Below are 140,343 nucleotides of genomic sequence, written 5' to 3' on the forward strand. Positions count from 1 at the left end.
AGCTAAGTGTATTTGGTCTTCTGGTTCTGTGGCAGAATGAGGAGATGATAGCCTGAGACAAAACTGAGCAGTCCTCGGGAGGATCTGAAAAGAAACAGAGGCAAACTTTTTTGTGCTCCTGGGAGTCTGTGAGCGAGTGAAGGAGGTGGAATGAGTGTGTGTAGCCAACATTATGGTTGTGGTTGTTAAAATAAGGGGAAAAGATTGTTATGAAGTGGTAGCTAGAGAACGGAACCAGCGAACAGTTAAACATCTGGAATGTTCATTGAAGGGAAAACATTCTGTCATCGGCAAGAAAACTAGATGCGATAACAGCTAGCCGTGGCTATTTTACTCTGGTCATCGACACCAAAGTGTTATGTTAACCTTTTATCTGCTGGTTCCTTAACTTTTTTCTCATACTTTCCAGTTTAAAGATGGCTGACTCTCTTTTTATCTATTCAGACAACCAAACATTTTAAGACCATTTCGAAATAAGGTCAGGAATCAGTTCATTGTATTAATTTGTTTTCGTAGTATTTTCAAAGCTATTTATCATATTTAAACTTCCGGCAGTTTCTAAGCAGGTGCTGCTACTCCTGATGTTGAAATCAGTTACCAGCACGTGGGTGGAAAAATACCTTCCACTCTCCTACAGCAATCCCGGTATTAGCCTTAAGTGCTAGAGCCACTCGTGAACCAGAGTTCAAATTATGGAAATCAGATACAAGACACCCACTATTTTCTTGCCTCTAAAAAAAAAAAATCAGACAGACATTTTCAGACCTTTTTAAAGGACATTTTTACAGAAAAATTTCAAGAAAAACTTGGGCAATGCATATCTTTATAAGAAACTGTGTTTAAGTACACAGGGAAGTCTTTTTGCATTTTTTAAACAACGGAAGTGACGCAGGCTAAATTTTCCAAAGCCTTTTGGAAGCTTGAAAACTTTCCTGAAGACCTACTCGTACTCCCACTCTAAAAAGCTCAGTTCTGCCTGTGTCGGGTGCTGACCACACAAAGGGGTGGGCGTTGGCGGCTTGAGACCCACACCGACCCTCACTCCTTGTCGCAGCGCCATCCCGCCGATAAAACGCGCGCGCGCCCAGCCACGCGGTACCTGGGTGACAGCACGTGCGGCGCGAGACAGCATCACCATCAGCAGACGTCAACGACAACAGCGACGGAGGAAGATCAGAAGTGGACTACGATTTCATTCGGAGACAAGAGAGTGTCAGTCTTATAAGAAAACTGCCCACAGCTGCCAACTAACCCCTTGCAAACCTCGACTAACCCTGTGCTGTAGTTTGTGACTAATTGTAAGGGGACAATAAACTGGAGAAAGACTTTGTACAGGAAAAAAAATCCTGAGCCAAAATATTTATGATTATAGACACAGCAAACATTTCCAGGACTTGTTAGGAAAGTTTAATCATTCAATCCAGCTGTTTAGTGCTTATGACTTTTTGTTACACAACCGAAAGAAGTCTCTTTGAAAGGACGACTGGCTGTTAGAAGCGATAGCATCTCCTGTCAACAGACGATTCCACACGAGAAAAGTTCTGTCTCCGCCTGCAACCGCCAACTGCTCCGTCTGTCGAAACATTGTAAAAATTGAAGGTGACTATTTGCACACGCCACCCGGGAGAACGCTAGTGGTGATCCACCCGTATCAAGCCGCTGGTCGCTACCCGCCATTCGAGTACCCCATCCAAAGTCCGTGAAAATGACGACGAGGTCACAGGTCATTCTAGTGCTGGCTGCCTGTGTTCTTACGCTCCACGTGCCTTGTCGTCGGGCCATGTCTGTGGCAGAAATGAATGTCGACCTCCTGCCAGGTAAGTGTTTGTCCTTTCTCTTTCTCTCTCGCTCACCTCTTCCTTCATATTCGTTAGTAACCACGACGATCAGACAAACATGGTTTATTTTCCTTTAGTAAACGCGAGGATCAGACAAACACTGGGACTATTTTGCTGCTTGAAATCGTGAGAATTTATTATCTTTTTCACTTTATGTGTTTCGCCTGTATCTCATTTCTGTCCAACATGTTCACAAGGGCATCTCCTTTTGTGTTCACTTCCAGTTCGTTTATAAGTAAGAACACGTTTTAATTGTAAACCGTTGTTGTGTACTAAAGTGAGAGATAACACAATTTAGGTAGACGGTAATGCAGTTTATGAAGATAAAGAAAGTTAATAAATAGCTTAATTTAATACGCCGACGAAGCCTTACAATGAATAAAGTTGTATTTTGTTAGTTGTTTATAAAATATATTTTAGCTATTAAACTGTTCTGTAATTCTAAGAAAATACAATGAATAGTTAAAATAGCAGGAGAAAGTTTGTCTGTTCTTTCCCATTCCCTCCTTAATAAACCGCATTCCCTCCATTATCAGCATCTTTAGCCGCCTAAACTTGGGGCTCTTTGTCACTACCTGTCCCTGGTTGCTGAGGTTCAAGCTCTCGCTCGATCACCTTCTCCCACGTGTCCCCTCATTATGCGTGTAGCTCTTTCCGTGTAAATGATTCGATGCCTGGTGACCTTATGGACACTGAGTTTATAGGTGGTTCACCGTGTCAAAAGATTTGGAGAGCGGTGCCTAGTCTTTCTGTCACATTTTCACCTCGTTATCAGGTACCCGTATGCTGGGGAGGTTTTAGTCACAGCACCAAGTAGGTCTCAAAACAGCAATTATCTGCTCCGAGGAAAAATTCCATCGCAAAATTCAAAGTACCTGTACACCAGCGTTCTGTAAAAGATTCCTAGTAGGCACCAAGGCTAGCATACCCAACCTGCACCTCAGCAATCTCAAGATGGCATTGAATAAAATGAACTGCCACCCGACCGTTGGGCGCAATATTCTAGTAAAGGGAAAGCATATGAGGGAAGATCCAGGGTTAGTTTACCTCTGTTTCTGCTCTGTGTGTGGGTGTAAAAGAGAGTCGAGCAGTAGTGATATTGTAATGTTCATTATAATGTTACTTAAAGTGATTTTCATGCTCCGACATCTAAATATGCAACTTATTTTTCTTGGGAGATAGTAAATGTGTATCGTATTTTATTTCTTTCTCTCTCTTCTCTTTCTCCGTCCGTCTCTCTCTCTTTTCTCTCGTTTCAACCCGGGGTCCGAGCCTACATTAAAGAAAGATGATTTTTTTTTAAGATGACTTTATCCTTTACTTTACCATTGTATTCAGAAACTTTTTAAGTTCTGCAGTTGCCTAGTAACGAGAATAGCCCTTGGCGCGCCTTTTGCAATTTCTCTGAAAACTGCAGAGAGCTCCAGGCTACACAGGCTCACGACATGTACCCGCAAAAAACACGGGAAGTGTAAGCTCATCATTAGGATAGAAATCACCTAACTTCATCTACCGGATATCTATCCCCCCTACTGCACATCCCCAGACTAAACCTTGGTCTTTTTTTCTCTCAAACCATCTCATCTAATTCTTGTTCGTTATTTCTGTTTACTAGTGCTGCACTAGTGATGACGTGTTACAGTCTATTCCTTTCCTTCGGTTTTCCTTCTCTCTCTCTCTTTGTTGTCTGTCTGATTTCCTTCTTGCTATCTGGCTTTCTGGGAATTGTCAAAAGACTGAGCCTATCCTACAGTCAGTTTTATTTTTTCGTCTAGTCTTGTGTGTTTCTCTCTGTCCCATCTGCCGCCTAATTAGTGATCGAGAGTTCCAGAATTAGTCAGGGAGGCTCGCCGAGTGTAGCTGTTGTGTGAGGGCGCCGGCCACCGTCTGGCGTTTTCTCCATCACAATGACCACCTCGCCAAAACTGGTTTGCAAGCAGACAGGTCACGTGGACGTAAAGAGGAACAGATCTCGTGAAATGACGAGGCAGGTGGCACCTGCACGCTCAATCAGCGGATTGCGCGTGCGCGGGAGGATTCACTTATAAAAAAAAAAGTTGCTTTCTGATGAGCAACAAGAAGAGGCTATGACTTTCCAGACGTGAGCTTTACATTCATGAAATATTCTTTCTTCTTCTCAATCTCTTTTTTGTTTAAAAAAAAGAAAGAAAAAGATGTAGAATGTTTATAACATCGTCATCATAATTACCAGTTTAAAAAAAATCAATGACAAAAAGGGTTTATACGGGTGAGATACTGACAGAGCTCCTGTTAACATCCAACCTTCCATAAAACAAGCGCAACTTATCGGATTCAGCGCACCTCTTATCATTGCTATAATGTGGTGTGAATATTCTTTTTGTATTTGTTATAAGTAGCGCAAATCTGTCGGAAATATATTTAGAAACAGCAATATCCTCGTTTTGGTATCCAAATGATGATTACAGCATTGTTGACCCAATGAAGCGTGAAGCTACCAAGTGTCCAGTCTAGGTAGATGGAAGGATCCCACGATTTCGACCATTCCTCTCTCCTACTCACTTCGACTGAGGTCACGAATGGTCGGCGCAGCCTCCGCCTCCGACGCGCCAGCCGTTTGCCGAAGTTCGTGCGACCAAGGTCCCCCCAACTCCCCCCCCCCGTCCTGTCACACTCTCCGAAGCAGAGACCTGTGGGGGGATGAGGGTGGGGAAAGGGGATCAAAGTCAATCCCACGCGGTAGGCGTCGGGTGAAGCTGGCTACTGCGTCGACGGGGCGACGAACCCCATCAGCGTCGCTGCAGCTCCGAGACGCACTGATGCTGTTAGAGGGAATCGTCGCAATATGGCATAACTAGCGTACTTCGGAGAAAACCCCAATCTGACGTTAAGGCGGTCTGTAACTGTGGGGCACGCTAGACCTCCAGGGCAAATTTCAATCGAACTGTCTCCGTCCCTTCCTGTTATGACAAAGAAGGATTTAATTTAAGGGGAAAAAAACAGTTTACGTCACGGAAGTTGAGGTTGTCTTGGGAACTTTGACTGTCGAGGCTCTGCCAGATAATTTAGCATTTAGATATTAGATATTTGATAGTGCATGCTAGATAATGAGGGGAAAAGGAGGCACGTGCTAAACCGCGCGAATGCGAGCGACAACGCAGTGGCCAAGCCCACTAAGGGGGAGGAGAAAAGCAGCCGCCGGCCATGGATTGCATCAACGCACGTGATAAGTTGGTTTTGGAATGTTTAGTGGCTGAGAGAAGAAAAGCGAAAGCAAAAATAAATAAATAAACCCAAAAAATTGAATCACCAGCAGAGGGCGCAAATATCGTGTTTGTTGGGAGAGACATTTGTTAACGTCATCTGCGTTCATGAAGTAGGTGTTGAAGTGTGGTGCGGCAGTGCGGGGGTAGAGGGGTGAGAAGAGACGATTTAATAAGAAGAAGAATTGAGAATTTAGAAAGCGCAATATCTCAGCCAAAGGCAGACTCATTGCGATGAACAAGGTCACAAAAGAGTAATAAAGATGTAGAACAAGTTAACTAAAAGTAAAGACGTAAAACAAGATCACAAAATAGTAACAAAGATGTAGAACAAGATCACAAAACAGTAACGAAGACGTAGAACAAGATCACAAAATAGTAACAAAGACGTAGAACAAGATCACAAAACAGTAACGAAGACGTAGAACAAGATCACAAAATAGTAACAAAGACGTAGAACAAGATCACAAAATAGTAACACAGATGTAGAACAAGATCACAAAATAGTAGCAAAGATGTCGAAGGAAGAACAACGCGATGAATCGCTGCGTTCCGACAGTAAAGGGCGATAATGTAGATTTAACGGAAGCGACTCCAGAGAATTGGGTTAGTGACATCAGGATAATACTGAGAAGATATTGAGTAATCTTGCGAATATTAAGAAATGTTATCATATGAAACCGCAAGAGGGTGATCATCACTTCAGTTTCTTCAATGCAGCTCAAAGTTTCTGCCGAAGCGAGTGAAGATGGCGGAGTGGAATCCGGCCAACAGATCCAAACAGTTCGCACTTCAAATAACATTATATATACATTACATACAGTCCTGCTGCAAGAGGAAGAAAACGTAGCAGAAGCCCATGTAAAGATGACGGTCCAACACTTCTATCCAAATCGAAGAACAACCACAAAACAAAAACAAAACCAAGGAGAGCCGATCCTCTCAGTCTGTTTCGCCAAGGGACAGAACTCTCACATCCACTATCATAGATCATAGACTTCACATATTGTTCTCTCCCCCTGCCACTCGTGCAATGTCGATGAGTTGTGTTTGGTCCCTCCAGCAACTTTCTTCAAGAGTATGCTGCTCCTACCTGTGTGTTCGTCTCGCATTGACTTATGCAGTTCTCTTTTTCTCTCCCGTCTTCCTGGCTGTATCATCCATCTTCATTTTCAACGTGTTCAAAAACAACGCTGCCTGTCTTTTTTTCCGGAAGTATAAATTCGATCACATCCCTGCTGGACTTCACTGGCTCCCAGTGAACATATTCAGTACAAAGTCAACGTATTCTGTTATAAATTGTCTCAAGCATTCTGCTCCTACCTACTAATCCATCTCACTTCATATCTCAACACTGACTCAATTTCTTCACTAGTATTTGATTTCTGCGATGACCAGCTTTAAGAGTTTTACATCTGTTTTTAAATGGAATTATAAAATCAAATTGAATAGGACACACACAGACAGATAGATATATATATACACACAGACTGAAAGAAAGAAAAAAAAAAGACGTTTAAAAAAGAACAGTTTACGATTTTTTTTTCCTATCTTACCCTTTTCCGTTGAGTCGTTCCGTAATCTGTTTTACATTTTGTTTGAATACCGCGTGTTCTGTATCTGTTTGCCTTGCGATTCTTGTCATTTACTTATGACATTGCCAGACTCGACAGAAAGGTCGGGTTTTCGATCCTCTGTAACTTCAATGTTTTCACTGCCGCCTTCTCAACCCAGGAGGAAAAAAACCAAGTAAAACAAGCTTTATTAACTTTTTCTAAGGGCATTTGCCGACCCCTTTACACAATAACACACTTGTTCCCAGTATATCGAGAGCTGTATCTGTAACTTTTACTTAGGGTTCTATAGATATCTATACACGGTTGGGGTTTTTTTCCCCTTATAAATGTCAGCCGGGCAACATACCCTAGCGTTTAAAGGTCGTTCTTAACCAGACAATAGTCAAGTAAGGTCTCTAACACTTCACTCACCAGCGACTTGATAAGGTCATGGTTTGACCTTTACCGTTGAGTGGCGTAGGAACTGGGGAGGGTTAGAGTTAGGGTTATCTAAAGCGATGTTTCAATGTGCGCCAAGTGATGCTTTATAGATAAACGATGAGTTAGTTTATGCTAAGCGATACGTTAGTGTCCACGAAAAATCACACGGCGAGGTTGCCAGTCAGCTGAATGTTGTTAGCAACATTTGTAACAACAGAAGAAGAATGTCTTGACTCCATCCAAGTCAACCATTTCCTTGCATTTCGATCCGCGCGCATAGCTGCGCTCTGTTGTCGCGACTTTTTTGCCGCTGCCGCTGCCGCTGCCGCTGCCGTCAACGCTTACCGCGTCGCTGTCACCCGAGACCCAGTGAAGACGCATGCGCAGTATTGACACCACACCTGGGCAGAAGGTGTTCACCTGCACGGGCTGTTGGTTTATTGATCTCTACAGCTGTGTCGTCGCTGTCGTCGCTGTCGTCGCTGTCGTCGCGAGGCTGTTAACACCAGTCACCCCCTCTCCCCTCTCCCAGTGAACCTCTGAACACAGCTTTTCCCTGGATCTTGTTATCGGTTGTATGCTGACTCCTTAAATAAATACACTTCGCAGTATTTCTATCGTCTGCGTAGGCGATTCCCTCCACACACGCATCCCTCCCCTCAGCCAAAAAATGAAATGTAGAGCAGCCAAATATTTAACCAACTATGTAGGAAGAGGGTCAAACTTAGGGTCGGAATCAGGGACTTTTAATAAAACATCTCGACAGTATGCATATACAAAAGAGGACTCTTGGGAGTAGGGAACTTGCCCAGTCAAAGGCAAATACTTCATCTGTCATCTCTTGAACACTGTGGAATACTCCAGAACCAAGCACGTGACAATAAAATTGTGATGATGCAACGAGAAGAATATATGAATGTCGCCATGAAATAAAACAAATCACCATACATCTGTAGCTGTGAGCGTGAATAACCGAGACCCTTGACATTTCCACGGTTTAACGAAACTTAGTCTGGCATCGAAGTCTTTGCCCTTCACGCTGAGCACTTTCTTCCTTGCAGACCTACATCATCGTGTGACTTCACCTTAAGATGGCGGGGACAGGTAGTCACCCGATACACCCCGATACTTTTTTGCACTAAACGACCATTTAAATGTCAGGCAGAAAGATCGGCATGCTCGGCAAAGTGTGGTGGGAGAAAGACTAGCTGCCTGGGTACACAGGGTACCGGCGATGTGCAATCGTCTGCTGACGGTAAGCACCTCACAAAGTCAAACATGGCGTCAGCTCACGTCTGCCCACACACCACAGCGCATCACAGATGTGTCCACATGCATCTGGAATGGATTCCACTTTTTTTTTCTAGATGAACCGAATACCTAGAACATACATGCTCTTTCCACATCGCATCGTCTCTTTATATCTTCGTTACCTATTTGTGGACAATTTCTAATTTCTTCATGACATTTGATTGGAAAAAATATATATCAACTTAATTTAATCACGTATAATCCTATTTCTATCAAAATATTCAAAGTTTAATTACAACATTCAATCTGTTTGCTCCATATTAGTTATTAGGCACTTTTTTCCTTCCAAATAAATCAAGCACTGACACGAGACCAATTACCTGACAGTGAATATATTCTGCTAATTAATCAACTGGGATGAACATTTTTATCTTACAGGTGTGTCTCCAGCGGAAGGAGGTGATTGTGACTTGGCTCCTCGTGAGCCCGTTTATTTGAATGAAAAAGACTCGGCCCTCTGACACACTGAATCATCCCTCGTGGGATATTTCTTTTCTTGATCTTTTCTCACCCGAAATGGTTGCCCTGAAAGCCTTTTCATTTTTTTTTACAATACTTTTTTTTGGTTTAACTAGGGAAAGTTGCCATTGTAGTCTCTAGACTCTCCACAATGTCCTTTGAAACATCTTTTTATTTTCTTGTCTGCAAAAAGAATTTTGCTGGGCATCTGAGAATGGTTCTGTCTGTGCTTGAAGGCCCTCGTTATAAAGTTGTAAAGTTCTCTCTATGAAATCTTGTGTTTGCCAAAGCAGCAGATAATATGTAAAGGGAGATTGACTATTTCAAGGCGAAATATTGTTTAGTGAGTGTTAACGAGAGGAAACATTCAACTTCCAGAAAATGACACACGTACTTTACTTTAACATTCCTGTAATTGACTTTTCTCAAGCACAATTAACTCTGCCACAAACGGCAGAGAAGTCTTCTTCCCTTGGCGCTGGGTATTTTTTTTCTCTCTCTCTCTCTCTCTCACACCTCTCGCGCGACTCAGTAATTTTGACTTAGCGAGAAACTCCTAATTTTTTTTTATAATTACCCTCGGTCTAGATTGTGTTTCTTATTCCTTCGGGAATTTCTCTCATATTATCTTTCTCTTTTTATTAATTTTTAAACTTATGTACTCTACTTTAAAACCTAGCTGTCACCAAGCTTGTTTGTATTGGAATAACGCTCCCAAGAATCTTACAAGGCTTGCCAGCTTGTGGACTAGGAACTATGCAGTACAATCAGTCACTACTTCACTTTTTTGGTCAAAACATTCTTGCTTGTCTAGTTCTATCTCGCCTTGACTACAGGAACTAATATCTCGCTGGCATTCTAGATCATCTTCTAGAAATTCGGAGAGTGCTGAACTATGTTGCTATGATCATCTTCAGTGCAACCAAGAAGGTCCTCTTTACTTGCAAAGTGTGATTGGTTCCCCTTCCTTCAATGAATAGATTATAAAATGTCTGCCATTTGTTTCTATATTATCAATCCTACCACCCTCTCGTATGTTAGACATATTCTTTGTACGTTCCTTTACGTCTCTGCCCTCTTCATCTGATTCTCAAGCCTCGATGATTCTGCCGAAAAAAAAAAAAAATTAGAGAAAAACTGAGGAAATGCGTTCTTTCTCATATCTTGGTCCTATAACATTTTTTCTTTATCCGACATTCAGACAGAAGTAAACCACTATAGTTTGTTACAAAATTTCTTTCTTTATTTATTTTTTTTTTTTTTTAGAAATGTTTTCGTTTGATTAACATAAGCTCATGTTACTGATGACTCGTGCGAGAGTTTCGGGTATAAACGGATGAGCCATTGTCCGATCAGCAAATAAACTGTCCACGGGAAATAAATTCTTGACTTTTCCCCGAACGCTTGTACCTTGCCATTGGAACAGTTTTTAGTTCAGATTTAGGGAGTTAGCATCCTTTTTTAAAATTATCTGCACATAAGTTTGCTCTCTGGCTAGTCCTTAAAGACGAAATTTAAATAGAAGTCACCCTTCAAGTCAATCCACCATGTCCGTTCTGCCTTTGACACCTGATTTCTGGCCCGCAGGTTGGCTCATTGATGTGCTGGGTAACCGTTTAAAGGGATGATCGATCATTTTTGTTTGTTTGTCTACATTGAAGATCTTTTGATGATATCGGATGCTTGGTGTCGTTGTCACCCTTTCTGTCGCTCGGTGCACTATTTCCGGGCAACAGTTTGCAGGCTTTTGTGTCACAGACAGCAAATTACCGTCTCCGATGTGCTCGCGGACTATCGCCAGGGAATGTAATTCCCATTTAATAAGCATCCGGCTGGTGCATGTACACCGTTGCACACCAGGGCGAAAGATGGCAAGATTTTTACCTCCGCTCGCAATGAAAACACCCTGGGTAAATTTGCGTGTGAAAAAAAAAAAAACTTCCGAAACATTTAACTCGAAATCTGAAATATTCTCGAGTTCGAAAGTGCAAATTTTATGGCAGACTGACGTGGAAATAGGAATTATTTGCCGAACTATTTGGTCTACTGACCAATCAGAATGCAGCAATGCAGAGGATCACTCCGCGGTCACATGTCCTCTTCCCATTGTTGTAATTGGTTTCATATCTGATCCCGCCAGCATTTACTTGCACTGTGACTGTTTCCTACCAAGCACTCTTCTATTTATTTGTTGTGTTGTTTTATAAACTGGACAACAGCGTTGCCTTTCCTCATTCGCAAGTTCCCTTCGCATCACTAGCTTACTTCTGCTTCTCGATCACTAGTTTCTAGAAGCTTCGTCCTTTCTTCACAGGTGCGCTATAATATAGGAAATTAAAGAATAAAATAGAAGACCGATGTCGCGTGTGTCCTGAGCTCATGACTACCCGTTAATACAGACATCATCATCATCATTATTATTGCTGTTGTTCCAAAGCCGATCATATCTGTATTCAGTTGACTCTTCCCTCTCTCTTGCACTTTCTCACTCGCTATTTCTTCTCTTTTCTTTCTTTCTACTCCCAATCTCTCTCTGACGTCCTTCCACATTCCCTCTGATCTCCTCTCATGCTTTCACTCTCTCCGTTCTCTCTCTTATCATTCACTCACACTCTTCCACCTTCGTCCTCTCTCTCTCTCTCTGTCGTGGTGTGCGCTTTCTTAATGCACGCCATACATGTCCACGCATATAAAAGACATTACTTATTATATCTTCAAATAAAATCTGGAATTATTCGGCATTATAACAGTTTGCAATTGATGCAACCCATTCGCAAGTGCATTTCGCTATAAGAAAACAAAAGTATTTTTTCCGTTTATTTTGGGAGGCTGAGTGCAGTTGTAATCGCCGATACTGATCATGAATTCCATGAAAGCGCTGCCTAAAGCACTTTTATTTATTTGACTTGTTTGTAGCAAGGAATTGTTTTGTCTCTACGCATTCTAGAGATATCACATTATTCCTCGTGCTTTTTGTCACAAGCATAGGGACTGAAAATGAAGAAACCCGCGCATTGTAGTCTCTTCACGCTGTTTCCTGAATGTCCCTTCTAATCTACACTAGCTACCTGAGAAATTGTCTGACATATAAAGTTACAAAGGGATAAAAATGTCAAGGTGATGTTTAATCAGGCATCAATTTTAGCTTCGTCCACATAATAACTTACAGCTACAACCAACTGCTGCCCTATACACAGGCAGGCAAATAAATCTTCTTTATTATGAATGACAATATTATGCCGGTGAGGTGACAATTTAAATTCTTTCTCTCTCTTTGATAACATTTTGGACTCTGAATTTCCCTCAGAAAGATGTGTGTGCGTGTGAACCGGCATACGAAATCGAAAAATAAAATTACTGAAAATGCAATTCTCGTTCTATTGTCAAAATATCGAGAACTTGCGATCAGAGGAATGACATAACGCTTTCCCCTGAAAACACGAAAAAACAGCTTTTTGTCTTTTGTAAAATAGGATTCTCTTGTTCGTTCCGATCTTTAAACAATTATATCTAATCTAATCTTCCATACTGTGCCTCAGGCAGCATATTAAATATGTTGAGCAGCATGTTACACGGCGTCTTAAGCGCGGACAGCAAAGGTTACAACATCTTCACTGAACAGTTTTCAGTCAACAAAGTGATTTTGATCGTTTATCAGTCATTCATTGAAAGTCTTTTATTGTTCCCTTTGTGTGCTGGTTCTGCAGTCCATGATAAGAACAGTTTGAACAGCATTGTCAATATATGTTCAAAGGTAACTGGTGTCAGGTGGGGGAGTGAGCATTGATCAGCAAACTTTCACAAATGCGTCCTGCATCTTGTCCCGACCAGAACCTGTACTGGCAGAGAACTTCTTTAATTGAGCTCTGTTTTTAAGTTTTATAGGATGCAGAACCTTATACTGATCTCGTCCTCGTTTTTATCTTGTAACTAGTACTATCTGAGCACATTTACGAGTATGATTGCCCCCTGGGTTTAATAAAAGTGGTCATTGTCATTGTCATTGCCATTGTCATATTTTTTTGGTGTCCCCTTTTCAGTCCAGTTCCTTGGGGGGACAGAAAAAAACTTCAGATAGCCAACTCTATTCTGATTAACGTATTCAGCTATAATTCATATTGTGCAAGTTTCTTGATGCTGTGAAGTCTGACATTGCTTCCAGAAAAGTCATCTCACTGTGTGAAACCAAAAGGGAGAAAGGGGGACCGGGCGCATGACTACAATTCTCGCCAAGCGAGAAAGATGTAAAAATCGAACTATGAAAGACAAGGCATTGATGTGGTGCACCAATAGATAACGAGAGTGATTCAAAAATATGAAAGAAACTAAAGATGGGAAGTAGTACAAAGTAAGAATGAACGAAAGAAAGAGGAAATCTGAAACACCTAATTATCTTTATAAGAGCACTGAAACGTTTAAACTCTGTCAAATGGGTATTCATGAATAATTCTCTTCATTTATATATATATATATATCTTCCCATCCCCCACTCCATCGTTCCATTTTTTTCTGTGTGAGAGACTTATAATTAGAAGAATTAGACACAACAGTCTTCTAACTGGCTGATTGCTTGAGACTAGGTTTTCTCCCGCTGCTATGACAATATCCCGAGATGAAAGTAGTGACCCTTTTAAATAAAATATCCTACAATGTCGACAAATATTCTCTCCAACCTTGTGTTCCAACGGTCTGTTAATGCAATCCGCCATGCCATACGCACCTCCCTATCGTGTTTCGTCTTTGTCCTTCGCAGTCTCATAAAAGCAATGCCCTCACCCACCACGGTCCTTTTGATGATCCTCCACCGTAACCGTCCGACAAAAGCTTTTAGTTATTTCTTTTAAATTATGAGGCAGTTGAGGACAAGGACAGATCACCTATACTCCAGGCATGGCAGGGGAATAAAGTAATTAAACTGTCCATGGTCTGTCTCTTTGACTGCTTACAAATGGCGGCAGAGCTCTGGTATTATCCTTTACTCGGGGCTGACCGGGCGATAGTTCAGGCGACGCCAACATCTATTAAAAGCTAAAAGCTTCTGCTTTGTTCAGATTATTTTGCATTAAATTTCTTTCGGATGTTTCTAAGAATCGAATCCTCGGGAAATTCCAACTTCCACCTAAACGACGAAATACAATAGTAAAATTTCAGTCAGTTGTCCCTTGACAGATACAGATCATCGGGGATGGTGCGGGGATAGGGGGAATCACACAGGTAGACGCGGCAGCCATTCGTACAGGAAAGATAAGAGGAAAACTAATAAAAAGATTTATGAGGTGGGTGGGAGAGAAGAAATGTAGAGAGACATATAGACACAAGGTCTGAGTCATTTTTTCGTACTTGATGACTTACTAAGAAATCCTAAGTACCCTGAAGCTTGTAAATGAGCTTCAAACTTTCCATCTTTCTCAGGGGACAGACAAGACTGCACTTGATCCACTGACATCACAGACTTGCCTAACGGCCTGTCTACAGCCTTGTAAACCAAATGACGGAAATGAGTTCCTTAAAGTCGCAACCGAGACTCCTCCCCACTCATCCCTCTCTCACTCTTTCCACCCACGTGAACACGCATTACTAACAATGAAAAATATTAACATTCACCATATGTTATTTATTCGTTAGTCACAAATCCTTGTCAACCCCCATCTTTATACTAATATACTAATTATCCCTAATTTCTAAAAACTTTTGTTTAGCAGTAGTATTTTAGCTTCCTTTCCTTAGATCGAGGGGAAGATGAAAAAAGCGTAACTTTTGTTTATTCTGTTATCCTCGTAAATAAAGGTGTCATTTCTCTCTCACTCTCTCTCTCTCTCTCACTCTCTCCAACAAGCAAACACACTCTCAAACAAGTAAAACTCTCTCTCTCCTATCTCACATATATATATATAAGTTTTACAGTACTTCTACCGTTCTCAGATTTCTAACTTAAACACACCCCATTGTTATTTCTGAAAAAAAGATTGTGGTAGATAAGAAACGCTTCGGAACCCTGACCTTTCGGATGTGGAGATTTCAAACAATGTTTCATTGGATGACAGCTGAAGTGTGATGCCTCCGATTCTGTGAAAGTTGAGCTAAGGCCAGAAAGTTCAGGACCGTCTTCAAATTCAAAGTTAGCCCTACCAGCCTCTTTCCCCGCTCTCATCTCTCCACCCTCCAAAATCCACATCCTCTAATGTCTGAATTATTAACGCGGATGATGTTTTGTCCATGAATTGTCCAGTTCCTTTGTGGACGTGCACATTCTTTCTCCCAGTCATCTGCACTCTGTCCCTGGACACAACAGTCACCGTGATGCCCACAAATGACAGGAGGTAGGCACATTTTTTCCCCAGTTCCAGACATTGAGGAGTGTCTTACTGGAATCTGTATCCTCAGGCTCTACCTCGTCAAGTGTTCTGCTTCAGCAACTAGTCGATGGTGGGTGGAGGATAGGAGAGACGTGGGTGACGAAGGTGCTTTCTCCCAGAAACATAAAACCTATTCTAGACACAAAGACATTTTTATTTGAGTAATAAAGAAATGTCTTGGAGCAGGATAACTCCCACAGGAGGAAGTGTTGTGACATATTGTTCTTTAACATTTGGACGGTTCACACAGGACGCCTACTGAAGTCCTTACTTCTCCAACATCTTGCAGCTGGCTTAATATAATACATTAATAATATAATACATTTCACTGACAGTGAAGACAGTTAAAAACAAAGGATGGGATTTAGGGCTGCATGACAGGGATCACATTAGTCCTCATCGACACTTGAAAGAAATAATAAAAGTTTCTACAGCTCAGCATCATACTTAGTAAGCATTTTTTTTAAAAAAAAAACAACAACAAAAAAACAAAAACCAACCTGATATGAAAGAAAAAATCTTTAAAATCGAAGATTGTGGGTAAAGTGAATGTTAACATCAAAACTGATCGACACCCCAGACAAAGTGTTGACATATGGAAACTACTCATTATTTGTCTTGGACCGGATGTTGTGGCACACTTTATAGATGTGTCAACTCTCAGTCGGGCACAGCAGCGAGTTCAACAGAAGTAAGAGAATCCTTGAGCTTATTTAAAAAATCCGCGATAAAGCCCATGTCTGCGAGGTGTCACCTGCCGATCTGTCAAGAAAGCGGAAAATGCCGACAATGTTATCCCTGTTATTGATGATGAATGGCGAAGGTCTAAAATAAATAAAGACCCTAAACAGGCAAAAAGCTCACTTACTCCGAATTGTCATTTTTCCTCAGGGCTAACAGATTATGAAGTTGACGTTTCCCAGAAAAAAAAACCCGCCATCTTTTTCATCTGTCGAAAAACACCTACAATGCGCCTTTGGTTAGGAAAAATGCTTCGAAGGACCCTACAGTGAGGTCAAATTGTGACATATTAGGTATCTCTACTTCCCTTCATTATGGCCTTCAAAAAGGACACTGGAATTAGGGAACTTAAACGAGACCCGTCGAATGTAAGGATAAAGAGACACAAAGGGCAACTGTAGCGATTTCACAAGAAAAATAGATAAATGATCAGCAAAGGAGACAAAGACAATATCCTTTAGACGTCTGACATTTTTAAATAGTCATCCCCTAAAAAGGCAGACGAAGTGGATTGTTGTTTTTTTTTCTTCTTTATGTCAGACGAATTTTTGTAACCTGTAATAATAATGCAGCTTTCTGACATTTTAAAAAAATTCTGAAATAATAATAGGCGAAAGGCCTCTCTCTAGTCCACTGAATGCTACGCACGCGAATGTAACCTTCTTTTAGAGAATTTTATTATCTTGTTTTTCTTGAAATATATTTAGGATAAAGGTATGAACCACAATTTCCAACCAGTATTTCACAAATCAGTACAGCCGGTTAACGGATTCAGAAAAGAAAATCTTAACATCCAGAAGAGAATTGTTACTTTTGTTTCTTTGATTGTTTACGAGTTTTATTTGTTTGTACCTTGTAAGGTTACTACACATGAATATTTGTAATAACAAACAACTGTTGTTCTAGATAACTATTCGGACCTAGTCACTTTGTCACTTCCGTGTGGTTTTTGGGGAAGTGGGAAGGGGGTCAGTCCTAAACCACTTGCAGACACAAACATTCGTGGCAGGATTCTCGCTTAACCCATCCTCTATTCTCTCCCTCCCTCACACTTCACCCCCGCCACTCACCGCGCAATCCTCTAAAGCCTACAGAATATTTACAAGCAAGGCTATTTACAGAACTTTCCCAGGATACATTGTCCGCATGTCAAAGACAAATGAATTTAGAATGATTTATTACCATAATAAAATTAACATTACAAAAAGTGTTGTTAATGGAGTAATGGAATTTCAAATTAGCTATCCCAAACCTAATGTCTTTTTAATAAACGAATATGCATTCTATTTGAGACTTACACATTTTAAGCAATTACTAAATAAAATTTAAACGTTGGATACATTCAATCTTGGTGTGCCAATCCTGTCAGTAAACAATCTGTAAGATTTAACTTTAATTCTTTCAGAAAAAAGAGCAGCGGGTGAGCAAAGAGGAAAAAAAACCCTCAAAACTCATAAAATTAAATGAGAGGTCACCTGCCTTTCCACATAAGACCGTCGGAAAACGTATACAAAGTGATATAAAAAATACTGAAACTGCTAAAAACAAAATTTTGTATATAGGTTGCATAGAATGCAACGAGAGAGAGAGAGAGAGAGAAATAGAGAAATAGAGAGAGAGATAGAATAAATATAAATTCATAATTTGTGCGCTTTGCTTGTTTCAGATTTCGATGTGTCGTTTCCAAGTTTCCCTAAAAGAGCTTCGACGGAAGTGGACGTGTGGTCGATTTGCCCGCCTAATATGTCTGATGTCGCCTGCTTCTACAGATACCTACGAGTCTACGCCCTCCTCCGGAAGGCCGCCGAAGAATCAGACCGCGTGTCCATGAGGAACATCGGCAAGCGAGGAGCATCCTCCACAGACACCGCCTCCTTTGCTTCCAGGACACCCACCACGGCGCATGCTTTGTGTCCGGAACACATCTCGGTCTTGGAATGTTACGACCTGATGAAAAGCATCTACGATGCCATCATGGAGAACCTGCGCGACGAGGGCCTCCACTAACGGCCATTTCGCTCTCGGCGTTACTGCAAGCGGCAACCGGGACTCGATCCAGAACCTCCCTCACCCTCGGCAAGGACTACAAAACGTCAGCGGGACTGGGCAGAAGTGACCTTAAACTGGATCGAATAGAAAAAATAACACTGAGTGACCTCTACTTGCACGACTGCCACCGGTCACGTGACACTGCATACAAAGCTTGTTGACAGACATCCGTTATTTTGTGCACCTCCGTTGCAATGTGTATGAACCGTTTTAACTCTGATTTCTTTCTTACACGAGGCGTTTATGTCTTTCCTATTCACGTTTCATTATTCTGTTTACTATGAGCGAAAGTGGAAAAGAAAACTAATATAATCATGTCTGTCCCTCCAATGGAAGGTCCACGCACAGTTCAGGCCAAGGAAACAAGGACACAACAATGCAAAAATAAATAAAAATAAATGAAGCTTTGAAGCAGCCAGAGAATACACAGAGTGAACGACTGAGAGAGAGAGAGGTGCTTGTCTGTTAAGAAAATTACAGAGAAAGTAAATCTTCCGACTTACCTAAAGTATAGCTTAATTATACAGTAATTAATGTTTGAAAAATTACAATAGGAACAAGAAAATAAACCTACATACTGCAACCGTTGAAAGGAAGAATTGTCAATCTTGTATGTCCGATGGCTGGCACAGAGAAGAGACAGTCATAAACAGAACAGATTGACCTCCATATCAGACTGGTAGGCATGAGAAGGCAATATAGACAGCTGTAATGCATCCCATATCAACAGACAATAAAAATTGTGAAGAAAAGGATTTATGCTTGCTGAGCTCAATAAAATGATCGGTCTGAGCGTCTGAAAGTTTATTGTGTAGGCAGCTGGAAGCACCAGCAAAGAATACTTAAAAAATTATCTTACCTGTACCAGGGCTTCTGCTTACGCAAAAAATTGCATACAGTAAAAAATTGCGTACAGTACGTAAAAGTTCGGAGGACCCCTTCAATTTTCGTCAATGGGGTCCCATTCTAATTTGGGCGAAGAACAGGGACCCCTTAAAAATCTGAAGAAGGGGTCCTTGGGACCCCAAAGAATTTAGTCTTAGCAGAAGCCCTGCCTGTACAATATAAAGGTAGATATAATAAACTGTCAGCAAAAGTAAAAGTGCGATTTGATGATCCTGAAAAATTTAAAAAAAGATACTAGCAAAACGCATTGATATTATTTTTCTGTAAATGGTGTGTCGGTGTTTACACCAAGATTAAGTGACTAATAAAATAAGACTTTTCCCTCCAGAACTGGAGGCAAACACAGCTGGTTTTTACGAAGGCATTGGAATAATCAACTGATTGATGCTCTTATCAATCATCTTGATACTAATTTTACGTATATCTATAAATTGATACTGTTTGAAAATTGATGATGGCTGTGATACAGACAGTTGAAAAGTAAGATCTCTGCAACTGTGTCGTCCATACACACTTACAATCATCCACCCTTCTGACCAACGGCAGGATTTGGAAACATTCATCACAAACTTCGGTTTGAACCTCAACCAGACTGAGTGAGTATGTAGACCGTAAAAGTATACAACCATTGCAGGATAGTAGCAGAGAGACCAAACATCCACAAAAGTTGCGAAAGGACGTTGCATCATGATTATAAACACAGTCGACATTCAACATTGAAGGATTAAAATATGACCAGTCACAACTAACAACAAAACAAAGTTTGTGTTCACGTTGTTCAGATATCAATTCAGTCCGTTATTAGAGAAAATTACTTTTCTTTGTATGGACTTTTTTTTCTTCGGAAGGAATATCCTGCAACGTGTTATGTAGCCATGAAAACAAACTTTAACAATTTTAACACAATTATGATATTTGTTTACACTGGTAAGCCCAAATTTAAACATTTTCAAAAAATACCATTGAGAGAAAGAACTAAAGTGATACGAGAGCAAATGAAAACAATAACTGGAGTTCAAACCATACAGAAATAAACTCATTCCTTCCTAACAAGGCATCTTCTCTCAAATCTTAAAGAAGTTGTACATGTCCAAGGTTATCTTTCTGATATGATAACAGGTTTCTGGTTCAGTGTGGATGTAGGCAGTATCAAAGGTTTCAATCTCTCAGTCTATCTAATCTCTGGTTTGCTACACATAAAAGTTTGTTTGTCTCTTCATAACCTTTATAATTTCTTGACCTACAAAGAGTCGGTAAAAAGTCGACGGGCAAGTGGGGCAGGCTTTGTAATCCCGGTGAAGTGATGACATTTAGTGGTGGTGTTGAAGCCAATATTTGCACAGTGTAAAATATATTCTGATAGTTTTGCCTCGGAACTGATTGTCTCCTTAGTGACTAAAATCTTTTAAAGACCTTTAGTCTTTCTTTCACACTGAGCGACCTGTACTGTCTGGACTCCATTATTCGGAAAGAAATAGAGAGGTTTGAAAAATCTATAAACTTACTTTAACTGTCGTCCTCTTTACCATTTAAGGTAGGGAACTCAATTCAGAAATGGTAAGATACAGTGATGATGCTATTAATGCCCATTTGAACACATCGCGCTAATATATAAAATAAATAAGCAAAAAAAAAAAAAAAAAAAAAATATTGTGATCTGCACAAGTCTATGAGTAAACAGAGAAAGTTTTGCGGGATATCGATAAAAAAAAAAAGAAAAAAAATCAGCGATAATTCTTCGGTTCACTGGGATATTGGTTAGATATTTTAAACAACCGATAAACAACAGCCCCCACAAAACACTTGGAGAAGAAGATAGGTTGATGATGCTAGTACTGACTGGAATCCACAGGACACTGAGGCAAGAGATATGTTACAACGGAACAAGGAGTCGTATGGATGGGAGAGGCTTTGAGACTAGGTAATATAATGTCTTTAGCTTTGTCAGAGGCACAGAATCCATGAACATCGAGCTGCCAACACTCTTTGTTGATTGCGATCAGATTCTCAAACAATTTCGTCCGTAAAATATTTGATACCAAGCAGGAATCGAAGAGGCCTTCTCCTTTCCTATCGTCTGAGCAGATAAAAATAACATGAAATAAATATCTGAAAGTCTGACTTATTTACCCTACACTTTGTCCTTTCTTCGCAATACTGGGCAAAATAACCTCTCGAGAAAAGTCTGAATAAAGATGCATAGACATATATCGTATCCAGAGGCAATCCTGAATTCATCAAAGATTCCTAAGGCATGGTCATCTATATGCATATTGCTAGAATTAATCATATATAAATCCTGGAAACTTGTGTTTCCAAGACCAACCTGACATTAATCCGTAAATAAAAATACCATGACATTAAACTCATGTCGTTATCACTGAGAAACAGAGGACACAGCTCGGTTGAACTGCCTGCGATATGATTTCGTCATCTGCATTATCATCCTCGACTATGATCAGCCATTGCCATTATCCTCTCCTAGTCCATTTTATCGGTTGTCTTTCTGATAATTGTGCAACACAGTTTTATGGACTTTTTCTGCTCAAGAAGTATTTTACGTCCACCTCTTTGTGGCGCAAATTCAGATATTTTCGATTGCAAACTTCAGTTACTATATCCACCCCTTTACTGGCTCGAAACAGCCAGAGACATGGGTGGGCAGAAATGTGAAAATGGGATTTTATATTTTTTTTTACTGATAAAGGGTAATGACTAATAACAACACAAGAATGCGCGATTCTGTCGTCCCTCTTCAGATACCGATCGCGTCGGGGTTGATTTCTGCCACCAACTCTTCCAGCTGTGATTATATTAAAACTTTTGGTCTTATTCATCACTGAGTCAAGATTATTTATGGGTGGAGTCAAACAGTACAAGACTTGTGGTCCCTGGATTGGGAGGCTGGCATCTCAAGTTCCACAACTTGGGCATGTGCAGTGGGAGATAATTGATGTGCTGTCATCCGCCACGGAACTCTCTTCCTTTCCCATCCATTCCTCTCTCTCATCATCTATGCCATCTCAGAAGACTTTCTTTGTCCTGGGCAACTAACAGCGACCTAGTGTATACATATACCACATATTTCGGACTATAAGCCGCGACCTTTGTTTATGCCAAATGTTGCTGGGATAGGAAAAACTGTATTTTTGCATAATCATCAACCATCACCCAGCACAAACACTGCTGTATGAACATTTTATGATGGAGCGCATGTTGCACTCACTGACTCATCTGAACTTTAGATTCTTATCAGATGGTTGAAATCTTCCAAGTCACATACTTGTTTTTATTGTATTGTCCCCCAAAACATAGATACTGAAAATTCACTCTTCTTAGTTTTGCGGTGGTCTCCCACACACACATGCCCCACTACACACAATGAGTTCGTTTCCCCTTGTGGAGATGTGCTCAATGGGATGTTCACAAAGGACTACAAACGAACACAACCATAAAACAAAGAAACACAAGCAAAAGCATACAGATGACACACAAAGATATCTTCTGTGTGTGTCCCCTAATTGACCATTCGTATGGGAGACATGAGTTGCAGCGCCAGTCGGACCTAGTTTGTGGCCCGTTCAGGTCTCCCAACTGGCGACCCGTTCACTCCTTTAAATTGTTCAACCTCTTGTTTGCTCTTGTCCGTACTGAGATCCATCCCTTATGTGTTTCAGTGAGAGTCTGAAATTCATCCTCACAGGCAAACACATTAACTTCTGTAAATGGATTTACAGGTGTTTATTTGTGTGACTTGCTTTCTAAAATTCAGTATCATCTTACAAAGCCCACATCCAAAGGTAAATACTCTATTATGATCCGATGCATTACTTTTTAATGTTTATTTTTTTCCAGTTATTTTGCCAGTAAAATGATTACTTTGTCCCAAATAACTTTTACTTTTCAAGCTTACAAACACATGGAATTTTCATCTGTTCAGTTTCACTTGTCATTTATGTAGGGAGGAAAACAGCCATTAAAAAAAAAAAAAATCCTAATTCTAAATTTCCTAACCTTGTCTGAGTAGCCATGTACAAAAAGCAACTAATTTCCAGTGCCAATTAAACATATTCGGTTTACTTTTTGTGAAAAATCACTTTACCCTCCTGTCTCTGAAGCCTCATTTTAATGTTGTTGATAACTAACGAATTCATTTCAAGGCCAAAGGATGTGCAGTGAATTGTAATACAAAAAGGATTGTGGACTGCTAAGTTGGATTTCATCAACCATGTTTTAGGCAGTTTAGAGACAGCTGATCTACTTCCATTACATAACCCATCAATTCAGGTCACCCTTGTTTGGACACCTGAGTTTCAGAAAATGATAAAAAGCAAGTAAGCATGAGTGTAAAATTGCTGTTTCACATCACCAGCTTTATCATGGTGAGAACAAGTGCTGGAGTGAGACATGTAGGGGAGACACAAATTTATCATTAAGAAGATATAGCAATTAGAAACAAAAACATAGCGCGATGAAAGGCTTGCTAAACACCAAGTCTAGATTTTTCAAAGGGACCATATTCAGCATACAGAAAGCTCCCCCTCCACCCTTGAAAGAAAGAAAATTCATTCACAATTTTTTTTAACAGATAAGTACTGGTAGCACAAGAGGCTCTCTCAGATTGATGGACAAATGTTTTTTAAAGTTACCAAAATGGTAAAAAACAAATTAAACCAAGGCTTACCAACTTGCTGTGTATTCATACAGGCACACATTCAGATTATTCAGAATAGAGAATGAATATAGAACACCATTAGTATTTTTGGATAGAAATTTTATAAATCTCATAGAAGAAATTCTACATTATGTGCTCTATCCTGGCATCATAAAGATTACAAAATATTTAGGATAAACAAGCACCATTTCCTGAACAAAGCAGATACAAACTCCTGCAACTATTTCTTTTGCAGAGAAAAAACTTTATGTTTAAACAATATAAAAAAAGTTGATTTAAAAAAAAATGAAAAGTTTTTTCCCCTCACGTCAACCCACCTTACAAATTTAGAAGTGCAAACTAAAAATCCTCAGATTTACTATATGTTAGTTTGCTATAGTTTTATATGTGCATACACAAAGTCAGCCAATAATTGCATCATCCAACGGCCATGTCTTCATTTGTCTGATGTTTGGAGAGTCTTGCCACATGTTTGCAATTTTTATAGAAAAATGTAAGTTGCTAGACAATGTTCATAACCAAATGATTATTCTAAAGTATGCATACTGGGAAAAAATGCATACAAAGAAAAATAACTGAAAATATCACATAAAATGCAAGCTATAAACAGGAAGACAAATGTAACGAAAAAAAAAAAAAAATTATTCAGCAAAAACTGGCAGACAACCAGAATGTAAAACTTTTGAAAACTTTTTAAATATTTAAACTGAACAATTTTCAACCACATCCACCAATTTCAAGATACTGTGATGTAAATATGTAAATACCATTAATATTTTGTGATAGAGCCATACACATAAAACAAGATATGTGCTTCTTGCATTAAAGCTAAGTCAGCTTAGTGCTTAGTAAATGTACAGTAGGCAGGTATATACAGTTTCAGTTATCAATGAACTTGACCTAAAAAAAATATTTTCAATAGACAGTGTGTGTGTGGGAGGGAGGGGATTGGTGTTTTATACAGAGCCAGCAACTAAGGTTTCATTATGGCAATGCAGCCAGCCATGTAATTTCAACGAAGTAGTGATCTAATAATTTTCAATAAACCTTTGAAAAAGTACTTCAAAACAAAACAAAAAAAATGTATTTTCACAAGGTGAATCATTGCTTCAAAATCATGCCTGTTATTGCAAAAACTTAATTTAGTCACAAGACTGACTTCCCTTTTCAGTTAACTAAGATTTCAGTAAGCAAAGCGGCACTGCGGTGGATAACCCAGCTTGTCTAGATTTGGAAGGCAAGCAAAGTTGATCATGGGGGGTGGCCCACACATGAGAATTAGAGTCTCATCAGATGGTGGTGGGAGATGTTCTTTGATCACCTCATCATTGACAAAACCAGAGCTATATGTCCAACCTGTGAAAACATTAAATACACTCGTCTGAAAAACTGTTAAACTAGATACACGACAATTAAATGTTAAAATGTTCAAAGGCCACATGTATAGCCTCCCTCCATACCATGAGGGCATAGGTTACCTTTTTTTTTTTAAAACACAACTAAAAGTACTGTGAAAAGATAAGAATGCAGACAACTTTCCCAGGAAAGATAAACATTACTCTAACAGCCTTTCCCATAATGCTAGTCCTTTTTCACTGCCTTCCTTTTGCAATATCATGTTACTCTCAACTCTTGTTTTTTTTTATTTGGTTCCTCCTTGTGTTTTCTGTATTTGATTTTATTCTCCGTTTAGTACAGTTGTTAATTCTTTTATAGTTCATATGTTATTTGTTTTCATGTCCCTCGTATGCTGTCCATGTTTTGTTCTTGCTTGTTCGCATTTCGTTCTTGTTCACGCTAAGAGCATATTCTTTAGGAGTGTATGTGCTTTACAAATTCTGTATTTATTGTGATTATTATTATAAAAATAGTCATATTTTTTTGCTACCGCAGGATGTTGACATGCCAAAAGTCACGGGGAACATTTTGTTTTACTTAAGCTGTATGTCATAAGTTTACGTTCACATGCATGATCTACAAACAGGACTTAAGCTACTGTTATGTTAAAAGCCCAGTTTATTGTGTTTTCCCAAACTTGTTGGTTCTGAAGGCAAAGAAGTAGGTGCAATTACTGAATAACCATATGATAAGTACTAAAAATGATCCATCATCTAGGATGATATTGCACTTGTTTTATGTTCCAAGCAATAAAAATCAAAACGAAAATTATTTTGCATAGGTCTAAACACATTTTTGGTACAGAGTATATACAGCTATTCTAATCAGCATCAGTAATCAGACAAAGTTCTACGGTACCTGCACCCATTTCACCCTATATCAAGATGGATGTAAAGATGAAATTTTAACTATGAATTTAACCACACAATTATCCCACAGAATCTGCCAATTATTCAAAAAATAAACATCTACACATCTCCCTCCTTATCAGACATCACTGAAATATATTTAAAATATTAAATTTTACATATTAAATTTTAAATATATTTCAGTTTTCTCTAACAAACCAAGCTAACATAACTTAGAACATCTTATATAACATGCAGCATAGCATCTTGCTTTCTTACCTGATGGGGGCCGGTCCAACGTGTACCACAGATGAAAACGACTAGGGTACTGGGCCTTTATCTCTTCCAGCTCTACCCTCAATAGGATGTCATTCTCTGTCTGTCAATCATTCGGACATTTGTTAGACACAGCACTTCAACTGCAGGTGTTTTATAGCTATCATGTGTAACAACTTTGCAATTGCAATCTACCTTTTTTTTCTCATCTATCAAAGACAATCATAGAAGTATATCAAAAACTCTTTCAAGATCCCCCATCTAAATCATAATACGAATGTCTTCAGGATTATTTCTTGCATTGAAAGGAATTTTTCTTTCAAAACTAAATGCGCTGCCAGTCCACAAACCTAGGTCAACATCATAGAAAAAACCCCACCTGATTAGCAAACAGAAGCCATAACTCAGTGCGGTCTTCTGGATCTTTGAAAACCTGGCGAACCAACTGCAACATTGGTGTGATCCCAGTTCCCCCTGCAATCATGCCTACTTTGCGGGCCACTCGCGTCTGTGCCTCCAGTTTCTTGTCAGGTCGGATCTTGAACATGCCTGCATAACCACAAAGTTTACCCCAACTATTTAACAGCTCATTAATTCATAATGTGATGTTCATCAAACAAGGACATGATTTGTATAGCTCTGCCAATGAAGCAAATCTGTGAGGTAACAACTAAGGCATATAAGCAGTTGCAAAACTTGAAAAATTCTGATAAGAATTAGACAGCTAACAACTAGTGCCAGTCTTCTTGTAACTATGCTCTTCTTGCATTAAAATTAGTACTCCCTGTTTTGGCCTTATACTGTAGACCAGATGCTTAAAAAAGAATTTAACTTAATGGTAGTTATAATCAACAATACAGAATAAAACAATAAACAGAGCCCGTCAAATAGTCTTCAATAATTCTGTTCCAAGAGAATGAAATGGTAAGCTTGCACTACAGACTTGATTCTCTAGAACAGTTCAATAAATTACAATTACACTATGTAGAACAAGAACGTTATATTACGGAACCTTAACATATTCCATTTTATGGATTTTAAATAAAAATCGCTAAGTCTTGATGCTTAAAACTTTCTACCATGAGTTCAACATCATACTTGCTAGTCTACAGTTTAGCCTTGTCGTCATACGATTTAAACCATGAACAAACCTGTTTACCCTCGTACGTTTCTTTAAGGAAAATTATCAGAATTACAAGAATTATGGCCAGAACATCAAATTGGCTAGATCTATGACGGATTAAATACACTGTATCAAGATTACAGCTCATCCCCTGGTACTGCAGGCTTCTTCTGTAAGTATCACAAATTATTCTCAGGGCCAACAGGTTTGCATGACCCATGTTGTAAGGGAAGGAACTGAAGTAAGCTCAAGTAATCTCCTCTGTACCAGAATCCTGCTATCGTTTGTGTAAGCTGCTCTGTGGCACGGCCGCCTTCTTTCGCCAAAATGATATCCAATACCAACGGTTGCAAAAAAATGTGCTGTTGCTCTGCCTTAACACATCTTCCAGTGAAGCTTTGCCCAATCAGCAAGGCAACATTTATCATGCCACAAGAAATGAGGCCTTACCTCTTTTTCAAAACCCATGTGTGATGAGCAGTGCTCAAATGTTTGTCTCATGAACAGAACTTTCCATCATGATTTGGGGAATAAAGGTTGTCCCATGACTTTTTCTCAGGTCATTAGGGAGAGAGGTGTTGATGCCTCACTTTTCTCAGGGTCAGCTATATGTGAGGATAGAAGCCTATCTCTATCTCACTGCCTTATCTTTCCCAACCCTCTTTGGAGTCAGTTACCCATTCCTGCCAGCTAGGTTGTCTGGGGGAAGTGAGCTGCTCTATGTGGGTACCAAAATGGGGGTTCTTCTCTGGTTTGTCATTAATAATCATTATAGTCGGATTCTTCTTGTCACAGACAAGAATATCAAGAATGACAAAGAAAGATTTCACAAACTTATCCTCATCAAACACCATTAAATGCTGTGTTCACTAACCTCGTCCCTCATACACCAACAGGCCATTGGGTCCTCGGAAATCTATGTAGTCACCAATTTCCATGTTTTCTAAATACTGAGACATCTTGCCACCTTCTGGAAATTTGGGATGTACATTCTTGAAGTATATCTGCACCACAAGAAAAAAATAAAAAAAAAGAAATTAATAGAAAAAGCTGGTGCAAAACATGTTGTGTACCAAAAGTGAGTAAAACTGCAATCCACATTTTGTTAAAAAAATTGGTTTTCATTTCTCTAACTTCAGGAAGTACTGTTTTCCAACCATTAAGAGTTACATTAAAAAGCAATGAGAACAGAGAAAGCAGTACAATTTGTTTTCACTGCCCACAATTTTTGTAGAATTTCAAGTAGAATTTAATGGTGGTTACTATTTTATCAAGGCAAGAACACACACACAAAAAAAAAAAGACAGATGTAGAGCAAATCCCTAACCACCGATTACCTTAACAACAAGATCAACAAAACCCTTGTCATCATCACTAGAAACAGGAGTGTAGGGGCGAATAACCAGGCTTCCATCAATACGTGCTGTGAGATAGATGTGTTGACCTGAAATTAATAAAACTTAGTGTGGCATTAAATTCTATATTCATATTTACATTATATTTCACCTTCATCTAAAACACAATTTTAAAGAGTCTTCGGATAAAAATGAAAACCTTTACTACATCATTCTTAAGTGAAAAAATTTCTTGTTAATCTGCCTTGGACACCAGTCATTTGACGATTTTCACAAATTATTTAAATAATTTTTTTATACAATATAAATTACTACTAGGATACTTAGCATCATCTGAATAATTTGTTCTGTAAACTCTTCCAACTATGATTTTATGGTCAGTTTTTAATCTGCTATTACATAAAGTTAGACTTTAAGCCTGAACTTTCCTGTCCAGAATGACAGAACGGGATTGGCCCAGGTGAGGGGAGGCAGAAGGCATTGCCTTCATCCACCCGACGGTTATGCAGGATGATCACATGCGATGCCCAAGGCAGTAGTGTATATTTCAAACATGCTTATATTTATTTGTTTTACTTTATGCTAATAAAACTACTAACTGCTTTGAAATATATCCTGTGAAACATTTTAAGAATGTAACTTGGTGAGACAAGTTATTATATGTTGCTTTATTAAAGACACAAAGTTTTATCATAATGAAAATATAGTGCATATAAAATGATAATGAAATGTATGAAACCCATTCAGCATCTGAAAGTCAGTCAAATCCACGTAAAACCCAGCCAAAAAAAACCCACACTTACCCACAGGCAGACCAAGAACATGATGTGGAGACGGCAAGGCAAAACGAAATCTTCTAGTATCTGGGCTAATTTCCTTTGAGACAAAAGAAGAATGATGCCAAATAAATATAACAATACCAAAGAATTCTAGCTTAATGTATTTGAAACTATCACTTATTATGATAAATATTGAAATGCAGTGTACATCTTTATGAATAAAATAACATTATCAGAGGATTTTCAGTGTGTTTTGAAAAGGTTGTGACATAATCAGATAGCTTCTTAGTAGTCTATCACTCCAAAATACACGATAAACATCTTGAGTATTTCACGTGTTTTTCAAACTAGCAATTATGATCAATATCGATGTCCAATGCACATTTTCATATTTGATAAAAATCAAGGTTGCATCTCCTTTCTGCACAAGTAAAACAAATTTAATAGTGTGGTTTCAGTATGATGTGTTTTGAAAAGGCTATAGCACCATAGTTGCCAAGCTCTCCAAAATACACAAAAAACTGTTTAATGTCAATGGAAATGAAGGTAATGACTATCAGGATGGTAAATTCATTATACACTAGCCATCTGCTAAGCTCTGCATAGTTACCAAGATATCAATTTATGCTATCATGGCTATAGCCTTCTCGTTAGTCTTGATAACTGAACACTATATAATCAAAACTGCTCTGCAGAAATACAGCGCTGCAACACAAAAAGTGAAGGTCAATTTGAGACAGATATGAGCCAAACCTCTTTGTCAATCAGCTTCAAGGGTACTTTGACATCAGGGTTACTCAATGTAACAGGGGAAGACTTTTTCTTTTTCCCAAACAGAAATATTTTAGCCAGAACTGCAGTGACGCCCACCACTACTACTCCAATGATAATTGGAACACTCTGCAAAAGAAAAAATTTAGAAAAGGCATCAAAAATCAAAAGAATTTCACAACAAATCTTTTGCTAGTTGTTAAATTGTTTAGAGGAGGCCTGGTGATCGGTTTCAGAGAAGTCACAGGCTTTAAATGTTACTCAAAGCCCTTAGGCGAATATGGACCGACTTTATGCCAAGTTTTTACATGGCAGTCATACAAAATCTTTGGTCAAAAGTTTGTCAATATTTGTCCAATTAAGAAGGATCTTTAGACTGATGACACTGATTTGTTTTGAACAGTGTGAACAAAGAAAATGTGGCTGAAGGCGTTGATCTTATAAGGCTCTTAATTTGACAAACAACTTCAACATCTCTGTCAAGAGTCTATTAAAGCACCCTCTCTTGGCTGTCAACACAGCGACAATTCTTTTTACCACAGGTTTTGGGCACTGCGTGACAAAACGCACCTGCGACAAGATTAGTTAACCCGGAAAGGAAACTAAAAAAACTTTTCAACTCTTTTTCACAGGGCAGGGAGTGAACTTATGGATGAAAATATGCATTCTACACAGAAAACTGTAAACGGTGATGCTATTGAATTGCTTCGTTATCGATTTAACGGTCGAGATGTTACCTAGCTGTTCAGATATTGTTTACTTAGGAACCCACAGTGCCGGCTTTCCTGCGAAACGTTCGTTTGAGCTGTTCCAAGCACTAACATTCACATTCCACACAAAGTCTATGCGTACGAAACGATTCATCTTTCAACCTCTTTTATTCTAAGAACAGCAACTGAATATAACTCAAGACGAATTTCTTTGAGCAAACTCGTCCCGAAAAGTCGGATATGAAGTAGAGGAGCGATGATGCGCGTCGTAGTCTCGATCGCACTACTCGCGGACTCCATGCCATTCAAGACGAATAATAACTTCATTTCCTTTCAAACCTCTCGAACTAGTGCATAATATATGCGATGTAGCCACTTACAACTGTTACAGCTCTGCTGACGCCGGACATTTCGCCGATGCTGTGCTTATGTCGCAGTCCGAGCTCGTGTCCCGAGCAGAGGAGAAATTCCCGTGCCTACAGTCACGTGACCGGCGGGTCACTGTTACTATTTTGGGACAGGACAATTTTCTAGGTCATTGCAGGTGAGGTTGACATTGTGCGTATATATATATGCCTGAGATGTTGATGTTGTATCTGTAGACAACAAATCCGTGAAAACGTGTGTGCAATTTGTTAGGTTCAGTTTGCATGATGACAATGACTGTTGTTAGTTTGCATAATGAAAATGATTGTTGTAGGAATATATATATAAGTGGATGGAGATAGTTTTTAAGTATGACTATAACCTAAATAAAAACATGGACTTCTGTATTTTTTATTATTATTACACAGGCTTCAGTTAAATGTCATGAATTTCATGATATTTTTATAGATGACACCCAGCTTTAAGTCTTGGGATAAGAACAACCCAGACTGGATACTTACCAGATGGGACAGACTGGGGCAAAAAAGTAGATTTAAGGAGGGTATTATTTTATTATTATTCTTACCATACACTAAAATTCATTTACAAGAATGAAAGAGTAAGCAGATGTGCAAAAAAACTGAATTCTCCCAGTAATGGATCTACTTCTGAATCTGTACCATCTTTTTCAGATCATGCTCAGGGCACTGAGATTCAACAGTCATATAAATAGCACCAAATCTTTCCTGCCATTTCATCTACAGTTGGAATCTTGGCATCAACTGACCAGATACATGATTCCAAAGTCCAGATGGATGAAGAGCATCATGTCATCATCATCTACAACTGCAGTCGTGATATCATTCAAGGAAGAAGTCCCTGATGATAATGTTCAAACTATAGGCAGTTATAAACAATGGAATAATAAATTCAGGCAATATGGTGAAAAGTTAAACAGGCTAATGACCATAATAATTTATTGAAACATTCTGTGGAGGGACTGAACAAAACGAAAAAAGAGAATCAAGATGTTAAACAAATGTTGCAACAGTATTTGCAAGAACTGGCGAGATTAGAGTGAAAATAATGAGCTCAGATGAGGTTTGCTCAATGGTACTTTTACAGAAGCAATGATTGTTGATTCAGAAAGTAACATATTATCTTATACCAGTCGACATGGCTCTGTTCAGACTGATTGAGACACACTTAAAAGGAACTTGTTCCTCGCTGACAAAATTCCAGCAACTGGTGCTTTGTCACCACTCCCTCTTTTGGCAGTCAAGTCTACAAACTACAAGCAGCACAAACATTTAGCTTCTACAAAAACCGTAATACCATAAAATATCTTATTGCATCTCAGGGAGTTTGTAACATTTGTGTTGCAGGGATATGGTGGTCCGGTCAGTGATAAACATGTCAGCGAAAACAGTTCAATTTTAGACAAGTTGATGTCATGTGATATTAATCTTGTAGACAGAGGATTTAATATTCAGGACAGTGTCACTCTGCAATGTCCAGATATATTAATTCCTGCTTTTACCAAAAAAAAAGTCTCAGCTATCTCCACTTGACATTGAAAGCACAAGAAAAATTGCATGGGAGAATTCATGTCGAAGGGGTCATAGGGTTACTATCTGAAATACAGCAGAACAAATCATAATAAAAGAATTTATAAAATCCCGGAAAAGTTATCGTACAGCACAGAACAATGTATAACCATCAGACAATTAAAACTGTACATATTATAATGTGTTAAAAATTTGCAGCAAGAAAATGATTCCTAAAAAGGATGCAGGGAGCAACAAAAACAAAAAATGTCTTAATATGCTTCGTTGTGACTTTTTAGTTTTAAACTGTGGCTACTGCCTGCATATATCACAAAGCCATTTTCCTTTTGGGACTATTTAACACCAACACACTGTGATACCAGCCAATGTCACAGTATATGTTACCATGCTCTGGCTGCCTGTATATGCAGTATACAGTTACATTTTCACCATCCACTCTGATATGCACATTCAGGTTTTTTTTCTTCTTTTTTTGCTTTGTCACTCACACTCTGACTTAAACTGTCTACATTTTTTCTTGTGATGATTACCATCCTGTTGACAGGAAATTCATTTTCTTTAATACTGTTATTTGCCTCTATATTCCCTATGTTTTCTTTTTCTTCTTCACTTTCTTTTGACAACACTGGCATAATACAATACTGAAAAAAATCTATGTGTTTTGCATAAAGTATATATCTCTCGACTTTTCGTCATCTCTGTAAATATTGCCATCCACAAGTCACTTCTTCCTCTGGTATAATGTCTGCATTCTCTCAACTCTGCTCTTTGACCAGATTATTTAGACTTTTAGTTCACACCTCTCTTTGTAATGTCTTGGAGTTTTCCATACAGTGAATAATCCTTGTCTTTTGATTGTTTTAAGCATGTAGTGACTGTCTTCTGGTCTCAAGTAGCTCTGTGTTGGTACCTGCCTCCATTGCTGCAATGGGAGTGGTTTTCATGGCACGCACGATCTGGACTTGGTCTACTTTTCTGGTATTCATCTTACATGCTGTTACCCAAGCACTGGCTCTATATTCCAAAACTAGACAGATTGTTCGTGATATTCAAGATCATTCTTCATTGCTCCCTGGTGTGTTCTAAAGAGCCTTTTTATGATGGTTGGCCTTTTAACTTCTCTTTTCTCCATGGCTTCAATCTGTGGCTTCCATGAGTCTAGTTTCCAGCTTGATAACTCAGGCAGAGTTCTGCTGTCACAATACAGGCAGATGGGCTGCAGGCAGTTGATGAGAAGCATGCATGTCTGTCCTGCCATGTACTCATTTGTATCCTGTTTACCCCTTAATAGATGTTCCTTGTTTATTCCTCAAAATTTATTACTATGATTCACTTAATATAAATCTTTGTTGCCATGAAAACAGACTCATAGATTTATTGAATGTTGAGGGCAGACTAAATGATTTCACAGTAAGCACTAGTGGAAGATGTAGTCTACAGGTAGAAGTAATTTGATGCTGTTATTTGGTAGTAACAAAACAGAGGAATACAGTGCAACAAAAAACACAAGACACCAGGAATCAGGAGACACCAAAGTTAATGTAGACTCAGGGAGGAGACCAAAAAAATATATATATACAAGCACCCCCCTCAAGCCAGTTGTGCAAATGCAAGCTGCTTGACAGCATTACAATTTTCAGCTAAGTATAGTGCAACCACTAGTGCATATGATGACGCCTATATGCGCAATATGTTGCAGTGGTGTCATGTGCAGGCTGCTTGGGTGATACATTGATTGCTCTGTGTGCAAGCACCAAACCAAATGCTAATAATGGAAATACTATGTTAATGTGGAAGTAAAATGTTCTGCTTGCTTACAGTGCTCCACTCTTCTTTCTTTTCAACATTAGTTGCATACTATCAAAGTAAATTTTAGTGCTTTTTAATGTTTTTTCTTGTACTTGTTTAGCATTTAAATAAAATAATTTTGCATTAAAAGGCTTACAAATACATTTGTTCTGTAAAACTATACAGAAACACACTGACAGCACAAGTCAATGTCTCAATGTCATAATTTAAGCTTTTACAGTTAAAGTTATCTTTTATCTATAGCAGCTATGAACTGATGACATACATTCCCACTAGTATCCTGACGAGTTGACAGTTGACTACCTGTCAAGTTTTTTTGGGGGGAAAATATGCTCTTCCTCCTGTGCTTTGCCCACCATTCAGCCTAATGCCTCATCATATTACATTTTTAGCAAAGTGTTAAGGCCTCTGCACTTTCGTGTCTGGTCAGCAATGATTTAGCCAGGATTGATAATTGAAACTATTTAATGACATTTACACAAACACACACAAAAATGTAAACGAAATAATGGGCAGGCTCTCTACCTATTTCGTGTGTTTCAGCTGTTTGTGGCATCAGTGCATTACCTGGTACCCTAAGTCTCGTCCATATGCCCCACCCTTCAAATCTGCGCCATAGTCACGCTATAAACAGTAATTTCTGTGGTAATTAAAACTATAACTGCATCTTCCTTTAACTGTCTCGCTTTAGCAGAAGTATTCATTCTCCTGTTATCTACTTATCCCAACCAGTCTACCTTCTAGCTTATTTTTGTTCCATTTTAAATCTTTTGACCAAAAAGAAAAAGCTAGGAAATACTAGTTTTTAAATATCGATGAATTTTAATAATCTTGTTAAAGTGCATTTAAATTAATATAAAAATTAACCTTCTAAAATCGCAGAAGAAAGCTTACAGCTTACCAGAAACTCAGACGAAGTCGCCATGGTCGTGTCTATCAAAACCACGCGACGACTGACCTTGGCCTTTAGCCGCTGTGGTGTGCATAATTTTTAAAAGCTCAACATAATCACGAAACCCATGGGAAATTTTATGAGGAACTTTGAACCTACGAACATCTGTCACGAATAAAACAAAGTCTTTGTTTTGTCGGATGCTTTCTGGTTTTCTAAAACATAACAAGAGACTTGAATGTATCAGTTATTATTTCAGACCTATATATATCTAGTTCGTGGTTTTTATCTCACTTTTAATTATCTGAGGTTTTTTTTTTTTTTTTGCAAACACAAATATTAATTTCCCTCTTTGAAACACCACAGAGGCGGCTGTGGTTTGGGGATTTGACTGTTTTCTATGTGGGGGCAGAGTATTTCTGATGATGTACTCAGAACGCCGTCGCTCAGGCAACATAACGCACTCCCATCATTTAGGGAAATACATCTGGTCGAATGTGGCCTATTCAACAAAAAATACTGAAAACAAGAGACAAACGATGAGCTGCATATCGACATTATTATGGTCTCTCGGTTCATAAAGACATCCGTCAATTTACAAAGGTTAACTAACGGTCGCAGTCCAACCTTGCGAACAGCAGCCCTGCGTACCGCAACGCGGGCGCCCGCGCGCGCTATGACGGGCGGGCCGTACCGCAGCGAAATTTGAGTGAGCGCCCGCGGGCGCACGCGTACTTGCTCTAGAGGTAGTACGCCACGGGCGCAAAGATGGCCGCCATGGTTGTCGAGTTTAGGCGTGTCGATGATATTCACGGTGGATCTTCTAATAAATAAGTATTTTGCAACAGATAGATATATACGACGACAAAGAAGTGTATTAAAAGTTCAGATTTCATCGTCATGTCTTTCTAGAGATGGTAGATGAATTTGCCTTCGATCTTGAAACTTCGAATCGTGACCACAACAACAGAAAGTCTACTCCTCGTTTGTTTTTACGTGATATGCTTGACTACCGCATTGTTCTTTCTTTTTAATTCTCATGGACTTTTTCCTCTTTAGTGCCCAAATGAAGGCCACTAGAAGTATATTGTTTGGCGCTGCAATAGATTGCTTATATTAATTCGTCGTCGTTGTCAAATATGTCCATCAACAAAATTATATTCTCTACTTCGCTGTCAGCCGCCATTTTAACAGGCGCCCACGGTGGGCGAACGGTATCACAGGCTCTCACAGGCGTGAGTGAGCGCCCGCGGGCATCCGCGGTGAGCGCCCGCGTTACGGTACGCAGGGCTGGTGCCTAATGCAAGGGATATCAATCCGATCTTAGGTTTGATGTTTTTATTTTGTTTTATATTTGTCGGTCGTACGTACAGTACGTACAACATTTCACAGTAATTATATAGGTTAAAGTCTTTATGTAAGAGGTACTTATTCCAGATATCTACTTTTAATGTCATTAATATCGCATAACAACTACAGAAAAATGCAAAATTCTCACAAAATATAAACTCATAAAATTACTGCAATCATGAAATTTGAAAAGCAGATTTATATAAAGCTTTATATAGCTACAAAATAAATATATCTTTAGGGTACACTTGGAGGAAACTTTGGAGCGCTGAATCTAGTGGAATGTGATCATGACTTATAGACACCCTCGATCTCTGGAAACATCAAAAGTAACCTAGCTACGTCTACAGCCCAGAATCGACGGTTTCGCGGCTACATAGGAAAAAGAAACTGCCACGTACGGGTCACGAATGACATCCTAGATCTATATGACTAAAGGAAGGCATTGATGAGAGAAAAGGAAAGAAAACCCGAATCAAGCAACTTCCAAATATACAAAGAATAAGTGTGCTGTGCCATCAAGAGAGGGATGGAGGCAGCTATAAGGATCGAAGAATTCTTGATCGAGATCGAGCCAACGCCGGGACATATAGAGGATGGAGTGGCACGAGGTGACAGCAAAAAAGGCCTACCAATTACTAAAGACCCTCACTAAGACAGATCAGCACAAGACCCCGATCAGTCATCGAAGACGGCAATGGCCACCAGCAATGGCACTATATATATTATAATGTCGTGTGATGCGAAAATTCAACATCGAAGAAGGCCTCGTGCTATACAATAGCAACAGCGGCAATGGCTAGAGGTTGGGGTAGATCGAGGTGCGTGGTTGGTTGTGTGGATGTGTATTTTGATCTTTTACTTTAAAAAAATCATCGAGAGGAACTTTCAATTAGTGTTGTTGAATATTTAATATGTTTAATTGGAATTTTTGTCGTTTGAGAATGTTCAGTGTTCTTTACACTCTACAATTGCTGGCCATTTATGTGTAGTAACTCTTAAAAAGCACAAGAACACATTTTAAGCAAAACTTTAAATACCGGAACAGCAACACCAACCCCTACCCCAGCACACCCGCCGTTTTTGTACTTGAGACCGAGAGACGTATACACATCCTTTACCTACCACGCAAACTATATAGTCCACCACCTTCCCTAGTGTTAATTTTAAATGTTAGTTTAAAAAAACAGAGCAGCCCTTAATTGTTGCTGTGCATTTTTTTTAAATCGGTGAACGAAATAATTGATGTGCTTTGGTGTACATGCAGAGCAGCCGACATTTATATCTTGAATTTGTGTGGGTGTTTGTGGCAGATTTGAACCTAATTTGTGTAATAGTCCTTAACGGGTGACTAAGACAATGAAGATATTAGCTTACATAGCTATATGCACCAGGTTTAAAAAACTTTATTTCGTTTATGTCCCGTATATATATATATGTTTTTTGCTTTCGTTTGTTTTTACCGAGCGAGGAATTTCTTCAATTCGTGTGGTGATCGAGCTTTTATATTTTGCGCGCACGTACTCCTTAAATGTAGAAAATGGCAATCGAATTGTACGCATAATAATACTCTTTGGCTAAAACTAATTTAGTGACAATCATTTAATGCACGAGGCCCGTGAAGGTCATCTCATTGCTCGACCGTGGCCCTGCATGAATGTTTGCCCTCGGTTACCCTCGTTAACCCTTACGTCTATCCTCAGTTCACTCAAGTCGGAGTTATCCTCTGACTTTCCGGTTACAGTCGAATTTGATCGAATAATGAACAATTATTATATTGTGCGGTTTTTCCGGCCTGCTATGGGTTAGAAATATAAGCTAGGCTTATCTTATGTTAAAAGAATAAATAAATGGTGTAATTCTAATTTCAGTTGTTGTTGGGTGTAGGAGTTAGCCGCCCTCTCACAAAGCAATAATCCATTCAGGAGGAGGATGAATTTTCTCCCTTTGCTGTCACGGGTGTGCTGCGTCGGCGCGTTGACGTCAAATGATGTTTAGCATAAAACCTCAAGCAGCCCGATCGCACAGACATTGCTGGGTAAGTCGTTGTTTATTCCTTACTATAGCTGTATTGGTTTGTTTCTACTGCGTGTTTGTCATTTATTGAGTTCTACATCGCATTTCTGTGTTTATCTGCAGTGAGTGTAGCTTTAGCTTACATTTTTCGCATGCCGATTAGTGTGACGCGTTTACGGTCGTCTGCTCGACTACTGAATGGTAGTGCAATTTCCACATAACCGTAGCGTATGTTGAGGTGCTTATCATGAGTTATGGAAGAAAATTTTACCAGTTGTTTTTTATTCATGTGTTTTATCGGCGCTTATTTGAATCGTAAACTTATCGTCTGATTATTAATAAATATTAAGCTTTCATTCTATGAATGTACGCCGTACAGTTTCATACATGTACTTTCATTGGTTTTGGTTCAGCGACCGCACAACTTTACCTCTCGGCGTGGTTAGATCAAATTACCATCTTTTTATAACTGATATCACAACACCCCATCAGAACGAGTAATCGTTGTAGTATATGTGCATATATACCTGTTGTGTGTTCTCAGACTGAAGGCATTTCGTAATCCTAATTTATAGTTTGCATCAACTGATCATGTCGATCCTTATATTTCGCGTTCGTGTACTCTAAAATATAGACACCCATTTCCTCTCAAATATTTCGCAATCAAACAAGCGTTTTCCCCTCACTTCACTTTTTTTTTCTTTTTTTAAACATCCGCATTCTTGCTTGTTGGTATTGCTATTACTGCTGTTGTGTAAAAAGGATAACTGGTTAAAAACGAAGTGTATAGTAAATGACCTTTTCGAGATAATTATTTAGTAAAAGCTAAAATGCTCCAGCACACTGATTCACGCTAACAAGGGTTTAAGTAGAAGCATATGTAAGCCATCATGCACTAGTAATTCACTATCAGTAGGCAATGTTTATCAAGCCCCAGTCTATATACATAAAAATATCAGTTTAAATTTAAAATATGATCCACAGATATGTATTATTAGCTCTTGAAAAACCCTTTGGCACAGCACTAGATCAGCATAATTGGATACATCCACATAAGAAAAATAGTATAGTTTTTTTAAATACCAGTTTATATAACAAATGTGAGTACCAGTACCCATTCACAGGCTGATTATTTACAAACTGTACCTGTTCTGGCATGTGTGTGTGTGTGCATATGTTCTTTATAACACGTTTTATTTGAAAAGTATTTTTAGTACATGTATAAGGTTATTGGAGGTTAGTATTTGGCATGTGGATGCATATCTGTAGTCTACTTAAAAGAATAACTGAAATTAAAGGAAAGTGACAGCAGGTTAAAAATCTTTTTGTAAGCATTTACACATCTAAAATTTCTTTTAAAAATAACAGTCATCTCCAGTTCCACGAAAAGAAAAATACAACATCTAGAGGAAAAAGGAAGGTTCTCGATCTGTAACAGCATAATGATATAAATATTAAGCTGGTGGTACATCAGATAAATTTTGACAGCCATCTAGCTAGTGATGAAATATTGGTTTTGTAGCATTTGCATAAGTTGTGAAATCTGCAGCAATAATTATCAAATTTCATTCTGGCTAAGCATGATTTCTTGTAGGTAGTGTACAAATTTATCATTTATGCTCCAAGTCGAATCTTACTGTTGTTGTTTTCAGTTCACGCTTGATATTCTGACATTCTCATTTCTCGTTTTCACCCTCTTACTGTTGTGTATTGGCCAAGGAAGAAATGAAGCATGTAGTTTGTTTAAAAATATGGTGTTTCTATTGCAAGCTTTAGCATGACATGTTAATTGTAACTGTGTCTTTTGTCTCTGAAAATAATCCCATTATATGCTGCTGGACTATTGAGTGGTTGCCTACTGCTCTTGCTCTTGGCATGGAGCCTTGTTAGCTGGGCACCAGCATGTATTGATTTTCTGCAGGGTGTATTTCTATTTCCAGCATACTGTAACAGTATCAGAAATCTTGTGACTTTTGATAGTTTTTTGTCATCCAAAATTTGGCATATGCAAACTGGACAGTGTTGTCAGATTCATTCTTTCAAATTCTGGAAGGTCTACTGTCATGTGTTGCTTAGTAAAGGAGTCACATTCTGAAAAATGTGTAATCATCGGATTTTGTCACTGTGCAAACATTGCAAACATCATAGAGTGTACTTGCACACCATTGTTTATGATAGTTATTGTACTTTTGTATTTATTATACTTTTAAATGACTGGCAGCATGATAGGTTTGTTCATACCAGCATCACTACAAACGCATAAACAATTCACTGTGCTAAGACATTATGGTCACTACAGTGTCACAGGGCAATAGGAATTTTTCATCCCCACTAAAATCTGATAGTACCACTGTCATAACTGTGGGCAGTTGTTGACCAATGTCATTATCTGGCACTTCATATATTTAATAAAGTATGTGCTATACTATTCGCACCATAAACACAGTTTTTAAAAAATCTCAGTGTTGGACTGTGGCTACCATTATGATTACTTAATATTGGAATTATCTGGTTTCTTGACTGTTTTGTGCATTACTTGACCTTGGTTAAAGTAAAGATGTTTTCATGTCAAATGCATTGTAAATTTCATACTTTTTTGACAATATGCTGTGATTAATTCATTCAAACCTTTCACCTTTCATACCAGTATGATCTTGTATTTTGATTTTTCAGCCTCCAGAAACCAGATATTGTTAGAGGCAGCATACAATGGCGCAGATATGATTAAGACATTAAGATTCTGCATTAGGAGGAATCCCTCTGAAACCAAGATCAGGAGAAATGTCTTGCCAAGCACCATGAAGGACAGCACACAGACTTTCCCTCCTTTTTTTTCAAGAGCTGACCATGGCTAGGCTAGGACCTCAAAGTTGCAGCCATGAAGGATGTTTGATGGATTTGTTTAGCATTTTCTTGAAACACTTGAAGCCTACAAAGTGCCTTCTCATCAGAAGAGGATTTAATAATTGTGTTCAATAGTTGGATAAATGCTGTGCTGGTACCTCTTCAGCCAGACAGCTTTCATGTGAAGACAACAATATGGACACAGGCAAGTATTTCTCTCCGCGACTTCTGGATTACCTTGTCATAGCTGGCAGCCGGCATCCAAATAGCAACAACCATGTCTCACAGACTCCAGAGCTGTTACGACGCTATCCCTTGGAAGACCACAAAGACTTTGCCCTGCCTAATGATGTCATCTTTTTCTGCCAACCAGAGGGGTGCATCAGTGTTGGACCAAAGCGCATGAGCCTCAGAGAAACCACTTCTTTTGTCTTCACGTTAACAGAAAAGGATTCTGGCATTGTTCGCTATGGAGTATGTGTCAACTTTTATAGGCCTTTTGAAAAGCGCATGCATTCATCAGAATGTTGGCAGAAGGTGGATCGTTCGTCCACAGGTAGCACTCACTCTGTAGAAACATTAAGTTCATCAGAATGTGACCGTCCACGCTCACCAAGGGCTCGGCGAAAGTCAAGAGTCCGCAACAACACCTTGACCTCACTATGCATCATCAGCCACCATCCCTTTTTCTCCACATTTCGAGAGTGTCTGTTTATTCTTCGTCGCCTAATTGAGGCCTGCCATGATCGTAGCTGTGTACGGAGGGTTGGAGGATCCAAAGCTACTGCCAGGTCTGTAGAGGTTCCTTTTCGGGCTTATTTCTGATATAAAATAATTTTGATTGGAACCATCATTGTAACATTTGCTTTGAAAGTTATAATAATAACAGGTTTCTTGAAAGAAAAGTAATTTTAACTTCACAGAACAACACTGGCTTATGAAGAGTATAGTCTGTCTCTGGTTGTTACTATTTAGTAGTAGTAAAGCTAAAGGTAGTTCTGCGACCTTACAGTGTAGGGGAATGATATGTTAGACCCTCAGTTATCCAAACTATTGCTATTGTGAGGGTGGTGTCCATTTCCTCTTTTTTTGCTGCTTTACCTTCAGAACCCTCTATAGCAGTGGTTCTCAAAGTTTTTGGGACCGCGGTTACGGCGGACCACCAAGGCCTAAGTAAAAAAATATGGCGGACCACCAAGGCCTAAAAATCACTCTGTACTAAGATAAGATAAGATAAGATTACTTTATTGTCCAGAAAAGGAGATTTGTCTTCCAGCATGCAAGCAGTCAGAGTAAAAATCAAAGACATCAACAATAACATCAGCAATGACAGAAGTGAGCACACACACACCCACACACACACACGCCCGCATCAAGGACAATACATCAGTGGACAATACATCAGTTCCATGACTACATAATGACGGCGTGTAACAGAGATGGGATTACGTCATCCCCATTGTGTGTAACACTACTAGTCGCTTATAGTCTTTTGTTTGTTGACAGCAGAGATGGCCGATGGGATGAATGACCTCCTGTAAACGTTCTTTTTCACAAGAGGGACTCTCAATCTCCGTCCTGAGGGCATAGGCTCGAAGCGGGGGTTGAGTGGATGGGTGGGGTCAAGCTATGAATTTCAAATTTAAATTGCCGCATTTGTTTCATTACAATTCAAAACTAAATGTCCTTTTGTAAAAGTAATATAGTAATAAGTTGACATAAAACTACGTACCTCGTTATTTGTAATTAAAATGTTAATGTGAGGAATGCATCACTTTAAACATCACTTTGATGTCAGCCGCGGACCACCTGACTTATGTCCGCGGACCACACTTTGAGAACCACTGCTCTATAGAGTCAAATACCCTCTCTACAGGAGGAGGTATGCTGCATATTTGTTTTGGGTTCAGATTTTGCTCGCTAACTACTAGGTTGTTTGCTTCCCTAGTAGTAATATTAGTAGTATTAGATCCAGCAACATGACTATCCAAAAATTCTCTCTGTCAACTGACATTTCAGTGCCAAAGAGTGATTCATCCTGCACAAGGTATTTAAGACTTTGATGAGTTTTGTTTTTTATTATGCATGGCACAAATAACATTTTGTATTGTGAAAGCACTTAAATTCATCTATATTATTTTCTTTTCGTGTAAAGGGACACAGTATGGGGGGTGCTGACAGGTCAAACCAGTGAAAATATTTCTACACTGGTTATGCATGAAGTTCGTGAGATTGAAACATGGATTCTTCGACTGCTCAGTGCACCAGTTCCAGTACCAGGCAAGACACGTGTAGAGGTATTAAAATTTTATTTAATCATATATGGTTTGCATTTAATTTTTACTTTAACCTGTTAAAATTGTTTGCTTCTCCTTTGTGAAATAAAATTTGCTGTAAAGTTTTATCATATTGCTTATCCACAATGTTCCTTTAAATTTATCCTTTTATCTTTTCTCTTTTTATGCTAATGCTACTTAAATATAAAGTAACATCCATAACTTCATAATGATCTTGTTTATATTCATATTGCAAAGATAGCACTTTATGTTTACAATGATTGCTTATATAACTACACATATTGGATGCATCCATCTGACTAAAATTTATCTGGGATATAGTTTTCTTAGTTTCTCCTTTTCATTTTTTTCTCGGCTGGTTTTCTCAGATTTATATCACTAATTATAGCATATAATATTTGTGGACTAATACAACATTTATTTCTCATGTTGAAATACTAAGATACAATCATGAGTATACATGTGTAACATTTTACTTTTTTAAATAACCATCTCATCAATTTTATGCTAAAAATAAAATTTATCATGGTCACAGTTTAAGGTAACATCTGGCAGAACATAAATTAGCTTTTTTAAATTACATTTTCACATTTTAGTGCAAATTATTTTTGAGTGTGTGTGTGTGTGGTAAAAGATATATGGGTGAGAAAGGAAATGGGTAAATGTGTGTATGCATGTACATATACAAATCATATATATCTTTCAGATCTTCAGATTTTTTTCCCTAAAAGATAGGTTTCATTACTTTTTTAAGTGGACCATATCAGAGTCTGTTCATAGGATAGTAATCACAGTATATTACAAGACAATATTTCTATCCATTGAGTCAATGTTTTTGGCATGAAGAGTATATAGAGAAGCACTAGTCAAAATAATTGATGTAGTCCATTGGATTGAGAAGAAATGTATGTCATGTTCTTTAAAACTTTTATTGAGTGGAAAGGGAAGAGTCTGTGTTGTTTAAAGCTAGTGTTTATTTAAAAAAAATTGAAATCAGCTCTAAAGAAATTGTACCAATATCTGATATGTACTCCTCCATATTTGTAAAAGGTTGAAGATTTGGCATATGTCATTCATGATATGGATTATTATAATGTGCTATATGTCAAGACAAGCAGCCTAGTTTGATTTTCTGACACTAGCAGAAGTATAAAGTGTGTAGACATAATGAAACTCCTTTTAAAACCAGGAACTGTAAAGATGGCCAGATATTTGAGATGTCATTTTCAGGAAGAGCTTAGCTTTATCTGCTGCTTAGATTTAAAAGATATGTAAAGACAATACTCCTTAGGCATAGTTCATCTACTGCAGAATACTGCTGATAATGTCATCAGTTGGAGTACAGAGTATAGCCCAGAAAATAACTCTTATTCAAAAAAAAATATATATATAAATAAGAAAAGATATAAACAAATGTATCTTTATTTTAGGAGTGGTTTCAGACAGATAATATTCAGCTCTGTTATCTATTGGGTTATAAATACATGCCTATATTGAGAGAGAGAGATCAGAAATGTTGACGCATAATAGGTACTTAAATATTGCGTGATGGTTAATGCATTGACTATTGTAAGTAACCAGAAGGACTTGCAGTTAATGAATACAAAAGAAAGAGAAAATTTAGATGTTACCCAGATATTTTGCCGATTTCCTGTGACTCAGTTTTCTTTGTTATATCCTTAGTTTTTACACAAGATTTTTTAAAAGAAGATTGAGCATGAAATTTGTTACTGTACAATTCTACATAAAGTAGAAGGGTAGGAGATTATATGTAGTTCTAGGTACACTGGCTTGCTACATTTCTTTCCCGAGGCATTCAGAAGCTTGCATTTTGAACTGATGATATTGATCGTGCTTCACCAACTAGACACCATTTGGTCCTGGGCAAATGCCAACTTGAGATTGATCCCAGTAAATGTTTAAGATAGGGGCTTGGAAATAACATCAATGTTGAGGTATATGTTATTCATGTAGCAATAGATGAAATGGAGAATACTTATTCACACAAACATTATAACATTGATAGACCAATAGCTCTGTGTAGGTGGGAGACAGATGCTTCTATTTTGGATGCAGATCATCATATCAAATGCAGTCCAGGTTTCATGATGAAAAAGTTCTTGAAAGTAGTTCCTCTAGGCCAGTGGTTCTCAAAGTTTTTCGGACCGCGGACCATTTTACCTAAGTAAAAGCTATGGCGGACCACCAAGGCCTAAAAATTAGTCTGTACTATGAATTTCTAATTTAAATTGCCGCATTTGTTTCATTTTAATTCAAACTTAATGTCCTTTTGTAAAAGTAGTATAGTAATAAGTTGACATAAAACTACATACCTCGTTCTTTGCAATTAAAATGTTAATGCAAGGAATACATCACTTTAAACATCACTTTGCTGACATGACGACTGTAGCCGCGGACCACCTGACTTATGCCGGCGGACCACTAGTGGTCCGCGGACCACACTTTGAGAACAACTGCTCTAGGCTGATGCTTATACATTCCACTTGTCTGGCCACTACCTCCAACTAGTTATTTTTAAAATAAAAGAGGAGTTTTTCTTTCTATTTTTAAGAAAAAGAATCTTTTTGGTAAATAAAATGTGTGCACTTCTTTTGCAACCCAGTTGTCAAAAGTGAAGGGCTAAATTTCCTTCTTGAGGAGCAAAGAATTAAGGCTGTTGCAAGTGAAGGGTGAAAAGAGTTATCAGCAGGAAGCAGTCAAAATCCGGTTTTTCAGTTGATGCTGTTGTGTTTTGAAGTACTTTCATTCGCCTGTTTGTCAGCACACCTATTTTGTAAATCAAACTAAAAGAACTTTTACAGTTCTATGCATGCATTTTCTGGAAAATTTAAAGTAGCTTCAGAGTGACATTCTTTATGTGCACATTATATTAAAATGCATTGTAAAACTCTTTGTCATTCATTTAAAATAATAATCAAGGATATTTGTAAAACATGGAATCCATGCTTCACATTATAAAGTGTTTACATAAAGGATGTAAAATAATAATACTCTTTACCTTATCAAGAATATACTCATGCATTTTCACATGCGTGCATGCACACACAGAGGACACATATTTTAACCATAGATAAAACAGGTCTACAGTGAGAGTAGAGCTACTGCAAGAGGTATTTCTATGACAAGAAAGTCTTGGAACAGATTGAATGGCTTGAGCTGAAAATGGCAGGCAGTTCCATAGTTAGGGTTCAGTTTTAAAATGTGACTTTGAGCTGTGTACAGCATTTGTGCAAAAACAGGAAATGATTCAAGTTTGTTAAGATTGCAAGACTGAGAAGATATACCCATTTATACATTGTTCTTACTTACTCCACCACCTCTTTGTTGTCAAAATATCTGACTGCTGAAAGTATAGCACATTGTGCACTTCGAATTTGCAGAATGTCTGTCTGCCCAAGAAAATTGACAGACCATTTTTTTTTCTTTTGTTTTATCTTGTTTGTCAGCCTCTGGGCATTGATTTTTTTCCTAGCAAGGTTAAAGATGATTATCTGTCTATGCCAGTCCTTACAAAAGTTTCTGCAATATCTCTTTTTCTTTTATGATCTTTAAAAGACAAATTAAGTCAGTTGATATGAATAAATTTGGCAGGAAAGTTCACTAGATTTAGATTTAAAGTGTAGGATGGTTTACTCATGTTTGTCAGATTAAACCTGATTGATACATTTTTATTTATAACTTGTATTTTGTACTTTTATTGCATAAGTCAGTCATATTTTGTATTGAAAGAGGTATTCTATCTTCCAAACTCTAATTACTTTCATCTTTTAAGAGTTATAAACAGAAAAGACATTTTGGTTTCAAAATGTTACAACTTTCATTATCTACCTTCAGTGTGTTTTCTAGAGTAATAGTAAACATTAGCCATCTTCAGCTTGATACTGTCTACTTATTTTAATAAAGTTTTCAGTAGGTTTCCCCTCAACTCCCCACTAACTGTAGTGGTGCATCTTTGATAAATCAGGATCAGAAATTGTCATGCCTTTTGGCATATTGACATCCTGGATTTAGATTGGAGCAATTGCCTCACAGAACTATTGATTTTCCTCAGACTGCTGTGCATCACAAAATTCAAGGAAACATGCCAGACAGGGAGATAAAGAGCCATTATTAATTTAGACAAACATGCACACACACTTCCTCAATTGTCCCAACTACCTCACCCTCACTGTTAAGGAATGTTGACTTGTTCCATGTATTTAGTCTGTGCTTCCCATTCTTCCCTCCACCACTTTTATTATACATCATCTAAAATAATATCATAAATAGCATAAATGATAATAATTTAAATCGTATGTATAACAACTAAAAATAAAAATAATGCCAATATTGTCATTTTTGCATCCTAAAACTTTTGTATAGACTTGGAGTTTGTCATTTCTGTCTCTTCTCTGGTATAGGTGAATGTGCTTCCCAAGGAGCTGCAGGCACCTTTGCTGTTTGCACTGCCAGACCACACTCGATTTAGCCTTGTGGATTTCCCTTTGCATTTGCCACTTGAGCTGCTAGGCGTGGACACTTGCCTGAAGGTTCTCACTGCAATTATGTTGGAGCACAAGGTCTGTATTTTTACTATCTTTTTCTTTCTGTGGGTTTTCTAAACACGTAATTTTGTGTGATGTTACACTCTCCTTTTATTGAAAGATGAAGGATAGTTTGACACAAAAAAGATGAAGAACTGCTGTCTTGAAGCATTCTTTCATTACATTTTAAGCTTACGAAAAGCCTTGGTGATGGGGAACAAATATAGTTTTGAGATTGTGAACAGTACTAGTTCTCAGTCTTGCTAAAGATCTTCTATTAGCCATAAAATTATATGTCATCAGGTGATTCTACAGTCTCGAGACTACAATGCACTGACAATGAGTGTCATGGCGTTTGTGTCTATGCTTTATCCACTGGAGTATATGTTTCCAGTCATACCCCTTCTGCCAACTTGCATGGCCTCTGCAGAACAGGTATTGTTTTTCTATAAATAGTAAATGAAGAAAGGTAATCATCAAGTTGTAAGAAATATGAGAAAAAGGTTTAAGAGGGCAGAGAAGTTTGTTATAATCTACTAATTATAAAAGGAATTCTTCCTTCAACTTTTTTACAAATCTATATTTGGCCATAGAAATTAAATATAAATATATTCTTCTGTGAAATAATAGAATTTTTGGTTTTGCTTGGCAGCTACTACTGGCTCCCACCCCATTTTTGATTGGTGTGCCTGCCAGCTTTTTTCGCTATAAGCGGGATTTTCCACTGCCTGATGATATTTGGATTGTTGATTTGGATGCAAACAAAGTAAGAATACTTGAATGTATACATAAATTCACAGTAAACATTAGTCCAAAGACATAACATAACAAGAATCATCATAGTAATAAGTAACATAAATACCAAGTACTAACATTCTAAAGCTGTAAAGATTTGCTTAAAAAAAAATTAAAAAAAAAAAATAGAGAAACAAGTGAAAGCACTTGCTACTTTTGCACATGCTGAACATTACTCATCCTTTCGTGGGTAGGTGTTCTCGTGTAGACAAGTGCCCAGGCACAGAATCATTTGACCACAGCAAGAAAGAATGCATAAAGAAATATTAAATTATATATTTTTTTTAATTCAGATTACTTCACCACCTAACGCAGACCCACTGCCTCCACTTCCTGAACCAGAATGCACTGGTCTCAAAACACACCTTAAACAGGTAAGACAGTCTTTGAATCTTCAGAATCTGACCCGTCTTTTTTGTGGTGTGAATATGTGTGTTAAAATAAACTCAAGAAAGAATTACCATATTTCATCAAAGTCCATCAAAAATAGAAGATAGTTCACATTTCACTTCTCTCTCCTCCCCTGTCTTCCACTCTCACTTTTTTCTTGTTTGTTCTCTGTCCTCAATCCCAAGATATGTAACAGTGGTGTGTGTAAGAAAGAGAGAGAGAGAATGAGTGAGTGAGAAATAGAATGAGTAAAAAAGCTTTCATATTATTCGAGGTGCGGACTATGTATGCTTCTGTTCAATGGGTTAAATCCAAGTTTAGAGTGTCTGAGCAAAGTTTTATCCTAGAGGAGAATGATGCATGCATGCATGCATGTTTTATCTTTGAGGGGAATGAATTTGTAAATGAGTGTAATGCTACTGTAAAAGATTTGCTTTAGTGCAGTCTAAGAATATTAAAGTTTGCATAGACTTTATAAATATATTGAGTTCCTTAAGTCCTCTTTGAAATAGTCTGGACATAACATTTAACTATTGTGCTTGGTTCTTTGGTGCAAATTTTGTCTGAAAGAATGAAGCATCTCTTGATGTACCTTCTTTCTTTGTCATGCCACCATGTAGCTACTTTCTTTTGCTTTTGAAACATTTGAAGAAGTCTGGGCATCAATCACTGAATAACATCAGGTGCTCGTCTCATTTTGTGGACTTGCATATCTGAACATGTCACACCACTTTTTCACCTTCTTAATTGACTACCAATTAAAGCTAAAATAGACTACAAACTCTCAACTTTATGCTATAGATTCTATGATGGCTCCTCCCCTCTCTACTAAAATGTGGTCTGTCCACCCTCCTGCTCAAAACCTTTGATTCTTATCAGACTTGTTCATTCGATCCATGTCTCCCACAAAGACTCACATATGGACAACCGACGTTCTCCCTCTGTGCTACTATAGGTATTGAAACTATCTTCCATATCGCATTCGCCACTTGAAGGCTGTATTAAACGTTATCTTAAAACAAATCAGTTCACTAAATGCTATCCCTGAATTACGATCTTTAACTCCATTTGCAATATTGTCTGTTATGCAAACCATTATGTAACTAGTCTATCTCTACACTATTTATAGTATATATATATATCCCTTCATACATTTGTTCATTGCATTATGTTCTTGTACTTCATCTTTATGTTGTTCAGTGTGCCTGCACGTATCTCACTGTCCATTGTCCATCGTGTTCATTTCTCATTACTGGTCAGCAGAGAAAGTGTGACTTATCTTTGTCATGATGCTGCATGATACAAGTAAACATATTATTATTATATCTTAATATTACCTTTTTTTAATTCGATTTATTTGAATCAAAGAAACCCAGTGCTATTGCAGCTTTAACAAATACACTTTTTTGTTGACTGATTTTAAAGGAGCTTGAATGATTTGTATAGATAAGGCACTATGATGATTTTTATAACTATATGCAAAAATCTTATTTTTAGCCATTTTTTTTTTCTTCTCATAACACTTCAAATAAAGTCAGAAGTGTTGGGTGAATGGAACTTTTCTTTAGATCAGTGCTTTATGCTAAAATAATCATTTGCTTTTTTTTTTTTTTTTTGACATAAAGTTTTCTTTGTCCAGGCACGTACTGTGTTTGATTGGTCTCAAAATGCATTTCAAGCAATTGATGGAGCCAGGCATGCAATATGGGGGTCATATATCATCATAATCACAACTTGATCAAAGATAAACATGCATGTTCCAGAGGCAGAAGTGCTTAAATTTTTTTAAAATTTAGGTTTGCAGACTATTTTCTTTAAAGCCAGACTTAACAAGAACTGCAATAGGTTGGTGATAGCTTTTAACTGGATGTCAAGTATTGTGCCTGTTTACCAGTTAATACTAATTATATCTTTGTTCATTCAGCAAAGAACCTGGTTTACATAAATGTTTACTTGCAAGAGTACCTGTAATTGCCCAAGTGATGTCGTTTCACCTTCAGTGGGTGGGTAGGGGAGACCCTGGATTATTTCAAGTTAAAGTTGGGATAAACATTGCTATGCTGGATAACAACTCATAACAGGTAAAACAAAAAAAAAAAAGATAAAAAACAATAGACATACTGTGGAACAAAATACATAAGCCTAAGATATATGTTCTTCTAAGAGGAAATGTTTCATAATATAAAGCAGGGAGCAACACTAATACTCAGCATGACTTGCTGCCCATTATGCACTTGCGTTTGTTTTGCACTTGTGCATGACTGTTGCAAGAATAAAGTCTGCTTCTCAAGCTTTGTGCTTGGCTTTTGGGGCTGCTGATTCTACACTAACACATTTTCTGTTAACCCCATTCCTCTTCTGCCAGGCTCTGGCCAGCATGAGTATGACTCCACAGCCTATCAAAAATCTTGATGCTATTGCTCAGAATCCAGAGATGTGGCAGCGTCGTGAAAGTTTTTCATCTCAGACTGGATTTAACCCTCTCATTTATGGCAATGATGTGGATTCTGTAGATGTGGCAACACGTGTAGCTATGGTAAGTGATAATTCTCTTTATTTAAACAAATATTTTTGAGTATTTTCTGATGGTGATTCTGGATGCCATGGTGTTTCCCTGCTTTTGCTTTTCATGAAGTCCTCCCTTATTTGATAGCTTTGATCTTCAGTAGCAATAGCTGTTATAATGACTACTGTGCTTTGATTCCTTGGCATTAAAGTAAACACTAAGACAGCTTGAGGGAGTAACTTCTTGCAATCATGGTGCACACATTTGTGTGTGTATGCATGCAGAAGGTGATGGTGCTCATGTGCCTTACAGGCAGTTGTGTCCCTCTGTGTTTTTGTCAAATATTGCAGGCATCTCTATGTATATACAGCGCAGTTGGGAACACTATATAAATATCCTTCATTGTTATTAGTCTTCGTTAAAAAAATGAATAAGATATCTCAGCAAAAATAATTTTTAGTGAACAGTATCTCTGCATGTATATGAGGATGTTTGTCAGTTTATGAGTGTTTTTATGTAAAATCTATTTGTGCTGTGGTTATGCAAACTTTTATCCATTATGCTTATCTATGTCCTGGTTTGTTCACACATTCATTTCAGTATTCCTTATAAGGACCCACATGTATTTTTATATATCCTAGCAAATTATCACAGATGATTATGTGTGGCTTATATGTTTTTTAATTATTAAATGTAAGCCTCTTTGGCTGTCCATGCCATGATATATTTGTTGCCTAGATGAAAGACTTCAGATGAGCAGCATCAAATGCACCTTTCTGTCAAATGTATATTTAATTCCTGTCTACAGCCAAAATACATTTGAAACATCAGGGCTTCTGCTAAGGCTAAATTCTTTGGGGTCCCAGGGACCCCTTCTTCAGATTTTTAAGGACTCCCTGTTCTTCGCCCAAATTTGAATGGGACCCCATTGACGAAAATTGAAGGGGTCCTCCGAACTTTTAATGCGTACTGTACGCAATTTTTTGCGTAAGCAGAAGCCCTGAACATGCTAAATAATAAACTTTTACAAGGCTTAAATAGGCAGGTATGCACTTAAAGCTAGCACAAATCACATAATGCACGGTCAAGACTATTACCTAATAATCTGTCTAAATTATCTAAAATAATAATTAAAAAACACATGAACCACGCATAATCATCATTCTCATTCATATAATAAGATAAAAACACTTTACCTGAGTTAGATAAGGTTAAAGATTTTACTTTTAAAACCCACCTATGCTAGTACAATGTTTCCCTTTTTATTGAAAACAACATAAAACATGAGGTTTGGGTCTGACACAGAAAAATTTGGCTTATTGCAATGGCTTTATTAGAATTTTTAAAGGTAAACAACATACATTACTACCATAATATAAAATCATTCCTGTAAGAAATTTGTTATCATCTTTTTAGGTTTTATAGATCCTGTTTTGTCTATGATTGTGATTAAAAATACAAAGAAGGTCAGTTTGCCTATTTGTATTTGGGAATTAACTTTTGTAGCTATAACAGCAATAGTGTCAAAATCAAGTGTGTTTAAAAATGTGCAGTTGAAAAATAAAATGTTTAATGATTTATGCACTTAGAATACTCATTATTGATGTATCCTTAGAGATGGAGTAGAATGATTATATACATGTCAAATTCCTGTACTAGGTACGCTTTTTCAACTCACCTAATATCTTGGGCAACTTCACTGAGCATACTCGCACATTACGGCTCTACCCACGGCCAGTAGTGGCCTTCCAACTGTACAGTTTTATGAAGTCACGGCCACAGCGCACACATTTCACTGCACGACTTGCTCGCACCCAGGTAACAGCTACTTTTTTTCTTGAAGGTTGTCTTTTAAGTTTCATTATATAGCAAATGTAGAGTTGAAAAAAATATGTGACTTATTTTCTTTTGTTCACTCTCTTTTGAACATGCTTCTGTAGGTGGGACATAAATGTATTATTTGTGTATTATATCCGTGGCAGTTACAAAACAAAAAAAAGAATTGCAGTTGTATGTATGAATTTAATGTAAAGTTAGATTTTAGTGTACTTCATTTGATGTCATTGGAGTACCATTTAAAGATAGTGAATCCTCATCTTTACATTTTTACAGGCAGTGGAGTATTTCGCAGAATGGTCACTTTGTCCTAACAATCTGGTGTATCAGCGAGTTCAGACAGCAGTTTATGACCCTTCTTTGATTGGTGATAAGCCCAAATGGTATGCCCAGCATCTGCAACCTGTTGAGTTTCATGTGTATGACAACTCTTCATCGCTGGCTGCAGCTATCACATCTGTCAGTGAAACATTGAGTGACGATATACCAACAGGTATCTTCATGAGGCTGCTCTGTTATGACTGCTGAATTTAAATGGATTTTGTTTTTTTGTTTTTTTACAGTTTTTAAGTTTTTGAGTTCCTACTTTAACAGAGAAAAAGTGAAATTTCATAGTCCATGTTTAACTATTAAAGTCAGCATTGAAAGTATTTAACTTTCATATTTATTGAGATGCATATATTATAAGGTGACCAGACGTCCCGATTTAGGCGGGACTACTGCCTTAAACTGTGTGCTCATAAAATGTCCCGGTAGGATGCCCAATATCCCGCTTTCATCTAAAAAGTCAATCAATGTCCTGCTTGTATTTAAAAATATGATTACCGTACATTGATTCGCATCTGTGACTTTGGTTTTGGCTTTTGCCTATTGCCATTTGTTTAATAATTTCAAATTTGTCTCCTAGTTTACTGTCTTTCGCCGTTTCCTTGTCAGAAGAAATCTCCTCCCCCCTCCTTTTCAGTTTTTTCAGCGCTCCACTCTTTTTTTGGTGATGACACCATGATCGGCACTTGTTAATATTTATAAGCCTTGTACAAGGCTTGAAAACTGCTGTGAATGGATGTTTAATTACCTGCACTTACCCAGTAGCAGCTGCTCATTTTTTAAGTTTAGGATACCATCCTGTTTTGAGTGTGCGTTTGTGTTTGAGTTCAGTAAATTATAGAAGATAAAACAGATCATCAGCATATTATTTTAAATTTGTCATGATCTGATTACTTTCATGAATTATGTTTTCTGACATTTTTTCTGTCTTATTTTAATCCCAGATATCTTGTCATTCTGCTGCCTATTTTACCTTTCATTTAAAGAACAATCATGATGGAATGTATTGAGAAAATGAGATGCAGAATAATTTGATGCAAAGCAACTTTCTTTGCTTCCTAGAGTTTGGCTGTCCCAAGAATGTGAACATATCAACAATTAATACAAATACATTATAGGCTATGCTGTTTTTTTCTTCTTTGGCATAATTTGGCAGGTACCTGACATTTTCAGTTAAAGATGGATGAGAAAAAGGAGTCAAATGATTTACCATTTCTTTCTATCTAGATGAAAGTGGAAGTGACAGTGAGGGAGCAGAGAGCACCAGTTCAAGCTATTCTTCTTTGTCTGATCTTATTGCGGAAATGACCAACAGTGAGATTGATGGGGAAACACCTTGTGAGTAGCAGTTATTCATCTTTCTGACACGCGTAGAAGAGGATTGAATCAAAAATAATTTTATTGATAATTGATAGTTTTATCATAATAGCAGTGTAAAAGTAAACTTTATCAGCAACTTTCTCTATGATGAAGTAGACAGAAGTACAATTTGTTAGCGTGGTATTCCCGATATATATATATATGAGCTAATACTGTGAATATGTTTGGCTATACAGTAAAACCTCATTAAGACCTTCCATATTTCAGCTCTCAGATATCTTCATTAAAGATCTTTTGCAGGTCACATCTTTATAAAAATAAGATTTTTGTGTTTGTGCTATTGCGATATTTTGCAAGAATCACTTTCAACAAATATATACATAGTAGACTTTAAGAGAGCATCTTTGTCTACCAAAGTACGTGTGTATTGATCAATTGCTCTTACCTGGAGAACTAACTTCCCTATAAATCTTCGATCAAGCCCAACAATGGCAGAATAAGTAAACACGACAAATGAAAGCAAATACAGCAAAGAAAAGCACAATGATAGGTTTTTAAGAGCTTTATTTTCAGCATCTAAATAAATAAGCGTATTTGAAATCATGGTTTGTGGAATGAAAGCAGACTGGTTAATTTCCCTACTAAGAATCTTCTCAGTTATGACCTGATTTTGCTGGATCTTAGCAAATGGTAATAAGGAGGTTTTACTGTCTTAAGTCAGAAACTGGAGAAAGGAGACAAAGATAAAAAGGTGATGTTGCTGACTGTACCCACTTGAAATGTGGGTTGTCCTTTAGAACAGTGGTGGGAAAAATTTTATTTTTGTGGGTCAGTCTCAAAATTCTAAGCTATGTGGTGGGCCAGAAAAATATGAAAAACCCAAGCCAGGGGACTACACAACAAACCTAATGATAATGGAATATACAATACAACTTTATTAATCCGCAAGGGCATTTACGGTATGATGACACGCCAGCATGAATGCACAACAAATGAGTGAACAATGGCGTTCACTTACTAAATTTATTGTGTAAAGGGAAGCTGTTTGAATTCACTCACAAATAAACTTTAAAACCACCCTTTCCTTTGAAGGCAGCCTCCCCAATGCTCTTTAGTGACTCCATCAGACATGTCAGCCATGTTATTTATTATATTCGTACTCTGTCTCCGTTAAAATGTTACGGACTGCCAGTTTCTAATGCTGTGGTACTTAATAAATTAAATTTCAATCAAATTAGCCTAGGCTGAATAATGAAAACATGTGGACTTTATATTTTGGCCGACGGGCTGATCCAAAAATGTCTGCGACCGTACTTTGCCCACCCCTGCTTTAGAAGATACCTATTGACAACCAAAGAGACTGACTTAACATCTTTTCTGTTTATGCCTACTAAAACTAATGTGGTTTTGTCAGATAACAAAGAAACTAACTGAAATGTTTTTTCAGTCAGTCTGAAGCGATAATCATTGTGTTATGATTAATATCATTTTATAGAGTAGTTTAACCTTTGTGCTGTAAATAACAGCAGATTAGTGGCATGAGCATGGTTGTCTGTATATATGTGTGTCCTTAAACAGCCTTTGTGCCTGAGAATCAGATTCTGGCTGTGGATGAAGCCAAGGTGTTCTGTCCCCCTGACAAACTGCATGTTCCTGAAGCCCCATCCACCAACAGCGACTCGGCCTTCTCTCTGCAGGAGGACAGCGACATGAGTTCCTCCGAGTCATCAAGTGCAGCATCCAGCCCTGAACCCCATGATGTGCAGACCAAAGACTCAGAAGTAATCAGGCTTGGTGTTAACAACTGAAATGAAGCTTACAGTTCAGTTGTTATAGGGGTCATTAAAGAAAAATAAGAAGAAAGAACAGTTAAAAATAACCTATTAGGTGTGAAATGCATGTTTCATAATAAATGCTACCCAGTGATATTTTTGTTTTGCATTATGCGTTTGCATGTTTGTGTGCACATGTGCATGCTTGCATATGTTTGTGTGTATTTAAGTATGTATTAGAGCTAAAACTTTTGCATCTTATTTTCAGGAACATAAGATTTTCAGATATGATTCAGGAAACATCACGGAAACAACATATTCTCTAAGCAGGTTTGTGGTTTGAAACCATTCTTAGCAGCAAGTAACCTTATCAAGAACATAAAACTCATGCTGCTTTTAAGCAGAAGTATTGCTTTTTGTGCTGTACAAAACAAATGGTAGCTTGCTATAACATTAAAAAAGGTGGTACATTTCAAAAACACTGAGATAACTCACAAGACTATGCATAATATGCTAAAGAAATATTTTGTGCAATTATAAAAGAGAAAATAGTAGTGGAGGTAATTCAGAGCTTGGTAAGGCTTGAAAAACCATTGAGTGCTTGTGAGAATGTTTGGCATTAGAATCATATAAAGAGAAATTTCTCAGCTTTGTCATTACTATATTTTTTTTTTCTTTGAGCTAGAGCTGTTGAGTCATTTTCAGTAATATGATGTGGCAGCAGTAAGTTTGGATTGATCTAGCAGAGCAGAGACAACCATTTCATTGGTATACTTTGCACCATTTGTTCTTAATGTAGAAGCTTTTTTAGTTTATTCCTTGTTGTTCCTTTGAGGATCATAGGGCTGCAACAATGTTCTTAATGTAGTCACTGTAATTTTATCATCATTCTTTTTATTTCTGACACCTTAAAAGTGCTTCCTAACACAAACAGAGAAAGATGCTGGCTGCCTACAAATTTCAAGGTTAAATTATTGCTGAAAATTTTTTAAATAGAGAACATACGCTTAACAGTATTCACAGGGGTAGCAAATGAGACTTTATATTTATTATCAGAACACTGATTTAAAATGTTAAAATGTTTCTCAGCATGAGTCGTACAGATCTGCCAGGAAGTCCACACAGTCCTAGAAGTCCTGCAGCTGCCCATCAGGTATCTCCTGCACATCTTGGTTCTCAAGGGAGTGTAAGAGGTAATGTGCCCATTTCTCATGGGGAACAATTAGAAAAGACTCAGCTCTTACCTCCACCACAAGGACACAGAACTCCCTCCCCGCGTCCACATCTTGGGAGTTTCTCTAGTGGTGGATCCAGCTCATCCACCAAAAAAGGCTTTAGGGTTAGTTTTGATTAACTTTTTAATGTGACTAATAGAAATTTTTCTCCCTCAGCTTGTCAGAAATTTCTCCCTCTTCTTTGCTAGTCAGAAACCTTTCTTCCTCCCTCTTGTCTGTTGCCATGTTTCTCACTTTTGTTGACATTCACTTTCCTTACCCCATTTATTTTTATTTGTGTGGTTAGTTTTGCACATGTGTATATGCATGTGCATTCATGTACATGCGCATAAATGCATGCAAATATATGTATGCATGCAAATATTTTAAATGCATACCTTAGCAACAGTATGATAAGTTTAATAATAATGATGACCAACATTTATAAGGCAACTTTACAACAGGTGCTAGTAGCATACATTTAGCCATGTACACCACACAATAGACATTCTGCCTTCCAGATATGAAAAACATCTCATACTCAGTCAAACGATAACAAACAATGCCACATTTACATCTAGTACTTTCTAAACAAGGACATTTTTAAGTTATATTTGAAGGTTGAGAGAAAAGAAGAGAATGAAACAGGTAGGGTAAAGGGTAAAGATTCCAAAACTGAGGTATATCATAGGAAAAGAAACAGAAGAGGCCTAGACAAAGACAACTGCCAGTTAAAGTAAGGAGGGAGAAGGGTGAAGTATAGTGAGATATATTAGGAAGGTAGCTAGGAGCTAAATCAATCATGGAACCTTGCATTTGATGCGCTTAGATATAGGAAGCCAGTGCAGCAGCAGCATTAAAGGAGTGTGAGATTAATGGTGGTGTGTTTGAAAATAAGTCAGACATCAGAATATTGAACTGAAAACGTTTAAAGAAAAACATTTTCTGCTTTTTTATATTTTTTGTAGATTTGAATAATTTTGTTTTGTACCTTATGTGGTGCAGGGAGGGTCAGACACTGGGTCAGAAAGAGGATCTGGTCAGTCTATTATCTCCACCATCAGCAATGAGCTTACAGACATTGCCCATTCTGCAACCAATACTGTTACAGAACTTTTCAGTGAGTGTGAAACAGCTGATACTTTGTCTGTCTTTGTGATTGAAAGAATAAACACCAAAATAATCAGCAGGAGCCTTTATGTATTGGACGTTAATGTGATGGTCAGCATTCTATGGGTATCAGAAGAAAATCATTTTAAAATTCTATTTATTTTTAAGAGATTGCTTGCACACATGACTGTATTGCATTCTCTATTGCCTTCTACCGAAACATTTTCAACATTTCAACATTTGCATTCTTCACATGACAGGCTCCAATAAAAACCCACCTTCCAATTCCCAGCCAGTGCCAAAACAAGTCAACAAACCTTTTACACCACTGGGTAAGACGTCCGTTTTGCTTGTTTGAATATGTTAAACAAGTTACCATTATGTTAATGGTCTTTATAGCACCTCATATAGCAAGTCTGTCCACAGCCCTGCCCAAAGCCTTCGCAGTTCACCAGACTCCTGCATTCTATCCCTCCCTCCCACAAAGTCACATACGAACAACGGACTTCTCCCTCTGTGCTGCTAATCAGTGGAACTCTTTTCCACATCACATTCACTACTCGGACTCCAAGGCTACATTCAAATGCTCTCTGAAAACATATCTTTTTATAAAGTACTATCCCAGAATTACTATTCTTAACTCCCTGGCAATACCGTCTGTCATGCTAAGGGTCATGTAACAACTCTATCTTACACTGTTTATAGTATCTACATCCCTTCATAGTTTCATCCATTGCTTTACGTTCTACTCTTGTACCTCATCTTTATGTTGTTCAGTGTGCCTATATGTACCTCACGTGGCCCTACGCTCCTCGAGAAGTAACAAGGAATAAAACAGACCTCACTGTCCACTGGCTGTTCTCTTTCATTTGTCATTACTGGTTTGCGCAGAGAGTTCGATCTATCTTGTTTGTGATGCTGTGCATCATAAATTTGCAATTTTTTTTTTCCTTTAACATTTTCCTGTAGACTTTTTTTTGGTAAAGAGTAAGAAATAAAATTGTATAATTCTCTTTAGTCAAAGCCAAACAGTCCTATAACATTACATAGTAAAGACAACACCCTATTTTAAAATACTTTTTTTGAACTTTGTATAGTTCAGTTCCTTGCTTATCCACTAAATAAATCTTTCAACATGTTCAACTAAACTGTAAATAAAAAATAATTGATGTTCACATGACTGGCTTGTCATTTTCAGTACAACTTGTCATATTCCCAAAATAGCAATGCATTTTTTTTTTAAATATACATTTACTGCATTTTATGAGATGGCTTTTACACAGTTCAGGCCTACCTTTGTCATGTTAGGGAAATTATGTACTCTCATAAAAGCCAGGTTGGGGTAATTTTACATAAATTTTATTTCCCAGGAAACCGGAAAGCTCTAGTAGAAAAGTCTGGTCTTGTCAAGCATGCAACAAATATCAAACAAAGGGATCAGCCCAAACCTACTGCAGCAGAACCAAGAGGATCCACAAACAGGTGTAGACCATTTAATATTTTTTCTTTTTCTTTTTTAGTTAAGACGGTAACGAAAAAAAGATATTTTGTAAATTCATAATATATTTTGACAAAGATTGATATTAAAGTTTTTGAATCTGCAGCAGTACTATTCCACGTCACTCAAAGAGAGCAGCTCTAACAAATTTTTATTTTTCAGTGAGAATCAGCAATTTTTGAAAGAAGTTATTAACGGGGTGCTAGATGGACAGGGTGTCAGCTGGCTTAAAATCAGTCGCATCAAAAAGCTTATGGAAGATGAGAACTATCGCAACTTTGTAGTCTCCCGGCTGAACCGTAACCTAGATAAAAAGGTGCCTGAAGATGCTCGCCATATTGAAGATGTTGTAAGTTAGATTGTTATTTTATATTGATATTCATCTTTTATCTTTTGTGTATCTGTACCTTTTTCTCTTTCTTTTCTTCCACCCTTTCTTTTCCTCTTATAAGCATGTGCAGTTTTAATTCAGGCATGTTTGTGATAGAGAAGAAAACCTGTCGGGTTTAAGATTCGCGCAACTGCAATTTTTTTTCAAATCAATTTGCTACATTACACTCAAATCACTACTTTATTATAGGATACTGTACTAAATTGTGAACAGATAACTTCTTTCTGAGATGGTTCTTTAAGTTGTTGAATACAGTTTATAACTAATAAAAACACATACGCACCAAGCTTATCTACTGCAATTTATTTTGATGTTTAAGATTTACCTTATTTATCAATTATCTGAATATCATGAAGCATGACAAATCTACTCTTGTATGTTGTTCTTGTTATTTTTCCAGTGTTTGTCACGGCCTGTATTCAAAGGCATGCTGGGTATGTGCAAAGCCATCATCTCAGGTCTTGAACACACTATTCAGAACCATGGTCTTGGTGGCATGGCATCAGCTTACATGGTACTTGAGATTGCTCACACACACTATTGGGCGCGTGACATCAATTCTACCAAAAGTGATGTAAGTATAATAAAGCACAAGCTTGAGCATTTTAACAGTGCTTTTGCTGGTTACTTTTTGTTACTTTTTTGTCTGCAAAGGCATTCAAGAAAGTTTCAAATTTTGAAATCTTAAAATGTCCCACATACTAACTGTTGTGGCAGTTGTCAGATATATATTGCTGAAATTTGCACAAAGCCATTTGAATGAAAAAGGCTTAGCAGGAAAAAGTTGTTCCACATTTAATTAGGATGCTTTTATTCCATCTACCTTTCAGTTAGATTTTTTTTCCACAGCTGAGATTTTTTTATGCATGCATGTGTGCACTATCTTTCAGGCATCATCATTACATGGAAGCCAAGAGAGCCTGCACTCCAAAGAGGAACTTTCAATGCGGCCTGATCTTCGACGGCATTCTGATGACCAGGTTGCATCAGCTTCTAGTAAGTGCAATGTGGAAACTTTTTTTTTCTGGATATCTTTACCATGCACAGTATCTTTTATTGATTAATGATTTCTCTTGACCCAACTTATTCTGATAATACTTCAGTGATCTGTGTCAAGGATGCTTTTGTGCATTCCAGATTCACCCATATACCTATCTAGATATTTGAGTGTTCCTTTGTTGCACAACAAAAGACAAACTACACCTGTCTCCTGCAGGCCCAGTCTACTTCAATATATAAATATACATATATAGCACAGATTTTGAAAAGAAAAACAGTAAGTAAAAAATTTCACGGACCCACTTTCAAACCAAAAACAATCTCGCTGTCCCCTTCATGCTAATTGTGGCTCCTGCCAAGTTAACTGAGTATTATATTTCTAGTTTAACATGCGTGGTACTAAAGATGCTCTAAAAGTCACTTATTATAATAACAACAATTTAACAGTTTCTTTTTTGGAATAAACAGCAGGAGCCAAAAAAACAGAAAACTGTTATCTGTCATTCTAGAATCCATGTCCTTCAAATCACACACAATACATTCCAGACAGAAATTCCGGGGGTTGATGTAGGTGGCAGCCCAGATTCATCTCTTAGTGCCATCTCTCAGGCCAGTGGTCCTTCTACGTAGCCAGTGAAGCTTGAGCCTCTGCTGTAGCTCTTATCTTTGACTACCCAATAAATTCTGTACCTTTTTCATAATTTTACAATAGATTCACAGGTGTCTTTTAAAAAATAAAAAGTTTGGGTTTTTTAAACTCAAATTACAATTCTTTCAAAACTAATAAAATTGAAGCAGATGACAAAACTTTCAAACATTTTCCAAGAATACAACAGGACAAAAAATGTTTGCCTTGCTGGGAAGACACACCTCCACTCCCCATAGGTAGTTGCTACCTATATTTACCCCCATCGTCGCAGGACACACAGTCATGCACCATAACCATAAGTTTGCCAGAAGTGGACCATGGTCAATCAAACCACTAGTAAGCAAAGACTGAAAGAAAAATGAAATAAACGATATGAAAAATTTATTCGATTTATAAACAGAGGAAACATGTAAAAATAATATAATAATGAAGGGCAAAAGAGATGCCTCACACACAGATAAGAAAGAGAAACAAGTCAGGGGCACCATCAGGCATGTGAATGGCCAAGCCACCCAACGGATGCAAGCACATACACAAACATACATGGAAAGTACTATATGCACACTTGTACTGTCGAAGGTACTATATGATTTTTTCGGCAAATCTTGCTGACATCCTCACAGTCACCAATCAGAACCATTTCAGATGATACAGAAAAAAAAAATCACATACCCAGATGGCTTTGTAATGGATCTGTTGGTCGTTCACTTGTCAAACTGTGGCACCGGCCTCAGGACTATGATCTTGCACCGCCTTAAACGTCCGGCAAGAGATAGGAAAAACGTGTGCATCACTAGAGCCAGATAAAAATATTTTTGGAAAATGATGTTACGTGTCATCTTTGGCATGTTTCCCTATTCACATACATCCACAGAAAAGTGACTGGACTTAACTGTGCAGGTAATTCATAAAAAAGCAAGAAAAATGTCTGACATGCAACACCTTAAAGAACCTTCTAAATATTTTTTTTAAAAAAGACTTGAAACACAAACCCTCATAATCACTTGTTCAGCACAAATAGCTGTCCACAGCATATTGATGCAGCCACACAACTTGAGTTCAAAACAGGATGCTATATCACCTGTCTATTACAGTCTGATACAGTTAAAATGTGATTTGACAGTGATAGGGATCATGAGTAGGAAATGGAGATGGCATTCAGAAAACAGAAAAATATAATGAACTGTTTTGTAATTCTCTTGAGTAGTTCCACTATTAGAACATACATTTTTCTTGTATGTTGTATATTAAAATGTTTTCTTGGTAATTAAAATGTTTTTCGTGGTAATTGTGGTTGTATGTGTATATATAATCAGCAAGAAATCTAATTAATATTGAGTGCCATGTTCTGTGTCTTAGCAGGCTGGCATTTTATGTTTCCTTTGTTTTGTTTGCCCTCAGCCTTTTGTTACCATAGAAACTTGAATGTTTGTCATGTTATTTCCTTTGTGTGGTACAGTCAGGGTATTCAAGATGTTTCCTTCAGGTTTAGCAGATATATACATGAGGAAGAGCTCTCTGATTAATGTGAACAGACCCCATTGTAACCCCTAAGAGAAATTCTTGCATGCCCTTCCTATTAGTAGATTCTTGTTCATGAGAAACCTTTCAGTTGCTATTTTATTGTGTTTCATATGACAAAGAAGTCAACTCATTAATATTTTCTGAAATAATGCTATACTTGCCCTACTGACAACTGCTTTGACAATTTAGGTCTAAATTATAAATGGAAACTAGATTAGAGAAGCCAGGCCAGTATTCTGATAGTGACCAAGTAAACTTTTTTTAAAGTGCTCATTATCATAATTAGTTTTGCTTTGGGAGTTGACATATATGTCCTTTTTCAACAACAGTAGGTTTTTTAAAAAGACAGCCAGTTATAGATACTCTTATTATTTTAGAGTGGATTATTTTAAATAAAATTATTTTAAAATGTTCCTAAATAAAAACTGCATAATAACTTCTCACTTTTGCATGTTCATGTCATTATCCTTACTCCATCATGCAGGCCTCATGGCACCAGGCTTGTGGTCTCCCATCAGCGGCCACTCTCCCAGCCCCATCTCCCAGTACTCTGTTTCCCCAGTTGACCATCCCTCCCCATGGCCTGATTACCAGGCAGGCAAGTCCTCTAGCTGTGAAGCGGCTGCTTTTTTTGCATGGAACTGGTCTAGATGTTGTCCTGTTTGTGCTCATGGTTGATCTTCTCTGCCATTTCTTGCTACTTAGATGTTGCTTAACTTCAACACAGTCATTGAGAAAGATTGCTGTAAAAGTTTAGTCCAGAAAATGGCATCTGCAACATATTTTCCAGAAGAATATGTGAGAGTTTAAAGAAATAATATGAATAATTCTATCAGTAGGCTGGAGGAAGGCCTGTTTATATAATCATCATTGACATATAATGTTAATGCTGAAATTAATGCTATAAATTATGTTTTATAACATAGTTGGTCTTCGATAGTTGCTTCTATGTATGTTAGAACTTTTGCATAATGACTTTCATGGAATTACAATTTTAGAAGGGCTTTTGTCATTTAAAAAGTGACATTTCCACATTATGGAAGAGTTTTCTGTTGTTCTGTAAAATGATCTTGTAATTTGCACCATTTTTGAGAGCATGCTTTTTTTTTCACTGTTTTTGAGATGTCATCAATATGTCAGTTTTTAGTTGCTTTGTGGGGTTGCATGAAATAACATGACTTATGTTTTTAAAGTCATTTAAAGTGCAAACGTGTTCTCTTGTCTCTCGCTTTCGGATGTGTTTTTAAGTCTTATCGTTGCAGCTGACTCTAGCTAGAAGCTATTCAGCATGCACAACACACACATACTCAAGGAAGTCAGTCTGTGAAGTAGTTGGGAAAACATGTGCTTCAGAGTATTTTTTTTTTTTTTTAAAGTTTCATGTGTCTTTATATGCCTTAAGCGCCAGTTATTAATGTTAAAAAGGTGCCGTTTTTCTACTTCACATTGTCCATATACTTAAAATAGTATGACTGTTTTAAAAGGCTGCACATTTATCAAGCTACCTTATGAAGTATTTCTGTAAATAACAACAATTATAAAAATTAAAAAAAAGCCAGTTCTTATCTAAAACTATCACATTAGCTCAGAATGTGTTGTCAGCCTAATAGAAAAAAAGTTAGGAAAGGCATTTTTTCTGAACTTAGGTCATTTAAACTCTGTACACAACATTGATTTCTTAATATTTGTGAAGTTCTTTTAGATTTACTCATACCAAAGCCTTAAGATCATTGGTCCATAACAGGTCGAGGACCCCAATTATTAAAATAGCTGCGGTGGTCAGTGCATTTTCACTTCTGTTTGATATATTTTAATACATAAGGTTGATGTGATTGATTCCCTTTCCTCTTTTTTACTGCACATATATTTTCTTGCATTTGGGGTTTGTTTGCACAGATACTTTTAAAAAGGTGAAGTGAATTGTTAGCATGTGTGTCTTGAATTTATGTGGCTGATTTGTCTTGCTGCCTTAAAAATACCAGTCCTCCCAATTACAGATTGAGAGAGAGAGGATGTGTGTATGTGTGCATGTGCGTTCAGTGGAGTGAAGGAGGTTCTGAATTTGTGCAATCTAAATCTTATGATGTTAAGGTGCCTGCTTATTAAAATGTCAACCTTCACTGCAAAGTTTTAAGTTTCAACCTAAAAGACCTGGTCTTGAAGTCTTGAAATTCTGACTAGAGATAAAGTAATATAGAGTGTTAAGTAGACCTAAAGAGTTTGCAATTGAGCATTATACAGTAAAGAAAAATCCTTTACCACAGCAGAAAATCTAACAAATTTTTCTTAAATATTTTCTTACTGAAGGGTACTGCTTATGTTCTACATTTGCATTCTCCAAGAACAGTCACTGCTATTTAGACACAAAATGTACAACGCTAATATTTTATCTTGTCTGTTACTGTCAGGTTCATCAGTTATTGTGAACGGTGATGAGTTTGAAAACATTGAGCTTGCTCGACAATCATCCCAGGACCAAACACGAAGTAGCTTGGGCCCACCAGCAGAAGTCTCACCACATCATGTCCACCACCACCCATCTCATCATCCTCCACCTACAGAATATCAATTTCAGGGTGACCCACTAGGAGTGATGACAGATCTAAACCGTAACATCGGCAAGTCAACACAGGCATCAGCTTGTGACATTGTCATAACAGATGCTGATGTTAACAATACCAGTGGTGACATGTTGCGAGAAATGGTAAAAAACAAGGTAAGCTGTTTACTTTTTAGTCAAACCATTGTCAGTTATGTAATGCATATCATTTCTGAAAAACGGTAATAGTTCGTAGTGCTGTAGTTTGCAGTTTGCTGATAAAATAGAGATCTTTTTGTACCTAGAATAAACAGTTTACCCCATATGTTTATAGAACTTATTGCAAACATAGATGCATATGAAGAAAACAGAGGTTATTGGCTTCACTGACTTGTACATAGATTGCATGCATGACTCAAATTCTAGCCTAGCTGCTTATATATCATGAACTAGAACATTATTTGCTCAAATTATATGAAATAATATCTGAATAACAAACCCTGGCTGAAACACTGTCTCAGCAAAGAGAAGATAGCTTTTATGAAAGTAGACAAACAGAAAGAGAGAGAAAGATGAGCTCAGGGAAAAAGCTAAAATATCTGGAATAGAATACAGAAACAAAGTAGAAGAGAAGCTTTGAGGGGTCTGAACACCATGATGGGAAGAGAACAAAAGAAATAAAGTGTAAAGTGTGCTGCTTTTTAAAGGAGCAGATTTTTAAAGGAGCTGAACATTTTCTGTATACGGCTTGATGTGAGAGACTTCAAATCATGTTAAGTCCCTTGGCACAGTCATGGATAGAACACGCTGCTGTGATCCATGTAAATCATGTGCACAAAAAGGCCTTCAGAGACTTATATCTTAAAGACACTCCATAGTTTTAAGAGGGCGGCCCGGTGGCGCAACGGTTAGCGTTGTTAGCGCCTGTCACCAATACAGTGAAGGTTGGCTGCCCTGAGTTCATTTCTCGTCTCGGGCACGCTGTTCTTTCTCTGCACGTGGCATCTGTTTACAGGGCTGGCCGCCATCCGCCAAGGACGGTCCCAAGCCCGGCTGAAAAAGGAGGAGGGTTGGGCGTGGGGCCAGCACCCCCACCCCGTAAAACAAATCCTTGCTACCGAAACATCGACAACAGTTAAGACTGTAGTCGATGGCCTATGCCCCAGGAGGGGTGAAAGGGCCTAAAAAAAAAAAAAATAGTTTTAAGTACTTTGGCACGGTCATAGATAGAATGTTCTAGTGTGATAATGTAAACCATGTGTACAACAAACTTACCTCTTGAGGACATAGTTTCAAATTCATCTCTGGAGTGCTGTAGGCCATACATGGGTCCCGTCTTGAAAGTATTCTTACATTTAGCTTCCCACATGGTATTGCTACCTCCTCATCAAAGACAAGGCAAGCAGGCAAGCAAGATGACTGCCATAAAACAACTACCACTCTCTGACGTGTATCTCCTTGCTCTTAAAAAGAGGACAAATCACATAAGTGCAGAACCTGTTATCCCTAGCCCAGTTTTCAGTTACTACCCTCTGGCAGGCGATACAAAGTGCCACTTTCTCAACAACAAAAAATGCGTACCAGAGATCCTTCATGCCAGCAGCCATCACCAGCCTCAGTAAGAAACAAGGACTCATATGCTGCCTTTTTATTATTATTATTATCTTGTATCCTTAGTACTATTTTGTTTGGAGGATGTATATGTGTGGGTTGGATGGTGGTGTGCATGGCCATGTGTGTGTGGTGTTATCAACTTCTGTTGTCTTTCTTCATAAGTGTTCTTTTGTGAGCTGAAGACAAATTTCTGTTATGGGTGTGTGCCTTATACAGACAATGAAGATTGATTAATTGAATCTCATTATGAACTAAACCCATTAATCAAACTTTGTCTTCAGACTATCCTTTAAAGACTCCTGTGTGAAATTCCATAACTTACAGAACATTCAGCTCTAGAGTATTAATTTCTGTTTAAAATGTTCATAACTTCTTGATCTTCCTTTCCTACTTAGGAGCTCTTGAGGTCATCTCGTTTAGACAAAAAATTCAACAGTGTAGACTCAGAGATCTCAGAAGCCTCTACACTTGTTAGCACATCTTCAGACAAAGAAGGCGAGAAGAGTCGTGGTCGTATCTCTCACCAGGCCATAAGAGGAGCCATGTCTGATAGTGAGATGGATGCAATGGTGAGTTTCCTCCCCTTACATATCTTGAACAGATGATGTCAGAAATTCGATTTTGAACATTAGCAGTTAAAAAAATGCCTTATTTAGTTTTGCTTTGTTAATTTTAATAAGCTTAACTAATGGGCTAATGGAACCAGTGACTAATTGTTCAGGAGTAAGCATTTAAACAAGCACCAAACAAGCATGCTGTGTGTGTGGGAGAGGAGCAGCATACATGAACTCTTATATACATCTATGTAAGCATTGCTGTGTATGGTGTGTGAGAGACCTAATTAATTTTTGTATTTCAACAACCCTGTTCATTTTATTAACGCTTCATTAACCTGACTATTGGGAGGGGCTAGAGCTATTATTTGGCTAAACAAATTACTGCCTCTGTACCCAGGTACACTCCAGATAAGGCTCTGTAATAAAGTTCTTACCAATCTTTTCCTTTGGCTCAATGGTTATGCTACAGACCAGGCATGCTTTGCTTTAATCATGCTCTTTAGGAGCCCCCTTTTCTCCATGGAGAAGGGTGGATGGGGCCTCATTTTCGCCTGTCCAGCTATCTTCATGTTTTAAACATGGAAGCTAGCATGCCACACATGTCCAGTATAGTTTGTGCAACTCAAATATCCATAACCCTACCGGCCTCTGCTGTTGGAAGATTTCGTTGACTCTCCACCATGGTTCCTTTGGTTTTCATGTAACCTCCTCCTTTGATCCTTTTGTTTCTTCTTCTAGAGGTCCATGTTGAGATGATGGAGACTGCTTATGAAAATAATGAGGTCATTTGTTTTAGCATACCTTTAAATAACAGTATAGGACCAATGCACCTGAATATAGTAGAGCCCCTGGCAGCCAGGGCCACTAATACCGACTGACCAGGGAAGTCACATGCTTAGTTGAAGAGCAGTTGTATCTCCTAAGCTTCTCCAAATAGTCAGGTCATCTTCTATTGTGAAAAGATAATTTACAAAGAAAATTTTATTTTATGGTCACAAATGAGACAAACAGTTGACATTAATTTTGCAGTCTGGTGTTGGCCGGAGGCGAAGTCGATCTTCCAGTTTGTGGAGCAATAAGAGTAACTTTTCAACTGGCTACCGCTACCATGATAGTAAACTTGTTCATACAAGCACAGCACCTAACACAGATGTGGGCAAAACCTACCTGTTTGAAGGACTTATTGGTAAGTTGTGATGACCACTGATAATTAACTGATTCATTTGTTCTCTCTTAGCTCTTTGTTTCACATGCTTCAAATAAGTTGACCATTTCCTTTCTATAAAATGTCAGAGCATTCATTCTCATCTGTATTTGTGTTACATATCCTGCAAATTTTCTGTGTTGATTGACCATGTAATCAGTAAATTGTGCTTTAGCAACTTCGCTTTTTTGGGGAAAAGCAGGGGTGAGGACTTGTGAGCGGTGAAGTGAAAACTGAAGTGATTGACATGTGATTATTGTACGTATGGTCCCCTTGCAAGTTTATGTTGGCTTGGGTAGCAGGAGTTAAGCTTAGCTATTTTTCACATGCCCAGTTCACCAGGGCCAGTCTTCATGTTTTGGCTTAAAAGCCAGGAATACTTCAACACTTTCTATGGGACCAATATGTTTTTGGTGTTCTGTAGCAGTTACTGCATGATGTTGGTGGATTTTAGTGACTTTTAATAGGAAATTTTACTGTATTAACTGTTATTGCAGATTTATTTTGGTCTGATTCTTATGGCATGATTGTCCACTGAAGAAAAATTTGTCACAGTGGGTTTTCATGTGTTAGCTTGCATCTGCTTGCTTATTTCATGCTTTGCTAATGTTAACATGTTTTGTTCCCTTTCTGCTTACGTATTCTGTTTTTCAGTGTTGCTTGTTCCGAACCAGTTTCTGTGCATTTCTTTTGTATTGTGAAAAAAACTGTGTGCCTTGGTGTTTTGTTTTTTTAAAGCAAAGGACCGCAGTCGCATGTGGGACCAAATGCAGTTTTGGGAAGACATGTTTCTGGATGCTGTGGCTCAAGAGCGAGACATCATTGGGATGGACCAAAGGCCCTCTGAGATGATGGAAAGGTGAGATCATTTGTTTGTGGTAACATTGATAAACCAAGGGTTCAAGATGATGTCTGTAAAAGCTTGTTATTAAGTGATTGTCACCTTATTTCAAACACCATTCAATTTTATCTTTGTCAGGTGGAGCTTATGATTCTTTAGGGATCTCGTCAAAGTCACTGATAAATTTGGCCTTCTGTGACAGCTTTTGTGTGGAAAATGAAATCCTTTGTTTGAAAGCCCTGTAAGACTAACACTTTAGCTTTGATGCAATCATACTTACATTGTGCTTTCTCTTCCTGCTTCAGTTTCTTTCATATATAATTTTTTTTTTCTAAGTTTTTGTCTTACTCTCCATGGACACACATGCATGCACACATAATGGGTATATGCCCACACACAAAACCACACACACACTTCACCTACATACACAAAACTATTGTGTCTGTTAGAAATAAGTATCTTATTATATGATGATAGATCAATTAAACTTACCAATTGCTCTTACTTCCACCCTCACCTCAGGTACAATTCCCTTGGTGATACTGAAAAGAAGAGGCTGGAACAAGATGAGGACCGCCTCTTGTCTGTCATGCTGTACAATCTTGTGGGGTTCATGCTTATGATGCGTGTTCCAAAAGCGGAGGTCAAAAAGAAGGTGCGGCGGCTGTTGGGCAAGTCCCATATTGGTCTTCACCACAGTCAGGATGTGAACAATCTCCTGGATGTCATCACACATCTGGTAAGGCTGAATATGGTATTGTTTAGTTACTTATCTCTTTGCAGCTGCTTTTGCTTCTTTTTTTGAAAGGACTGCATTCATTTCATATGAACAATATGATGCATGCATTTTCTCCCTCTCTCCTATACACACCTTGCTGGAGCTATACTGAAGCAATAAAGAAATCAATCTCATACACACACACGCTTTTTTTTTCTTTCTGTTGCTTCCTCATTCACTTTCATACATTAAAGAGAAGTTAATGACCAACCTGAATGGCTTGTATTTTTTTCCAGATATCAATAGCAACCATTTTGTAACAGATCATTAGCATATTTTGTTTTGACTTGTTGGAGGAATGTTTATATCCTATGTTACGGTCCAGTGCCACAATGGTTAGCATCTGTCGCCAATACAGTGAAGGTTGGCTGTCATGGGTTCAACTCTTGTCTTGGTCATGCTGTTCTTTCTCTGCATATGGCATCTTTTTATAGGGCTGGATGCCTTGCATTGACGTGGCCTTAGTTGCTGTTTTGGCTTAAAACACCAGCCCCACATCATCCTGGATTGGTTAAAAGAATTATTTACTTTTCAGTCAGATGTAGCTAGCAACCATTTTGTAACAGTTAGGCAGCATATTTTGTTTCTGCATCTTTTAATTTTCAATTTTATGTTTTACAACAGTGATGCCCAACCTTTTTCGGCCTGCGGGCCATACACATTTCCGACATGCGTGTCACGGGCCGCTTCACCGCAAAAATACAAAAAAAGAAAAAAAATAGAGCAGATACCATTTTTATTAGAAACATGTTGTACTTAACATTAATTATGTAGTAATTAGTGGAATATTTGAAGTTGTTTACCCGAAACCAACTTTGGAATGTCTGGCTGCGTCGTAGAGACACCAAGTTGGAGCACTGAATCGAAATGTTCGTCCCTTGAAAAAAGATTGAGAGACACCACTATGTAGGGATAAATACTTCTTCTTCCCTTTTTTCGTTTTTTTATGTCTTTTTTTATCACTAACATGCCAATTTCCTGCACTGTGGGCAGAAGTTTCGCGGGCCGGATGGCACCGTGTCGCGGGCCAGACATGGCCCGCGGGCCATAGGTTGGGCATCCCTGTTTTACAACAAACTATGTGAAGTTTTATCAGATCTTATATGCATGTGCTTAATATCTTCATAGAGGTTTATAAAGGTTGAATTACCACTTTTCAGAATATTGGTTGTTTTAAACAAAATTTACAAAAATCATGTGCAGTGAAAACAGACTCAGGTATTGGAAATATTAATATGAAGTTGTCCTTCATTGCCATTGATATCGCCATGTGTCTTCAATGTGTTTGAGACTGGGGAACCCTCGGGCTTGAACATGTACCGTTTTATTTGTGCAGTTTCCTCTGGTTCTGAAAAAGTGCTATGCAGACTTTCAGGATTCGAATAATCCAAAATGTCGCTCATTCTTTCTCTCTGTTTGGTGTTGATTGCTGTCAGTGTTGCGATTGGTGTATTAGTATAATGTAGTACACTGTTCGTGGAGCTCGTTGATTGCAGGTGCGAATCCTGAACTTTATTACTGGATAATCAATAGATGGAGTTTGGATGCTAAAATTTACAAAGTAGTTTTATATCATCTATATCTATCAATATCTGCAAAAAATATTAACCATTTGTGTTGGTCTTTAAGGTCATTGCCCAAATAAAAAATAAAATTTCAATTCTCCAAATAGATTTTTTTAAGATAGCTTATTAGCACTTAATGGAGACCTGCGAATACTTGTTTTCAGCAAGGAAATGATATTGATTTAAAGCCGATGGGCAGCAGGCAAATGCAGAAACAGTCTTTTACCGTCCACTGGGGGACGGACAATACTGGAGATATGCTGTTTATGGAGGTAGCTATGAAATGATTTGGAATGTATTTGATAACAAATTATTTCATGTGTGTAGAAAGTAGAATCACAACACAGCATAATCCAAGATCACATCTCTATGAACATTTTTTTCTTCATACAAAAAAAATGTAAGCAAGCCTACCATTCAGGCTTGTTGAAAGTATAACCAGCTTATTTACTTTTAACAGTCAGTTTTTCAGTTTACATAAGCTAATACATCTCTCTTCACCATCTACATCAGGAGCATAATTATGTATGATATTCAGCTTGGGGAAAGAAATTCTCACACACAGTCATCACCTTAATCATCACCTTAATCATCACTATATCTCCCACAGCTACCACTTTGTTAATTTTAAGTTGTGAGACTAGATCGTAGACTCCATAAATCACAAGCTTGAAAATTTGTACCATATGATGAGTGGTAGCAACATGGAGACGCTGGTTTGAGGTCCAGACTTGATGAACCTTTTGACATACACAATAAGCAAAGGTCATGCTTCTGTACAGTCACTGAAGAACTGGGTCTACACACCAACAAAAATTTATCATGCAGCTTTCTACAGATCTGATTACAAGGTGTCAAACCACATATTGCTCCTTTATGGCAATAACCTGACATAGTGTGTGATATGTGTGGGCAGGTTTGTGATGACTGCCTGTTGCTGCGGAATGTGACTGGAATGATTCATGATAGGTGGTGGTTTGAGAAGCTGGTCAACATGACCTACTGTCCGAAAACAAAAGTTTTATGCCTGTGGCGCAAGAATGGTGAAAAGGTGCAGCTTAACCAGTTCTACACCAAGAAGGTGAGTAGTTGGATAAATTCACAACCATTGTTCCATCAAGCACTTTCTTATAAGAGAACTCTTACTTTGCTGTTCCTTCATCTATATTTCACACCTTGATAAGACTTTAATTAAGACTTTAATCATTGTTTCATATCATTATTTTTCTGCTCAGTTGTTTCTTTTCTCTGTATCTTTTAGAATGGACAGGTTTCCCTGCTTAAATTAGATTGTGGCAGCTTTAATTGTTACTTCAGTCATACAGCAACTGTCTGCAATTAGCAGGATATTAGACTTTAATCTTTAACCGTTTTAACCTTTCTTGAAGTACATAGAAATGGATGTAAATGCAGAAGGTGATGGAGAGAGATTGTTCATTCAAGGGCATTGCCACTTAGTAGAGGGAGCAAACAACAATGATTATACAGTATTACATTCAAAAATACATAGATATGAAGGCTAGAACTGCAAACAATGCTTTAAAACAGTTTGTTAGATTAATCTAAAGGGGGGTGGAATATTTAGGACAAGGGTGGGCAATGTTTTTGCCGGCCAGTCTCAAAATTCTAAGTTACACGGTGGGCTGATATAACATCAAAAACCCATGCTAGGTGACCATACAACAGACCTAGTGATAATGGATTAGACAACAAAGTAAAGTGAAGCTGCTTGAATTCACTCACATTAAAACTTTAAAATCAGCCTTTCTGTTGAAGGCAGCTGCCTTCGATGCTCTGTAATGACTCCATCAGACATGTCACCCATTTTATTTGTTATCTTTGTACTTTGTGTTAGAATGTTACGAACTGCTGATTTCTGATGCTGTTGTAAGTAAACAAAAGTGAAAAATGAATGAAATAAAGACAAATCAACATTATGATGAATGTTTAAGTATGCAGAAACGAGCATTTCCTGCTTGAATTGATTCTGAAAAACTGTTTTCTTGTAAATCCAAAAGCTGTTATTCAGTAGATGTTTTATCCACAGAGTTATCAAAAAATACAATCATCAGACTATCTGTTACTCTGGTATGCATGCAAAGTTCTGAAGATTTTTTTTTTCTTTTTTGGCAACAAAGTCACCATCTAAATAGTCAAGAATACAATCTTGAATTTCCTCTTTTATTGCTTACAAGCCCAGCAGCAGACTTGTCAGCAGTACTAAATATTTGCTACTATTTTTCCATTGACCTTATTGCTTTCCATCTTATTTTGCTTTGCCTTAACTGCCATCCCTTATTCCCTCCTCCCCTTTGTAAAATAATACAGCTTCCTTTGGAAATAGTTCATTTGAAGCTGTGGTGATACATCCCTTTTTGTATTGATGGGCTTTTATTATTATTGTTATCATCATCATTGTTAAAAATTGTGTACAGCATCAATACACTTAGCACTGTGAAGAGCTGAAGGGTATGTACAGAAGAGGTTAAACTAGCCATCTTTGCTAACCTGGTAGAGAAGAAATGATTTAATGAACACATGCTACACTTTTGTTGTTAACTGTACCTTTTTTCTGCAATATTTCATACAGTTGAGAGGTAAGAAAAGAGCCATATTAATTACTTTATGACTTTTCAGTGCCGGGAGCTGTACTTTTCTGTAAAAGAAGCCATGGAGAAAGCAGCATCCAGGACCACTGGTCGTATCCCAGGTGAGCTCATTGCTTTTGGTTTGGCCATGTGTGTATGCATGCTTCTGCTTGTGTGTGTGAGAAACTAGTCATTGATGCAGGTAAAAATATTCCCTGGCATAGTGGTCAAAGGTCTTCTCAGAAACAGCTGGAAACCTTGGCTTGAAGGTCAGCACAAAAAAAACTAACAGTATGAGAGTGAACGCCAGAGTCCAAGACAGCATCAAACTAAATGGAGAAGAGATTGAGGAAGTTGACAGTTTCACCTATCTTGGGTCCAAAATGTCAAACACCGGGGATGTGGAGGTGGAGATTCGAGCCCGACTGGCGAAAGCCAGCCAGGCCTTCGCCTCATTCAGGAGCACATGGAAGGCGAAAAACATCAGCCAGAAGATCAAGCTGAGAATCTTCAAGTCAAATGTGATCAGCACCCTCCTTTACGGATCAGAATCATGGAAGATGACCAAAACCATCAGTAACAAGCTTGACGTCTTCCAGAACAGAAGCCTCAGGCGCATACTTAACATCTTTTGGCCAAATACCATCACCAACGAAGAACTCCACCGAAGAACTGAAACCGAGTCCATCACCACGCAGGTTCAACGAAGGCGTTGGCGATGGATTGGACATATGCTTCGCCAGCAGACAGCAGACCTCTCCAGAGTCGCCCTACGATGGACTCCAGACGGCCGAAGAAAACGAGGCCGCCCAAAGGAAACTTGGAGAAGAACAGTGGAAAGGGAGATGAAAGGAAAGGGCTGGACATGGGGTCACCTAGAGCGGGTTTCAGCCGATCATCGGTGGCGGACTCTGGTTGAGGCCTTATGTGCAACCTGATGCACGAAGAGGAATAGATAGATAGTGGTCAAAGGTGCAGTGAACACTTGTTGGTTCATTGTCTAGGGCAGTGGTTCTCAACCTTTTACTTGTGGCGACCCCCCCTGACGAACACCGGTACGTCCGCGACCCCCCTTAGCCAGCTAGGTCGGTGGAAGAGCGGGGGAGCCTTAGCTAACCTCCAACCCCGAGTCGAGGAAATCAACAACGGAAGAACAAAGTTCGTATCTGCAAAAAGTATAACTGTTAATGAAATTTTACTAAAGCAAATTCTGCGGTGCTAATAAATATTATTTTATTAATTTTATTGGACACTCTCTTTGATTAATGAGAAGGTTGAGTCTGCTTGCTGTTGCATAGAGAAGCGAACCTGGGTGCGATGTTCGTACCCACTGCTATTCGCAGCTCAGCCTCTGCGTCCACACGATTTCTGTATTTCGACTTCAGTGCTGCCAATGCTGAAATTCCTTGCTCACACATATACAAAGTTGAAAATGTTAGAAGAACTTCATTGCTTTCTCAGAAAGCACCGTTGACGCTAATCCAGAATGTTGGCACTGGTGTTGTTTGGAAGACCATTTTCAGGGACTGGTCACTCGAAAGGTTGATGAGCTGCTCTTCTTCTTCCGTGGACAACCCGCTTGTGCTAGGATCAGCCAGAAATGGATTACGAATCCAATCGTATTTAGTCACATCAGTTTCAGCGAAGTAATGCTGAAACCTTTCTTGCAGTCCGTTTAGATGGGCAATAATTACATTCTTCACCTGATCAAGATTCAAGTTGTCAGCCTTGCACTTACACAAGCACGGAAACATCAAAAATATTTTCTCTTGCGTCCACAACGAAATTTTTCGGACGAAAGCATTCATCTTGTCAGTTGTTTGTAATACGGAGGTGTCTTTCCCTTGCAGAGACGTATTCACAACGTTCAGCTTCTCAAATATGTCCGATAAATATGCCATTAGCAGCAGTCATCGGTCGTTCTTAAGCCCCCACTCCGCACTGTCTGGTCATGGCCTTCTGTCAGGGACCTATAGAGTACTAGGAGTGAGCAGTGAGCACGTGCGAGGGGAAAGGGTGTGAATGATGGACGTTTCCTGAATGCGTGCCTTTTAGATGTTGTTTTTTTTTTAAAAAGAGAGGTGTGACTGGAGAGGGAGAGGGGAGTCAGCGATGAGAGATTGGGGGAGAAAGAGGGCAAAAGGCGAGAGGAGGGAGATTGGAGGCTTAATTGTTGAGAGGGGGATTGTGTTTTGAGTTTTGGAAGTGAGAAGTCACTGCATGCCGCTACAGTGTACTTGAATAGGGAGAAGCGATTTGGAGTTTGATCGCCCTCACCACTCGGTTACACAATCTAAGCTAATTTCACTAATACCGGTATAAGAAACTTTTAAAAAAGGACCACCTTCGCGACCCCCTTGTAGGCACGTCGCGACCCCCCAGGGGGTCGCGCCCCACAGGTTGAGAACCGCTGGTCTAGGGCATGGCATATGGAAAATAGAACTCTAACACTTCCTTCCACCTTTTACTTTTCTTTAATGATCACTGCTGAATAGTAAATAAGAATTACCTTGCCAGCTACTTGAACAAATCTTGAACTTGCTTTCCACTCTGGTGACAAGGCACTAACTGCATGACCTCTAAAATACATCATGTATATAAGCTTTTGCTTTTAGCTTGCCTGTACAGATGTGTGTTTACACACACACACATATATTGCCTTTATACCTGCACAAATGGACATGAGATTTGTTATCTTTGCTTGATGCTGTCTACATGTGAATATTTCCTTAATGTAATAGTTCACATATTTGCTATTATTTTCCCAATGATCCTATAGATTTTCTTTTACATTTTACTGTTTACTTCAGGGCCAGAGCTGGGAGGAGAATTTCCTGTTCAGGACTTGAAGAGTGGTCAAGGGGGTCTTCTTCAAGTCTGCATGGAGGGCATAGGACTCTTGCTGGCCAACAGCAAGGCAAGTACATGCTTTGTTGCCAGATAGGGTTTTTTTTTTTTTTTTTCGTTTTCTTGTCATTTACTCATGTCCTTGTAGGTATAGTACAGAGGAATACTTTTAGGTATGAGATTTTCTCAGTATTTTTGTTCAGGAAAATTTTAGAATGAAATGATGTTGCAGCTCACTGCTGAAATTAGAACAAGCACACAGATACTGCTGTCTGTGTTACATGTTCATGTATTTGTATAAGAGAGACAGAGACTGCATATGTGTGTGTGCATGCATGTGTACACATGCAAGCAAAGGCAAATGTGTTTCTTAATTATTATGAGATTTTTATGCAGTAAGTAGAGTTAACTTTGGAAAGCAAGGACAAATTAATTAAGACAAAAGTTGCACATGCTGTAATACTTCTGGAAACAGTGAAATTATGAATAGGCCAAGTGTGTTTTAAATCATGAACATATTTTTCGATAGTTTTGGGGGAAATCATTAAAACCCTCCTTATGCCTAAGTCTCATCTTAACTGCTAAGACATATTTCTGGAGCATACCTGTATGCCAGTGTCTTTGCTGTACACTTCTCCTAACAAGACTGGTTGAACATTTTTTTGTTTTAGCTTAATACTAGCCTGTTTGCTGCTTCACTATGAACACAGCTGTGTCCACTGGTGTATATATATATCCCTGAAAACTGTGGATAGGACATGACATTCAGTTTATATAAATAATAATTTTGAACCTGCATTTGTGAAAAAGCACCATAAGATCCTTTGTTCACCTGGAAAATTTAAATGGTGGAGTCTTACAAAGTTTTTTTTTTATACATGGAAATATAAGAAAGCTGTTTTTTATGAAGAATTTGCCATCTTTGCTGGATGTTCTGTTTTAGAACCATTTAAACAATGGTTTGAAACTGACACCATGAGCTACTTTAAATGATTGGTTTTTAAACTATATGTTTTGCTCACTTAAAAAAAAAACCCAGATCTACTAAAGTGTTGCATGGCTTAATTAATAAGATTATGGATGTTAAGTGTAACTGCTAGAACAGTCTTTTGAAAGTATATTTTTGCCATTATTTTTAACAATGAAATTTCTTGAAGGATTTCAGTAGAATGACCGCACTAAAAGTATTAAAAAAGAACATGGTTTGACAGGTATGCTAATATCTATTCTCTGAATCACCTACACAATCTTTTAAAAAAAACTGGGGGAACATCTTGATCAGGATGTGCAACTTTCACATTTATGAGGTGTTTATATTTTTAACTGATCATTTTTTGTTTATGTTGACAATCTAGTTTTGATGAGTCCTGAATGTACCATTATGAGGAGACCTGTTCTGTTGTGTTTATTTGTTGCTGCAGTTTTTATTCTTATGCAAGAGAACACATATTGGAAACAGACCTGTCAACTTTTCTGCTCTTTATACCACCTGACCTCACCATTTCTTGTAGTGGTTTTTACATACTTGGCACCCCTTTGGTTATCTGTGATGCCCTAACCTGTTGTGCTGGTATATTTGTCTGTGACCTCTTTCCACATGAACATGTCTTGTTTCATGTGACTGAGGCTGCATTCAGATTGTAATGTGCTGATATCTATTTTGACATTTTGTCATGTTGTGCTGTGATCAGCTGGGAATGTGGTCATGAGCTCTGTCTTTGTGTTTTGTTGCCAGAATGTTGGGCAATAATTTGTCTTTCTCAGTCACGTTCTGCTTCAGTACTTGTTGCGCCCATCTGCTGTAGGTGGATTCTTCCTGCAGCAGGAGTTTCTTTTGGCATCTAATTTGATGTCTTGAAAAATAGAAAGAGAAGGGACTGATATTAAGAGTAAAAATCAGAGTGTAAGAAAGACAAAGGATCAAAGTATTTGAGTTATTTTGTGCATTTTTACGTTAGCTGTTTGGTGGTCGATTGACTTACTATTTTCATAAAGAAAGCCAGGTAATTAATTTGATGGTTTGCTATACCAAGGTGATTTTTATTTTGACTTCCTTTTCAGTGTTTAAGTTGTCAAACTTCATATTGATAATTCCTCTCTGAAATTATTTTGTGTGCACACTTTAAGCTCATTTACTCATGTGCCACCTCAGGAACTTTGTCATATACTGTGTCTTCTGTGCTGTGCTGTCTGTGCAATCACAGTGTTGTCCAAATATGGTTGCAAAGAAAGCCCTAAATCTTTTAAGTTTTCGGCAATTCTGTTCTTGTGCATCTTTTGCTGTGGCAAGCAGATCAGCTGAAAAGAAATCATTTTAAAGAGATTATTTTTCCAAAATGATTAGCTTTCATTTAGGAATTTTCCCCCAAGCTAGTAGCCTTTAAGATTTGTGATGGCAACAGATGACATGGTAGAGGATTGGGCTATTGAGGTAGGCTTGAAAAAATAATAAAAATATCTGTAAGGATGTACTGTGTGTCTGTCTAGAATAATTTAAGAGTTATGTGTATGTCAGATTGGAAAGATCCTGGAAATAATAACCTAGTAATTTGTGTAGGTAGAAGGGGAACAAACATTTGAGAGCCAGCATGGTTATATAAACCTTAGACTTCCTGAGATTTATGCACCCACCCACCCCAAAAAAACCACTTATAAATGGTGGTTCTAGAAATAGGAAAATGGGATATAAAATTCTATTTAATGGTTCTAGTGATTTTTTTCTTCACAGTTGTTGGACATATTGCCAGTTCTTTTACTGCAAACTTACAGTACCTCAGCAACATGTAGGCAAGAAAAAGTGCACTTTCTTTGATTTTCCTTTCTGTCAGGGATCTGAGAGCCCAGCAAATTTTATTCATGTGACACCATTTTTAACATCTCATGGTGTCCTCGTGTAAGTGGTGTCCCTAAATTCTTTGCTTAATTTGAACTTCGGAGATGGTCTGATCAAGTTTATGTTGTGTTTCACATATGTTTATTTATCCTTTTGTCATTGTAAAACATGTTCCCACTTCTTTTGGTCAAACCATCCAAGTTTTAGATGAATTGGTTTGAGTTATTTTGGTTTTGCACCTAAGGTCCCCTCAAGATAAGAAGTATGTTAATAATACTCATTTATTTTAGTTTTTGTTTTCTGCCCTTCTTTTATTGCCAGGGAAAAATATTTTAACAGATTTTTTTTCTTTTTGTCCTTCTGTGCTTCCATACCTGTGCCTGATCAGGATTTTGAGGTAAAAGGAAAAATTTGACTGTTTTGTTGACCATTATAACGCAAGTAAACCGGTGATGGCAAGACTAGAAGACAGTTGTTATGATTACCTTAGTAACCAGTGTCTGTGATGAGCTCCCAGCAGTAGCGGCCATCTCTCAAGTTCTGTCGTGGACCTTCTGTGATCATTTGCATATTTTTGTTAGTTTTGTTTACAATTCTTCTTTCAGCTCCCTCCCAATTGGTTTGACGTGTCCTCTATTAGTTCTGTAGATTCATTGCAAGGATTTTAGAAAGTTTTGTAGAACACCTCCTTCATTCTTTTTGTTTAAATTTCATAGTTTTTTGTTTTGTTTCAGTTCTTTTTTGTGTTCGCAATGCTTATGAAGGCATGTAGATAATTTGCTGTGCTTTAAGAGAGTGCTGCATACTTGAAACACGTTATTAAATTGTGTGTGTGTGTAGAATTTTATATGAGAATGCACTCCAGGTGTGTAAATATATAGCTGTAGAGTGTGTTGATGTTGTTATATGTCATGGTGGAAACATTTTGGTTTAAACCCCTGTTGTGATTTCTCTGTGAAACTAAGCATCTTTGGCCCCATACCAGACAGTAATTTTCCACATGGAAAAATTGTCACAAAATATGGAACCAATAGTTGCATTTATTTAACACTGCTTTGGTTTTCCGCATTTCAAGAATCATTAGTAGACCATTGCACAGGAGATGTGTCTGGTTTATTTTTAATCTTGTATTAGGATTATTTGGAGCCTACTTAATTTAATAAAAATCTTTTACAATGTGTTGTAATAACAAGGAGAACTTTTTGAAAAACTTGTTTTCTTTTTTCCTTTTGCTTCCACTCTTGAAGAGTGGATGTCACATCTCTTGCGTTAGAGTTATGTTTGATTCCACATTTTCGTTTCAGTCATTTATTGAGCTAAGTCGTATCAGGAAATGTTTCACACTGAAAGGAGGCATATTTGTGCTAGAAGAATTTGGTAAGAGATGCCCTAATTTTACCTATTTTTTCACTCCTCTTTATCATTCCTTCCATTGATGTGTTTGTGATGCTGATTAACCCCATGTTGTAAGTGTTCTTAATGCTAGTGGCATCTGGTGTATTATTATTTTTTTTTTTTTTGCTTTGTTTTGTTAATTATGCATGCGGTGTTGTTTTGTGACAAACCTATAACTTTGAATTCAGATGCTATTTCCTAGCAGTGTTTTGACAATGTTGCTGGGCAGTAATATTATTCCTTATTTAGGTGTTTTAGCTGAAATTTACACAAATGTCGTAGCTTTCTGATCGAGAAAAAAACTATGATTTGAGGATTACAATAATAGAAGAGAATCAAAGATGAATAAATAACTAAAATTTTGTATCATATATATATATATTACAGTCAAAACAAAAATCAGATTACAGCAATCTTTAGTTTTTATCATTAAACATTTTCGGCTAAAGTTGGAAACATTGAAAGTAGTCATGAATATCTTTATATGGCAGCAACAGTGCATGTCTTTCCCTCCTCCCTTCTTTATTTTGGCACATGAATTTGTCATCACCCTTCCTCAGGGTTTCCGTGGTAACCAAGCATAATTTGACTGCCCAGCAATGAACAGCTTCTGCATTGTGCAGTGGTAACAGGTTCACTTACTCTACTGCTTGTGTGATCTCTTCCATTGGTGAGATGGCCATTACGATTATGGGTTCTGGAAAGTTCTGAATTATGTGCAGCTGGCAAGACTTCTAACCATAAATACATATTAACAAGGTGTTTCGATGATGACTGTGATGTAATATCTCCCCAAAAGAAATTTTGTACACACTTTTGAATGCTTAAATTCTGCTTTTAATACCATGTGGATGGCATTCATTTTGGACCTAATTTCTTGTTATCTTATTGGTGTTTTTGTTCACTGTTGGTCTCTGTGACTTGGCTGCAGAAACAAAGGAGAAAAGAATAACCAGAATTGTGCCATTTGCATTATGTGCTACTTTAAAAAAAAATCCATTTACTGTTCTGATTCATGCATGTTTTCTACTAGCCTGTTGTACCTGCATTTTTATTTGACAGTCTTTCTTTGATATTGCTGCCATATCGCCTTACGTCAAGGTAAAAGGTCAACATACTAGTAATTATTAGGGAAAATATCCATACATAGGACCAAAACAGCAAAAAAAAAAAAAAAAAACCCAAAAGACCACCTCTCAATCAAAGAGAATCTAATCAAAGGAAAAAAAAAAAAATTTTGTGACCACCGGAATGTAACTTAGTACATTAACCATCTGTGTGTTTTAAAAATCTTGACTAGAACAGTAACTGTTCAGTCTGGAGTAGTTAGAAAAATATTAAAATCTGAATATTAATATCTGATGATAAATTTGGTGATTAATGTCTAAATTCATCAAAACCTCAACGCCCACTCCTACTTCATTTCCATTTTAAAGTCCACTATTTCTTTCTCCCTTTCTGCTGATGTACCAATCATCTTTATGGTAGTCATGCCGGCTGCACACAAAGAGATATGTTTGCGCTACTATTGTGCAACTCAAGACAGGCTAGTTTGATAGGAGAAAGTTATTGCTGCATTTAAGAACAATGTTTTGCACATGGATCGCTGTGATTTTGATTAAACTATTTCATTTCTTTATTTATTTATTTGCATGTACATACTACTGATTAAGAAAGTACTTGAGAGTAAAGAATCTTAACAAGAATAAGTGATCTGCTGTTAATTTGGGGTACTGGCTGTTGTTTGATGTGAAACCTTTAGTGAGTGGAAGATAAGTTGAAGTTAATAAAAAAAAAAATTATTTAAATATATTGTCATTAATTAGGTTTGTGAGGGTAATATTTTCCTTTAAGCCTTGGCAATTTATCAGTGGATGAAACTTTTCTTTTTAATGAACCTTTGGGATTTGTTTCATTTTAAAGTGGGGTCACTGCAGTAGTGCAAGGGAAATGTTTTGCCCGTCTGTTGATACTTAGTTGTAAGCGCAAATGGATTTAGGTCACATAACAGAAATGAACATTATCAGTTATAAGTAAAAACATGGTGCTGCTTTGCTTACAAAATAAATTTTCAAACAATGAAGCCCAAAGAGGGAAAATATCTAACCACTTCAGAAGAAATAGCCAACATTCTAGCTTGGTTTAGGCCTAAAGATATTTCATTATGAAAGAGAAGATGAAGTGTATTGCTGCAGTAGATGAGCATCTTCATTTCATAAGTTTAATATCCTGTTGTAGGAAATTGTAGCAAATGAAGTTTACTTGGTCATAGTAAGCATTGTCTGTAAGGTGGCAAGCCTGACAATGGCAACTGTTTGTTACCACAGTCCCACTAGAATCTGTATGTGACATCAGCACTTAACATTTTTAATATCTTGCTTTAAATAAACTGAAACTTTAAAAAGGCAAATATAATACTTCTTCGGCTTTCTTTATTTTCTTTTCATCCTCATTTCTCTTCGCCCCTAAGGGCGCTTTTAATTTCAGCAATTTGGAGAGTTTCCTTGTCTATAAAAATTCATAAAGTATTAGGGGGGGAAAAAAACTGTGAATTTTCCTGGTTTAGAATTTCTTCCAAGTTACAAGGAAAATATGGTGACAAAGATCTTCAAAGGCTTAAGAGTTTAATGCCCGAGCAAGAGAGGAAAAGAAAAAAAGTGTGGGGCTTTTACAGAGTAGATGGGATAATTCTTTTTGCCTCTGGTATTTTGTTTCCTCCTATTACTAGAGAGATGTAAGAATTTGTATGAATTTCACATATGATATAGTGTTTAAAAATTTTATATACAATCATGACTGGAAAATCTTTGCATTTTGCTGCACAAAAACTAGAGGTGAAAGAATAGATACTTTTGATATTCCAAGGTTTTTTTTAATTGCTACTTGATGTTGCTGGTATTAGGCACAAGCCACTTTTTCTCTTTTTACAATGTAGTGATTATATTCTGAAAAAGATTATACTTGCACCTTATTTCTGATTGCTCATTTCAGATTCCAAAACAAAGCAAGTGATTCAGCACAAATTCAAATCCAGTATGGTAAGTGTAAAAGAAGTATTGAGCACTTCATATGTTTAAGCACATTTGCTCTTATCTTGAATAATATGTTTGCAACTTTCTCAGTCTTCTTTACTTGCTCCATGTCTCTAATCAAGTTTTGAGAAGAGATTGCATATCACTATATAGACATATAGGTGGGTGAATAGATTCATTTGGTATGCAGTATGCTTTCAATTACAGTGAAGACATGGAAGTTTACTTTGTTACAAAGCACTATCTGAAAAAAAACTGGAAAACTATACAACCATTTCTCATATTAAATTTGTTGATGATGAACCAGAGATTTCTGCATGAGGATAAGTCTTGACAATTCTTCCTCTTTTCCCATTTTTTTTTTATCAAGCCGATAGTCTCCTTTGTTGCAGTCTTTGTGGTTGGATTTTTTTCAAAAGTTTTAAAATCTTAGTTCTTGTATCTTTTAATTTTGTGCATTTTAATTTCATTACGTTTAACTGTTAAACTTTTTTATTCGGCAGCATATTCCAAATAATGTTCCACTTTATTCAGTTATGTATTTTTTATTATTTATTTTTTTGTAGAATTAAATAAAAGGAGAGCAACTAGGAATGAGGCTTGGGAACAATTGTAATAACATAGAGAAACTGTATGTGAGTCAAATATCAAAGAATAATATAACCAAAATATGTAAAGTATTTATAATATAAATGTTACTTCTTAATCAAAGCAGATATACATTTTCTGGCTGGCTGTTAATAATTTGATCAGCAGAAATCATGCCTATAATTCATGGTTTTTTTATGTGTAATGTCACATTTCTTGACAATATTTGTCTTCATTATCCTCAACACTAAAATTGTCAGTTGCTTTGCAAAGTATTATTTGTGGAAACAGTGACTGCAAACAATTGTTGTGTGTGGTGCATTTATCCCTTTTTGAAGGAAAATTGTACAAGGTTTTACATTTACCATATTTAGAGCTTTTTTGCTCAGAGTACTTAGAGACATCTTCCGTTGGAGACTTGAGCAACTTTAAGGTCATTTTCATTTTCTTAATGAGATACACATAAGCCCATGACATGCAGTCAGAACAAACCCTTCAAAGTCATGCATGCAACTACATATATGCACAGTTTCATGGAGTGCTCATGAGATCCTTTTCTATATACATGAGAGTAGGAGCAAAATGTTTGTTGTGTCCAACATTGCTGCTTTTCATTGATCAATTCATCTTTCATGGGAAGTGTCCTTATCAGTATATGTGAGCATAATTAAGTTAATGACAAGTTACTTCTGAACAGAGAAATGTTCAGTTTCATGTTTCCTCCTTTCTTACATTGCTTTGTAAAATATGGTTTCATTGCATTTTAAATTAGGCAGAATGGGAAACATTTTGAATCTGTTTAGTTTGTATGCTGAGAAATATTATCTAAAATGAGTTTGTGATAAAGCATTTAAATTATTTGTACCTGACTTACCAGTCTTTAAATGAACTATCATTCCACATTTAAGTTTTATAACAAGGATTCCAGTGTATTTTGTTCAGCAACAGGTTTTAGCTGTAACATTGGAAATTAGCCCCCCCTCACCTTTATAGGTTAATATTTCCTCAAACTTTGAAAATAATAATTTTTTTAAAAAATGAGATGCTCTTGTTATTCAAGGGGACCACATTTTATGCGTGTACCATGGTTTTTAATATTGTGTCTTTTTCATATTATAGCCATCTTCATGGAGATAATCAGGAAGTTTCAGCTCAATTTAATTTTGACCCTAAAGAATAACGAAAGTATTCTTGTAATAATACAGAAAAATGATAAATAGCTGTCACAGATTACTTTTTACAATTTGTTTTTACTCATATAACCTAGGAAGCACTCTGTGGGAGGGTGTTGATTTTAAAACTTTAGGTGACACCTCATTGTGATTTTTGAGTGTGCATTACTCCATCCAGTCATGGCTCAGAAGCTAATGTCATACATATGAGCTTCATCATTGCACATGTCACCTGGTTCTTTTGTGTTTACATTTTTTTTGGATTATCCTTGGTTACAATGATGTTTTGACACACTCGATGTGTTCTTTTTGTGTGTCAGCTTACAGTATGCTTTTTGTTTTTCTCTCCTGGCAGGCTAACGAAACAGCAGTAATGTTCCACAGGATTATTAGTGTGCATTGGGCCAAACCTCAGGACACCAAGATTAAACGTAATTACCCGTGTCACCTTAATGTACCATTTTCCAAGTTGCTAGTTTGTGTTCCAGTCTTTCGCCTGGCATTTACACATGCAGTTCAACTTTTGTGCACCAATGATTTTGACCCTGAAGTGCTGCTGCATTCCAAGCTTAATGTCTTTATGCATCTCTTGTTTGAGAGCTTCAAGTTGCCTTGGAGTTTGTAGTTTCCCTTATATCCTGCTTCATACATTCTGCTTTTGATTTTTGTGTGGAAATGGTTCGGCACAGTTAAAATGTAATATCCTGTCTTCAGGATGTCCTGACTGTGATAAGCAATACCCAGATCTTTTTCCTTACAAACACACAACCTGATTATTTCAGAGTATTCTGAAACTACGCCTAACGTACCCATGCAGACTAAAACATTGCAAGGCTTTGGGGTGGAGAGGCCTGTGCTGGACTAGTGGCATGTTGATTGCAAACTAATATTATTAATAAGAATAGAATATCTCCGCTTGTTTGGCATACATAAATGCTTGAATAAAAGCAGCTGCCTTAAAACAAACTCTTGTTCCTCTGCCTGCCCTACTATTTTTTAATTGAACAAAGGTGATAAAACACAAAGAAAAGGAGCTTTTTGGTTATCATCTTCTGTTATCTGCAATGTCTTTTCCCCATAGGTCAAAGGGGATGGGATTATCAACAAAAGAGAATGGTGCTTGATGGTAGCATTACCTTTGCTGGGGCTTGCATTCTGGTCCTTGTTGCTGCATCACAGTTGTCAGCTGAAGGAAGTGTGTCATGCATGATTTTGTTTTGCTGTCAGGTGTCATCTAAAGAAAATACTTCTTTTTCAGCCCACTAGCCACAGCTGAATACTTTTCTGATGTGCTAAATTGCCAAGAAAAATGGCTAGGTCTCATTCTTTCTTGAAGATTCACCATGTGACTGTTTTCGCAGCTATTAAGTTTAAAGCATGCTTTAGTCACAGCAACCTTTTAGTACTTTTGGTAAGGTACCTTTATATTATAAAACTTTAATAAGATTTAAAATGTGTGTTAAGTAGCAAAAATAAATGCTTTATAGCTGCAAAAGATGTATGCCCCCCCCCCCCTTGTACATTAACTGACCAATAGCATGGCTTTTCATTGCACACACACTCACAATTAAAAACATGCCTTGATTAATATCTGAAACTTATGCTTACCATTTTGTACATTTGCTCTATTGCAGAATTTTGTAGATATTATTTTTGATGCATTTTTGTTAACAGTAAAAAGTGTGTTCATTCATCAATACAGATTTCTATATGCAAATACAAATCTGATGTATTTTAAATACTAGTTGTAGATAAGTACATTGAGTATAGGCTCTCCACAACATTAAGGGTAGGAAGGTGAAGGGTAACAGTAAATTTTTTTTTAAAGTATGAGGTATTATATAGATCTTAAGAAAATTGAAAATTTAGATTGGATACACGAATATTCTGCCAAGCTTTAACTTTCTTTAGATTGAAGGAAAAGGTTTAGTTCTGTTGATGTCCTGTAGTAGTTTTAGTGGGGTTTCAGTGGGTGGATGCATGCATGCACATATTTTACCATTTCTGCTCCATCTGATTGTCACGGTTTTTGTGAATGCTCTGCTAATTCCCAACGTGTGCACTTCAATCAAAAACACTATAATGCAGAAAAGCAATTCTCTTGTAGATATCTATAAATGAATGGCCAGCACAGTGTCTGCCTGTTGTGTAACAAGCTGATGTGTTGTGTAGTTTGGGGTCAATCATTATTACTTATTAAGCAGTTTTGATGGAGGAAACAAATCTGACTAGCCACCAAGAATCTTCTGTATTTGAGAGTGCTGACTGATTTGATACACAAGATGACCATCCTTGTGAAGTTGATCTTAGAGTCAGGTATTCTTTAGAAATCCATGGTAGAACAGAGGTTTGCAGTGCATTAAAAGTTTAATCCAAACTTTTTTTTCTGTGAAATTAAAGTTTACTCCTTCAGAAGGAAATGTGAAATGAATGCAGCTGCATAATATGGTGACAAAATTTGTGACTGTGGGATTCAGTGACATTAGTATGATTGAGCAAACTGGTTATACAGCTATTTTGAGGATTAGGCTTATGAAATAGATTGCTTTCCTTTGCATGGAAATAAGTTTTTGTAAATGCATGGACTTAACAGGTTCATCTGGAGACTGGAGACTTGGCAATCTGCTTTATGTGTGTTTAGTACTGAGCATTACACCAAATTAATGCTTTATTTTAATCTGTGAGCAATGCACACATATAGTATGGGAGGAAACTAAAGGGTGGGAAGAACATCTGTTGTTCTAATTATAGGTATACACTGTCCAAAAATGAGGCAAAATCCAGCTAGTAGACCCAATCAGCTCTGTTTACATTTGATGAATTTACTAACCACCTCTGGTAAATTTCAACTTAAAAGACCAACCTGAATGGTTTGCAGTTTGTTTGTTTTTTTTGTTGCATGTATTGGTAGATATAGGCGATATAAACCTCACCTGTAAATTTCAGCCTCCAAAACCGATCCGTTAATTATCCACTACCAAAGAATGCACCATTCACAACATTGCCAGCAGCCAACACCAAACAGAGCGACAGTTCGGTTTATTCAGATGTTGAAAGTTTGTATTTCTCGTGCTAAAGTAGCAGTTTTTCAAAGCCACATGCAGACTGTCAGCGTGCAAATAATCTGAACTGTTGCTTATTCTCTCTCTCTCTGACTGGTGTTGACTGCAAGCAATGTTGTAAATGGTGTACCAACGTGACATAATACACTGTTATCAGTGCTTGTTGATCGCAGGTGCGAATCGTAGTGGGTAATTAACGGATGGGTTTTGAAGGCTGAAATTTACAGGTTAAGTTTATATCGCTTATATCTACTGATGTCTGAAAAAAATTCAAACCATTCAGGTTGTTGGTCTTTAAGCTGGTCAAATGTGTCGTAAAGCATTGTAGTTTCAATGTTTACCAGATTAAATTTAGTTAGTTTAGTCCTCGAGGAGCATAGGGCTGCAACACCAGATTAAGAGATGTATCAAGATGCGTGCTGCATTTCTGGTTATGTCAGATGCTTTAGAAGAAAGTTCAGGTTTTTCCAGATGGCATGCTTTTTCTCTTGAGGCCTGAGCATATCTTCTCAAATGTCAGGTAGTGTTTCAAGAAAGCTAAGGTTTGAACATTTTTTAATGGTCATACTTGGAATTTAGGATGAGATTGTTGGCTCAGATTCTGAGCTCAGACCTCAAAGATAGTGCTTCAAAAGTGCTTATAGCTGATCATGCTGTAATAGTCAAGCTTTGTAGCTTATTGCCTGACTGCATTACTCAAACTTTTAAAAGGGCCATTATTTTTAGTCAATGCATAACTGGATGGAGTAATGAAATGGATAAAGTTGATAAATTATTCATCTTAAGTTCTGATGCCTAAACAAAGCAGTTTTAAAATTTAAGCTTTAAAATTTCATGTGTATAAATAAAGATTGATAAAATACGATGGAATAGCTATCATTTGCTGTTGAAAATGTCACAGCCTTTTCCTTTGGTTGAAGTTGTGAATTCAGATTTCAATTATTTGCAGCTGCAACAGATTTTTTTCCCTAATTTTCTTTTCCCTTCCCTAAGAAGTTAATGTTGTGTATAAATTTAGCCTTCTGAATATATCTTTTCTAAATCTTATAATTCCAAGACAGTTCTAATTTTTTGGTGGTGGTGGAGGGGGGAATAGGACTGATACTTTTGTGTCCTCAGGGCAATTTCAAAGCCTTTCAGGCTGTTTCCTTATTTTAGTAGTCCACAAAAAGATCTAAGTTAGTGCAACAATTGTTCTAAGTGTTTCTTCAAATAACAAAATTTTCATAGACTTATATTCAGAGTGTTTGCTTGTTTGTGGTAGCTATTGCATCTGTAGAAACTTGTGTTAAATACACATCAAACTTGTTTAGAGCTCAGTTCTTAAAAATAAAACATGTCATGGTGTAAGTCTTAACACATTTAAAATCTCAAAAGTTGTAGCTATTCATATTCCTGATGTATTAATGCTATTTTATTCATTATACTTTTGAGCTTTTTAAAAATTGTTTTCAAAGTTTTCTTTTGTGTTTGTGTTCTTTCTGTTTAGCTATTTTCTGTTGACATTATTTCAAAACTGTTTTCCTCAAGTCTTTAGGAATAGCATAAATGACTGGAAAATATTACTTAAATGTTACACAGTAAGTTGAATATTGCTCATTATGGTCTGGTTTTTTTATGTTCTGTCCATAGGCTGACCAGATATGCTATGCAGTGCTCTGTCTTTTCTCGTACATTGCCGCTGGTATGGAGCAACGCAAACAGTCATGACTTGATCATGTCAGCCACACGCTAGCCTCATCCTGCAGATAGGGTTCATGAAAGAGTTGGTAAGGAGAGGTGAAGAACTCGTTTCAGGATAATCACCAACTTCTTTCCACTGGCAACCCTGCTTCTTCAGTTGGCATTTCCTGTGTACTTAGCTATTGGGAATGGATGTACTCTGCTAACATTGTTCTACCTTAAGTGCTCACCCTTAATTAAGATCTTGCTCATTGGTTTAGGGGAAGAGAGTTAAAGGCCAGAGCTGTAAAATGATGAATATGTTACACATTGCAAATAAGACACAGTATTAGACTCCGACATATCGAGAAAGTTGTAAAAAAAAAAGTCTTCAGTGCCAAAAGAATGGTGAACAGAAGCAGGTTTTTTCCCTTACATCAAATTTCTTACCTTTTGACAAAGCTGTGATTGAGAGTTTTATCTTGCAGTTATTACAAGATAGTGGAGAAAGAACTAAAGTAAATGTCAGTTATGCAAATGTTTCGACAAATGCAAGATCTTTGAATGTAGGTTCGGTAGCAAGCTGAAACATTTTTGGCAGTGCGGTTTCTTGTCTGCATCCCACTGTGGAAGGTATTAGAGCACAGTGACAAGGAAAAAATGTAAAGTCTTCGCTGCTTGTGTAACACTTTCGCAATACTTTGGCTGTGCCAGTTTATGTTGGTAACCTGGTGGTGTTTTGTTGTAGGGCCCAGTTTTCATATACACATGTATATCTCCAGATTCATCTGGGTCAGATAATATATTGAAAGTCTCATTTTTGTGCTCAGAATGCTGGAAAGAAGAAAGAATTTTGAAACAGTCATCAGGCTGAAGTTTTGGAGATGGAAGAAAAAAAAAAAAAACAGCAAAACTTAAAATAAATGAAAAAATGCAGCTATTCTTAATATGCCAATGGTCTATATCTCACCTACAAAACCCCTTGTCATAGGGCTTGGAAATCATTGTTCCTTTCCAGAAGGTCAAAAACAGATGTGAAAATAAATAAGAGAAGACAAGATCTCTGCTAAGTAACAAAACACCACTGGCTTTACTTTGGTAAATGGCTGATCTCTTATCCCCTAAGTGTCCTAAGGACTTGTTCTTGTCTTTACAGGTTTCTGGAAAATGATATGGTGCTTCAATGTGAATTTCTTTTCTTATAAAAGATTTATTCTTTTCGCTACTTATTCAAAAAGACAGAACAGACTATCGGAAGTCTCGTCTTCCATGTGCAGTATATTTCTGTGAACCTTTGCCATCAGCTATGGCAATGATAATATGGCACTTCTAGTAAACCCACTATTACACAAATTATTGTACAGTTACCACATAAAGAGTGGTTTCCAGATAAGAGATATGGCTATTTATTTTTGTTTAACTGCTGAATATACACATATTTATTTATCTAAAGTTCTATTCTTACAATGCCTGGATGTTAACAAATTAAAAATTATATAATGCAAATCCCAGGCATTGAATGTATGGCATTTTGTTCATGCATATTGTTTTTCTGCATCAGATTCATCTTGAATTCATTAAGAAAGTGAATAAGCTTACATGAATGCTCCATTTATTGCTTTCATTTGGAGTGCTTGCATGGGAGAGTGTAGGTGTGTACATGCATCAGGCAGAAAGAAAAGAAACATTCTGAATCTTCTATTTGAATGTAGACTTCTGGTTACAGAAACCTGTATCATAAAGTGATACTTTTGTAGCAAAAAGTTTGGATTTATGCCTTTATGCATGTGCAGTGCATATACACTCATGCCAAAGAGAGAGAGAAGAAGGTATGCTTGTTATGGGGTGACAGGTACTTGTGACTGTGAGCATATTTGCTGTATCCATGCCCATGGTCAATGTGAGCATATTTGCTGTGTCCAATCATATGTACCTCACATCTTGCTTGGACATGCTGTCAGCCATCTGGATTTGAATTGTGCATCTGTGCTTTGAATACATACAAAGTACTAAAATGTTATTTACAACATTGGTCATGTATAGATGTCTTGACCGTGAATTTCTGTTTGTGCCCTGCCTTGGTATATGTGTAAAGCCTGGACTAGACTGGATGAATTTGTATTCATCAGGTTTTGATTTTTGTGTGAGGGGAGGGGGAGGGTTGTAACAAACACTGTTATGTCCTATCCTGTAGCTTTTTTAAAATTGTGAAGAATAGTGTGTTCCTAAGCTGGCTTGCCAGTTATTACCCTCCCCCTGATCCTCTAATGTTTGCAGCCTGTAATACTGTGATTTGTGTAAAGCATTAGTACAGTAGTAGTAGATTTCACTGCAGCCTTCTTTTAAAATTAGGATGTAGACAGTTTTCTTAAATCTGCTGTGTTGGAGTATCTGAAGTTAGCAACCCACATGATGTAGCTCATGCCATTTTCTGTACTGTAATGGGTTTTTTTCAGTCTGGTGGTGTCTAATGATTACAGAAATTCACATCTGTGCAATAAAATATTTATCACTTTTTTTGAAATATGACTTTTTATAAAATTCAAATCTAGCCAATCATATAAAACTATTGCAGAAGAAAACTACCAGTTGAAAAGATGTCAGAATAATGTAAGACACTGAATAATGTGATAGGGGTCTGTAGTAAGAACGCAAAAAATATTAAACATGGTTGGTAACCTTTTGTGCTTGAAATAATATTTTGCATGACTACTTAAGAAGGTCTTTGTGGCATTAATAGCAAAAATGTCTCAGTATTGTCTTGGAGGGAGGAATTGTAATAATTATATTATTCTTTGTTAGAAAATGTTGTGTTTTGATCACTGAATCTTGACCGACTAGAACACAGAGGATTATTAATGTTGATTCACTTGATTACAAAACTACTTAAAAAAATGTCATTGATTGTAAAATTTTGGTTTCTTTTAGTCAAAAAGCGTACAGTTATTGTCTTGTTTTCTATGGGTTATTTCGCTTAAATGATGATAAATTACTGTGGTCCAATGACCTTAAATGTTTAAGAAATTCAAAGGTAAAAGAGACTTTTTATGTTGTTTTCTTAAAGTAATTGAGATGCTTTTCTACACAAAGACCAACTGTAGTGGGAATTAACTGGTTTCAAATGTAAAAACATTTGTTTTTTATTTTTTCTGCCTTATTTTAATTTCAGTACTTTCCCAAAGCATGAAATCATAAATGTTATTTTATTTGATTGATTAGAATATGTCGCTAACATAATAAAAAAAAACAAAAAACACACAAAAATAGTGGCAGTTTGTAAACAATTGATGTCTTAATTAAGATTTTTTCAACTCTTTGCTCTTTCGCGAATGCCATAAATAATAAATAGTTCAAACTACTAAAAGAATTTGTTAGCTTCTCTGCAATTGAATTACTGAATATGAAGACATTCCTATTTGATGGGTGCATTTCAGTTTTATAAAGCTTTGGAATATACTTTTCTTTTGGAAAGAAGTATTTAGTTTTCAGGTGACTTGAATGCAACAAGAAAAAGATTTTATTTGAAACTGAAGTTGGGTGAATAAAAAAAAAAAGATGAAATACACGAGATCTTGAAGATCTACAGTGCAAAATGTTCATATGACTGGGCATAGCTCTGGAAAAAATATTTCCTAAAATCTAAATAAAGGAAAAAAAATGTTCAAAATGTAAAAGCAAGCACCATCAGACAGAAAAAGGTAAAACATATGATGTCACAATTGCACACCCCTAATTAACATATATTTGGTCCCAGCTCTCCCACTGACAATGTAAGTGTAGTCATATCTGTTTTGTGGGGTTTTTTTCAAACTTCTTTCTGTGCAATGTAATGTTTGTAGGCCTTATCTCAAGAACAGAGGGTATTCTTTACTTGGATTTGTGAAAATATGCTATCTTGTACAGAGCTCTGCCCAGTCATTGCAGTAATTACCGCTGTAGCAAACCTCAATGTTAACACCTTTTTGTCATGTTTTCAATTTTAGTTATCCTTTTCAGTATATCAATGCTTACATAAACAATGGAAAAACTCTGTATATCTTTGTTCACTGTTCATTTTTCCTGTTTTGAGAAGGTTGAGTACGCTATTTGTGGTTCATTTTGTGTTTCCAGGTGTGCAGAACAAACACACACAAAAAAGAATGTGTTAACCACCGACAGACTTGCTGAATCAGGTTTAATTTAGAGGCTGTTTCCATTATCTTTCACTGTGACCAAAGGAAGGTGCATCAGAGCTGTAAAAAATCTCTTCAGCTTTAAAATGCTATGTGTATGAAAATCTTTTTGTGATGGTTGTCTTGTAAAGCCACAGACCTCCATGATTCACTGCGTGGTTTATGGTAGTTTTAGTGTGACTTTTTGTTACTTCTATTTCTTCAGAAACTTCACCAAATGCGTTTCCCTTGTCCTTTTACCAAGTAGTTCAGATGGCTCCTTACATGGTAGGAAATAGCTAAAAATCTTTACAGTTTGTTCTTCAATTAGGCTTCATTCATGCCACACCAGTATGCAAAAATCCTGAACCACAGAAGATGTAAGGGACAGATACAACTGCTGTTGCATTTAACACCCAGTGGGAGATGATGATATAAATGTGTGATAAATAAAACTCGCAAAGTACTTTTACAATCTAATTTAATGTTTGGGTCCAGTGCTCTTAGAGGTTTATTTGGTTCCAAGGTCACCCCATTAGAAATTATAAGCCACCCATTAATAATCCTTTAGTCCTCTGCCTTCTATATATTGTTTTCTTATTTTGCATGATGACCATTACATTTTTGCTTGAGTGTTACAATTAGTCTGCATGTTTCTGGGAATGTAGACATCTTTATAGGAAATGTAAACTTGCCTCTTTCTACAAATAAATTTTGACTAGAAAGACTTGCGTTATTGATGGTGAAGGCAGGTTACATTGGTGTGCTTGCTGAGAATGACCTTTTTTTACTTGTAATGATTCCTTATAAATATATTACATTTGCTATGTATTTTTAAAAACATATTTTAAAGTCTGTCTGAATTTTAAAAAATCATGAAAGGGAATGAAGTTTCCAACAGTTTCTCCAGAAAAATCTTCAACTTTGTAGTTGACAATTTAACGAAATATGGATATAGATTTGTTTTTTAATTTTATCACCCCGAGCTGAGAGTGAGTTGAGGGTCTGTAATTGGAATGAGAACACATTAAACCCTGTAACAGGGATCTCTTGGATGACTGTTAAGGTAGAAAAATGCATCATCCTCAAATTAGTGACGCTCATGAATGGATCACTTTGAAGAAATAAGAGTGTTCAAAACAGGTCCTTAAACCCGAAAATTGGCACGTGGAATGGGACCTTGATTCAAAGTACTTTGTTGATTTTTGGAACACGAGGTTTTAGCATAGTATACATGCTTGGCAGCTAAACCAATTTAAGTCGATAACCAGCGACATCAGGAAGGCAGCGAAAGAAAACTGGATCGAGGAGCCCTGATGTGTAGCTCACCTAAAGGTCTTTGTGGAGAACCAATGATCTTACTGGCACTCTTGACCACCTTCGTCAAACAAGCTTTATCTTTGACAGAAAGAACGCCAAACCACATCGTTATATTATCAACCGAAAACAGACCTAAAAACCCTCCAAAGTAATCAGATTATGTCCAGTGACCTTGTCGATTTGCTAGTCCTACTTAAGGAGTGTACATGTGTACCGACCCAGGTACACGTGCATGGCACTTACAGCAACTCTAGAATCTTATAAAGGTTGGAGACTGGGTGGAAGTGAGCCAGGGGCGATACGAAGTGATGCAGCGAGTAGACGAGAGTGATAGTACTGGACAGAACGATCGAGTCCATCGGAATTACGGGATTTTTTTTAAAACTGAGATGAAGACAATCAATAGAGGCACAATAAAAAAGTCACGCACTGATAACAGCTAGCTAGTGTAGTTCGGTTTCGATGTCAGAGTTCAAAGATCTAAAAGTCACTGCCAGAGCGTGAAAAAATGGCACAATTATACCTCCGAGGATCTCTGAAAAGGACAGAAAACTGCAGGATAAATATATAAGAGGTGTTATACGCCAGCCGCGATAATTGCCATGCAGTAGGTTTAAGTGATAAACACAAGATTCACATCTGCATTACTGTACAAGTTTGATAATCACACACGCATACACAGTATTTATAGGCTCTCTGAAAACATATAAGTTTAACGCCATTTTCAAAAAAGTAGAAAGAAAAAAAAAAGGAGTGAACTAGCAAGGAAAAGACTTGATTAACCTCATTTGGTTCAAACCGTTCTCAAACGGCCTAATGTGGCCTAGCTTTAGTCGCAACACCCAAACACGTGTGGAAATACAGCAAACAGACAGCATCGTTGTTCGTTCTTTAACTTGTGATCAGTAACATTTACCTCCGGTTGTGTAAAGCCTAAAGGATTTTATTCGGTAATTTTTTAACAAGTAAGTCAAGATGTTCCGTAATATTGCATAAGTTAATAATGGATAGTAAAAATGCGACCATCTTTTCGCTTTGCTGTGTCGGTGTTGTGCTTCTGGTGTACCTAGACCCAACGACAAACCGTGCGTGCGTGAGAGAAAGAAAAGAAAGCGAGACAGAAAGGTGCAATGGATTATGATGCTAACGACCAGCAGTGATACTTCCTTTACCATAGTGTTAAATTAAAGCATATAACATTGTTTACAAGGTAAGGTTCTTTTTGCCCTGAATGAACAAGATTAACTGTCCAGCGCTAGGTTTCAACATTAGGTATGAGCAAAAGATCTTGCAGAACACACTAGAAGACTCATACTCAAAGACTTGTATTCGAAACATTCCGCTGAAGAGAACTATCGAAATATCCATCACAGTCACCTTGAGGATTTATTATAGTTCTGTCAGTTATCATTTACTTATTTTCAATGTTAGTCTCTTAAGACGAAAGTCTGTTGAAATCGTTTCTTTTCAGAAAGGCTTCTAGCAACTCACTTTCCTGATAAATTCCATATATGAAGACAGCCCTTAGCCATGGTGAAGAAAAAAATTGATAATCGAATCCGTATTCTCATTGAAAATGGAGTGGCCACAAAACACAGGTCCATGTTTGTGGTGGTTGGGGATCATGGTAGGGATCAGGTAAGCATTACCTCAGTCATGTGTTGTGTGTTTGTTTTAATGAAATACTCAGGAATGTGCACTAAATGCACATGAAGGCTGAAATCTCATGCAAAATTGAATGGCCATTTCTGATAACAACAATGGATAAAAGTGATATTTATAGATCTGGCACTTTTTGTTATTGCCATTGAATGAACCAACAGATCGTGTAGAAGTTATAAGCTTAATATAGAAGTCTATGCATATTGTTTACAGTTGTATTTATTAAGTAATATGAAAGTTTTGTGCAGTGGTGCCCAACCTTTTCTCGCCTGAGGGCTGAACTGGGCCAGAACATGGCAGTTTTGCCAAAATCATGATGTTAAAAATGAAATGTTGTGTCTGGTTGAAATGAGTGGTCCTGATGAAACACCTATGTGGGCTGTAGGTTAGGTACCTCTGGCTTAGTGCTTACATTAACAGTTAAGTCTCAAAACTTGGGGTGCTCAGTTTGTAGAACTCTCAAAAAGGGGTTAATACTTTAGTATTAGGGGAAAAAAATCATGCTTAATTCACTATATGCGTTTGTTTAAAATATCAGGTTCCTAAGATAATGGAAAGTTTAAACTTGTTGATATTTAAATATTTGACCAAATTATATCTTACATTTTAATTGATATATGTTTGCATCATTTGATTTTGGTTCATAATATAGGTGGTTATTCTTCATCACATGCTGTCCAAAGCAGCTGTAAAGGCACGACCTTCTGTCCTGTGGTGTTACAAAAAAGAACTTGGCTTTAGCAGGTGTGTATATTATAATTGCAATCTTAGCAAATATTTTTGCAGGGGTGTTAGTGCAGATATTTCGTGGTTGCAGAGTTTTTCTTGTTTATAAATGTAGACTTTGCTTATGTTCCTTTTTACTTATTTACCAGGTCAAGTGAATTGCTGGATGTAATGATACATTTTTACTTTTTTTTCTTTCTACAAATTTCTCTCATCTGAAGTTTATTTTCAAAGACTTATGTTTCACTTTATGCAGCCATCGGAAGAAACGGATGCGGCAGATTACCAAAAAAATAAAAAGTGGACGCATAGATGTAAATGAAGACGACACATTTGAGCTTTTTATAGCTGCAACTAACATTCGATACTGCTACTATGCAGAGACACATAAGATTCTTGGAAACACTTACGGCATGTGCATTCTACAGGTAATGTCTCCTACTGTGTTGTTCAGGCCAGGATGGTTAACATAAATCAGCTATTAAACATTTTGATGATGTTTACAAAGATAAATTCATATATATATATTCATATTAAGACAGTAATGTACTTCTCTTTTAGTCTATGGATGTCCTGCAGTCCTCTAATATTACACATATCCATTTACCTGCTTAGCTTTTTTTTTGTTGATCCAACTCAAGCCTACATATAGAACTGGATGAGGAGAATGGAGCATATAACTGCACTTATGTGATTGTGTATGGACAATTTGTTTCCCCAGGATTTTGAAGCTCTCACTCCCAATCTTTTGGCTCGCACCATTGAGACTGTTGAAGGTGGAGGGATTGTGGTAGTGCTGCTGCGATCTATGAGTAGCTTTAAACAGCTATATACCATGACTATGGTATGTATATAGAGTATGGGGAGAAAAATATTATGACTAACAGTTATCTCACCAACTGATTGTTTCTTTTTTTGAGGGGGTTGAAATAAGAGCTATATTCTAATGAAAGAGTGTTGGGTTTAGTTGCCTAACATTGTTATATCACATTTAAAAACCTAAAATCATAGTTTTAAAAAAGTAGCCCCTATCAAAAACATTACTTGTGTGTGTTGGTTTTTTTTTAAAAATTCCATTCACCATCATCCTACCTGTTATATGCTGTTTATTAAAAATTCTGGATGTCTAAACTTAAGATACATCTTTTCAGAATGAGGACTTCACTGTGACCCTGTCCTAATTATGAGCACGCGTAATATGTGTCTGTAATTTACTTTGTGTATGAGTGAGTGTATGTTGTAAAAGTTAGTGTGTCTGTTATATGCGAATGTGGGTGCATGGTTGTTGATGATTTTTGTAAAGTGCTATAAGAAAATCTTTAGAAAGGTGCTATATAAATCCACATTATTTTTATGTAATTGAAGTAATGTAATCTGCTATTTTACAAATATGTTGCAGGATGTGCATGCTCGGTACAGAACAGAAGCACACCAAGATGTAGTAGGGCGATTCAACGAAAGGTATTAGCACTGAACTCATTAGTTTCAGTTTTGGAAAGAACAATTTTTAATTCTACTGTTGAGATTTTCAATGCTTTAGTCATGTCAGGAAATCTGTGTTTGTAATGTATGTCTAAGCCAAAGTAGCAGCATATCTTAAGTATTTTTTTATATTTATATATGAACAGAAGTTAGAATTAAGTTGAACAAAATTTTTTTAAATGGAAGTATTTACCCAAAAATTATGCTCTTAAGGTTTCTTCTGTCGCTCACCTCATGTGATACATGCATGGTCATTGATGATAAGCTCAACATTCTACCTTTGTCTTCAAACATCCTTAACATTCAGCCCATACCACCACGTTCCTTGGTGAGTATGTGAACTAAATGTTAAAAAAAAATTTTAAAGAGAAAAAAAATTGTGCATGTGGAAAGGATTTTAATGGCATCTTTGTATAAATTACTGTTTCATGACTTTAGCCTGATCTTAGCAAGCAAAAGGAAATTACAGTCTCTTCCTAATCTATAAGTGGGAAGAATGGGTCATATTAGATATATTCCGATGTGTTTATGCATGGAAACACACAGAGACATACTCCGCCACACAAGCATCCACTGAAAAGTAAATGGTTTTGTTTGGATCAATAGGAAGATGGTTTGTCACCAAAGGAACAAGAACTTCAGGAGCTAAAATCCTCTTTGCAAGATACTCAGCCTGTGGGTTCCATAGTCAGCAGCTGCAGAACTCTTGACCAGGTAGGTGCACCAGCAAAATATTAAAATGCCTACAAAATAAGGTTTAATCTTAGCTTAGTTAAGGGAATGCTTGCTATCATATTCTCTGCATAAAATTCTGCCTTCATGTGATGTGATTCTTAGAATGGAGATGCAAGATACATAATACTTATACACATAGCACATGCAGTGGTTCACAATTTTATGGGTTTTGTGAGGAAGTACTAATTAAACTTGAAACAAATGCAGTGGTTGAAGATATGAAACTACACTGAGATGGTGTATATTTTGTGTTGTGTTCATTAAAAAAAAAAGTCCCTATATCCTTCTTAGGCAGTAGCAGTTCTGAAGTTTGTGGAAGCCATTTCAGAAAAAACACTACGAAGCACTGTTGTTATGACAGCTGCCAGAGGAAGAGGAAAGTCTGCTGCTTTGGGTTTGGCTATGGCAGCTTCTGTTGCATTTGGGTAAGAAGTCTTTGTCATCTATAGACTTCTGATTTGTGAAAGGACTAGTTTGTAACTATAAATAGGACTAAATTTAACTACCCTATTAAAATGTTATCAAAGCACAAAGCCATTTTTTGTTGGTTGTGTTAAGTTCATTAAACTTTATCTTTTTCAAAAGTATGAGTAAATAACTGTTTTACACAATGCAACCCTTAGTACTCTATTTTGATGTGCTAGTACCTTGTAACCTCACATAAAGAAGTTTGTAGTTATGAAAACACCTTGCTTACATGAGCTTGACTTTCAGTAGTGTCAGGATCGTGGCCATTCTGTTTGTACTCTAATTTTAAGTTAGAAAGTCATCAAGAGCTCAGAATCAATTTCCATCACAGGCTACATGCTGTTTTTCTTTTCTGTCAGTAATTTTGAGTTAATTTAATATTTTTCTTGATTTTGTGAAATAAACGACATTTACTAGATGTTAATATGTGCTTAATAGTATGTTACTAGGTGCTTCTGAAGTTCACATAATTTTCTCGGTCAGGTACTCCAACATATTCATCACTGCACCCTCACCCGAAAATTTGAAGACAGTGTTTGATTTCGTCTTCAAAGGTTTTGATGCCTTGGATTACCAGGTACATAGTAAGAACAGTCAGCCATTAGATAAATTTCTATCTCATAATCCTTTAATAACAGGTATCGTGCTAGATAATCACAACTTTGAGATGAACTATCTTCCTCATCAACTGACACTATCTGATCACAGGAGCATCTTGATTATGAGATTATTCAGTCAACAAATGCTGAGTTCAACAAAGCTGTTGTACGTGTAAATATCTTCAGAGATCATCGTCAGACTATTCAGGTAAGTTTATAGTTTATAACATTCATCACATGTTGATAAATTTGCTGTTCATGACATCTGGTCCTTCTCTTTTATGCTAGAATGCTTGTTTACAAAGAGTTTGCAAAGATTACTTTTTTCTGATATTCCTATCGCATTTTTAGCCGTAACTTAAATGGTTATCTGTTAATATCTGTGCAGTACATTCATCCCAGTGATAGTCATAAACTGGGGCAGGCGGAGCTCGTGTGTATTGATGAAGCAGCTGCCATTCCACTTCCTTTAGTGAAGAATCTCCTGGGTCCATACTTAGTGTTCATGTCTTCAACAATTAATGGGTATTTATGACTTGTTTTGAGTTTTGCAAATTAATTCTGCCTCATTAAAAAAAACTATCTGTAGCTAAATAGAGCCTGTTAAGCTTGTGAAGAAACAGTTGTGGTGTTGGAATATTTGTGTAAGGTTTCAAGATTGGTTTTATGGAGGGAAAGGGTTTGTATCTTTACTTTTGTTTTGCAAAAAAGATTAGCAGCTGATTGGCTTTTCGTGGACATATTACTGGGCTAGTTTTCATTGTGCTGTACCAGGTGACAGGACTAGGGGGAGTTCACCCTGGCTAGCTACCCTATTCCAGCAGTCTGCTCCATACTTGCCAGCATTAACCAATGAACAGGGAGCACACAAAATCAACTTACCCACCCCAAGCTTGTCCCATCTAGCCAGTGAGTTCAGCTGTCCAGTTTTTTTTTGCCCTGCTTTAACAGCATATGTTGTGTCTTTGCTATATTGTTTGCTGTAAGTTGGTTTAACAGCAACAAGAAGCCTTTCTTGTACCAACTTCTTTCGCTGTCTCTAATGTCGGCCATGCTGTTTGCACTCACTGTGCGATGTTTGTTGCTTCTGGTCCAAACACAGATAGATGCAGGTGGTAAGGGACAAATTACTTCAGGAAAATGACACCATTGGCACCCTACAGGAGAGCTAAATGGAGTAGGATTGGGAGTAGAGGCTGAGTTAAGTTTGTGTGCCCCTCGCTTATAGATCAATTCTGACCAATATGGAGCAGACAGCTGAAATAAGGTAGCTACTAGGGTAAACTCCATATCATCGGGTTAATACTCAATGAAATTTTATTACCAAAAATAATATTTTAAAAAATAATCCCAGTAATTTTTTGGCTTTAGAAATTTATTATTACTATCAGATTGTTTCTTTGTGAGAATTTGAGTTCTATGCATACATAAAAAATGATATACTTTTCAGATATGAAGGAACTGGTAGATCTCTGTCACTGAAGTTGATTCAGCAGTTGCGGCTGCAATCAGCAACATTTGGTGCTGTTTCTACAGAGGTCAAGAAAGCAGCCAACATGGCAACCAAAACTGAAAGGACTGTATCTGCATCAGGTAAGATTCCACTTGTAAAAATGTGTCAAGTCTTGTTGACACTTTTTGAATGCAGTTAAGACATTGTCTTAGAAGTTAGAATAATATTGGTACTCAGATTAAGAAGTATAAAAAGTTACCTGGATCATCATTTGACTGTTCAAGATGTACCTTTCTTTTTCCTTTGGCATGTGCCCATTCACAAGTACTGTATCTAATGTTCAGCTGTTTTAGTGCAGATGGGAAACAAAATCATTATCATTTATCCCACTCTCTTAGGTCGTGTCTTTCATGAGCTAAACCTCAACGAGTCAATTCGCTATGCTGACAAAGATCCAGTAGAGAAATGGTTGAACGGACTGCTGTGTCTTGATGCCAGTGTTATTCCACGCATGTCCTCTGGTTGCCCTGCACCACAGACTTGTGATCTATATTATGTCAACCGAGACACACTTTTCTCCTACCATAAAGCAGCAGAGGGTTTTCTGCACCGAATAATGGCGTTGTATGTGTCTTCTCACTACAAGGTAAGGATTACTTGATGTTGTTTAAAACAATGCCACTGTAACTGCATTAGGTACATCAGTTGAAGTATAATGTCTATAGTTTGGGGTCATTTTCTTTTTAAAGACATTTATAATATCCACCTCATTTTGATCAAGAGCATAAAAGCAGTCTGTATTTTTGACCAAGACTTTTTCATTGGCAATATGACAATTTCGACCAGTTGTTAACCAATTTAAAGGAAGTCAGATACTATGATGATGACATCAAGATGCTATTACCCTCACAGCCATTACTGGTAAATCATTAATGTCCAGTTTTTACAAAGCACCAAAACAGGCAAAGTGATCAGTTAGCTTTAGCAAATGTTCCTACAGAAGTTGAATTAACTCGCTGGGAGATTTGGGGTATCATTCTGACTCCTATTGTGTTGACACATGGTGACAAAAGGTTATACGATGACTCTAGTCGCATACAGGGCCCAGTGTGTTAAATGTTTCCAAACACTGAGGCATGGATGTTTTGTATGCCAGCTTAAAAACTGAAGGTTAGGAAGGTATATGCAGCTGATGCGGACCTAAAATGCAGGGGATTTTTAAGGAAATGACTAAAGTGATACAAATTTAATCTTGGCAGATTTTTAAATGCATCCTTGAGCTCTTGGTCTTTTAATGGTTTCTTTTTTCCTTCCAGAACTCTCCTAATGACCTTCAGATGCTGTCAGATGCCCCTGCACATCATATATTTGTGCTTTTGGGGCCTGTAGATATCTCGAAGACTGCCCTGCCAGAGGTTCTGTGTGTGCTGCAGGTATGAATGTCACGATGTCATGTCTCTTTTTAAGTGCATTTTAGTTAGGACCTGAGGAGTTTCGAGTTTGCAGACAATTGACAATTGCAGACAATCAGTGTTGCTAATGATCATTTGTGCAGGTTTGCCTTGAAGGTGAGATCTCAAAGACAAGTATCATGAACAGTTTAGCACGAGGAAAGAGGGCATCTGGCGATCTTATACCATGGACCATTTCACAGCAGGTAAGACCACTTAAGGCTGACACTTTAAGAATGGGTTCTAATGTGAGTAGGAAAAAACTCAGACTGTTTAAAGAGTGGCTGGGTTTTCACTTTTCTTTAAGGATGTTTTTGTGCCGCGTGGATTTTTTAGACTTGAAATCAAGCCTGTAATTGTGAAATTACTCATGTTGTTGTCAAATTACTAATACTGTTGCCAGGTGACTTTTGTCATTCCAAAAATATAAACCTAAAAATGATCATTAATATTTTTCATTGGCACTTAACTCTTGCCAGTTTCAAGATGGAGATTTTCCTGGTCTTTCTGGAGCTCGAATTGTTCGGATTGCTACACATCCTGAGTACCAGGGGGTGAGACCTATAATCTAGTAAAATCTATTTGGATAGAGACACTATGTTAAGCAACAGCTTCCACTTATACTTTAGCAACAGAAAAGTATATCCTGAGCTAAATCTTCAGTTTTGAAAAGAAATGTCTTGTTTTCTTTGTAGAAATTTCATAAAGTTTGTGGGGATTTCTGGCAGTGAAGATTTTGTAAAATCAGTTTATAATTGTTTTATAATGTGTTTATTTATGGTATATTATTAAAATTAAAAAATAATAGATTAAAGAGATTTGTTAGAGGTTTCATGTTTGCTTCCAGATGGGTTATGGCACCAGAGCTATGGAACTTCTGCAACAGTATTATGAGGGTAAACAACCAAGTCTGAGTGAAGACACCGTGCCAGATGAAGAAAATACAATCACCAATGTAGCAGAGGAGGTCTGTATTTAGAAAGCGTTAGATTATCAGGTGGTGATTCACGATGAATTATACTTTTACATATGCTGTCCCATAAAAACATACTGGCCTGTGCACAACTATACTCATGATATAACTTTTGGTCCCATAGATGCAGTAGTAATCAGAATAATTCAGTAAATGCCAGTGTCCAGTGAGTCACTGGCAGAGCACCGGTCAAGTGATTGGCTGTCCTGAGTTCAGATTTTGTCTTGGTCATGCAAATTCTTTCTCTGCATAGGAAACCTGTTTACAGGGCCAGTTACATGGCTGTGATATACCCTTTGTTGTTCTTTAATGACCTTTAACCTTGCCATTAAATGGTATCATAAGATATTTTAGGGAGACATCAAGGTAAATTGGACTATATAGGAAATCGTTTTAGGAAATTACATGTGATTGTTTGGTCATTAAATTTTCTTCTTTTTGAGGATGTTAATTTGCTGGAGGAGAGCATTTGCCCTCGGAAAAACTTGCCTCCATTGTTGTTAAAACTGAGTGAAAGACGGCCTGAAAAATTGGACTACCTTGGTGTTTCATATGGCTTGACATCAGAATTGCTCAGGTGTGTGTTGCGTCAAAGTTTGAAATAATTTTATACCAGCTGGTTTTCTAGCAAAAGGAGAGAGGTGACTGATTAAGATGTTGTCACAGTGCTGTCTTAAGAAATCATGGAGTATAATGCAATTAGTTTAGAGACTAAACTTGTCTGTTCTAAATGTTTTGATACCTATTTTGCTAAGCATTGAATTTACAGCATCGTAATGGTGTTAATAAACCTTTTTAAAACAGTTTAATAACAATGTTGATAGACCCATTTTTCCTTTCTATGTTAAGATTCTGGAAGAAGTGTGGCTTCTCTCCATTGTACCTTCGACAAACTCAGGTAAGTATTGGAAAGATCTGTTGCAGATAAACCTAAATATCAAAATTTAAGCGTGCAAATATTTGCCTGCCGACAGTACTTTAAGCAGATTCAGCAGTACAGTAATTTGAATTCATACCACAAAAAAAAATATTTTCATTTTCAACTTAACAACAGTTTATCATCTGAATCTCAGAATGACTTAACTGGTGAGCACTCATGCATCATGCTGAAGATTCTGAATGAGGATGCTGAGGAGAATTCTGGAGATTCATGGCTGCTTGCCTTCTGGAAAGGTAAATCTAAACTTGTGAGTGAAAACATCACAAAGTAAAATTTTCAAAAGTTCATGTGGGGGAAAAAAAAAAGAAAAGATGGTAACGATTGAAAATATTTCAGAATGAGACAGTGCAGGCTATATTGCCCAGGACATTATCTGAATGTAGTTGTAAATAGTATGTTTTGAAAGTACAGATTCTGCAGACAGTAACGATAAAAATTTTGAATGCCTCAGGAGCATGATTCATTAGATTTGTACACTTCAGGACTTGAAGGTATCAGACAATAAAAATCATTCTGCTTGTAGATTTCAGACGGCGTTTTGTCTCACTGCTGTCGTACCAGTTCCGTGAATTTCGTCCTCAGCTTGCTTTAAACATTCTTGAGCAGAAAAGATTTAAGGAACAAAGCCGAGGTAATTATGTTTTATGTATGACCATTGGTTTCATTTCTAATGCTTATCATATTTGATGTGGTTGCTTGTAATCAGTTCTTTTTAGCTGTCTGAACTAATATCTAAGAATTTTACTGGGGTTTATTTGGAGAACCAAGTTTATACAGACAGCAGCAAATGGTTTAATTTTAGCTTGGGTAGCTTTTGAAGTTAACAGTATTGGTTGCTTTTTTAATGTTCTATGTGAAGAGTTACCACTTTGTTAAAGATTATGTTCATTTACAGATCTGCTTTATTGTTCATTTACAGTTCGGTTGACCCGTCAAGAGCTAGAACTTTCCATGACAAGTTATGATTTGAAGCGGCTGGAGCTGTACTCACAGAACATGGTTGACTATCATTTGATAGTGGATCTCCTACCGACACTTGCACGCCTCTTCTTTACTGGCCGAATCGATGTTCATCTTTCAGCTGTACAAAATGTAAGTATAACAATGTTTATTGAGCAGGGAACCAATATGCTTTCCCTATTAGAAGTGTTTCATCATTAACTATCAGACAACCCAAGTATTAAGAGCTTAAGAACTACAGCAGATCTTTAACCAAATAAACTACTGTTCTGGTCTACAGAGTTAGCGGCCCAGGTCATTGTACCAGGTGCTTCCACCCTTGATCATTGCATAGGTCTATGTAAAAAGTGCTGAGCAACCAAATAATAACTGCTGTGTTCCTTAACCATTTGCTAATGATGTGTTAAAAAAAATGCAGCATAAAATCACTAGCACTTGGTGAAGGGATTGATGTGCTTGTGGATTTTGTACTGTATTTCAAACTTGATGTGCCCATATTTTTTTACATCTGTGTATTTTTAACATTATCGTGGGTGTCATCTGTAAAATGATGACAGTCAGTATTGAGGGATATCATTTCCTTATTTAAGGCACTTTTTTTCCAGGCAGTGATCTTGGCACTGGGCCTTCAGCACAAGACAGTGGATGTTATTGAGAAGGAACTAGAGCTTCCCTCCAATCAGGTTTTGGCTCTCTTCAACCGCATCATCCGTAAATTTGCACAGGTACCATACAGATAAAAGTGTGCTTAGCCATAATTTTATGTTTAACCACAGGGTAATTATACTGAAAGTCTGTGGTGATTCATTTACACGGTCCAGGTAGGGCATTTACTGAGTAACAAACCCATTTTTTGATAATATTTACTGGCAATATGCCATTTATCAAGTATGTGCATCATCAACATTATTCCTGTTTTGACTCTTTGCCTAACAAGTTGCGGGAAGTGTTTATCTGTTCTTTATATTGTACCAGATGACCTGTGTTCATCCTGCTAGCTACCTTGATTCTAGCTGTATGCTCCTGATTGGTTTAACTTGCCTGACAACACATGTGTTTAATGTCGTGTTCTGTCAATATGCCCTGTAAAGTTTCTGATCCTGATACAAGGACAGATTGGGACAGGTGGTCATGTACAAACAGCCTCAGGTAAAGATAATTTGCCCAGTTTGCATGCATTCTTTAGCTGTGAAGAAAGATAAGGATAAAGTTCAACAGCCATAATTCTTTCATTCCTCACCAGCAAGTAACAGTGGCTTTACAATGCAGCTACAGCCGACGGAGGAACTGGATGTGTCAGTGCAACAATGCAAACATTCCTCTTTTTTTACCCCCATCTTCCATTACATAGTTTACCACATGTTGGCCTCCTGATCTGACTTATCAGTTCCTATAAAAAACTGGTGGATTCACTGTCCAGATGGGACGGGATAAGGGGAGAGCTGGTTGAGTTTGTGGGCTCCCTGATCATAAGTCAACTTTAACTAATCAGGAATTAACAGCTGGTAGTTAGTAGGGTGAGATCATAGTCATATCATCTGGTAAGTGCTCAAAGAAAGAAATTTTACTGCCCAAAATGGTATTTTAACAATTCTGTTGGGTATACCTTACTTAAACGTCAGTCTACATAAAAGTTGACTGATTTTTAAATTAACTTTCCTGTTGAACTATGATCATATCCTGATCCATTGCTCCAGATGTATTATTTATTGATGTGTTTGATGTGCAGCACTTGAATGAAATTGTAGAAGAAGATGTAGAGTCTGGAATGGTGGAGAGAAAAGAGATCATTATGAAGCCTGCCAAGCAGACATTGGAGGAAGATTTGGTGAGTTAATGATATAATTGTATGCAGCATTGCGTATTGATTTTCCATTTTTCTTTTGCTCTGTTATGAAAATTTTGAAATTATAGACATTTTTGCCTGGGATCTTTTTTGCTTATATTTATTGCTGACAGTTATTTGCAATCCCATAATGGCTAGCAATTGCTAATCCGTTACAATTTGCTGTGACTTATTTTAATGGATGACTTACAGAGAGAAGGAGCAGCTGCAGTAGAAGCTGAGCACAAGAAGAGCTCAGCGGCCAGTGTTTTGGCCGATTCTGACCTTTCACAGTTCACCATCCAAGGTTCTGAGCAGAGCTGGAAAGAAGCCTTGAGTGGTACGGCCAAGACTGGCATCATCAGTATAAAAGGGTAACACAGCATCTGGTGTTTAGTTTTGAATTGGTCCTAATAAAATAAACCATTCATATTCGTACATTTAGTTTATTGTGAACAGGGAAACAGCACGGCGCCTGATGTTTAGTTTATTGTGAAAAAGTAAAACTGCTCTTGGCAGTGACACAGGTGTGACAAAATGACAGGTGCATGCAGTCCAGAAGTTGGTCATGGTGTGGGTAGGTCATACAGTTGAGCTCCCTGACCCACCTTAAATCCACAACTATTAGATAGGGGTTGGATGATGCAGTGGCTAAATGCTTATCACCAGTACAGAGAGAATCAGGTGTCTTGAGGTTTCTGATCTGGTCTCAGGCTTGCTGATCTTTCTCTACATGTGGCACCAGTTTGCATGGCTAGCTGCTTTGTCCTAAGTTAGCGATAATTATCAAATCTCCCCACCATCGCTTTCATTCCTGATGAGAACAGAGAAGGTCGTACTACCTTTCAATCTTGTCATGCCCTGGCTAATGCAGTAATTTTTCTTCAACAGGTCTTTGGAACGAAAGAGAAAAGCAAAGGAAATAGATATCACAGCTCCTGAAAGCAAAAAGAAAGGAAAGAAACACAAGCGAAAGCACTGAGAAGCATGTGAACAGAGACAATAACTGTGATTATGGGGGTGGTGGGGAGTCAAGATCCCTGTATATTGATCGTGAAATCAGCTGTCTTAACAAAATACTGATTAAACCAAACTGAAAGATGGATTTACCAAAGTTATTAAATTGAATTTTGATAAAACATTGCAAAGTGCAAGCTTGTGTATGTGTGTGCATGTGTGAGAACATGATGTGTGAGCATGCTTGGCCAGTACATGTGTAATTCCATTAAGGTATGCATTTATAAATGTTTGAAAAGAACTCAAAATATATCCTTACCAATTTTGATACATTATAAGCCGAGTTTACTGAAATGTAGTGAGAAACATATCTGTAAAACATGAGTTAAAGTAGGTACATGCATGATGGAGAGAGTAAGAACATATCCTACAAAACCGGACAAATGTCGTTATGCATGTCTGATGTCTAACAACTTGGTTGGTCAGCTGTTCTCTTCATTTTTGAGGGGTTTTTTTTGTTGGTCGCCATCATCTACTTTTTCTTTCTGTATCATTCTATATTCTAGCAGAGAAAAAGTTTAAAAGAAAGGTAAGGATCACTGCCTAAACATTTCAGGTCGTTGGGGAGTGAGGTGTCAGCGACCTCACTTTTCTTGGGGCCAGCTTTACATGAAGGTGTTGCCCATTTCTCCTTCACTACCTTACCTTCCCCAACCCTCTATGAAGTCAAAGACCCATTCCTGCTCGATGGGGGACTGGAGGGAACTTTTTATGTGCTACTTGGGTATCAAACCAGCATGCCTCTCAGTTCAGACACCATCACTTTAACCACTTGGACATCCGCTTCCCCTATCTTCAAGCAGAGAAAAGGCAAGCTGTTGGAACAAATTGTCCCTTGGAAAAGGTGTAAAAATAAAGCACTGTAAGATGATAAATTTATGAATCATAAGAGACTGAGGGAGAAGAATCACAAGACAAAGCCATGTGCAGTATAACAACTGTCAGCCACGTGACCATATTCCAGAAATTTAGTGTAATGAGAGCCAGGAAAAACAGAACATGTACACACTGCCCCACACCCTACTTCTTGCACACACAGATAAACACCAGTCTCTTACTTGCATCATACAACACACAAACACATCAGACAAATGCACAAAACTGTGATAATCATTAGATCAATTTTCAGTGCTACTGCAGTTTGTGATATCCGTAAGCAAAATCTTAGAGATATTAAATTATAATCTGCCTTAAGTCCTGCATGACAATTAAGCACCTCACGCTGACAAGGGAAGGAAAGACCACATCATGCCTGCCTATGTTATTTTTACCACTGATAACTCCGCATTTCCTGTACTATTTAAACTGAAGTGGTGCGTCCTTGCTCGAGATTAAAAAAATCCACAAACTTTTCTGCCAGCTGTGTACACTCATTAAGAGGATCCCTATGGCAGCTGTGCGTGGTGGCACAGCTGTATCAAGTCAGAAAACCTGACAGCAGCCAAACTTGAGAGAAATTTAAGCTGGATAAAGAAAGTTGACCTTATATCCAGACTGTAATCTACTAATACACCAAACGTGCGCTGTGTAGCTGGAGCTGATGGTTCGAGCCAGAACAGGAAGGGGAGAGTACTTGGGTAAAGGGAAGCAATTAGGTACGCAAAACCACAGGGTTAACTCCCTTCTGCGTTTGCTTCTAACCTCCCATCCCGCTTTGGGTCTAGGATTACATTTGCTATATATTGCACCAAGTGGGGGGAATTGGTGTTTTACGCCGTGTCAGCAACTGAGGCTATATTACTGAGTGGCAGCCAGCCCTGTAAACAGATGCCACGTGCAGAGAAAGTATATATTGCACCAAATAAGATGGACAAAATTGTGAGAAGTAAACAGTAGTGCCTACAATTTAATTTCTGAAAACACCGAAGACAGGAAAAGAGCTTAAATGTATGGCACAGTAGATAACTACCTACAACAAAAAGTGTAATTATGAGATTGCAGTTCTTCAACACAGACAGCGACAAACATCACACTTAAGTTTTTATGTTGTTTGTCCTAATTGAATGTTCATCAGTTGACTGAAAAAGATTAATAAAGTTGCAAATCCTGCAGGGTTTTTTGTGCAATCTTTTGATTAAATTTAGCAATTTAAATTTATTAGATTTGTACACAATTTTTCTGATTACAATGGCGACAACAAATACTGTATCGCCTTCAAAAAACGTGAATCTGTCCATTTAGAAAGTACTTGAAAAGACTAAAGGAAAAAAATGGGGAAACATTCACCTTCTGTCACCTTATCCTAGCTCAGCTGATCCTTATGGGAGTTCTTGGTAACACTTTGATCTTCTTCATCTACTGGAGGTACTTCAAGGCCAGTTCCACAAGAGTGTTTGTCTTGTCTATAGCCGTCATCGACTTGCTCACGAGTGCTCTGTCTTGTTCCAGTTACATCTTTCAACTGTTTTCTGTACCACTTTGTGTACCCTTACATCTGTCTGTACCCTTACAGCTTTGTGTATCCTGACAGCTGCGCTTCAATTTTCGTCATTGTCATTCAGAGACTGCCAGTAGTGACCTAGGCTGGCTTCTAGTGGCTGTAGCTCTGGATCGACGGCATCGTATTTGTCATCCATTAAAACGACAGCTGAGCCCACGCCAAACCCTTTACCTTGTCATCGTGTCTTTGATTCTGGCCTCTGTAGCCACCTTTAAGCTGCTCGTGTCTTTACAATCTACGAACCTGTCTGATACCAGAAAAGTACTATCACATTTAAGTTACTGATGCTGATGACTAGGTGAGCTAAGTGCGGTTGCATAGTAGATGAGAAAAGAACAAGACGCAAAGGTATTTGTTTTAACAGTTAACCCAACTCAGAACTTTACTAAAAATTCTCCCAGTGGACTTCTTTTCTCTCTCTCTTTGAAGAAGGGGTCTGAAGTGGTTCAAGTAGGCCACTATGACCTGACACTGGACCATCGTGAGAAATTAGCGGAAGTATTGAAGTACGTCCTCGTGCATGACTAGTCACATACACAGACAAGTAAAGACTGTTTACACCATCGCCGAACTATGACGAATAATTCCGGATTTCCTCTCCTAAGAGGGATGTAACAATACGTCGAGGCCACGCGCTGTTTTCTTCATTACCAGCTGCAGTGGTCTATTAGTTCGAGATCAGCCGGAATAGAACCACAACATTTTGTGTTATCCCTGCATCTGTGGAACACCTTATAAAGATCTCCATGGCAACTGTAAGTGATAGCACATCTGTATCAACCTCAGGAAACCTGACAGCTGTGGAAAATTTGACTAAATTTGTACAGCTGGCGAACCTTACGCCTTCTGTAATCTTCTTAAGTCTGCTGATCCTGCTGGGACTTCCCGGCAACACTTTGATCTTCTTCATCTACTGGAGGTACTTCAAGGCCAGCTCCACAAGAGTGTTTGTCTTGTCTATGGCCGTGACCGACTTGTTCACCAGTGCTCTGTCTTGTCCCAGTTACATCATCCAACTGCATTATCTGTATCGTTTTGTGTACCCTTACAGCTGCGCCTCAATTTTCGTCATTCAGAGACTGCCAGTGGTGACGTCAGGCTGGCTTCTAGTGGCTGTAGCTCTGGATCGACGGCATCGTATTTGTCATCCATTAAAACGACAGCTGAGCCCTCGCCAAGCCGTTTACCTTGTCATCGTGTCTTTGATTCTGTCCTCTGTAGCCACCTTCCCCTTCATTCCTCTAAGGAGGGAAATGACCGTGAGCTTTGGTGATGACCAAGTCTTTGGTAAACGATGTGAGATCACTGACAGGTTCACTGGGACCGCACACAGAATAGCTGAAAGATGGACACTGATGTTAAGTCTTGCCCTCGGTGTCTTGATTATGATTTCGTCATACGTGCACATTGGTTACCAACTTTATAGGCAGAAGAAAAGAAGAGAAATAGCCTTATATATGGAACTACAAGGTAAATTTAGAAAGGAGGAGGACAAGAATTGGAAGGGTTTTCTCGCCAAAGTAACCGAGGATCAAGAGGTTAAAGTGAAAACAAAAGATGCGTCATCAGGTTTCATTTCAGAGGATTTTGTCGAGCTCAGCAAGGACGTCAAGACTACGACCAGCGAGTTCCTTTTGTCGCAGAAAGAATTAGCGTCTGCAAATATGGAAACAGTGGATACGTCACTAACTGTGAAAACAGATGTTAGGATGATAACTGTGGGCACAGCTGCTACGTCACCAGGTGTAGATGCAACTGTTCCGTCATCAACTGTGGAAACCTTTGCTACGTCAGCAGGAGACCATAGTACAGTTACATCAGCAGGAGACAGTAGTACAGTCGCTGTACATCTAGGAAATTGTGACGTGAAAAAAACGAAGGAATCAAAAAGTCGTCACATGGGCACAAAGATTCAGTCGAGAACAACGTTGATGATGTTCATCATCACCGTCACAGCCATCGTCGCTTACTTACCTTACGTCGTTGTAGCGTAAGTGTACTTACAGCTGTATCCTCAGCATGAAATTATGTCAATAAATAAATAAGAAAAGTCGATTAATTCTTAAGTGAAAATATTCCTGAGAAGGAATTGAAGCACGGTTATTATTTTGTTGTAACAAAATCTGTCTTTATGTAGAACACATTTTTAGAATCCGCTAATTACTTTTTTAATTGCAGAAGCACCAATGAGGATGAATTTGCGTACTGCTTACAGATGGAAAAATGGAGAATGAACTGGTGTATGATCGCTCTGTTGTTTATAAACATTAACAGCATCGTCAACCCTTTCATCTACAGTTTTTGTAACCCGGCCTTTCGTCACAAGTGTTGTCAGCTTTTGAACTTTCTGCGCAATTTGCTTCCTGTTCGATAAAAGCTCTGTATAAAGCAGTCATTAAAGATTTTGAATAGAAAGTTTTCTTTGTTGTTACGAATCTTATACAACACTGATGAGACACAATTATTAATTCTTCTTCACAGCCGATAACAGATGTTTAGTTTTCATGATGCTGAAAGACAAGGAATTTCTGGTGTTATGGACGTGACTTAAGATACTTCGGTTACTGCTAAGCCAGTCCAAAGCATTTCGAGAAAAATAATATTTTTACAACCTCATGACGGCAATCGATGGAAAGATTGAGCGTTTTACAAAACGAAGTTTGGAAAATAAGTAACAATGATTCGTTTGTATGAAGAGCTTGCCTGCTTGGCAATTTAAAAGTCTTGAGTTTAGATTTTCAAGATAGCAACAAGGCTCAAGACAAGAGATGCTGCCACGACAACAAAGGTTATTAAGTTATCTGACTCAATATGAGGCAGGAAGTGCCTGTTGCTGACCCAGACGACATCGCGTGCTGCTCCACATCCTGAAGACGATGAGTTAAAAGTGACAATGAGGTCATCATCACCGTTAGAGGTGACGATGCAAACAAACTGTGAAAAGTACTTTTACCTTATGGTAAGAAGAAAATAAAGAAAAGCTTTTTGTAATATGACGAACGTACACTGAATGTACTTACATACGCACGTCGTATTACACACACAACGCTTGATTAGCCTTCTTCAGATGAAGATGAAGAGATTTGTAGGTAATCGAATCAAAGAGGCAAACATTCTGAAGAATGTCACTGAGAGAGTCACAAAGAAGATGGCGGAGAAGACCGTTGTGTTTTCCCCGCTCACCTGGCCATTTTTAGAGCCACTGCTTTTCTCTTATATATGACGTCATTTTCTGCTTCAAGTGACGAGGAACAAATGACGCACACATGACGTCAGACACAAGACACCATTCGTTCACGAGACAGCACGAGGCCTACCACGTGAGACAAATGACGCACACAAGACGTCAGACACAAGACACCTCGTGCACGAGACAATACGAGACCTACCACAACTCACTACACTTTTAAAGGGCAACACGAGCGCAGCATTTTATCTTTGTTATCGGGTTTAGTTCATTTTAAAACAACCTTTTCCAAAATATGAGTACATAATTAAGCTTACATTTTAAAGTCTTTAAACATCGGTATTCTCACCTGTCACTAAGAAAGGAATAGAAAATTACTCTCAAACACTGGAAAGCTCCGTTGCGTCTGGGATGCATAAATTTAGCCCCTTTTAAAAAAATTAATTAAAAGAAGTAGAAGAAAAATTCAAATTCAAGATCACAATGTTTAGAGGTCTTTTCATATCCTTGCATTGGCCTCTCCAAGTACGATAAGATGGTGATCACCAAAAACGTTCAAAGAGTAGACACGAGATACTCCATCATATAGTCTGTGGGCGTATCTTAAGCCAATCAAAGCTCATCCTATCTGCCAAAAGCTTTACTTAAGCATTTCGCTTCCTGAAAAGACCGAAGACAGGAAAAGAGCTTCAATATATGGCTCAGTAGATAACTGCCCTCACCACAAGTGTAATCAAAAAAAGATCATCGCAGTTCTTCGACACAGACAGCGACAAACATCACACTAAATTTTGTGTTGTTTTTACCCAGTTATATGCTCATCGGTTATCTGACAAGGATTCACTGACTTTTCTTCTTCCAATCTTTTAAGAACTTAAGTGATATAAATACAAAAGATTTGTGCACACTTCTCGGATTACAATGGCGACAACAAATGTATCACTTTCAGAAAACATGACATCTGTCCATATAGAAGAGTACTTGACAAGTCTAAGTTGGAAAAAAATGGTAGAACTTTCACCTTTTATCGCCTCCTATCTGTGCTGATCATTCTGGGAGTTCCTAGTAACACTTTGATCTTCTTCAAATTCTTAATGTACTTCAAGGCCAGTTCCACAGGAGTGTTTGTCTTTTTGTCTATGGCGACGTCGAGATACTCGGTTACTTGCTCACGAGTCGATAGAAAGATTGAACTTTTACAAGACGAGTTCGGAAGAAAAGGAACATGATGTTCTGCAGCAAGACTTATAATTAATTGAAGTTATTTGCTTTCTTTACAAATTTTCCTTTGTACATCAGTACAACTTTCTGCCTTAAACTATGTATTCATAATAGATAACGAGTGACAGTTTCTTGACATCTAGTTTCAGTGGCCAAGCTTCTGAGTATTCGTTGCTCTGGATCGACGTCATCGACATCTGTCATCCTTTGAGGAGACACCTGAGCCCTCGCCAAGCTTTGTACCTGGTGCTAGTGTCATTGGCTCTGTCCTCCGCAGCTTCCTTCCCTTTTTTTCCTCTCCGGAATATTGTAATAGTGAAGACCGGCAAGGACCATGTTTTTGGCAAAAGATGTGATATAACTGTCGAATTCGCCAGTCCACAGCTTAGAACCACCGAGTCGTTGACATATTGATGGCAAATCTAACATTTGGTTTCTTGTTGATGGTTTCATCTTACTTGCACATTGGCTACCAGCTCCACACGGAAAAGAGTAGAAACCACATCAACCCACACAATGTACGACATGACCAGAAGAGAGAACACACGGGACTACAGGAATCGCATGTGCTCATCCCTTTCCGCGAGAACGACATTTCTACAGTGATGTCGACTACGACATCTACGTCACAAGGTTTGACAGTGGAAGCCTCACCCTGTACCTCAGAATCTGTGGAAACAACCGTTATGTCTCTAACAGTGGAAAGCACTGGTCTTCGTCAACACAAGACAGCTTTGCACAGCTACAGTCAGTGTAGGAAGTCGTGACGGGAAGACAACGAAGACGGCAATACGTCGTCACGTGGGCAAAAAGATTCCGTCGAGAACAACGCTGATGATGTTTGTCCTCACGGTCACAGCCATTGTCACCTACGTACCTTACGCCGTTATGTCGTAAGTTGATGTACAACTGCATGCTGAGAATAAAATTATTTTAAAAGAGGGACACATGACTTATTTGCTTACACGCTATTGAAACCGTCTGGAGAGAATGAAGGAAAAATTAAAACAGCAACGCGGGTATTTAACAAATGAAATTGATAGCAATGCAATTAATATTTCCATAGAAGAACAAGGGCAATGAAAGATTCCCAGTCGCTAATTTTGTTCTTGCAGAAGCCTCGCTGATGACGTATTGGGCTACTGCCTGAAAATGAAAGGATGGAAGATGAATTCGTGTATGATCGCTCTACTCTTTGCAAACGTCAACAGCATCGTCAACACCTTCATCTACAGTTTCTGTAATCCAACCTTTCGTGTCAAGTGTCGTCAATTTTTCTTGTCGGTTCGACAGCGGTTTAAAGTTTGATGGACTTGCATAACAAACTAAAGCAGCAAATGCTGAAAATAAATATCCTTTGTGTACAAATACACAATAAAATAACTTTAAAGGTTTCAACAGATTAATTGTACCGTGTTCTACAAAAGAATGTACTGCGTTCGTTACTGGTATTGAAAACAGTCTAGTAACAGTGTTTTCTTAATCATTAGATATAAATATTGATTATCATGAATTTGATTATCAGGAAAGTATCGCATTCAAAGTGCTGATTTTGATGTCTACATATAATAAACGCATGCGAAGACGATTATTATGGATCATTACTTGCTTATGTTTTCATGTAAGACTCACAGACTCAACACTGATTACCACCATACTCTCTGAACACTGTGAAGTTCAATGTACTACAGGAGATCACGAGTTGTATAGTCGCTGTAAAGGCTGTTGGTGATCGCGCAGGAGTTTTATGTTGATGTAGAAGATGGTGATGTGGAAGATGATGTTTAGACATACTGGTTAAGGTAAGATGAGACCTACTGTAAAATTAGTATCCTATTGCTAGTAATTGTAAATATTTTGTAAATACTGTAAATAAACACTTTTTGAACTGACATACCTCTTTGTGTGTACGTACATGCTTGATGTCAAATATTGTCCCAGTCTAAATAAATAAAACACTTGTATTTTGAGTGAATGGACTTTATGATGTCATATGTATATTGTAATCTTAAGGATGGTAGTTGTGAGTTACATAGACGCACCGAAGAGATCCCACTTTTAGAATAAAAGCCGAATCCTTTAAGGACTTGAAGGTGAGCAGAGTGCTGGTGGGCAGTAGATGAGAAAAAGAAGAAAACAGGAGGTATTTGTTTGAACATCACACCCGACGACTGAGACCCAGAACTTTACTAAAAATTCTTCTGGAGAACTTCTGTTCTGTGGTGTCTGAGGTTCTTCAAGTTGGTCGCCATGACATGTTGCCACTGGAGGATCGTGAGCAATGATTGAAGTAGTCGTCCATGACTAGTTCGTCACACACACAGACAGGTGATGACTGTTTACTACCATCACTAAATTATGCTAATAAATACCGCATTTCCTCTCATGAGACAGGGCATTCAGTCACAGTCACTATCTGTTTCCATTAGTAGCATCACAAGTGGAATCTGTGAGGTCGACATCAGGAGAAGTAAAGACACAAAATTTTGTGTCAGACCTACATGTGACAGTACTGTCACACACCTTATCAACATCTTCACATCGGCTGTACATGTCAACATCCTGGATTGGTTAGCTTCTGCCAGTGAAGTCATAACCTAGAGATGATGTCCATCTTTTGTAATCAAAAGAAGTTTAAATAAAAGTTGCAAAATCATTTAGTGACAAATCGCAGACAGAGTAAGTGTTCTCATGATCTGCCAGCTGCTTTATTTCGTGTGGGGTTGGTCTGTAACTGTCTCGTCGGTCATCTGCCACAAGAGCATTGTTAAAAACGTCATCAAGTCTGTCAACAAATTGCTGTAACTCAGCTGTTTAGATTCTACACTATTTTAGCTTCAGTCATAAATTTTTATTTCAACTTTTGTGACACTCAATCACAGCTCATAAGACAAAATTTATCATACGATCTGCATGAAACTTCCCTTTAGCCTTTCACTTCCTTTAGACAGGAAAGGCATTTACAAGTATAGGATAGTGGATAACTATCTTAGTTAATCATACAGTGGAATTATAAGAAGCATCTCCACAGTTACTCGACACAGACAGTGACTAAAGTTTCTATGTTGTTTGTCCTTATTACATGCTCATCGGTTGACTGAGAAGGATTCCTAACGAGGTTTCTGTTTTGTAGTTTTTAATGCAATATTTGTGTGAAATTGATTTATCAGATTTGTACACAATTTGCTCTGATCACGATGGCGACAACAAATGTATCACTTTCAAAAAACGTGACATCTGTCCAGATGGAAGAGTACTTGACAAGACTAAGTATGGAAAAGATGATGGAGCTTTCGCCTTCTGTAGCCTTCCTATCTGTGCTGATCATTCTTGGAGTTCCTGGTAACACTTTGATCTTCTTCATCTACTGGAGATACTTCAAGGCCAGTTCTACGAGAGTGTTTGTCTTGTCTATGGCCGTCGTCGACTTGCTCACGAGTGCTCTGTCTTGTTCTAGTTTAATTATTGAAGTTCGCTTTCTTTACACTTTTATACATCCCAGTGCCTGCCAAGCTTTGTTTATTATTGAACGACTACCAGTGGTGACATCAGGCTGGCTTCTAGTAGCCGTGGCTCTGGATCGACGTCATCGCATCTGTCAACCGTTGAAGAGACACATGAGCCCTCGCCAAGCTTTGTACCTGGTGCTAGTGTCATTGGCTCTGGCCTCCGCAGCCACCTTCCCTTTCGTTCCTCTCCACAGTATTGTAAAAGTAAAGACCGGCAAGGACCATGTTTTTGGTAAGAGATGTGAGATAACTGTCGAATTTTCCAGTCCACAGCTTAGAACCGCCGAGTCGTTGACGTTAATGTTGACTTTAATATTTGGTTTCTTGTTGATGGTTTCATCTTACGTGCACATTGGCTTACAAGCTCCACAGGCAAAAGAGTAGAAACCACATGGCACCACACACTGAACGACAAGATCAGAAGAGAGAACACACGGGAATACAGGAAGCACAAGTACCCATCCAGATCGTCGAGAACGACATTTCTACAGTGATGTCGACTACGACAGGTTTGACTGTGGAAGAATCAGGTACGTCAGAAGCTGTGGAAAGCACTGGTCCGTCAACACAGGACAGCTGCACAGCTACAGTCAGTGTAAGACGTCATGACGGGAAGACAACAAAGGTGTCAACAAGTAGTCACGTGGGCAAAAGGATTCCGTCGAGAACAACGTTGATGATGTTCGTCCTCACGGTCACTGCCATTGTCACCTACGTACCTTACGTCGTTATATCGTAAGTTGATGAACAACTGCATGTTGAGCATAAAATTTTGTTAAAACAAGGAAGCAGATGACTTTATTTGCTGATATGGTATTGAAACCGTCTGGAAATTATGAAAAACAAATACAAGAACGCGGGTATATTTTTTTAAAAAACGTGCCATAGGTAGAAAGAAGAGTAAGCAATGAAAGATTTCCAGTCGCTAATTTTGCTCTTGCAGAAGTCTCACTGATGACGGATGGGGCTACTGTCTGGAGATGAAAGGATGGGAGATGAACTCGTGTATGATCGCTCTTCTCTTTGTAAACGTCAACAGCATCGTCAACCCCTTCATCTACAATTTCTGTAATCCAACCTTTCGTGTCCAAGTGTTGTCAACTTTTCTTGTCGGTTCGACAGCGGTTTAAAGTTTGATGGACTTGTATAACAAACTAAAGCAGCAAATGCTGAAAATAAACATCCTTTGTCTACAAATACACAATAATAATAACTTTAAAGGTTTCAACATATTAATTGTACCGTGTTCTACAAAAGAATGTACTGCGTTCGTTACTGGTATTGAAAAAAGTATAGTAACAGTGTTTTCTTAATCATTAGTTATACATGTAAATATTGATTATCATGAATTTGATTATCAGGAAAGTATCGCATTTAAATTGCTGATTCTGATGTCTACACATAATAAACGCATGCTAAGACGATTATTATGGATCATTACTTGCTTATGTTTTCATGTAAGACTCACAGACTCAACACTGATTACCACTATACTCTCTGAACACTGTGAAGTTCAATGTACTACAGGACATCACGAGTTGTATAGTCGCTGTAAAGACTGTTGGTGATCGTGCAGGAGTTCTATGTTGATGTAGAAGATGGTGATGTGGAAGATGATGTTTAGACTTACTGGTTAAGGTAAGATGATGCCTACTGTAAAATTAGTATCCTATGGCTAATAAGTGTAAATATTTTGTAAATACTGTAAATAAACACTTTTTGAACTGACATACCTCTTTGTGTGTACGTACATGCTTGATGTCAAATATTGTCCCAGTCTAAATAAATAAAACACTTGTATTTTGAGTGAATGGACTTTATGATGCAATATGTATACTATAATCTTAAGGATGGTAGTTGTGAGTTACATAGTCACACCGAAGAGATCCCACTTTTAGAATAAAAGCCGAATCCTTTAGGGACTTGAAGGTGAGCAGAGTGTTGGTGGGCAGTAGATGAAAAGAAGAAGAAAACAGGAGGTATTTGTTTGAACATCACACCCGACGACTGAGACCCAGAACTTTACTAAAAATTCTTTATGAGAACTTCTTTTCTGTGGTGTCTGAGGTTCTTCAAGTTGGTCGCCATGACATGTTGCCACTGGAGGATCGTGAGCAATGATTGAAGTAGTCGTCCATGACTAGTTGGTCACATACACAGACAGGTGATGACTGTTTCCTACCATCACTAAATTATGCTAATAATTCCGCATTTCCTCTCATGAGATAGGACATTAAGTCACAGTCACGATCTGCTTCCATTATTAGCAGCACAAGTGGAATCTGTGAGGTCGACATCAGGAGAAGTAAAGACACAAAATTTTGTGTCAGACCTACATCTGTCATCACATCTTATCAACATCTTCACAGCGGCTGTACATGTCAACATCCTCGATTGGTTAGTTCCTGCCACTGAAGTCATAACCTACAGATGATGTCCATCTTTTGTAATTAAGAGAAGTTTAAATAAAAGTTGCAAAATCATTTAGTGACAAATCGCAGACAGAGTAAGTGTTCTAATGATCTGCCAGCTGCTTTATTTCGTGTGGAGTTGGTCTGTAACTGTCTCATCGGTCATCTGCCACAAGAGCATTGTTTGTTCACATCAAAACCTACATGATTACAATCGCAGGTAACCACTACACTATAGGATGCTTAACACATTTGTTTACTCAATGAGGTGTGTTGTGTATCTTTTCACATCACTCCACAGGGTGAGGTCCTGTTTCTATGACATCGAGACTTCCGTGTGAGGAACTTTGGTCCCTGTCGACCACATGCACCTCACAGACGTGAACACTAAACTGTCCTTGTTATGCCTGGAATACAGGGAGAAATTTGGACTTGCCAGATGCGATGAAAACAACGACAACCAAAGTCATGTAGCGGTTAAAACTGTCATCAAGTCTGTCAACAAATTCCTGTAACTCAGCTGTTTAGATTCTACACTATTTTAGCTTTAGTCATAAATTTTTATTTCAACGTTCGTGACACTCAATCACAGCTCATGCGATCTGCATGAAATTTCCCTTTAGCCTGTCACTTCCTTTAGACAGGAAAGGTGATAACATGTATTTAAGGTGGTAAATTTCTGGGTCTTCCTGTAGATAAATGTCTTCGTTAATCCTATAGTGTAATTATAAGAAGCATCTCCACAGTTACTTGACACAGACAGTGACTAAAGTTACTATGTTGTTTGTCCTTATTACATCCCCATCGGTTGACTGAAAAGGATTCCTAACGAGGTTCCTGTTTTGTAGTTTTTAATGCAGTATTTAAAAAAACTATGTGAAATTGATTTATCAGATTTGTACACAATTTGCTCTGATCACAATGGCGACAACAAATACTGTATCGCTTTCAAAAGACGTGACATCTGTCCAGATGGAAGAGTACTTGACAAGACTAAGTTGGGAAAAGACGGTGGAACTTTCGCCTTCTGTCGCCTTCCTAACTGTGCTGATCATTCTGGGAGTTCCTGGTAACACTTTGATCTTCTTCATCTACTGGAGATACTTCAAGGCCAGTTCCACAAGAGTGTTTGTCTTGTCTATGGCCGTCGTCGACTTGCTCACGAGTGCTCTGTCTTGTTCCAGTTTAATTATTGAAGTCTGCTTTCTTTACACTTTTATACACCCTACTGCCTGCCAAGCTTTGTTTATTATTGAACGACTACCAGTGGTGACATCCGGCTGGCTTCTAGTATTCGTGGCTCTGGATCGACGTCATCGCATCTGTCAACCGTTGAGGAGACACCTGAGCCCTCGCCAAGCCTTGTACCTGGTGCTAGTGTCAGTGGCTCTGGCCTCCGCAGCCACCTTCCCTTTCGTTCCTCTCCACAGTATTGTAATGGTGAAGACCGGCAAGGACCATGTTTTTGGTAAGAGATGTGAGATAACTGTCGAATTTTCCAGTCCACAGCTTAGAACCGCCGAGTCGTTGACATTGATGGCGAATCTAATATTTGGTTTCTTGTTGATGGTTTCATCTTACGTGCACATTGGCTACAAGCTCCACAGGCAAAAGAGTAGAAACCACATGGCACCACACACTGAACGACAAGATCAGAAGAGAGAACACACGGGAATACAGGAAGCACAAGTACCCATCCAGATCGTCGAGAACGACATTTCTACAGTGATGTCGACTACGACAGGTTTGACTGTGGAAGAATCAGGTACGTCAGAAGCTGTGGAAAGCACTGGTCCGTCAACACAAGACAGTTGCACAGCTACAGTCAGTGTAGGAAGTCGTGACGGGAAGACAACAAAGGTGTCAACACGTGGTCACGTGGGCAAAAAGATTCCGTCGAGAACAACGCTGATGATGTTCGTCCTGACGGTCACAGTCATCGTCACCTACGTACCTTACGTCGTTATATCGTAAGTCGATGTACTGCTGCATTATTTCAGTTACCCCTAGTGGTTCCGATGTCCTTTGTCTCGCTGTCTACTGTTTTTCCAAGTCTGCTTTGGTCTCTCAACTCTCCTCTTCCCCTGAGGATTCCAGTCAAGTTCGGGTCCTCTAGCTGTTTGGTGAAAGTCCACTGGATACCAGTCAGTGTTGTTATCGTGGGTCGTTTTGTGTAAAATTCAGTCTATGACCATCAGGAAGATTTCGGTAATGATATTCAACCCTGTCTACCCAGTCTTGATTACGAAAGGTTTAGTGAGTTTGCCGTTGTGGATAACTTGCCAGGACGAGTCTTCGTAACCCCTGGATAATGTTTATGAGCTTAGATGGAATGCTATAGTGATCATCAGCCTCCAGATGACGTCTCTGTCTACACCGTTGAATGCCTTTTCAAAGTCCACAAAAGTTATATAGAGGGAAGACTGCTACTTAATAGACTGCTCAATGATGATACGGAGCGTGGCAATGTGGTCAGTGCATGACCTATCCTGGCAAAATCTTGCTTGTTCTGGTCTCCTGTCTAGTGACTTCTTTAATCTCTCTAGTATTACCCTTGTCAGAACTTTGTCGGGGATGGACAGCAGCATGACCCCCTGCCAGGTGTTGCACTGGGATAGGTCTCCTTTCTTCGGTAACTTGACTAGGTGGCCTAGTTTCCAGTCTGTTGGTACTCGCTTTTCTTTCTACATCTTGTGTAGAAGGGGCTGTAAAATGTTTGTCTTTGTTTCTGGGTCTTCCTGTAGTGCTTCTTGGGATATGCCATCCTGGTCTGTCATTGCCACTTTTCAGGCTTTTGATAGCTTTGATTATTTCTGTCTTAGTGGGAGGGCTGGTGTTGACGTTAAGTTGCTCAGTTGCTGGGGGTATATCAGGTAAAGATGATTAACGAGGTCAGTTCAGGATTTCTTCAAAGTGTTCCATCCAGCGGTCTCTTTGTCCTGCATTGTGTGTTATGGTCTTGCCGTCTTTGTCTTTCACTGGCTTGTTTGGATTGATGTTCCTGCTAGAGAGAATTCGGGTTATTTCATACAGTCGCTTCATGCTTCCCTTTATAGCTGCTGTCTCTGTTTCCTCTGTCAGTTCATGGGCGAAGACCCTTTAGTCCTCCCCGACATACCTCTTTACTTGGCGGTTGGCTTCCCAATATTCAGCTCTGAGACCTTCCTTCTCTTGCTGGTCTTGACACTGGTTGAGCTTCTGTTTTAGTCCCTTTCTTGATTCAATTTTTGCAATTTACTTAAGCACTATTGAAACCGTCTTGCGATCATTGAGAAAATATAAAAACAACAACGTGGCTATGTTGATAAATAATGTAGTTGATAGAAAGAAGGACAACAAGGGTGATGGCAGATTTCCAGTCGCTAATTCTGTTCTTGCAGAAGCCTCGCTGATGCCGAATGGGGCTACTGTCTGGAGATGAAAGGATGGGAGATGAACTCGTGTATGATCGCCCTACTCTTTGCAAATGTCAACAGCATCGTCAACCCCTTCATCTACAGTTTCTGCAATCCAACCTTTCGTGTCAAGTGTCGTCAATGTTTTGCTTTCGTTCGACAGCGGTTTCCAGTTTGATGGACTTCCCTTGTATAAAAACTCTAACAGCAGCTGTTAGATACAAACGTCTTTTGTAAAAGAAAAGATAATATTAAATTTGAAATCTTAATCATGAACCGTATCCCAGAAGAGTAAATATTACGTTGAAGATTACTAATGAAAAATGAATAGTAACAAAGAACATGTATTTTTGTGATGATTATATATAAATATACTATTGATTATTGATTATCTTACAATTAACGGTTGATAGACTGCTAGTTTTGAGAATGGAAAAGCATCATCAATAGAAGTGATATCTGTACAGATTTCTTCACCACCTCAAAGTCTTTACACTGCATAACGAGGCTCTTAAATTTTGAGTGAATGGGCAGTTGGAAATTTATTAGCATGATTCCGCATTGAAGTCACTTTCTTTCACATGCGGTAGGATATTTCCCCATAATGGTAAATAATATAACTTTAGCCTGGGTACCTGAACAAGGATGTTAGTAACTTTTATTGTAAATTATGTTGCTCGCGCCCGACTGGCTTCGAAGCTGATAACGTAGCCCCCTACTTCCGGTATAAATAGAGTCTGTACCCATGATACGTGAAGGCTGTTGCAGGATGGCAGCTCTGTCACCTGAGTATACTTGGTCCTGTGTGTACGAGAGAGAGATGGTTGTCGTAAAGACCTCTACTTCTGCTGGACGGCAGTTCTCGCAATGCTTCACAGGCTCAATGCCAATGACTTTCCCCTCTTAAAACTGAGATTGTTAATGTACTACAATGGATCCCTAGTTGTATGGTCGCTGAAAAAGCATTTGGTGCTTGTGTTGAATTTTTATATTAATATAGAAGATTGTGTTCTAGACGAGCTGGGTGAAATAAAATAAGCCTAATGTAGAATTCTAATCCTAGGGTTAGTAAGTAATTTTTATTATGTAAATACTGTAAATAAAGTCACTTTCTGAACTTATATACCTCTTTGTGTACACGAATGCGTGATGTCCAATGTTAGTCCCTGTCTAAAGAAATAAACCATTTGTTGTATTTTGAGTGATGCCAAGTTCATCTATTATCTAGAACAAAGTAGTTCTATAATTACTGTGCTGACATCAGGCTGGCTTGAAGTATTCGTGGCTTTCTTCTTTGCAATCGAATATAAATGTGTAGTTTTAAAACTCAGGATGCTGAAAGACAAGGAAATTTCTAGTTTTAGCGACACGACTATAAAATCCTTTGGTTACTGCTAACCCTGTACTAATTATTTCGGGAGAATCATATTTTTATAACCTCATGACAGCAGTCGATGGAAGGATTGAGCCTTTTACAAGACGAAGTTCGAAGAAAAGGAACAATGCTTCGTTTGTATGAAGATCTTGCACCCATGGCTTATGAAATGAACTTCGTCTTGGCAATTTGAAAGTCTAGACCTTGGATTTGCATGATAGCACACAAGCATCAAGGCAAGAGATGCTTTCACGAGTATCACAAAATTTCTGTTTTTCCTCTTCACTCTTGTAAATTTTCATTTCAACGTTTGTTACACTCTATCATAGCTCATACACCCTACAGGAAACTTTCCTTTAACCTTCCGCTTCCTTAAAACAGAAAAGGAGCTTCCATGTATGTCATAATAGACAACCATTGTCGTTAAACCGCGAGAATAATCAGAATCAAAGATCTCCATACTTCCTCCACACGGACAGCGATAGCGTCTCACTATAGTTTTGGTTTCTATTCTGTTCGTCCTTATTCCAAGCACATTGTCTGACTGAGAAGGACTCACGAAGACTTTTGGTAGTGACAATTTTTGTGTAATCTTTTAAGAAAATTGAGCGATAGAAATTATCAGATTTGTACACAATTTGCTCTGATCACAATGGCGACAACAAATACTGTATCGCTTTCAAAAAACGTGACATCTGTCCAGATGGAAGAGTACTTGACAAGTCTAAGTTGGGAAAAAATGGCGGAACTTTCACCTTCTATCGCCTTCCTATCTGTGCTGATCATTCTGGGAGTTCCTGGTAACACTTTGATTTTCTTCATCTACTGGAGGTACTTCAAGGCCAGTTCCACAAGAGTGTTTGTCTTGTCTATGGCCGTCGTCGACTTGCTCACGAGTGCTCTGTCTTGTTCTAGTTTAATTATTGAAGTCTGCTTTCTTTACACCTTTGTACATCCTCATGCCTGCCAAGCCATGTTTATCATTGCGAGACTACCAGTGGTGACATCAGGCTGGCTTCTAGTATTCGTGGCTCTGGACAGACGTCATCGCATCTGTCAACCGTTGAGGAGACACATGAGCCCTCGCCAAGCTTTGTACCTGGTGCTAGTATCAGTGGCTCTGGCCTCCGCAACCACCTTCCCTTTCTTTCCTCTTCGAAATATTGTAATGGTGAAGACCGACAAGGACCATGTTTTGGGCAAAAGATGTGATATAACTGTCGAATTTTCCAGTCCACAGCTTAAAACCGCCGAGTCGTTGACGTTAATGTTGACTCTAATATTTGGTTTATTGTTGATGATTTCATCTTACGTGCACATTGGCTACAAGCTCCACAGGCAAAAGAGTAGAAACCAGATGGCACCACACACTGAACGACAAGATCAGAAGAGAGAACTAAAGGAATCAGAAGTACCCATCAAGATCGTCGAGAACGACATTTCTACAGTGATGTCGACTACATCTACGTCACACGGTTTGATTGTAAAAGCATCAGCCACCTCGGAAGCTGTGGAAACAACCACTGTGCCTCCAACAGTGGAAAGCACTGGTCCGTCAAAACAAGACGGTTGCACAGCTACAGTCAGTGTAGGAAGTGACGGGAAGACAACAAAGGTGTCAACACGTGGTCACGTGGGCAAAAAGATTCCGTCGAGAACAACGTTGATGATGTTCGTCCTGACGGTCACAGCCATTGTCAGCTACGTACCTTACGTCATTATATCGTAAGTTGTTAAACTCCATGCTCAGTATAAAATTGTTAAAAAAATGACTTTATTTTCTTGCGTACTATTGAAACCTTTTAGCGAGAATCAAGGAAACACAAATGTTACAACGCGGCTATTTTCTTTAAATAAATGCATTTGACGAATACATAGGAGAACAACAGCGATGGAAAGTTTCAGTCGCTAGTTTTGCTCTTGCAGGAACCTTGATGATGATGAGTGGGGTGGCTGCCTAGAGAAGACAGGATGGGAGATGAACTCGTGTATGATCGCTCTACTCTTTGTAAACGTCAACAGCATCGTCAACCCCTTCATCTACAGCTTCTGTAATCCAACCTTCCGTGCCAAGTGTCGTCATATTTTTTGTTCGGTTCGACAACGGTTTTCAGGTTGATTTGCTGTTGTACTGATGTATAAAACCTCCTGCAGTAGCTGTTAGAAACTAACTTCCTTCGTATACGAATACATAATATAAAATTTCCCGGCTTCAAAACCTTAGTTATATCGTATTTCAAGACACGTATATACAACTTTGAAGATTACACACGAAAAATGAATAATAACAAACAGTACATATATATATCATAAAGTCTATATATAAATACACTATTGCTTACTGTATTGATTATTTATCATCTGATAATCAACTGTTGATAGACTGCCAGTCTTGAGGATGGAAAATCATCATCGTCGTTATGCCGCATAATGATGTACTTATATTTTGGTGTAAATAGAGAAGTTGGAAAAATTTATTAGCATTGAGATCTCCGTCTTTCCAATATTGTATAACTTAGGCGTGTAACCCTAACAATGACGACCGTAACATTCATTCTACATGATGCTGCTCGTGCCTTCACAATGTTCAAACGTATTTGATATCAGAAAAGTATTATCACCTTTAAGTTGCTGATGCTGATGTCTACACATACTGAATACATACTGAAATGTGAATATTACTTCTTTATATTATGTATGACCTGGTTCTCGATGAGTTAACTCCTAAATTATTGTGCTGAATGACGATGGACTAAATGTCTGATTCTTCAGATGCTGTTGTAATGTATATTTTGTGCTGTACAGTGATGCTACTGAAGAGTAAATGCTCAAATGAGTAGTGAGATTTTTTTTATCATAGTCAACAGGTGGAGGAGATGTCCTCTTGAGAAGCTTTTAAAATTTTGATAAAAACCAACAAATGAACGCAGTGAAACAACTGATTTATCTATTTGCTTTCTTTCGAGAGGAAGGGGATTAAGGTTTATATGTTTTATGAACAAAACGAACGTAAAAAACTTGTGCCTGAGAAGAAATATTGCCTCAAACATTAAAAAACTACAGTTAGAACTTTTGCGAGAACCCTTTGTTGTGACAGTGTGTTTTGCTTGCTTCTCTCCACATTACACACTACATCACACATAAGCATAAATAATCATTCGTCTCCGCCACTATGATCTATTGGCGATACACAGCTAAATATGACTACAATAATTCATCCACAGTTTACAAGGCAAAAAGTTCCAACTCTGTTATCTATAATCTATTATCTTATTGTTTATAATTGCGCAAGCAGTATTGACAGTCTTGAATACTTTACTTACAGTTTGCCGCTCTTCACAGGTATCGTCCACAGGAATCCAAAGATATGAATAACACACACTAGCCGTACTCACTGGCTGTTCACACTGGTCGTACACACTGGTCGTACACACTGGCTGTACACTCTGGCCGTACACACTGGTCGTACACTCTGGCTGACACACTGGTCGTACACACTGGCTGTACACTCTGGCTATACACACATTTTTTTACATTCCACATAAGCTCGACAAACACGTTTAGTCACTGAGCCACCAAAGGGTCAAACATTACTAAAAACACAGGAGGCACGGACTGGTCCGTGACAGATGTTGAGTCTATCATTTGGTTTCTTGTTGATGGTTTCATCTCACGTGCACCTTGGCTACCAGCTCCACAGGTAAAAGAGTAAACTGCACGTGACACCACACACTGAACGACAAGCTCAGAAGAGAGAAAACACGGAATACAGGAATCATGCGTTCTTATCTTGCTAAAGAAAACAAAAAAGACCGATTAAAATAAACAATTTCAGTAAGGGAGTAAACATTGATTTCTTCTTTCTTCTTTTAAAAACTTGATTATATATATATCTTGAGAAAACAATTTTTCAGTGCGGATCAGGTAACAAACAAAACAGTGAAGAATGGGAGATAACAAGCGAAATCTTTGTTTGATGTGTCTTACGTCCCTTTGATTAGTTCATCCTCTGCCAGTTTGAATGAGTTTAGTGTGGCGTCTATGCACATAGTCAACATGCTCAGGTTATTAGCTTGAGTATTAATTTAATAGCTTAACTAAGTAAACTGAACAACATTTTAATTCAGGTGGACTTGGGAAAACATTATTAAAGAGACTGGTATAAACTTTACACCAAACTTTGTTTGTTTTATGGTTAATTGCTGTTTATTCGTTTGTGCTCAGCGCATTGGGATCACCTCCACACAAATTATCTGTTGTACAAATCTGATTATTAATATTTAAAGAAGAGAAAGATAGAGATATGAGTGACTACAGCAAGAAATAAACTTTAAAGCTTTACAAGAAAGAGACAACTGGAGCCTTGAACCACCAAGACCATAAACCAGAGACAGGCTGTATTTTGGAATGAAAACATGCATAAAACGCTTTTTGTCTTGCAGAGATACTAACAAGCCGTAGACAAGTGACGACACCTACTGGCAGCATGTAACAACAGCTTGTGAGACATCAATGACAGTAACTCGAAATTTTTATGTAACTGATGCATGAATGTACTTGGAATGAAGTCGGGTGGTAGTGGTGGTGTTGTGTAAAAATTGTGTGTATGACTAAAAAATTAAAAATGGATTGTAAAAGCCTATGTTTTACAAAAGATTTTATAGAAAAAGTCACATTTAATTACTGCTATTTCCAGCATATTATTATTATTATTATTTGAAAATTCACAATTAAGTCCTCATGCCTAAACATTCTTTTTGCTGTAGCTCGGGAGTTGACGTCTGACGACAAAATCATTTTTACTTGACACAACATTACAGTTCATGTCTTGGAAAATAAAGGACTTTGAACCAATCCATTTCGCTTTTATTTTCCATTGAAAGAAAATTATTATGCGGTGTGATCCTCATAAAGATCGAAACGAAAATCTTGTAATGTCTATTTAACTCGTGCTTCTATCTCCCTTTGATGTCTATTTATTTTTTTTGTTTGTGTGCGTGCATGTATGTGTGTGTGTGTTTTCTTCTGTTTTAATATATTAAACTTTTTATATCTGTATTTTGGAATGACAACATATCCTTAAACGCTTTTCATCTGGCAGGGATACTAACAAGTGTGCTCACATACAAAAAATAAAGAAAAGAGTAAAAAAATAAACTAAGCAAAACAAGAGCTAGTGACAAGATGATTACAAGATAAGGATCATATTGTGTGTCAGGGAAATGTCTTAGTTCCCTTGTAAGCGTAGTTCACGAGTGTGTGCGAGAGTGTGTACCGCTCGAGAATAAAAGAAAAAAAAGGGTCTAATTCGTAAACCCCGTGCAAGAGCATCGCTGATGACACGTGACACTAGTAACGACAGCTCACCTCCAGGTTTTTCGCTCAGTGAACAGTGAGTGACATTCCCAGCGCAGCCGCCGAGAGGGTTGGTCTTACCTGTACAGGTGTGAATACAGACAGGTGAGTCTGTACATTTAGTTCCTTGCATTTACTTGCTTGCCCAGTCAAGGTAAACAAATATGTTTTTATATTGTCCTGAATTCGAAATTCTGATTTCACGGCAAAAGTATTGTTAAATTGTTTCATGAGAAAAATCTTAACGTGCAATAAGAAATCACGTGATAAGTTTAACTCAGGAAGACTAATGGTAGCAGTGAATTGTAGTCTCATTAGTAATTAAGGTACAGGAACTAATGTGGTGATGAGTTTAACACAGGGAGACTAATAGTAGCAGTGAATGGTAGTCTCATTAGTCATTCAGTTACAGGAACTAATGTGGAGGAACAGCTAAGGAGGACCCGCTGAAGCTGATCCCTAACTACAGGAGGGCCTGAGAGCCTTCTTCCTACACCGGACCCACCCAGGGGTGACTGTCAACCGAGGGAGGACTGGGTGGCTCGATTTTATCCTCGTAGCCCTGGAGTTTCTTCCCTTGTGGGTCGTCGAGGAATCGAGCATCCTGTCGACGTTTCCACTAATGTCCAGACCAAAGACTCTGGAAGTGTCTACCAGCATTTGTGTTTCCATGGAGATATATGCAGTGGCGTGTTAGTGTGATTGCTAGTGTGACAGCGCACCTCACCTGCCTGGCAGTGACTGGGTGGAGGAAGAGCATCCTGGCGCTGAGATTCGTGAGAGCATTCTACATCGGGAGTGCAGATGACAGGAAATGTAAGTGTTATCTTCGACTTACTCTAATTTTTCAATTTTTCAATTTTCTAATTTTCTGATTTGACCGCTAGTCATCGGACATAGTTCCATGACGATATCCCATTCTTCTAATCAGCAAGTAGACAGACGTAAGGACAAATAGAAGAAACTTTACAGTTTGGTGTGGAGCTAAGAATTGCGAGATGGTAGAGTTAGCTTTGAGTTGTCTCTGTGTGCGAGAATTATTTGGTGTTTGACCGTGTGTTGGGGCACCTCATTTGTGTTATGTGATCCGACCTGAACCAGCCTTAAAAAAACACATTTGCCATCTGCCATCATCTATCTGCCATCATCTACCATCACCTACCATCACCTGCAATCATCTGCCATCATCTATCTGCCATCATCTGTGATTGTCAGTGACGACTGGTGACCCCGACATGATTGCGGGGTTGTCTGTCTTGTAAACAGTTGTTGTGTGGAAGGATTGTCCTTTGAGGAGTCACGTGGTTTTTCTGTTGATGTCTTTGGTTAATTTTAACATTTTATTCCCCGTCTCCAGTTCCAGAGGTGTACGGGTCTGTAAAGTTCTACCCGTAGTCAGGGCACAGAGCCTCTGTCTCTACTGTATTGTCTTTCTTTCCCAGCTACCTTTACCTTACCCTGAGTGTGGTGTTTGTTGGAAGAAGTTTGGCAGTGTCTGAGCGTGTGATTATCTCCCCATTAGGTACTTTATTCTATTGTTTTTCAGAAAAAAATTTGGTTGTTCCTCAAACCTATATTGAACTTTAAATCATGATCATTAGTAGTGTTCACATCATTACATTTAAAGATTCTGATTGCTTTTTGTTTGCTCGTTAGGGTTACTTATGTGTTTATTGCATCTCTGGCTAGAAATTGCCATTGTGGGCTTGTTTGTGTTTACTGAGATTTGGATGTGAGATGTGTGTACACTGACTGCTTTGATTGATGATTAAGTTGCTTCCTGATTACATTTTTATCCCGATTGTATTTGTGAGATTATTTTAGGTGATTTTATTTTATTATTGTTTGCTATCTTTGTGTGCAACATGGATGATCCCCCACTAGTATTTGATGTGATCTCATGTAGGAATGAAGGTGACATGATAGGATTAGAAGGTGAAGCTTTGAGTAGATACATAATGCGGAGTCTCGGTCGTTATGATAGAAATGTGGAAAGAGGGGGAGGGGCTGTTGGCCTCGTCACCCCAGCGGCCCCCAGCTTAGGAGAGTTTTTGAGGAAGAATATAGAAGGAAGTTTCAAGAAAGATTATTCAAGGAAGTGTAGATATGTGTGCTAGTTAGTGTGAACCTCTCCTTCGACAGAATCCGAACCGTAAGTGAGAATTTTGGGAACTATTAAAATGACAGTTGTCTAAGTAAATTGAATGACGGAGAAGTTGGAGGTTATCTATGCCATTGCTATGCTGCTCATGTGTTGATGTGGTGTTGATGGTCACGTTGATGATGTGCGTTGACGATGTGCGTTGATGATGTTTGTTTGTTAATGATGTTTGTTTGTTGATGTTTGTTGATGATGTTTGTTTATATTAATGTTGATGTTTGTTGATGTTTGTTGATGATGCTTGTTGATGTTTGTTTATATTTTCTTAACGATGATGTTTGTTAATGATGATGTTTGTAAAAAAGATGATGATGATGATGATTTATCTTTGTTGCTGACGATGATTTATCTTTGTTGCTGACGATGATTGATTATCTCTGTTGATGATGAAGATTGGTTATCTTTGATGATGATGATGATGATGATGATGATGATGATTGATTTATGTTTGTTGTTGATGATGATGAAGATGAGTGATTATCTTTGTTGTTGAAGATGATGATGATGATGATGATGATGATGATGATGATGAGTGATTATCTTTGTTGTTGAAGATGATGATGATGATGATGATTATCTTTGTTGTTGAAGATGATGACGAGTGATTATCTTTGTTGTTGAACATAATGATGATGATGATGATGATGATTGATTATGTTTGTTGTTGATGATGATGATTGATTATCGTTGTTGATGATGATGATGATAATGATGACGAGATCTTTGTTGTTGAAGATATTTGTTAATGATAACGATAATGTTTGATACTGATTATGTGTGTTCATGTTCATGTTCATGTTCATGTTCATGTTCATGTTCAGCCATCAGCCATCAGCCATCAGCCATCAGCCATCAGCCATCAGCCATCAGCCATCAGCCATCAGCCATCAGCCATCAGCCATCAGCCATCAGCCATCAGCCATCAGCCATCAGCCATCAGCCATCAGCCATCAGCCATCAGCCATCAGCCATCAGCCATCAGCCATCAGCCATCAGCCATCACCATCAGCCATCAGCCATCAGCCATCAGCCATCAGCCATCAGCCATCAGCCATCAGCCATCAGCCATCAGCCATCAGCCATCAGCCATCAGCCATCAGCCATCAGCCATCAGCCATCAGCCATCAGCCATCAGCCATCAGCCATCAGCCATCAGCCATCAGCCATCAGCCATCAGCCATCAGCCATCAGCATCAGCCATCAGCCATCAGCCATCAGCCATCAGCCATCAGCCATCAGCCATCAGCCATCAGCCATCAGCCATCAGCCATCAGCCATCAGCCATCAGCCATCAGCCATCAGCCATCAGCCATCAGCCATCAGCCATCAGCCATCAGCCATCAGCCATCAGCCATCAGCCATCAGCCATCAGCCATCAGCCATCAGCCATCAGCCATCAGCCATCAGCCATCAGCCATCAGCCATCAGCCATCAGCCATCAGCCATCAGCCATCAGCCATCAGCCATCAGCCATCAGCCATCAGCCATCAGCCATCAGCCATCAGCCATCAGCCATCAGCCATCAGCCATCAGCCATCAGCCATCAGCCATCAGCCATCAGCCATCAGCCATCAGCCATCAGCCATCAGCCATCAGCCATCAGCCATCAGCCATCAGCCATCAGCCATCAGCCATCAGCCATCAGCCATCAGCCATCAGCCATCAGCCATCAGCCATCAGCCATCAGCCATCAGCCATCAGCCATCAGCCATCAGCCATCAGCCATCAGCCATCAGCCATCAGCCATCAGCCATCAGCCATCAGCCATCAGCCATCAGCCATCAGCCATCAGCCATCAGCCATCAGCCATCAGCCATCAGCCATCAGCCATCAGCCATCAGCCATCAGCCATCAGCCATCAGCCATCAGCCATCAGCCATCAGCCATCAGCCATCAGCCATCAGCCATCAGCCATCAGCCATCAGCCATCAGCCATCAGCCATCAGCCATCAGCCATCAGCCATCAGCCATCAGCCATCAGCCATCAGCCATCAGCCATCAGCCATCAGCCATCAGCCATCAGCCATCAGCCATCAGCCATCAGCCATCAGCCATCAGCCATCAGCCATCAGCCATCAGCCATCAGCCATCAGCCATCAGCCATCAGCCATCAGCCATCAGCCATCAGCCATCAGCCATCAGCCATCAGCCATCAGCCATCAGCCATCAGCCATCAGCCATCAGCCATCAGCCATCAGCCATCAGCCATCAGCCATCAGCCATCAGCCATCAGCCATCAGCCATCAGCCATCAGCCATCAGCCATCAGCCATCAGCCATCAGCCATCAGCCATCAGCCATCAGCCATCAGCCATCAGCCATCAGCCATCAGCCATCAGCCATCAGCCATCAGCCATCAGCCATCAGCCATCAGCCATCAGCCATCAGCCATCAGCCATC

At 38.1% G+C, this 140,343-nt stretch overlaps 7 protein-coding genes across 19 annotated transcripts; 6 read left to right on the forward strand and 1 right to left on the reverse strand.

Annotated features, from left to right (window-relative positions):
- The first annotated feature begins 824 nt into the window (after window positions 1–824).
- On the forward strand, window positions 825–18,245 carry LOC112560832. The gene is made up of 2 exons (XM_025232897.1): window positions 825–1,817; window positions 17,611–18,245. Exons 1-2 carry the CDS (start codon window positions 1,706–1,708, stop codon window positions 17,949–17,951), a joined length of 453 nt encoding a protein of 150 aa, XP_025088682.1. The 5' UTR covers window positions 825–1,705; the 3' UTR covers window positions 17,952–18,245.
- A 1,101-nt stretch (window positions 18,246–19,346) lies between these two features.
- LOC112560412 (MAP kinase-activating death domain protein-like) lies at window positions 19,347–98,004 on the forward strand. Of its 10 annotated transcripts, none has more exons than XM_025232259.1 (36): window positions 19,347–19,495; window positions 38,691–38,857; window positions 41,509–42,470; window positions 43,835–43,976; window positions 48,398–48,556; window positions 48,824–48,955; window positions 49,173–49,286; window positions 49,609–49,689; window positions 52,071–52,241; window positions 53,871–54,029; window positions 54,324–54,540; window positions 55,602–55,712; window positions 57,273–57,475; window positions 57,735–57,796; window positions 58,556–58,805; window positions 59,686–59,800; window positions 60,051–60,122; window positions 61,161–61,272; window positions 61,451–61,637; window positions 62,080–62,253; window positions 62,570–62,675; window positions 65,336–65,449; window positions 67,260–67,567; window positions 69,400–69,573; window positions 70,591–70,747; window positions 71,504–71,624; window positions 72,129–72,345; window positions 74,114–74,221; window positions 74,866–75,030; window positions 76,587–76,659; window positions 79,348–79,454; window positions 82,606–82,614; window positions 83,522–83,594; window positions 86,604–86,650; window positions 88,760–88,835; window positions 93,099–98,004. In XM_025232259.1, exons 3-36 carry the CDS (start codon window positions 41,875–41,877, stop codon window positions 93,101–93,103), a joined length of 4,917 nt encoding a protein of 1,638 aa, XP_025088044.1. In that variant the 5' UTR covers window positions 19,347–19,495; window positions 38,691–38,857; window positions 41,509–41,874; the 3' UTR covers window positions 93,104–98,004. The 10 variants fall into 10 exon arrangements, 9 of the variants coding, with proteins under 9 accessions (XP_025088044.1, XP_025088050.1, XP_025088047.1 ...); XM_025232265.1 differs by having other exon boundaries at window positions 52,131–52,241; XM_025232260.1 differs by having other exon boundaries at window positions 19,367–19,495; window positions 38,707–38,857.
- On the reverse strand, window positions 23,657–35,592 carry LOC112560414 (NADH-cytochrome b5 reductase 3-like). Of its 2 annotated transcripts, none has more exons than XM_025232269.1 (8): window positions 35,479–35,592; window positions 30,107–30,253; window positions 29,378–29,450; window positions 28,557–28,663; window positions 28,094–28,223; window positions 26,476–26,645; window positions 26,100–26,199; window positions 23,657–24,930 (listed from the first exon to the last, which is right to left on the reverse strand). In XM_025232269.1, the coding sequence occupies exons 1-8, from the start codon at window positions 35,500–35,502 to the stop codon at window positions 24,758–24,760; spliced, it is 924 nt and encodes a 307-aa protein (XP_025088054.1). In that variant the 5' UTR covers window positions 35,503–35,592; the 3' UTR covers window positions 23,657–24,757. The 2 variants fall into 2 exon arrangements, with proteins under 2 accessions (XP_025088054.1, XP_025088053.1); XM_025232268.1 differs by lacking the exon at window positions 35,479–35,592 and adding an exon at window positions 31,215–31,369.
- A 1,402-nt stretch (window positions 98,005–99,406) lies between the features above and the next one.
- On the forward strand, window positions 99,407–113,014 carry LOC112560444 (RNA cytidine acetyltransferase-like). Of its 3 annotated transcripts, none has more exons than XM_025232309.1 (27): window positions 99,407–99,564; window positions 100,071–100,237; window positions 100,914–101,005; window positions 101,244–101,415; window positions 101,709–101,831; window positions 102,387–102,448; window positions 102,683–102,797; window positions 103,076–103,183; window positions 103,496–103,629; window positions 104,156–104,249; window positions 104,381–104,479; window positions 104,660–104,796; window positions 105,722–105,864; window positions 106,123–106,370; window positions 107,041–107,157; window positions 107,280–107,381; window positions 107,655–107,729; window positions 108,023–108,142; window positions 108,592–108,725; window positions 108,998–109,046; window positions 109,222–109,321; window positions 109,612–109,719; window positions 110,008–110,180; window positions 110,654–110,773; window positions 111,778–111,876; window positions 112,087–112,247; window positions 112,765–113,014. In XM_025232309.1, the coding sequence occupies exons 2-27, from the start codon at window positions 100,130–100,132 to the stop codon at window positions 112,853–112,855; spliced, it is 3,084 nt and encodes a 1,027-aa protein (XP_025088094.1). In that variant the 5' UTR covers window positions 99,407–99,564; window positions 100,071–100,129; the 3' UTR covers window positions 112,856–113,014. The 3 variants fall into 3 exon arrangements, with proteins under 3 accessions (XP_025088094.1, XP_025088096.1, XP_025088095.1); XM_025232311.1 differs by having other exon boundaries at window positions 99,425–99,564; window positions 100,075–100,237; XM_025232310.1 differs by lacking the exon at window positions 99,407–99,564 and adding an exon at window positions 99,665–99,809.
- Window positions 113,015–115,930: 2,916 nt separating this feature from the next.
- On the forward strand, window positions 115,931–117,745 carry LOC112560611 (muscarinic acetylcholine receptor M2-like). The gene is made up of 2 exons (XM_025232547.1): window positions 115,931–117,320; window positions 117,509–117,745. The coding sequence occupies exons 1-2, from the start codon at window positions 116,077–116,079 to the stop codon at window positions 117,702–117,704; spliced, it is 1,440 nt and encodes a 479-aa protein (XP_025088332.1). The 5' UTR covers window positions 115,931–116,076; the 3' UTR covers window positions 117,705–117,745.
- Window positions 117,746–122,262: 4,517 nt separating this feature from the next.
- LOC112560570 (cholecystokinin receptor type A-like) lies at window positions 122,263–133,367 on the forward strand. The gene is made up of 3 exons (XM_025232494.1): window positions 122,263–122,908; window positions 131,054–132,153; window positions 132,355–133,367. Exons 2-3 carry the CDS (start codon window positions 131,081–131,083, stop codon window positions 132,545–132,547), a joined length of 1,266 nt encoding a protein of 421 aa, XP_025088279.1. The 5' UTR covers window positions 122,263–122,908; window positions 131,054–131,080; the 3' UTR covers window positions 132,548–133,367.
- Window positions 126,540–130,088, forward strand: LOC112560571 (cholecystokinin receptor type A-like). The gene is made up of 2 exons (XM_025232495.1): window positions 126,540–127,628; window positions 129,039–130,088. The coding sequence occupies exons 1-2, from the start codon at window positions 126,580–126,582 to the stop codon at window positions 129,229–129,231; spliced, it is 1,242 nt and encodes a 413-aa protein (XP_025088280.1). The 5' UTR covers window positions 126,540–126,579; the 3' UTR covers window positions 129,232–130,088.
- Window positions 133,368–140,343: the final 6,976 nt, after the last annotated feature.

This window comes from Pomacea canaliculata, linkage group LG3, assembly GCF_003073045.1.
Source record: "Pomacea canaliculata isolate SZHN2017 linkage group LG3, ASM307304v1, whole genome shotgun sequence".
NCBI classification, from domain to species: domain Eukaryota; kingdom Metazoa; phylum Mollusca; class Gastropoda; order Architaenioglossa; family Ampullariidae; genus Pomacea; species Pomacea canaliculata.

What these genes read in the sequence shown, in the direction of transcription:
- LOC112560444 (XM_025232309.1), top strand. Translation starts at nt 100,130, where the DNA reads ATGGTGAAGAAAAAAATTGATAATCGAATCCGTATTCTCATTGAAAAT. An exon ending in AAAGAACTTGGCTTTAGCAG is followed by an intron (nt 101,006 to 101,243) that starts GTGTGTATATTA and finishes CACTTTATGCAG; the next exon opens with CCATCGGAAGAAACGGATGC. An exon ending in AGGTTCTGTGTGTGCTGCAG is followed by an intron (nt 107,158 to 107,279) that starts GTATGAATGTCA and finishes TCATTTGTGCAG; the next exon opens with GTTTGCCTTGAAGGTGAGAT.
- LOC112560611 (XM_025232547.1), top strand. Translation starts at nt 116,077, where the DNA reads ATGGCAACTGTAAGTGATAGCACATCTGTATCAACCTCAGGAAACCTG. An exon ending in TTACCTTACGTCGTTGTAGC is followed by an intron (nt 117,321 to 117,508) that starts GTAAGTGTACTT and finishes TTTTAATTGCAG; the next exon opens with AAGCACCAATGAGGATGAAT.
- LOC112560414 (XM_025232268.1), bottom strand. Translation starts at nt 31,244, where the DNA reads ATGTCCGGCGTCAGCAGAGCTGTAACAGTT. An exon ending in TGTTCTTGGTCTGCCTGTGG is followed by an intron (nt 28,664 to 29,377) that starts GTAAGTGTGGGT and finishes TATTAATTTCAG; the next exon opens with GTCAACACATCTATCTCACA. An exon ending in GGCTTCTGTTTGCTAATCAG is followed by an intron (nt 26,200 to 26,475) that starts GTGGGGTTTTTT and finishes AATGATTGACAG; the next exon opens with ACAGAGAATGACATCCTATT.
- LOC112560832 (XM_025232897.1), top strand. Translation starts at nt 1,706, where the DNA reads ATGACGACGAGGTCACAGGTCATTCTAGTGCTGGCTGCCTGTGTTCTT. An exon ending in GAATGTCGACCTCCTGCCAG is followed by an intron (nt 1,818 to 17,610) that starts GTAAGTGTTTGT and finishes TGCTTGTTTCAG; the next exon opens with ATTTCGATGTGTCGTTTCCA.
- LOC112560571 (XM_025232495.1), top strand. Translation starts at nt 126,580, where the DNA reads ATGGCGACAACAAATACTGTATCGCTTTCAAAAGACGTGACATCTGTC. An exon ending in GTACCTTACGTCGTTATATC is followed by an intron (nt 127,629 to 129,038) that starts GTAAGTCGATGT and finishes CTGTTCTTGCAG; the next exon opens with AAGCCTCGCTGATGCCGAAT.
- LOC112560412 (XM_025232259.1), top strand. Translation starts at nt 41,875, where the DNA reads ATGGACACAGGCAAGTATTTCTCTCCGCGACTTCTGGATTACCTTGTC. An exon ending in CAAACCTTTTACACCACTGG is followed by an intron (nt 60,123 to 61,160) that starts GTAAGACGTCCG and finishes TTTATTTCCCAG; the next exon opens with GAAACCGGAAAGCTCTAGTA. An exon ending in ATTTGTGCTAGAAGAATTTG is followed by an intron (nt 83,595 to 86,603) that starts GTAAGAGATGCC and finishes TGCTCATTTCAG; the next exon opens with ATTCCAAAACAAAGCAAGTG.
- LOC112560570 (XM_025232494.1), top strand. Translation starts at nt 131,081, where the DNA reads ATGGCGACAACAAATACTGTATCGCTTTCAAAAAACGTGACATCTGTC. An exon ending in GTACCTTACGTCATTATATC is followed by an intron (nt 132,154 to 132,354) that starts GTAAGTTGTTAA and finishes TTGCTCTTGCAG; the next exon opens with GAACCTTGATGATGATGAGT.